We start from the raw sequence: 144,179 nt of genomic DNA, 5'->3' as shown, positions 1-144,179 counted from the left end.
GTGCAATAATAGTGGTTGACATTATTTTTGAATGACTACCCAATCTCTGTACCCCACACATACAATTATCTTTAAGGTCCCTAAGTTGAGGAGTAAGTTTCAAGCAAAGATTCAACCACAAAGACCAGGGAAGTTTTACAATGCCTCACAAAGAAAGGCACTGCTTGGTAAATTGGTCAAATAAAAAAAAGCAGACAATGAATATCCCTTTGAGCATGGTGAAGCTGTTAATTAGGCTTTGGATGGTGTATCAATTCAACCAGTCACTACAAAGGTAGCCTAGCAGTTAAGAGTGTTCGGCCAGTAACCAAAACGTCGCTGGTTTAAATCCCAGAGCCAGCTAGGTGAAAAATCTGTTGTTGTGCTCTTGAGCAAGGCACTTAACCCTAATTGCTCCTGAAAGTCATGGTGGATAAGAGCGTCTGCTAAATGTCAATGTAATACAGAGGTCCTTCCAAACTGAGTTGCCGGAGAGAAAGAATGTCTTGTCAAAGAGGTGGGGCTTTAGGAGTGACGGAAAAATAGTGATGGACTGCGAGTCACGGATGGTTGGAGGGAGGGAGTTCCAGAGCCCAGGGGCAACCCTGGAGAAGGCCCTGTCGCCGAAGCTTCGACCTGGGGATGACATTTTTTTATACATATTTTAATATGCGTCACATAGCTTACCATTTGTATTTTATATGGACCAAACCCACTATATGGACCAAGGATGCACTATACAATCTGACATTACACACTTTTTTAAACATGAGATAATACAGTTTAGTGCTTTTACATCAAATAAAATGACAGCAACCCAGCTGTGATAAAATAATACACATACAACGGAATGCAAATTCATATTTTTTTTTATTAATCATCTCTTGAGGTGACCCATTGACCCAGTCCTTTCTGCTCTATCAAAATAAAAGTCCTCTGTACAACTCCTTCAAAATTAAATGCCTGTGCATAATCTAGGGTAACAACATCACCCTGCTACACTTAATCAATCTGGTCACTAACATAGGCCTACGGCATTGCACCAAATTCTTGTAAAAATAAATCTAATCTGTGCTTCAGAACCAATGACCAGTCATCAGCATTGGCGTGCAAAGGCGGGCGCACATATCCATATTAGTGACCAGAAAGCACTTGTTTAATTATTACTATGATTTTGCCTGGCAAAAACAGAGTAGCCTACCTACGTTCATATTATCCATATAAAATACAGTTTAGCAATCTAATATGGACACATCTTTGCCAGAACAATAGGCTACCTGATGATTTCATTGATCATTTTCATATTTCAGAAAGGCCTAGTTTGGGTGGGTTATAATTTTATCAGCCTACTGGCTATACATTGCCCTTTGACTGTTTCCACATTTTGTTAGGTTACAGCCTTACTCTAAAATTGATTAAATTGTTTTTGCACACAATACCCCATAATGACTAAGCAAAAACAGGATTTCCGAAATTTTTGCTTTTTTTTTATTTTTTGGCCCCCGGAAATATCACATTTACATAAGTATTCAGACCCTTTACTCAGTACTTTGTTGTAGCACCTTTGGCAGCGATTACAGCCTCAAGTCTTCTTGGGTATGAAGCTATAAGCTTGGCACACCTGTATTTGGGGAGTTTCTCCCATTGTTCTCTGCAGATCCTCTCAAGCTCTGTCAGGTTGGATGGGGAGCGTTGCTGCACAGCTATTTTCAGGTCTCTCTAGAGATGTTTGATCGGGTTCAAGTCCAGGCTCTGGCTGGGCCACTAAAGGACGTTCAGAGACTTGTCCTGAAGCCACTCCTGCGTTGTCTTGGCTGCGTGCTTAGGGTCATTGTCCTGTTGGAAGGTGAACCTTCACCTCAGTCTGAGGTCCTGAGCGCTCTGGAGCGGGTTTTCATCAAGGATCTCTCTGTACTTGGCTCCATTCATCTATGCATCGATCCTGACTAGTCTCCCAGTCCCTGCCGCTGAAAAACATCCCCACAGCAAGATGCTGCCACCACCACATGCTTCACCATAGGGATGGTGCCAGGTTTTCTCCAGAAGTGATGCTTGGCATTCAGGCCAAATAGTTCAATCTTGGTTTCATCAGACCAAAGAATCTTGTTTCTCATGGTCTGAGAGTCTTTAGGTGCCATTTGGCAAACTCATTTACATTTACGTCATTTAGCAGACGCTCTTATCCAGAGCGACTTACAAATTGGTGCATTCACCTTATAGCCTGTGGGATAACCACTTTACAATATGATTTTTTTTTTCTTTCTTTGGGGTGGGGTAAGGGAGGGTTGAAGAATTACTTTATCCTATCCCAGGTATTCCTTAAAGAGGTGGGGTTTCAAGTGTCTCCGGAAGGTGGTGAGTGACTCCGCTGTCCTGGCGTCGTGAGGGAGCTTGTTCCACCATTGGGGTAACAGAGCAGCGAACAGTTTTGACTGGGCTGAGCGGGAACTGTGCTTCCGCAGAGGTAGGGGGGCCAGCAGGCCAGAGGTGGATGAACGCAATGCCCTCGTTTGGGTGTAGGGACTGATCAGAGCCTGAAGGTAAGGAGGTGCCGTTCCCCCCACAGCTCCGTAGGCAAGCACCATGGTCTTGTAGCAGATGCGAGCTTCAACTGGAAGCCAGTGGAGTGTGCGGAGGAGCGGGGTGACGTGAGCGAACTTGGGAAGGTTGAACACCAGACGGGTTGCGGCATTCTGGATGAGTTGTAGGGGTTTAATGTTACAGGCAGGGAGCCCAGCCAACAGCGAGTTGCAGTAATCCAGATGGGAGATGACAAGTGCCTGGATTAGGACCTGTGCCGCTTCCTGTGTAAGGCAGGGTCGTACTCTCCGAATGTTGTAGGGCATGAACCTACAGGATCGGGTCACCGCCTTGATGTTAGCGGAGAACGACAGGGTGTTGTCCAGGGTCACGCCAAGGCTCTTCGCACTCTGGGAGGAGGACACAACGGAGTTGTCAACCGTGATGGCGAGATTATGGAACGGGCAGTCCTTCCCCGGGAGGAAGAGCAGCTCCGTCTTGCTGAGGTTCAGCTTGAGGTGGTGATCCGTCATCCACACTGATATGTCTGCCAGACATGCAGAGATGCGATTCGCCACCTGGTTATCAGAAGGGGTAAAGGAGAAGATTAGTTGTGTGTCGTCTGCGTAGCAATGATAGGAGAGGCCATGTGAGGATATGACAGAGCCAAGTGACTTGGTGTATAGCGAGAATAGGAGAGGGCCTAGAACTGAGCCCTGGGGGACACCAGTGGTGAGAGCACGTGGTGCGGAGACAGATTCTCGCCATGCCACTTGATAGGAGCGACCGGTCAGGTAGGACGCAATCCAAGAGTAAGCCGCGCCGGAGATGCCCAACTCGGAGAGGGTGGAGAGGAGGATCTGATGGTTCACAGTATCAAAGGCAGCAGACAGGTCTAGAAGGACAAGAGCAGAGGAGAGAGAGTTAGCTTTAGCAGTGTGGAGAGCCTCCGTGACACAGAGAAGAGCAGTCTCAGTTGAATGACCAGTCTTGAAACCTGACTGGTTTGGATCAAGGTCATTCTGAGAGAGATAGCAAGAGAGTTGGCTAAAGACGGCACACTCAAGAGTTTTGGAGAGAAAAGAAAGAAGGGATACTGGTCTGTAGTTGTTGACATCGGAGGGATCGAATGTTGGTTTTTGAGAAGGGGTGCAACTCTCGCTCTCTTGAAGACGGAAGGGACATAGCCAGCGGTCAAGGATGAGTTGATGAGCGAGGTGAGGTAAGGGAGAAGGTCACTGGAGATGGTCTGGAGAAGAGAGGAGGGGATAGGTTCAAGCGGGCAGGTTGTTGGGCGGCCGGCCGTCACAAGTCGCAAGATTTCATCTGGAGAGAGAGGGGAGAAAGAAGTCAAAGCATAGGGTAGGGCAGTGTGAGCAGGACCAGCAGTGTCATTTGACTTAACAAACGAGGATCGGATGTCGTCAACCTTCTTTTCAAAATGGTTGACGAAGTCATCCACAGAGAGGGAGGGGGAGGAGGATTCAGCAGGGAGGGAGAAGGTGGCAAAGAGCTTCCTAGGGTTAGAGGCAGATGCTTGGAATTTAGAGTGGTAGAAAGTGGCTTTAGCAGCAGAAACAGATGAAGAAAATGTAGAGAGGAGGGAGTGAAAAGATGCCAGGTCCGCAGGGAGTCTAGTTTTCCTCAATTTCCGCTCGGCTGCCCGGAGCCCTGTTCTGTGAGCTCGCAATGAGTCGTCAAGCCACGGAGCAGGAGGGAGGACCGAGCCGGCCGGGAGGATAGGGGACATAGAGAGTCAAAGGATGCAGAAAGGGGAGGGAGAGGAGGGTTGAGGAGGAAGAATCAGGAGATTGGAGGGAGAAGGATTGAGCAGAGGGAAGAGATGATAGGATGGAAGAGGGAGATAGTAGCGGGAGAGAGAGAGCGAAGGTTGCAATGGCGCATTACCATCTGAGTAGAGGCAGAGTGAGTAGTGTTGGAGGAGAGCGAGAGAAAAAGGATACAAAGTAGTGGTCGGAGACATGGAGGGGAGTTGCAGTGAGATTAGTAGAAGAACAGCATCTAGTAAAGATGACGTCAAGCGTATTGCCTGCCTTGTGAGTAGGGGGGGACGGTGAGAGGGTGAGGTCAAAAGAGGAGAGGAGTGGAAAGAAGGAGGCAGAGAGAAATGAGTCAAAGGTAGACATAGGGAGGTTGAAGTCACCCAGAACTGTGAGGGGTGAGCCATCCTCAGGAAAGGAACTTATCAAGGCGTCAAGCTCATTGATGAACTCTCCAAGGGAACCTGGAGGGCGATAAATGACAAGGATGTTAAGCTTGAATGGGCTAGTGACTGTGACAGCATGGAATTCAAATGAGGAGATAGACAGATGGGTCAGGGGAAAAAGAGAGAATGTCCACTTGGGAGAGATGAGGATTCCTGTGCCACCACCCCACTCCAAGCAGGCTGTCATGTGCCTTTTACTGAAGAGTGACTTCCGTCTAGCCAATCTACCATGAAGGCCTGATTGGTGGAGCGCTGCAGATGGTTGTCCTTCTGGAAGGTTCTCCCATCTCCACAGAGGAACTCTAGAGCTCTGTCAGGGTGACCATCGGGTTCTTGGTCACCTCCCTGACCAAGGCCCTTCTCTCCCGATTGCTCAGTTTGTCCGGACAGCCAGCTCCAGGAAGAGTCTTGGTGGTTACAAACTTCTTCCATTTAAGAATGATAGAGGCCACTGTGTTCTTGGGGACCTTCGATGCTGCAGACATTTTTTGGTACCCTTCCCCAGATCTGTGCCTCGACACAATCCTGTCTCGGAGCTCTAGGGACAATTCCTTCGACCTCATGGCTGGTTTTTGCTCTGACATGCACTGTCAACTGTGATATAGACAGGTGTGTGCCTTTCCAAATCATGTCCAATCAGTTTGAATTTACCACAGGTGGACTCCAATCAAGTTGTAGAAACATCTCAAGGATGATCAATGGAAACAGGATGCACCTGAGCTCAATTTCGAGTTTCATAGCAAAGGATCTGAATACAAATGTAAATAAGGTATTTCTGTTTCAGTTTTTTTATACATTTGCAAATATTTATAAAAACTGGTTTTCGCTTTGTCGTTATGGGGTATGGTGTGTAGATTTGTTTTTATTTCATCCATTTTAGAATAAGGCTGTAACGTAACAAAATGTGGAAAACGTCAAGGGATCTGAATACTTTCCGAAGGCACTGTATGTCTATATATACTGTGGCTGTAACATCGCACTTCAGTACAGGATGAATATATAACATATTGGGTTCTATGATTTTATTATAACGTGTGGGTCTCTGGACCGTGTGAGGCTATTATGCCCCTGTGTGCAGTCAATTTGCATGTTTGTACAATTGTGTTTCATTGAGCTAGGCCCGGTTTGCAGTGAAGTAGTAGTAGAACCTTGGATGTTTATTTCTCTTTTTAGCACGTTATTGCACTTAATAGCCTGTGTGCCTTACACCATCTTCGGGTCATTCAGCTCTGCTGATTGGGTTACAGAGACTGCAGGAATTTAGTAGTTCGCCTTGCATTTCATGCACACTGTCTTATGAATTTGTGTATTTAATAAAGATCATTGTTTGCTATATCTTTGTTGAGTTTTTGTGTGTCCTATCCTGTTCTAGCAAGCTTTATTACACTGGTGGCAGCGGTGGGTTTTCTTAGACAAAAATGTCAGACAATGAGGACACACCAAACTTAGGCGCAGGTGTTGCCCAGATGGCAGCCCCCGCCCCACATAATGGTCAGCCCCTTCCCCCCAACATGCCGTCTGTGTGCCCCGTCTTTATGCCCGAAACATTTACCGGTATGGGGCGGGAATGGTCTGATTGGGCTGGACAGTTTGAAACGGCCGCCGAGGTAAACAATTGGAATGATGGGCTTAAGTTAACATTTATGTCTTTGTTGCTATTAGGGTGGGCTCGAGACATGTATAGCGGTCTCTCCGTTGAGGATAGAAGTGACTACACACAGTTGAAAAATGCTATGGGTAAATGTTTAGACCCTTGTGACAGTCACAATGGGAAACGCGCCAACTTCCTGGCTAGGAGAATGCTGCATAGTCGGTTAATGCAGAAAGTGTACGCAACTGCGGATGCCACTACTCTGGATCTGTTTACATGTGATCGTTTTATTGAATATGTATGTAGTGGGGACTCGCGAGTCAGTCTCGGTCTGCTAGGCCCGCTATGCTGGTGCATGCCATAAGTATTGCTTCCGAGATGGAAGTCATCAGGAGTTTGGAACATAGTCACATAACCCCCAATGCCAAGGTTTGGGACGTGTCTGATTACAAGTCAACAAGTGATGCTCAAATTGAGGTTTTGCTTGGTGTAGTAGAAGGGCTTTGACAAGAGGTCAAATCCTTGCACGCTGAGGTAAAAAAAGGCCAAGCCCCTACCCCCAATAGACCAGCCGACCCGGTACACTAGTGCCCCCGCCACTCAGGGACAAAGCAGGTTTGCTTATCACCGAGGGAACAGAGGCTCGGGCGAAGTCTGCTGGAAAAGTGGATATAACCGTCATACGCATGCGAAACTGCCCCTACCTGCTGGGAAACTAGAGGGGCGTGCATGGTAGGTGTCACCCTGGCTCTGGGACTCTGTTATGTTGAGCCAGGGGTGGGTTGTTTCTATGTGTTTTGTGTGCTAGGTTGTTTATCTAGTTCATTTGTTTCTATGTTGGCGGTGTGGTTCTCAATCAGAGGCAACGTGAATCAGCTGTTGCTTGTTGTCTCTGATTGGGACCATACTTAGGTAGCCTGTTTTGCCACAGTGTTTGTGGGATCTTGTTCCGTGTTTGGTTAGTGTCTATTGCCAAGGACATCACGTATCGTTTTTGTTGTTTTGTTCGTGTGATCATTAAAAATAAAAGTATGTTCGCATTCCACGCTGCGCCTTGGTCCTCTGTGTTCGGCGATCGTGACAGAAGATCCCACCATAACTGGACCAAGCAGCGTGTCCAGGAGCCAACGCCAGAGGTGACTCTTATGGATGTCCACTTCGACTGGGTCAAGCAGCGTGGCCAGGAGCCAACGCCAGAGAGGACTCTTATGGATATCAACCTCGACTGGGTCAAGCCGCGTGAGGAGGAGAGAGGTTGGACTTGGGAGCAGAGGAGCGGAGTCTGGCGAGAGCCATGGAGGCCTGGTCACGGGGAGGAGAGACGCCCAGAATTTTTTTAGGGTGGGGGCTCACGCCGTGGACGACGGGGCAGCAGGAGGTCGGGATAGAGTGGTTCAGCGGGTTGGCAAGGGAGGCCGCCAGGTTACGGGAGTCACTGGTCACCAGGGGAAGGAGAATGTAGAGGCACGGCGAGAGGTCTGGGGTGTGTTGCCGTCCGGTCCGGCCCATTCCTGATCCCCAGCGTGGGCCAGTGGTGTGTGTCCCCAGTACGGTCCGGCCCGTTCCTGATCCCGCGTAGGGCCGGTGGTGTGTGTCCCCAGTACGGTCGGCCTGTTCCTGCCCCTCGCACCAAGCCTGTGGTGCGCGTCGCCAGCCCGGCCCGGCCTGGCCTGTTCCTGCCCCTCGCACCAAGCCAATGGTGCGCGTGTCCGGTCCGGTCTGTTCCTGCTCCCCGCACCAAGCTTATGGTGCGCGTCGCCAACCCGGCCCGGCCTGTTCCTGCTCCCCCGCACCAAGCCTATGGTGGCGTCGCCAACCAGCCCGGCCTGTTCCTGCTCTCCGCACTTCAAGCCTATGGTGCGCGTCGCCAGCCCGGCCCGGCCTGTTCCTGCTCCCCGCACCAAGCCAATGGTGCGCGTCGCCAGCCCGGCCCGGCCTGTCCCTGCTCCCGCACCAAGCCAATGGTGCGCGTCGTCCAGCCCGGTCCGGCCCATTCCTGCTCCCGCACCAAGCCTGTGGTGCGCATCGTCACCGGTCCGGTCGTTTCCTGCTCCCCGCACCAAGCCTGTGGTGCGCTCGTCAGCCGGTTCGGCCCGTCCCTGCTCCCGCACCAAGCCTGTGGTGCGCGTCGTCAGTCGGCAGCCCGTGCCTGGGTCACGGTGCCTGGTCAGGTACCGGTTAGCTGCTCCACATCGAAGTCTGGCGATCCGCTCCACCGATGTCAGTCAGATCCAGCCAGCAGGGCCAGACCAGACCAGGGGCGCTAAGGGGGGTTTGTTGGAGGGTGGGGGTCAAGCCCGGAGCCGGAACCGCCTCCGAGGAGGAATGCCCACCCGGCCCTCCCCTGTTCAGTTTATGTTTGGCGCGGTCGCAGTCCGCGCCTTTGGGGGTACTGTCACGCCCTGGCTCTGGGACTCTGTTATGTTGAGCCAGGGTGGGTTGTTTCTATGTGTTTTGTGTGCTAGGTTGTTTATCTAGTTCATTTGTTTCTATGTTGGCCGGTGTGGTTCTCAATCAGAGGCAACGTGAATCAGCTGTTGCTTGTTGTCTCTGATTGGGACCATACTTAGGTAGCCTGTTTTGCCACAGTGTTTGTGGGATCTTGTTCCGTGTTTGGTTAGTGTCTATTGCCAAGGGACGTCACGTATCGTTTTGTTGTTTTGTTCGTGTGATCATTAAAAATAAAAAGTATGTTCGCATTCCACGCTGCGCCTTGGTCCTCTGTGTTCGACGATCGTGACAGTAGGCCAAATGCTGCGCCCTCATTCTTCCTTCTAGACTGGCCTCTCCATGTGACAAGAACACTTCCGGGGTGTTACTCAATGCTAAACCAGGTGGGTGGGACACTCATCTACTAGTTGATACCGGGTCTCAAGTTTCCATTGTTCCATTGTCCCCAAGCAAAATAACTAATGGAGACACTGAGTTGATGGGTTACCAGGGCAAAGTTGCTGTAGCTAATAGAGGTGGAAATGGAGATCTTTGGCCGTTGTCAGACCATTTGTCAATGTGGGTCCTTAACCGTAGTTGCTGAATTCTTAGTGCCGGATATTCTACAAAATGGATTTTGCTTGGCACTTACTTGCTAGCTAAATTTGGTGCTGTGATTGATCTGGGGTAAAGATGCTGACGACTAATGGAAAATAAGTTGCCTCTCTTAGTTGAATGATGCTAACCAACCCAAACTTTTATACATTTCTCCCATGCCGCAGCGAAGTAAGACAAGGGGTGGCAGTCTGTGTATATTTGTAAACAACAGCTGGTGCACAAAATCTAATATTAAGGAAGTCTCAAAGTTTTGCTCTCATGATACGCTGTTGACCAAGAGAGTTTCAATCTATATTTTTCGTAGCTGTCTATTTACCACTACAAACCGATGCTGGCACTAAGACTGCACTCAATGAGCTGTATAAGGCCATAAGCAAACAGGAAAACACTCATCCAGAGGCAGCGCTCCTAGTGGCCTGGGACTTTAATGCAGGGAAACTTAAATCTGTTCTACCAGCATGTTAAATGTGCAACCAGAGGAAAAAAAACTCTAGACCACCTTTACTCCACACACAGAGACGCGTAAAAAGCTCTCCCTTGCCCTCCATTTGGCAAATCTGACCATAATTCTATTCACCTGATTCCTGCTTATAAGAAAAAACTAAAGCAGGAAGCACCAGTGACTCGGTTAATAAGGAAGTGGTCAGATGACGCAGATGCTAAGCTACAGGACTGTTTTGCTAGCACAGACTGGAATATGTTCCGGGATTCTTCCGATGGCATTGAGGAATACACCACATCAGTCACTGGCTTCATCAATAAATGCATCGATGACGTCGTCCCCACAGTGACCGTACGTACATACCCCAACCAGAAGCCATGGATTAAAGGCAACATCTGCACTGAGCTAAAGGGTAGAGCTGGCACTTTCAAGGAGTGGGACTCTAACCCGGACGCTTATAAGAAGTCACACTATGCCCTCCGACGAACCATCAAACAGGCAAAGAGGCAATACATGACTAAGATTGAATCGTACTACACCGGATCTGACGCTCGTCGTATGTGGCAGGGCTTGCAAACTATTACAGACTACAAAGGGAAGCTGCCCAGTGACATGAGCCTACCATATAAGCTGAATCACTTCTATGCTCGCTTCGAGGCAAGCAACACTGAAGCATGCATGAGAGCATCAGCTGTTCCGGATGACTATGTGATCACGCTCTCCGTAGCCGATGTGAGTAAGACTTTTAAGCAGGTCAACATTCACAAGGCCGCAGGGCCAGACGGATTACCAGGACGTGTACTCGGAGCATGCGCTGACCAACTGAGCAGGACCAGCAGTGTCATTTGACTTAACAAACGAGGATCGGATGTCGTCAACCTTCTTTTCAAAATGGTTGACGAAGTCATCCACAGAGAGGGAGGGGGAGGAGGATTCAGCAGGGAGGAGAAGGTGGCAAAGAGCTTCCCTAGGGTTAGAGGCAGATGCTTGGAATTTAGAGTGGTAGAAGTGGCTTTGAGCAGAAACAGATGAAGAAAATGTAGAGAGGAGGGAGTGAAAAGATGCCAGGTCCGCAGGGAGTCTAGTTTTCCCTCAATTTCCGCTCGGCTGCCCGGAGCCCTGTTCTGTGAGCTCGCAATGAGTCGTCAAGCCACGGAGCAGGAGGGGGGAGGACCCGAGCCGGCCGGGAGGATAGGGGACATAGAGAGTCAAAGGATGCAGAAAGGGAGGAGAGGAGGGTTGAGGAGGAAGAATCAGGAGATTGGAGGGAGAAGGATTGAGCAGAGGGAAGAGATGATAGGATGGAAGAGGAGATAGTAGCGGGAGAGAGAGAGCGAAGGTTGCAATGGCGCATTACCATCTGAGTAGGGGCAGAGTGAGTAGTGTTGGAGGAGAGCGAGAGAGAAAAGGATACAAAGTAGTGGTCGGAGACATGGAGGGGAGTTGCAGTGAGATTAGTAGAAGAACAGCATCTAGTAAAGATGACGTCAAGCGTATTGCCTGCCTTGTGAGTAGGGGGGGACGGTGAGAGGGTGAGGTCAAAAGAGGAGAGGAGTGGAAAGAAGGAGGCAGAGAGAAATGAGTCAAAGGTAGACATAGGGAGGTTGAAGTCACCCAGAACTGTGAGGGGTGAGCCATCCTCAGGAAAGGAACTTATCAAGGCGTCAAGCTCATTGATGAACTATCCAAGGGAACCTGGAGGGCGATAAATGACAAGGATGTTAAGCTTGAATGGGCTAGTGACTGTGACAGCATGGAATTCAAATGAGGAGATAGACAGATGGGTCAGGGGAAAAAGAGAGAATGTCCACTTGGAGAGAGATGAGGATTCCTGTGCCACCACCCCACTCCAAGCAGGCTGTCATGTGCCTTTTACTGAAGAGTGACTTCCGTCTAGCCAATCTACCATGAAGGCCTGATTGGTGGAGCGCTGCAGATGGTTGTCCTTCTGGAAGGTTCTCCCATCTCCACAGAGGAACTCTAGAGCTCTGTCAGGGTGACCATCGGGTTCTTGGTCACCTCCCTGACCAAGGCCCTTCTCTCCCGATTGCTCAGTTTGTCCGGACAGCCAGCTCCAGGAAGAGTCTTGGTGGTTACAAACTTCTTCCATTTAAGAATGATAGAGGCCACTGTGTTCTTGGGGACCTTCGATGCTGCAGACATTTTTTGGTACCCTTCCCCAGATCTGTGCCTCGACACAATCCTGTCTCGGAGCTCTAGGGACAATTCCTTCGACCTCATGGCTGGTTTTTGCTCTGACATGCACTGTCAACTGTGATATAGACAGGTGTGTGCCTTTCCAAATCATGTCCAATCAGTTTGAATTTACCACAGGTGGACTCCAATCAAGTTGTAGAAACATCTCAAGGATGATCAATGGAAACAGGATGCACCTGAGCTCAATTTCGAGTTTCATAGCAAAGGATCTGAATACAAATGTAAATAAGGTATTTCTGTTTCAGTTTTTTTATACATTTGCAAATATTTATAAAAACTGGTTTTCGCTTTGTCGTTATGGGGTATTGTGTGTAGATTTGTTTTTATTTCATCCATTTTAGAATAAGGCTGTAACGTAACAAAATGTGGAAAACGTCAAGGGATCTGAATACTTTCCGAAGGCACTGTATGTCTATATATACTGTGGCTGTAACATCGCACTTCAGTACAGGATGAATATATAACATATTGGGTTCTATGATTTTATTATAACGTGTGGGTCTCTGGACCGTGTGTAGGCTATTATGCCCCTGTGTGCAGTCAATTTGCATGTTTGTACAATTGTGTTTCATTGAGCTAGGCCCGGTTTGCAGTGAAGTAGTAGTAGAACCTTGGATGTTTATTTCTCTTTTTAGCACGTTATTGCACTTAATAGCCTGTGTGCCTTACACCATCTTCGGGTCATTCAGCTCTGCTGATTGGGTTACAGAGACTGCAGGAATTTAGTAGTTCGCCTTGCATTTCATGCACACTGTCTTATGAATTTGTGTATTTAATAAAGATCATTGTTTGCTATATCTTTGTTGAGTTTTTGTGTGTCCTATCCTGTTCTAGCAAGCTTTATTACACTGGTGGCAGCGGTGGGTTTTCTTAGACAAAAATGTCAGACAATGAGGACACACCAAACTTAGGCGCAGGTGTTGCCCAGATGGCAGCCCCGCCCCACATAATGGTCAGCCCCTTCCCCCCAACATGCCGTCTGTGTGCCCCGTCTTTATGCCCGAAACATTTACCGGTATGGGGCGGGAATGGTCTGATTGGGCTGGACAGTTTGAAACGGCCGCCGAGGTAAACAATTGGAATGATGGGCTTAAGTTAACATTTATGTCTTTGTTGCTATTAGGGTGGGCTCGAGACATGTATAGCGGTCTCTCCGTTGAGGATAGAAGTGACTACACACAGTTGAAAAATGCTATGGGTAAATGTTTAGACCCTTGTGACAGTCACAATGGGAAACGCGCCAACTTCCTGGCTAGGAGAATGCTGCATAGTCGGTTAATGCAGAAAGTGTACGCAACTGCAGATGCCACTACTCTGGATCTGTTTACATGTGATCGTTTTATTGAATATGTATGTAGTGGGGACTCGCGAGTCAGTCTCCGGTCTGCTAGGCCCGCTATGCTGGTGCATGCCATAAGTATTGCTTCCGAGATGGAAGTCATCAGGAGTTTGGAACATAGTCACATAACCCCCAATGCCAAGGTTTGGGACGTGTCTGATTACAAGTCAACAAGTGATGCTCAAATTGAGGTTTTGCTTGGTGTAGTAGAAGGGCTTTGACAAGAGGTCAAATCCTTGCACGCTGAGGTAAAAAAAGGCCAAGCCCCTACCCCCAATAGACCAGCCGACCCGGTACACTAGTGCCCCCGCCACTCAGGGACAAAGCAGGTTTGCTTATCACCGAGGGAACAGAGGCTCGGGCGAAGTCTGCTGGAAAAGTGGATATAACCGTCATACGCAACGAAACTGCCCCTACCTGCTGGGAAACTAGAGGGGGCGTGCATGGTAGGTGTCACGCCCTGGCTCTGGGACTCTGTTATGTTGAGCCAGGGTGGGTTGTTTCTATGTGTTTTGTGTGCTAGGTTGTTTATCTAGTTCATTTGTTTCTATGTTGGCCGGTGTGGTTCTCAATCAGAGGCAACGTGAATCAGCTGTTGCTTGTTGTCTCTGATTGGGACCATACTTAGGTAGCCTGTTTTGCCACAGTGTTTGTGGGATCTTGTTCCGTGTTTGGTTAGTGTCTATTGCCAAGGACATCACGTATCGTTTTGTTGTTTTGTTCGTGTGATCATTAAAAATAAAAGTATGTTCGCATTCCACGCTGCGCCTTGGTCCTCTGTGTTCGACGATCGTGACAGAAGATCCCACCATAACTGGACCAAGCAGCGTGTCCAGGAGCCAACGCCAGAGGTGACTCTTATGGATGTCCACTTCGACTGGGTCAAGCAGCGTGGCCAGGAGCCAACGCCAGAGAGGACTCTTATGGATATCAACCTCGACTGGGTCAAGCCGCGTGAGGAGGAGAGAGGTTGGACTTGGGAGCAGAGGAGCGAGAGTCTGGCGAGAGCCATGGAGGCCTGGTCCACGGGGAGGAGAGACGCCCAGAATTTTTTTAGGGTGGGGGCTCACGCCGTGGACGACGGGGCAGCAGGAGGTCGGGATAGAGTGGTTCAGCGGGTTGGCAAGGGAGGCCGCCAGGTTACGGGAGTCACTGGTCACCAGGGGGAAGGAGAATGTAGAGGCACGGCGAGAGGTACTGGGGTGTGTTGCCAGTCCGGTCCGGCCCATTCCTGATCCCCGCGTAGGGCCAGTGGTGTGTGTCCCCAGTACGGTCCGGCCCGTTCCTGATCCCCGCGTAGGGCCGGTGGTGTGTGTCCCCAGTACGGTCCGGCCTGTTCCTGCCCCTCGCACCAAGCCTATGGTGCGCGTCGCCAGCCCGGCCCGGCCTGGCCTGTTCCTGCCCCTCGCACCAAGCCAATGGTGCGCGTCGTCAGTCCGGTCCGGTCTGTTCCTGCTCCCCGCACCAAGCTTATGGTGCGCGTCGCCAGCCCGGCCCGGCCTGTTCCTGCTCCCCGCACCAAGCCTATGGTGCGCGTCGCCAGCCCAGCCCGGCCTGTTCCTGCTCTCCGCACCAAGCCTATGGTGCGCGTCGCCAGCCCGGCCCGGCCTGTTCCTGCTCCCCGCACCAAGCCAATGGTGCGCGTCGCCAGCCCGGCCCGGCCTGTCCCTGCTCCCCGCACCAAGCCAATGGTGCGCGTCGTCAGCCCGGTCCGGCCCATTCCTGCTCCCCGCACCAAGCCTGTGGTGCGCATCGTCAGCCCGGTCCGGTCCGTTCCTGCTCCCCGCACCAAGCCTGTGGTGCGCTTCGTCAGCCCGGTTCGGCCCGTCCCTGCTCCCCGCACCAAGCCTGTGGTGCGCGTCGTCAGTCCGGCACAGCCCGTGCCTGGGTCACCGGTGCCTGGTCAGGTACCGGTTAGCTGCTCCACATCGAAGTCTGAGCGATCCGCTCCACCGATGTCCAGTCCAGATCCAGCCAGCAGGGCCAGACCAGACCAGGGGCGCTAAGGGGGGTTTGTTGGAGGGTGGGGGTCAAGCCCGGAGCCGGAACCGCCTCCGAGGAGGAATGCCCACCCGGCCCTCCCCTGTTCAGTTTATGTTTGGCGCGGTCGCAGTCCGCGCCTTTGGGGGTACTGTCACGCCCTGGCTCTGGGACTCTGTTATGTTGAGCCAGGGTGGGTTGTTTCTATGTGTTTTGTGTGCTAGGTTGTTTATCTAGTTCATTTGTTTCTATGTTGGCCGGTGTGGTTCTCAATCAGAGGCAACGTGAATCAGCTGTTGCTTGTTGTCTCTGATTGGGACCATACTTAGGTAGCCTGTTTTGCCACAGTGTTTGTGGGATCTTGTTCCGTGTTTGGTTAGTGTCTATTGCCAAGGACGTCACGTATCGTTTTGTTGTTTTGTTCGTGTGATCATTAAAAATAAAAGTATGTTCGCATTCCACGCTGCGCCTTGGTCCTCTGTGTTCGACGATCGTGACAGTAGGCCAAATGCTCGCCCTCATTCTTCCTTCTAGACTGGCCTCTCCATGTGACAAGAACACTTCCGGGGTGTTACTCAATGCTAAACCAGGTGGGTGGGACACTCATCTACTAGTTGATACCGGGTCTCAAGTTTCCATTGTTCCATTGTCCCCAAGCAAAATAACTAATGGAGACACTGAGTTGATGGGTTACCAGGGCAAAGTTGCTGTAGCTAATAGAGGTGGAAATGGAGATCTTTGGCCGTTGTCAGACCATTTGTCAATGTGGGTCCTTAACCGTAGTTGCTGAATTCTTAGTGCCGGATATTCTACAAAATGGATTTTGCTTGGCACTTACTTGCTAGCTAAATTTGGTGCTGTGATTGATCTGGGGTAAAGATGCTGACGACTAATGGAAAATAAGTTGCCTCTCTTAGTTGAATGATGCTAACCAACCCAAACTTTTATACATTTCTCCCATGCCGCAGCGAAGTAAGACAAGGGGTGGCAGTCTGTGTATATTTGTAAACAACAGCTGGTGCACAAAATCTAATATTAAGGAAGTCTCAAAGTTTTGCTCTCATGATACGCTGTTGACCAAGAGAGTTTCAATCTATATTTTTCGTAGCTGTCTATTTACCACTACAAACCGATGCTGGCACTAAGACTGCACTCAATGAGCTGTATAAGGCCATAAGCAAACAGGAAAACACTCATCCAGAGGCAGCGCTCCCTAGTGGCCTGGGACTTTAATGCAGGGAAACTTAAATCTGTTCTACCAGCATGTTAAATGTGCAACCAGAGGAAAAAAAACTCTAGACCACCTTTACTCCACACACAGAGACGCGTAAAAAGCTCTCCCTTGCCCTCCATTTGGCAAATCTGACCATAATTCTATTCACCTGATTCCTGCTTATAAGAAAAAACTAAAGCAGGAAGCACCAGTGACTCGGTTAATAAGGAAGTGGTCAGATGACGCAGATGCTAAGCTACAGGACTGTTTTGCTAGCACAGACTGGAATATGTTCCGGGATTCTTCCGATGGCATTGAGGAATACACCACATCAGTCACTGGCTTCATCAATAAATGCATCGATGACGTCGTCCCCACAGTGACCGTACGTACATACCCCAACCAGAAGCCATGGATTAAAGGCAACATCTGCACTGAGCTAAAGGGTAGAGCTGGCACTTTCAAGGAGTGGGACTCTAACCCGGACGCTTATAAGAAGTCACACTATGCCCTCCGACGAACCATCAAACAGGCAAAGAGGCAATACATGACTAAGATTGAATCGTACTACACCGGATCTGACGCTCGTCGTATGTGGCAGGGCTTGCAAACTATTACAGACTACAAAGGGAAGCTGCCCAGTGACATGAGCCTACCATATAAGCTGAATCACTTCTATGCTCGCTTCGAGGCAAGCAACACTGAAGCATGCATGAGAGCATCAGCTGTTCCGGATGACTATGTGATCACGCTCTCCGTAGCCGATGTGAGTAAGACTTTTAAGCAGGTCAACATTCACAAGGCCGCAGGGCCAGACGGATTACCAGGACGTGTACTCGGAGCATGCGCTGACCAACTGGCAAGTGTCTTCACTGACATTTTCAACATGTCCCTGACTGAGTCTGTAATACCAACATGTTTCAAGCAGACCACCATAGTCCCTGCACCCAAGAACACTAAGATAACCTGCCAAAATGACTACCGACCCATAGCACTAACGTCTGTAGCCATGAAGTGCTTTGAAAGGCTGGTCATGGCTCACATCAACACCCTTATCCCAGAAACCCTAGACCCACTCCAATTTGCATACCGCCCCAACAGATCCACAGATGATGCAATTGCTCTATTGCACTCCACACTGCCCTTTCCCACCTGGACAAGAGGAACACCTACATGAGAACACCATAGTGACCTCAAAGCTCATCACTAAGCTAAGGACCCTGAGACTAAACACATCCCTCTGCAACTGGATCCTGGACTTGCCCCCAGGTGGTAAGGATAGGTAACAACACATCTGCCATGCTGATCCTCAACATGGGGGCCCCAACATGGCCAGGCAAGACTCCAACACCATCAATAAGTTTGCCGACGACACAATAGTGGTAGGCCTGATCACCGACAATGATGAGACAGCCTATAGGGAGGAGGTCAGAGACCTGGCCGTGTGGTGCCAGGATAACAACCTCTCCCTCAACGTGATCAAGACAAAGGAGATGATGGTGGACTACAGGAAAAAAAAGAGGACTGAGCACGCCCCCATTCTCATCGACAGGGCTGTAGTGGAACAGGTTGAGCGCTTCAAGTTCCTTGGTGTCCACATCACCAACAAACTATCATGGTCCAAACACACCAAGACAGTCATGAAGAGGTCACGACAAAGCCTGTTCCCCCTCAGGAGACTGAAAAGATTTGGCATGGTTGCATCACTGCCTGGTATGGCAACTGCTCGGCCTCCGACCGCAAGGCACTACAGAGGGTAGTGTGTACGGCCCAGTACATCACTGGGGCCAAGCTTCCTGCCATCCAGGACCTCTATACCAGGCGGTGTCAGAGGAAGGCCATAAAAATTGTCAAAGGCTCCAGCCACCCTAGTCATAGACTGTTCTCTCAGCTACCGCACGACAAGCGGTACCGGAGTGCCATGTCTAGGTCCAAAAGGCTTCTTAACAGCTTCTACCCCCGAGCCATAAGACTCCTGAACAGCCAATCATGGCTACCCGGACTATTTGCATTGTCCCCCCCAGTACACCCCACCCCACCCCACCCCACCCCCTCTTTTACGCTGCTGCTACTCTCTGTTTATTATCTATGCATAGTCACTTTAACTCTACCCACATTTACATATTACCTCAATTACCTTCACTAACCTGTGCCCCCGCACGTTGACTCTGTACAGGTACCCCTGTATATAGCCTCCCTCCTAATTTTTTTATTTTTTTGCTTATATATTTTTTACTTAACACTTATTTTTCTTAAAACCGCATTGTTGGTTAAGGGCTTGAAAGTAAGCATTTCACTGTAAGGTCTACACCTGTTGTATTCAGCGCATGTGGCAAATACAATTTGATTTGATTTGATGGCCTATTGCAGTAGCATTCACGCAAGTACCGGGTTTACCCCATACAAAGTGCTGTTTTGTCAGGAAACTGTTCTTCCAGTCTATGTGATGCTTGACATAGATCACAGGGAAAAGTTTACATCTGTCAGTGAATATGTATCGACACTGGCTGACACTTTGTCTACAGTAGTGGGGGCATTGAAAAGACATCAAGCTATAGCCTCCGGTCTGCAGAAAGCTAACTTAGATTTTTGGGCCAATTTTCTATATTATTCTGTAGGTGAATTGGTTTGGGTTCGAAATAAGGCTAGGAGGCGGGGGCTACAAAGGCCCTTTCAAAGTGCTAGAGCGGGTTTCAGATGGACTGTATCGGATAGCACTGGCAGAGGGAGGTCCCAAAACTGTGGTTCATTTCAATCGACTCAAACCCTTTGTTCCTTGTTCATTTGTAGAGACTCCGGTACACCCCGGCTGGGGGGTGGAGAGGGATTTAGCAACTCCTGCTCAACCCCACATGCCTCCCCGCAGTCGGAGGTCAACCCAGGACCCAGTCGGGGGTATCACCGGCCGTGGGTCCTGTCTGTTGTGGCTTCTCCAGGAGAGGGGATGTATCGAATCCTACGACCACTTCAAGAGATCCGCATCCAGGTTTGGTGTTACCAGCTGCATCTAGCCCACGAGAGGGGTCATCCAACCTCCAGTATCCAGGGCTGACCTCCAGCATCCACGAGATGGGTCTCCGGCCTCCTTCAGCAACGGAAGGCACCAGCAGAATCTCCTTCATTGGGAGAGAGGTCAACGGGAGCCCAACCTTCTCAGGGGGCAAGACCAGTGCGAGACCGGAGGCCACCAGTGTGGTCCAAAGCTGTGGGACAGCTTGTAAGGGAGGATGTCACTAAATCATTAACTAATTGCTCAAACCTGTGCCTGCTTGCAAGACTGCCCGGGACTCTGAGAAACTGATGTAAGGCAGAGCTGAGTGCGCAGGCAGGTCTTGACGGGGGAGCTGTGCTTTGATGAACGGTGGGCTTGTAGCCTTTGCAAGTATCCGCATTGCACTCACCTTAATGGTGGGAGGTTGTCGTTCGCTGCTGGGTAGGGCAGTCAGCGATGAAGACAGGTAGTGACGGGGAATTTGGGGAACCAGATAAGATAGTGGGGTTGGTAGGAGGGCAAGCCACCGCCCTGGCTTTTGGGAACAGACCGTGCTGCGCTTTGTTGTTGTTCTTGGACATGCAAATTAATTAGCTAAGCTTTATCAGTGTTTGTAAAAATACATTGTGGGTTATGTTTGGCGAACAGAACGGAAATTGCAGACTACGTAGCTCAAAGTGGGGGGGTTCTATGACTTTATTATCACGTGTGGGTCTCTGGACCCTGTATTCAGTGAATTTGTGTGTTTGTACAATTGCGTTTAATTGGGCTAGGTCCGGTTTGCAGTGAAGTAGTAGTAGAGCCTTGGATGTTTAGTTCTCCTTAACTGTATATCTCACTAGTGTGTAGTGTCACTTTTTAGCACGTTATTGCACTTAATAGCCTGTGTGCCTTACCCCTTCTTCGGGTCACTGCAGCACTCCTGATTGGGTTACAGAGACTGCAGGAATTTAGTAGTTCGCCTTGCATTTCATGCACGCTGTCATCTGAAATGGTGTATTTAATAAAGATCATTGTTTGCTATATCTATGTGGAGTTTTGGTGTGTCCTATCCTCTAACGATGGACCATACCGGCCAAACTAAGGTGGTGGTAGCGTCACGCTACTCTGCTCAATCCAGTACTTGCCCTGCCTCTCGGGAGGTCTAGCGAACTTTATTACAATATTCTGGGGAATTATTTACGATATGAGGAAGAAAAACGCTTCAGACAGATCATGCTTTCCATCCGATCCTGCAACCTGCATTGCATACAGGTAGGCCATATGATCCTGCTTGTTCTGCACTCCAGAGGTGACAATGTGACATGATATCAATAGTTGATATTGATTGCAAACATTCATGACTTTCAGCTCAAAATGCAGGTGTAAATCACAGTATATTTCTGTATCTTACTTTTGTATCACCATTTATGGCTGTAATGACAGGCTACATTTGCGCAGCACGTGTGCAAATGTTCACGTGCGTGGGAGGTTGCAAGTTTGAACCACTACTTTTTTGGGGTCAAAAATGTCAAAAGGTTTGAGAACCACTGAGGTAGCGAACAGATTGCTGATTTGCTGTACATCTATAGGATCGGGTGCAGCGAAAACGTCAAATTGTAAGACGAGAGGATTGCCATAAATAAATATGCAGCTCCAAAAATTGATTGGTGATCAAAATATGACCTGTTTACTTTGCAAGCTCACCAGCAATAGGGCATCAAGCACCAATTACTAGCATAGGCCTACTGGTCTTTTGGTATGTCAAAATTGCTTGAAATCGATCATTTACTTGTGATGCTTGCATTTGGAATTTGTTGTTCAAATTAATTATTACATAATCAAAATGTGTTGTATACAAAATAATAAAAAGGGCTGTCTGGTAGCCTCAATAAATAGACAAAGATTGGTACACTCTTAGAAAAAAGGTGCTATCTAGAACCTAAAAGGGTTATTCGGCTGTCCCCATAGGAGAACCATGAAGAACCCTTTTTGGTTCCAGATAGAACCCTTTTGGGTACCATGTAAAACTATTTTAAATTTTTGTAATTTTTTTTTTAGGGGGTAGATCAGCTTTAATATTGAAGATAGATTGTAGCTTCCATCAATGTAATTGTCTGCATCATTTCCAATCCCCCATATATTATTTTGTACATACAGTTGAAGTCGGAAGTTTACATACACCTAGGTTGGAGTCATTAAAACTCGTTTTTCAACCACTCCACAAAGTTCTTGGTAACAAACTATAGTTTTGGCAAGTCGGTTAGAACATCTACTTTGTGCATGACACAAGTCATTCTTCCATCAATTGTTTACAGACAGATTATTTCACTTATAATTCACTGTATCACAAATCCTGTGGGTCAGAAATGTACATACACTAAGTTGACTGTGCCTTTAAACAGCTTTGAAAATTCCAGAAAATGATGTCATGGCTTTAGAAGATTCTGATAGGCTAATTGACATCATTTGAGTCAATTGGAGGTGTACCTGTGGATGTATTTCAAGGCCTACCTTCAAACTCAGTGCCTCTTTGCTTGACATCATGGGAAAATCAAAAGAAATCAGCCAAGACCTCAGAAAAAAATTGTAGACCTCCACCAGTCTGGTTCATCCTTGGGAGCAATTTCCAAACGCCTGAAGATACCACGTTCATCTGTACAAATAATAGTATGCAAGTATAAACACCATGGAACCACGCAGCCGTCATACCCCTCAGGAAGGAGACGCGTTCTGTCTCCTAGAGATGAACGTACTTTGGTGCAAAAAGTGCAAATCAATCCCAGAACAACAGCAAAGGACGAGGTGAAGATGCTGAAGGAAACATATCCACAGTAAAGCGAGTCCTATATCGACATAACCTGAAAGGCCGTCCGGCAAGGAAGAAGCCACTGCTCCAAAACCGCCATAAAAAAGCCAGACTACGGTTTGCAACTGCACATGGGGACAAAGATCAAACTTTTTGGAGAAATGTCCTCTGGTCTGATTAAACAAAAATAGAACTGTTTGGCCATAATGACCATCGTTATGTTTGGAGGAAAAAGGGGGTTGCTTGCAAGCCGAAGAACACCATGCCAACCGTGAAGCACGGGGGTGGCAGCATCATGCTGTGGGGGTACTTTGCTGCAGGAGGGACTGGTGCGCTTCACAAAATAGATGGCATCATAAGGAAGGAAAATGATGTGGATATATTGAAGCAGCATCTCAAGACATCAGTCAGGAAGTTAAAGCTTGGTCGCAAATGGTTCTTCCAAATGGACAATGACCCCAAGCATACTTCCAAAGTTGTGGCAAAATGGCTTAAGGACAACAAAGTAAAGTTATTGGAGTGGCCATCACAAAGCCCTGACCTCAATCCTATAGACAATTTGTGGGCAGAACTGAAAAAGCGTGTGCGAGCAAGGAGGCCTAAAAACCTGACTCAGTTACACCAGCTCTGTCAGGAGGAATGGGCCAAAATTCACCCAACTTATTGTAGGAAGCTTGTGGAAGGCTACCCAAAACGTTTGACCCAAGTTGAACAATTTAAAGGCAATGCTACCAAATACTAATTGAGTGTATGTAAACTTCTGACCCACTGGGAATGTGATGAAAGAAATAAAAGCTGAAATAAATCATTCTCTCCACTATTATTCTGATATTTCACATTCTTAAAATAAAAGTGGTGATCCTAACTGACCTAAGACAGGGAATTTTTACTAGGATTAAATGTCAGGAATTGTGAAAAACTGAGTTTAAATGTATTTGGCTAAGGTGTATGTAAACTTCCGACTTCAACTGTATATACAGTACCAGTCAAAAGTTTGGTCAGACCTACTCATTCCAGGGGTTTTTATTTTTACTATTTTCTACATTGTAGAATAATAGTGAAGACATCAAAACTATGAAATAAAACATATGGAATCATGTAGTAACCAAAAAATGGTTAAATAAATCTAAATATATTTTATATTTGAGGTTCTTCAAAGTAGCCACCCTTTGCCTTGATGACAGCTTTGCACACTTTGGGCATTCTCTCAACCAGCTTCATGAGGTAGTCACATGGTATGCATTTCAATTAACAGGTGTGCCTTCTTAAAAGTTAATTTGTGGAATTTCTTTCCTTCTTAATGCGTTTGAGCCAAACAGTTGTGTTGTGACAAGGTAGGGGGGTATACAGAATATAGCCCTATTTGGTAAAATACCAAGTCCAAATTATGGCAAGAACAGCTCAAATAAGCAAAGAGAAACGACAGTCCATCATTACTTTAAGACATTAAGGTCAGTCAATACGGAACATTTCAAGAACTTTGAAAGTTTCTTCAAGTGCAGTCGCAAAAACCATCAAGCGCTATGATGAAACTGGCTCTCATGAGGACCGCCACAGGAAAGGAAGACCCAGAGTTACCTCTGTTGCAGAGGATAAGTTCATTAGAGTTAGGAGGAGGTGTGGGGTGCTTTACTGGTGACACTGTCTGTGATATATTTAGAATTCAAGGCACACTTAACCAGCATGGCTACCACAGCATTCTGCAGCGATACGCCATCCCATCTGGTTTGGGTTTAATGGGACTATCATTTTTTGCTGTGTAAGGGCTATTTTCCAAGAAGGAGAGTGATGGAGTGCTGCATCAGATGACCTGGCCTCCACAAACCTCAACCAAATTGAGATGGTTTGGGATGAGTCGGACCGTAGAGTGAAGCAGCAGCATTGCAGTTCTTGACACAAACCGGTGAGCCTGGCACCTACTACCATACCCCGTTCAAAGGCACTTAAATCTTTTGTCTTGCCCATTCAGCCTCTGAATGGCAAACATACACAATCCATGTCTCAATTGTCTCAAGGCTTAAAAATCCTTCTTTAACCTGTCTCCTTCCCTTCATCTACACTGATAGAAGTGGATTTAACAAATGACATCAACAAGGGATCATAGCTTTCACCTGGATTCACCTAGTCAGTCTATGTCCTGGAAAGAGCAAGTGTATATTAGTGTAAACCCATTTTTTTTCAAATCTTCCACTTTAACATTGCAGAGTATTTTGGGTAGATTGTAGATAAAAAATTTTACACAACAAAATGTGAAAAAGTCAAGGGGTGTGAATCCTTTCTGAAGGCACATATATTAATCATACATACAGTATGTGTTTATATGTATCATTGGCACTGACACATTATATGGATTATATTTTATTTTTCTAATCATTTACTGTACAAAATATACCTCCAGGTATCAAAATGACCACGACTACTGTACATTCAAAACAACAAAGTCAAAGGGAAACAAATGCAAAGCAGAAAACTGAGAACTATAATATAGAGGCACATAACTCATATACATACAGTAGCATTTGCTATGAAGTATAGGTAAAATAATCTTAAACAATCGTGTTCAGGATAAAGCAACATTCATATGCACTATTGCAGTCGTATAGGAATTAAAGACTGAAGTTCAGTAAGTTTAGCAGCAGAAAGATACAGTATTTGTTGGAGGAGGTGAGTCACTAAGTTCCACCTTGTCTGTCAATATGTAGGACCTTGAATGAGAACTAACTGTTGTCTACTATTAGATGTCCCACAACGAAAATTAAGATACATTTGTATCTGTAGCAGAGGCAAATGTAGAATGCTAGGAAATACAGGATCAGTATTGCTTTTGGTGGGTTGTTTATTTTTAGGGATAGCATACTCATACTGGCAACTAAGACCAAAAACAACCTCTATATGCATCCAGTGACTACTCAACCAAACATAGGTATTGAAAACAATTATGAATATAAACCCACCATAAATAGTATTTTACATATAGCATCATTTGGCTATCAAATATACACTGCTCTTTCAAAATAGATTGACTTTCTACAAAGCTATTACAAATGGAGAAATATATCTCTCCCATTACTCCATAACACTTCTGACTATTTACATCAAATACAAAGTAGAACAGAAACATCATATTAAACATAAATTAACTATAACTTTTCTCTTAGACTATATGTAGCATGCATTTTTTTAAATTCTAAAGTAGCTATACTTTTACTGCATCACAACATTTCCCAGGTGTTAACAGAGAATTTAAAACATTTAAAATGCGGCCTTGGATTTTAATGTGACAAATAGGACGGTTCAATCTAGACATATTTTGAATTAGCAAAAAAACATGTTCATAGTTGACATAACAATCCAATTTCAAGAATGGCTTCTGCAATCAAACTGGTTTAGCTGCCACTTGGTCTACCAACCCTCGGCCACCACCACACTCATGCTTATCGTCATGTTATGACCAGATATGGTAGAAAGTAAATGTACTGTCTATGGTATGACCACAAGATCATCATTAAACTATGGAATGCTGACTGTCAACATTCTCATGCTGAAACTAGAACAATCTGAACAATCCATTTGAATGACATCTCAGTCTCAACTACATGTGCAAACACTAAGCCAAGACACTAAGTCAGTTGTCCTTCTCATAAAAACACCTGTAGGTTCCTTTCTCTATACATTTTAACGAGAGTACTGATACTGAATAACAATAATATTTTGAGTAATAAAAGAGATAGAGGATACAGGGACAACTCAATTATGATTAGTGTGTACAGGCGTTTTGAGATATTCACAAGTTCAAAGTTAAATACCCACTGTCTGAATAGCTGCTACTGTATATTCAAATAAGTAGGTAACATGATCAAAACATTACGAAGAGGTCATATAACATGAATGTGTTACTGCACAAAACATTTCCGATTTCAAGGTGAACTGGTGAAGACATCAAAGGCGTGTAAGAGACACCTCCAAATGTGACCCTGCTTGGCATGTGAGCAGACTCATTTAATCTGGCATCTGAAATAAACTGACGGGGCATGCTTGACATTTCTGGTGGCTGATTCCACTGTCACAGTATGACAGTGCAGTCAGTAGCCATGCAGGCTTTACCGGCGACAGACCTGGGTTCAAATACTATTTGAAATCTTTAAAATACTTTGAGTGTTTTCTCTAGCCTGCCTGGAGTGCCAGATGGGTGTGGTTTGCAATTGTGGGACTATTGTATTGGTGCTTTCAATAAACAAGCTCAATCATGCACGGATGAGGTATTTGAACTGATTTGAGATGTTTTACCCAAGTCTGTCTGACAGTGCCCTGGGCTAAGTTAAATTCAGTTAAACAAAATAAGTGACAGTGACTGTGGACAAACGTAGCTAGGACACTCCTATGTGGGTGAGGTCGTGGTTAAACATAGGCTTGAATTCTACAGGAGAATGTCAGGCCATCCGTCTGTGAGATGAAGCTGAAGCGCAGCTGGGTCATGCAGCAAGACAATGATCCAAAACACACATTCAAGTCTACATGAAAATGGCTAAAAGGCAACAAATTTGAAGTCCAGACCTACTCCCAATTGAGATGTTGTGGCAGGACTTGAAACGAGCAGTTCATGCTTGAAAACCCCCAAATGTAGTTGAGTTAAAGTAGTTCTGCAATTTGTAAGTCGCTCTGGATAAGAGCGTCTGCTAAATGACTTAAATGTAAATGTAAAGAGTGGGCCAAAATTCCCCTACAGCAATGTGAGAGACTGATCAACTACAGGAAGCGTTTGGGTGGAGTCATTGCAGCTAAAGGTATGCACTATTGCAGTCATATAGGAATTAAAGACTGAAGTTCAGTAAGTTTAGCAGCAGAAAGATACAGTATTTGTTGGAGGAGGTGAGTCACTAAGTTCCACCTTGTCTGTCAAGATGTAGTTATTGAGTGTAAGGGGGAAATTACTTTTTCAACCAGGGGCATTGGGTGTTGTATAACTTTGTTTATGAAATAAATGAAATATGTATGTCATTGTTGTGTTATTTGTTCACTCAGGTTCCCTTTATCTAATATTAGGTTTTGGTTGAAGATCTGATAACATTCAGTATAAAAAAATATGCAAAAGTAGAGAAAATTAGAAAGGGAGCTAAAACCTTTTCACAACACTGTATATTGATGAGAACAAATGTGATAGTGTATGTGTTATAAATTAGGTATTGCCTTTAGGGAAAGTATCTGTCACTCTAGACTAGATCTTCATGACTAATTTCACTTTAATTTAGAAAAAACCCATGGTTTTAGCTATTCACAAGTCACTGGCACAGACATGCAATTATTTCAAGTATTTGACATATTCCTTTAAATCAGGGGTGCCAAACTAATTCCACAGAGTGCTTAGTGTCTTTGTTTTTTTGGGGGGCTTCCTTTTTGGTTTTTCCTTTCAATTAAGACCTAGACAACCAAGTGAGGGGAGTTGCTTACTAATTAGCAACCTTAATTAATCAATCAAGTACAAGGGTGGAGCGAAAACCTGCAGACACTCGGCCCTCCGTGGAATGAGTTTGACAGGTGCTTTAAATAATTAATTACACATAGATATAATTATATTTGAAGAAAAAATGTTGTTAGGACTTATTTACAATATCATGAATTAAGAGTTTTAATTCAGCAATTGTGCAAGATGCAGAGGTTGCTATTGTTAAAAGAGGACCAATCACAAAGAAAAATCAATAGAGAACTCAACATTGATATTAACATAATAAATAAATGTAGAAAGATACAAGGTGAGAGTTGTATAAGAATAATACAAGACATTCAAACTCAGGAGGAATAATCCAGTCCCATTGTCAAGACCAGGAGTTGAGCTAAAAGCACATCAACAGAGAGACAGGAAAGGAATAAGATACTACAGGAGTAGACAGATTTAGGGGCAACAGGTACTCTCCCATTGGAACTATGTATTCACACTCTCTTCTTAGCTTCATGAAGACACTCTTGAGTCTTGCCATGTGTCCCCCAGAACAGGAGAGAAAATGAATCCATCTGTTTTCAGCTGAAAAGCTGTGGCAGCACATCACTTTATCTCCCATTTTCAGAACATTCCTTTCACAATCCTCTGGTTTTCTGAATAGTTGCCATCTAAAGATATTTTACTGCTTCCAAGCTATGAATTAGAGGAATGGTGTCTGATCTGTTGTTGGTGCCCAGGTAGGGTCCCAGATAGATGTGATAGGAGGGTGGAATGGAAGGTAGTAGTCTATAAGCAGACATCACTGTCTTTGTCCGTATACAGTTGTTGTCATTCTGCTCAACATCGGGTCAAGGCTCTCAACAAGCTAGCCATGTTCAGAAGCACAGCTGTGACTGTCAGAATAGGGTTCCATTCTATATCACTCCCCTGAGGATGCAGAGACAAAGGTTAGAGGTGGCTTTTAGAGACCTATGCACACTTAGTAAGGCATACAAAAAACAAAAATATGAAATAAACATGCACACACAAACACATTTACCCCATTCGTACACTGAAAACTGTCACCAAATATTCAAATTACAAATATGTCCATCTTCGGCATTAAATAATTTGCTGACCTTACAACAAACAATAATCTAAAATCTAACAGTGATGTCATACTGGAAAGCACTGTGTGAAACTGCCCACCGTCCCATGTCTGTCACTCAAAAATACTTGGTATGTTTTATGCATGTACAGTACCAGTCTAAAGTTTGGACACACCTACTCATTCAAGGGTTTTTCTTAATTTTCACTATTTTCTACATTGTAGAATAATAGTGAAGACATCAAAAGTAAGAAATAACACATATGGAATCATGTGGTAACCAAAAAAGTGTTAAACAAATCAAAATATATTTTATATTTGAGATTCTTCAAATAGCCACCCTTCGCCTTTATGACAGCTTTGCACACTCTTGGCATTCTCTCAACCAGCTTCACCTGGAATGCTTTTCCAACAGTCTTGAAGGAGTTCCCACAAATGCTGAGCACTTGTTGGCTGCTTTTCCTTCACTCTGCGGTCCAAATCATCCCAAACCATCTCAATTGGGTTGAGGTCGGGGGATTGTGGAGGCCAGGTCATCTGATGCAGCACTCCATCACTCTACTTCTTGGTACACAGCCTGGAGGTGTGTTGGGTCATTGTCCTGTTGAAAAACAAATGATAGTCCCACTAAGCCCAACCAGATGGGATGGTGTATCGCTGCAGAACGCTGTGGTAGCCATGCTGGTTAAGGGTGCCTTGAATTCTAAATAAATCACAGACAGTGTCACCAGCAAAGCACCCCCACACCGTAACACCTCCTCCTCCATGCGTTACGGTGGGAAATACACATGCAGAGATCATCCGTTCACCCACAACACGTCTCACAAAGACACGGCGGTTGGAACCAAAAATCTCCAATTTGGACTCCAGACCAAAGGACAAATGTCCATTGTTCGTGTTTCTTGGCCCAAGCAGGTCTCTTCTTATTGTTGGTGTCCTTTAGTAGTGGTTTCTTTGCAGCAATTCAACCATGAAGGCCTGATTCACACAGTCCCCTCTGAACAATTGATGTTGAGATGTGTCTGTGACTTGAACTAATTTATGTGAAGCATTTATTTGGGCTGCAATTTCTGAGGCTGGTAACTCTAATGAACTTATCCTCTGCAGCAGAGGAAACTCTGGGTCTTCCATTCCTGTGGCGGTCCTCATGAGAGCCAGTTTCATCATAGTGCTTGATGGTTTTTGCGACTGCACTTCTTGAAATGTTCCATATTGACTGACCTTCATGTCTTAAAGTAATGATGGAATGTCGTTTCTCTTTGCTTATTTGAGCTGTTCTTGCCATAATATGGACTTGGTATTTTACCAAATAGGGCTATCTTCTGTATACCCAACTACCTTGTCACAACACTACTGATTGGCTCAAACGCAATAAGAAGGAAAGAAATTCCAAAAATTAACTTTTAAGAAGGCATACCTGTTAATTGAAATGCATTCCAGGTGACTACCTCATGAAGCTGATTGAGAGAATGCCAAGAGTGTGCAAAGCTGTCATCAAGGCAAAGGGTAGCTACTTTGAAGAATCTCAAATATAAAACATATTTTGATTTGTTTAACACTTTTTTGGTTACTACATGATTCCATATGTGTTAATTTATAGTTTTGATGTCTTCACTATTATTCTACAATTTAAAAAAAAGTTAAAAAAAAAAAAAAAAAACTGGAATGAGTAGGTGTGTCCAAACCTTTGACTGGTAGTGTACATCTTATGATAAATGTGACTTTCTAATTGCCACCCTCTAGCTAGCAATTACCTTGTCCGCTACCATACTGTATTTGCTGTAGCCAACTTCTCTCTGCCTTGCATGACAATGAATGAAGAGAGTTGGCTAAAGCACAAATTGACTGGCACCAGACTAGTAATTATCCACATGTATATATTGGGTGGTTCGAGCCCTGAATGCTGATTTGCTGACAGCGTGGTATATCAGACCGTATACCACGGGTATGACAAAACTTTTATTTTTACAGCTCTAATTACGTTGGTAACTAGTTTATAATAACAATAAGGCACCTCAGGGGTTTGTTGTTAATGGCCAATATACCACGGCTAAGGGCTGTATCGTAGCAATAAGGCACCTCAGGGGATTGTGGTTTATGGCCAATATACCACGGCTAAGGGCTGTATGCAGGCACTCTGCCTTGCTTTGTTCAGAAGAACAGCCCTTAGCCGTGGTATATTACCAATATACCACACCCCCACGGGCCTTATTGCTTAAACATACAGTATCAATCATACATCTCAACTCCTATGTCAACTCTGAAAACCTGATCAAACCAACAGCAGTAGTAACCTAAATAAAATCTCTGACAGTCTTAGTGGTCCTTCAAGATGGATTTGAACCCACTTCTGTCTTACTTTACTTTACTTTAAAGGGAAATGGAAACACTAGGTTCTAACTGTAACTGTAAATCGTCATGCTTTTTGGTTCATATTATTACATCAGTGACTGGGTAGAAACATTTTGGAATGCCGATTTATGATGGCCTGTAATGCTCGTTGCTCAAGTGGTTTGCAGGTCATTTCTATTTTTCTAATGGTTGTAAACTCTTTTGGATCTTATTTTTCCCAGTAGACTGCATACTGTCAGTGCAACAATGTATCAATTCACCAGCAGCAGCAGATGTGATCACTCCATTGCAGGGGCGGTGTGTTCATTAGGGCGATATGGGCGACGCACTGCCAAACGGGAAAAGGAAGGGATTTTTTTTCTAATCAATTATATCACAGCAACAGTAGTATCAGTGTTCTAATCTAGACGTCTGATCTGCCACTAAATGTCCAATCAGGCTAAAGTCGTGCTTCAAATGGCCCCGCCCCCTTTGGGGCGATTTCAGTCAGGTTGAAAATCGCCCAGAAGTCTCTCATAGCCTGTCATGTAAAATCTTTTTTTTTCAAATATCAGAGCTTTCAATATAATCTCTATGGGTTTCTGAGGGCTTGCACTTACGCGCTTTCGTCATACGTAACATAACCATGAACGTAACTAAGAAAAGAGCGGGTAGCAGCGTCAATCAATACACGTACTACTATCAAGATGGCTAGCCTTCAGTGCAACTCGATTGTCTCTTTGAAAGAAGTTCACATCAAAGACCATTCAAAACGAGCTACTGTAACTGGAGTGTATGCTAGCGGTCATGAGGGAACATATTGTGGAGGAGGTGAAGTCGGCGAACTTCGTAGCTATCCAAGCTGACGAGACCACGGACGTTTCTACACAGATACAGCTGGTGCTTGTGCTGAGGTACATAGATAGCAACCACAAAGTGCAGGAGCGCTTTTTTGAGTTCCTTCCCATCTCGGAATCAACCTCAGTCTCAATCGCCAGTGTGCTTTTGGAGAGACTGAACGGTCTTTTTGCCGACGACAAGAAAGTCAAACTGTGGTGCACTGGCACTGTACCAGGTTCTCATGAGCTACAACCTCCAGGAGACGTTCTCTGAGACTGTGACTCTGTTGAACATCCTCATAACTACTCCCATGACAACAGCTGAAGCTGAGAGATGTTTCTCAACTTTGACACGAGTTAAGACATTCCTGCGAAATTCAATGGGCCAGGAACGTCTGAATGCACTGGCCATGCTTTCCATGGAGAGTGAACTAGTCCTCAGCATGCCTGATTTCAATGAGAAAGTCATTGACCGCTTTGCTGCATTGAAAGAGAGAAGAGAACAGTTTCAGTACAAGTAATGTAGCCTCTCTCTCTCTTTGTCCCTCCCTGTCTGTCTCTTTAACACACACACGCCCAAATCAGTTCACAGTTGATGTTGTTTAAAATAGTTATTTTTCATTTTAAAAAAAAGTAAAAAAATAATAATAATCTGTTCATGTTCATTTTTACAAATCTATACAATTGGCCAGAATATGGTTGTTCATATTTACAAATCTATACAATTGGCCAGAATATGGTTGTTCATTTTTACAAAGCCATACAGATAGCTGTGTTTACCTTTTCTAGAAATTATTTTCAAATTCTGTTTTCAGGCAAAATGTCTATCACTGTTCATTTTCACAAATCTATACAAGAGGGCAGAATATGGAAGTCTATAAAAATTTATTATTACCAATAACTTGCATCAATGTTTTCAGTAGCCTCTATCAAAAGCTCCTGCTTGCTTGTTGTGAATTATGCTCAGGTGCACATATTTCCAATTCAACCATGAGGCAAAAAATGTGGTAAAAGCTCTTGTTGATCCTGCAATCTGAACAAATACCAAGATGCTGTATTTTCAGCTGATATTTCATTTGTTTATGGAAATGCATATTGTTTATGCAGTGTTGAGGAATGTGAAAGAACACCCTTGATTATTTTTACTGTGATAACTTATTTTGCTTTTGTAAGCCAACACTTTTGAGATCAGTCAATAAATGCTTCTGGCATTGACTTATATGCTGCCCCTGTCTTCATGTTGTTGCTGGACATATCTTTTTTAAAATGTGTGTAGGTCACCTAAATCATCAGAAAAATTGCCCCCCCTGAGAATTTTTTCAGGAGCCGCCACTGCTCCATTGTGCTCTCTCTCCTGTCAAACTTTTCCCGCCAATTTATTTAGCCTATGATGTATTTACATTCAGCAACCAAAAGCAAGGTTGCTTCTCTCCTCAAATATGCTAATAGTAAAAAAACGTATTCAAAATAACTGACCGAAAAGTTGTAGCCTAGTTTTCCCTATGACTCAACAAAAGCTTAGAGGAATAGCTAAAAGGTCAGCGGAGAGGCAAGTGGAGGTGCGTTATTGCGCAGGAGAACAGTGAAGATTAATAGGCTAAAGATGTAGGCTACCTATTTAAAAGCTCATTCATATCCATCATTCGTAGGCTAAATATAAGGCCTAATAGGCCTCCTGTAGTGGATTTACCACTTGTGCTTTTTTTTTTTATGGGGGGTGGGGGAAGAAGGATTACTTTATACTATTCCAGGTATTCCTTAAAGAGGTAGGGTTTCATGTGTCTCCGGAAGGTGGTCAGTGACTCCGCTGTCCTGGCGTCGTGGGGGTGCTTGTTCCACCATTGGGGTTTCTAGAGTTTAGTCACTCAAATTAAAATGTCGTGTCAGTATTGACCACCACATGCTTAACTAAAATTGGTAAACGGTTCATCATTATGTAGGTGACAGGTTGCTGGAATTTCTATTTTCCTAATGGTTGTGAATTACATCAGCATCACAATGTTATAGCCTACTAGCCATAGGTCTACTTTTTCACCTTTAAACTCTCCCCATCAATTTATTTTATACACTGTGTCTTTCCATTATCCTACACAGACAATTACAGTTATTTCTTATATTTTGCAAGGTGTTTTTAACTAAAACTGTAGGCCCACATAGCTGCGTCAGCGAATTTCACTGAGCAAGAAACACATATCAGATGTTGGGATGACAGGCGCTGTATGTAATGTGAGCTTCGCAAGCACGCAAGCACTCAACTCACATAAAGTCCCCTTTACATCTTATCAATTTGACAATTATCTTGCACTAGGCCTCCAACACAATCCAATGAAGGATGTTATTAGCCTATTGTTTTTAAGAGAGTTGCCTACAAAACTCCAGGCTGTATTTGAAAAACGGTTAAAAAGCCCAGAACGTACAAATAGGAACGCATAATTAATATAAGATATTCTGATGTGCAACCTAAACCAGTGATTTTCACGAATTTGGGATTGACAGTTAGGCTATTGTTGCTATATTTTACTCCAGAATTGCAGATTTTTTAAAAGGGGATTAGTGAATTTGTGCACGACTTGGGTGTCCCATACCGGTAAGAAATTAAATCTACTTTCACCCCTTTATGTAAGTATTACCCCAGCATGTGCGTTATTTAAGATGACGATTAGTACAGGATTCGTTTTTCCAAACTGCCCCCTGTAATTCTTTATTTTTATTTTCTATTGACTCAATGAGTCTTTTTTTTTTTTTCACCTTTATTTAACCAGGTAAGCCAGTTGAGAACAAGTTCTCATTTACAACTGCGACCTGGCCAAGATAAAGCAAAGCAGTGCGATAAAAACAACAACACAGAATGAAGCCTGGAGGTTTTTATTTTACGTCGTTTTTGAAGATATGTCTAGAAAATAATAGGCTTTACTAATAACTCGTGCTTGGCTGCCAAATGTATAGGTGTCCCCATAATATTTAAAATGAGAAAGTGTTATTATTATTATTATTATTTTAGCGACCATTCTAGACGTCTCTCGTAATGAAAATATCCCCATCCTGCTGATGTGAATTGCTGAACAGCACACTTGAACTGGAGATGCGTTTATGGATGAGAACATAAACTTTCCATTTTCAAAGAGTTTAGCTCAATGGGAAACAGGGGATGCTCTGCTTTGCAATCTATTGTCTACATTTACAGCCAGGGCAGGGCCGGTGTTATGGGCGGGTCTTAGGGGGCCTGGCCCGCCCTAACGTACCTCCTTGCCCATCCAAATAAAATATTTAAATATTGATAATTTATTTAACTGAGACACGCGCCGACAGAAAGACCCATCATTGTCAGATAAAGCATCTGAGCAAGCGAAACAGCGCCCCTCTGTCTCAGTATGTGTAGCCCGTGTATCTGATGCTGTCTGGACAAGAAGAGTATGGCATGACATAATTATTTTGCCAGACCGCATCAGATACATGGGGCTACATATTGTAAGACAGAAGGGCGCTGTTTCAGTCGATCGGATGCTATTTTGGACTAATGTGCAACGGTAACCTACTTTTTGAAGTGATTTGTTTTACAATCAGATGAAAACATCATGACTGGTTGTGTTAATGCCACATTAAAAAGCAGGCTAACACATTTGTACAGTTACATGTCGTTACAATAAAACCCACAATAGAACTGCTAAAGCAGTCATTTGGACTGCTCATGAATGTAAGCAATATATTACTCTGCAATTTTTTAAGTCATGCCCCCCTCTGGCCTTGTTGTTGTTAGAATCTTAATATCACAAACAGAACTGGTGTTATAGACAGTTTTAAGAGGGCATGTCATATATGGTTTTCCCCGTTGCCCCTCCTTCTCTCAACAGTAGGGCCTGCTCCCCTCTTTCTCCCGATAGTCGAAGATGCCGTGCCCAGTTGAAAATCACCCCATAATTGCCTCGAAAGTTAACCTAAACTATACCTAAACTAATTTCACACATATACACTTAACAAAAATATAAACACAATATGTAAAGTGCTGGTCCCATGTTTCATGAGCTGAAATAAAAGGAGTATTTCTGTCTGTAATAAAGTCATTTTATAGGGAAAAACTCACTGATTGTCTGGGCCTGGCTCCTAAGTGGGTGGGCCTATGCCCTCCCAGGCCCACCCATGGCTGCACCCCTGCCCAGTCATGTGAAATCCATAGATTAGGGCCTAATGAATTTATTTCAATTGACTGATTTCCTTATATGAACTGTAACTCAGCAAAATCTTCGAAATTGTTGCATGTTCCGTTTATATTTTTGTTCAGTATAGTAAGAGATTAGCCTAAGTAAGTAGGCTAAAGTATGCTCAATTGGTAGAGCATGGCGCTTGTAACGCCAGGGTAGTGGGTTCGAGCCCCGGGACCACCCATACGTAAAAATGTATGCACACATGACTGTAAGTCGCTTTGGATAAAAGCGTCTGCTAAATGGCATATTATTATTATTATTATTATTATGATGATGGGAAGAATGGATGAGTTGATGAGCTAGGGGAAGCGAACTATGCATAATGATGTAATCACCAATTGTAAATGAAGAACAGGGCGGGCCATTCTATTGTATTGATCTATTCTAATTATAATCTCAAAATGTTATGTACTCTATCAGTCTACTCTGGCCTACTTGGAGTACACAGTGAGAGCGTGCGTAATTTACAATGGCAAGAAGACCAAGACGAATGGATGTACTCGTTAGCGTTTCTACAAAATCCGAGTTCTAAGCTAAAAAGAAAAGCCAGAACCTGTGCGCACTGTGCAGGATGGCACCGTTTGGAATAGAACAAGCCTGTGAATATTCTACGGGCTATTTCACCACAAAATGTAATCACTGGGGGAGCAGGCCCTACATTTCAAGCAAGAAATAAAATCAGCAACGCACTCAACAGCTTTCGTTGTTTAGGCTATGTGACATGGACATGCTCCAACTGATAGTTTACTTTTTGACTGCTGTCATATCAACACTTATATTCATAATGCCGTTATTGCTTTTGTGATGATTTTCACCATTATCAAGCACACTTGGTACTTGTAATGATGTTTAGGCTACTGATGTTTTCGTCATTTGACCATTCATCTTGCTGACCTTGCTTGTTGGTGGTTGGGGTATTTATTTGTATGTTGTAGTTATAAGAAGTTATAAGAAGAAGCTTATACCGGGTTCCAACACCAATGCTTTCTGTTTCATCGTTGTAACAAAGGCACTCGACGAAGACAATTTATTGAACACATAATATATACATATATAAATATATATATTTATACATACTGTATATCCACATAGGAGTTCCCGTGAAAAAAAAGGCATTCTGGCGCTGGCCCAGGGTATCATTAAATAGGCCTAGGCACAATCCTTTGTTATTGCACATTTAATTAAACTGACTTTTGGCAATGTTGAACTTCCATTCATTGGCACAAAACGTTAACAAAAGTATTCACTGTTTAAGTTGATAAATGTAGGCCATTCATTTGAAATATATGCACAACACATAGTTTTAAGCATCAATTTATCAAATTAGTTCTTGTTTTCTTGCTCAAACTGCGAGCAGCACCTGTCAAACTGTAACGTCTCGGAAAACACAGGGATGTCATTATACAGTATTATCTAGTATTATCAGAGGACCTTGGAGATTCGCATGGGACAAAAATGATGGATGTGGTGTTTTGTGCTCATGCACATAATTACATTACCCGACCTCCCCCAGTAAAACTAAAATGTAATGTCCTAAAACCGTTACATATACCTATGCAATCACCGCAAAGAGCAGACGAGCGCTACCCGCGATGCTCATATTCCTATCTCAAATCCATACAGATACCTTGGTTAAAACGTTGTTAAACTGTAAATATTGAGAGTTGAGAAATAATAATAATAATATTAAGCCTCTGCCTCCTCTCCATGATATGGAGCCCCCACTCAGAGCCAAGAGCCAGCTATATGCAGTGGTGGAAAAAGTACCCACTTGTCATACTTGAGTAAAAGTAAAGATACCTTAATAGAAAATGACTCAAGTAAAAGTGAAAGTCACCCAGTAAAATACTACTTGAGTAAAAGTCTTAAAGTATTTGGTTTTAAATATACTTAAGTATCAGAGGTAAATGTAATTGCTAAAATATACTTAGTAAATTCCTTATATTAAGCAAACCAGACGGAACGATTTTCTTGGTTTTTAAATTTACGGATAGCCAGGGGCACACTCCAACCCTCAGACATAATTTACAAACAAAGCGTTTGTGTTTAGTGAATCCGCCAGATCAGATGCAGTAGGGATGACCAGGGATTTTCTCTTTAAGTGCGTGAATTGGAAAATGTTTTAGGGATGTAGTGGAGTAAAAGTAAAAGTTGTCAAAAATATATATAGTAAAGTAAAGTACAGATACCCCAAAAACTACTTAAGTAGTACTTTAAAGTATTTTTACTTAAGTACTTTACGCCACTGGCTATTAGCCAACATAGCCTAGGCCTACCGTAGCTACTGTACTGTGATAATAAAAGGGACTATTGTTTACTTGGAAGTTTAACAGGGCTTAGCTATATTGCACAATAGGCATCAAGGGTTCAATGCAAATACATCTTGCATTTCATAGTAATTTTGCTTAAAGGAATAATCCACCCCAAACCACTAATTCCTATTATTTACAATGTTCAATAACTCTAATATGTGAGAACAACATTTTTTGCAAACAAATGTTTCTGTCCTTATAATAAGATTGGGAGCAACATGAAAATCGTTGTGGAAATCTGTTGCAGCTAAATCGACTTCAAAACCCACAATGCAGTGCTCTCTCTCTGGTCAAGCTTGCTAGCTAGCTACAGTAGCTATGTAGCTAGCTAACAAACGTAGCTACACACCATTATCATGATAATGTAGCACGTCATGTTTCATTTTTAGGGTGGAAACTTTTAATATTGGGATGTGAAAGCTGTCACCCCTTACTGTACAATAATAAATCAACTTTCCAAATTTTTGGACCCAGTCAATGACATTGCAGCTTGCGTCGATACCATGGCAATTTTAATGGCAGGGCCTAGTCACAAATTAGCATTGGCTCCGAAGTCAAAATATTAAAAGTTATTCAAAGTAGCAATTTCTGTATGGCAAACAACCAGAACATGTATTTAGGGTTTGTTTAGATTGTTTTACATGGCCTAGCTTGTAAAATGCTTCCATTCCCCTGCAAGGTACTTTACTTTAACTTACTTTATTTACTTAAAATTACTTTACTTTAAGATACTTCACTTTAAGTAACTTCCCTTTACTTTAAGTTACTTAACTTTACATACAGTAACATCTATATGGACATAACAAAATGCAGAGGACCGACAGACAGAGAAGTATCCTTCCTCCTACCTTGCTTTCTGGGACGCCAGCTCGGACAACCAGCACCAAACCACTCCCAATATTACAATCATTCCTATGAAGGGGATGGAGAGAACAGGGGACTCAGACGAATGGATGTTGCACTGGATGAGGAAAAGAAAAGGAGGGAGGGGTGGATGAAGATGGAGGGGGGAATGGAGAGAACAAAATAATAAATGAGTGGAGGGCAAAAACGTTTACATATGGACACCACAAATCACCCAAAAAAATGAAACATGAATGGCCTTGCTATGAAGGGGTAGGGGAGTTATGGTGTGGACTGATACAAATAGGGTAGGGATGGAAAGGTAGATAGATAGATCCCGTCGATTCGACTGATCGACAGTGCATAAGAATTTATTATGCCAAAGTAAGCCACCAGATTCTTACAAAGATTTTAAGAAAAAAAAGTATGAAATATGTTAGTACAGTGTGTGCGAGTATTTATGTGCATATGTGACTGAAATTGTCTATTGTGACAAAACAAACAAAAATCAAAAATGGAAAATAGTGACACAAAACAAGATCTTGAAACACATGGTGAAAATCTCCTAACTCTTTCCTCATTAATTTCCCATGTGTACATTAAACACATAAAGCATGTGGACATATAACACAAAGCACAGTATTTTTAGACTGAGACTGAGTAGGGACAGGCAGACAGTTTGACACAAGGGACAGTGCTGCCATAGGGAGGGCATGACACAGACAAAGTGGAGGGCAATTTGCAGTGCCACATACAGACAGAGATCATAGCCCTCAAGCATGTTCTTTGATATGATCTGACAGTCATTGTCAGCTTTTATCAAAGCATATAATAATATACAGTAAATTATGTATATAAACACATTTATCAATATAAAGTCCCTTCAGATAGTATTCACACCCCTTTACTTTTTCCACATTTTGTTGTGCTACATCCTGATTTTAAATTTGATTACATTTATACTTTTTTGTCAACGGCCCACACAATACCCCATAATGTCAAAATTGAATTTTGTTTTTAAACATTTTTACAAATTGATTAAAAATGAAGAGCTGAAATGTTTTGAGTCAATAAGTATTCAACCCCTTTGTTATGGTAAGCCTAAATAAGTTCAGGAGTAAGAATTGGCTTGACAAGTCACATAATAAGTTGCATGGACTCACTCTGTGTGCAATAATAGTGTTTAGCATGATTTTGGAATAACTTCCTCATCTCTGTACCCCACACATACAATTATCTGTAAGGTCCCTCAGTTGAGCAGTGAATTTCAAACACAACGACCAGGGAGATTTTCCAATGCATCACAAAGAAGGGCACCTATTGGTAGATGGTTAAAAATTCAAAAAGCAGACAATGAATATCCCTTTGAGCATGGTGAAGTTATTAATTACACTTTCAAAGGTGTATAAATACACCCAGTCACTACAAAGATACAGGTGTCCTTCTTAACTCAGTTGCCGGAGAGGAAGGAAACCCCTCAGGGATTTCACCATGAGGCCAACGGTGACTTTAAAACAGTTACAGAGTTTAATGGCCAATATAGGAGAAAACTGAGGATGGATCAACAACATTGTAGTTACTCCACAATACTAACCTAATTGACAGAGTGGAAAGAAGGAAGCCTGGACAGAATAAAAATATTCCAAAACATGCATCCTGTTTGCCACAAGGCACTAAAGTAATATTGCAAAAAATGTGGCAAAGCAATTCACTTTTTGTCCTAAATACAAAGTGTTATGTTTGGGGCAAATCCAATCCAACACATTGCTGAGTACCACTCTCCATATTTTCAAGCATAGTGGTGGCTGCATCATGTTATGGGTATGCTTGTAATCGTTAAGGACTGGGTAGTTATTCAGGTGTCACGATCGAGGTAAGGAGTAGACCAAGGCGCAGCGTGATGAACAAACATACTTTAATTAGTTAAAGCATCAAAATACAAAACAAAACACGACTCGTGACGTCCACGGTATCAATGACCGAACACGGAACAAAAACCCACAACCACAAAGGGAAAACATACAGTTAAATATGGCTCCCAATCAGAGACAACCAGCCAACAGCTGACACTCGTTGCCTCTGATTGGGAGTCACTCAGGCAAACATAGAATACAACAAACTAGAATGAACACCAACACAGAAATACACACATAGAAATGAACACACCCTGGCTCAACATAATGAGTCCCAGAGCCAGGGTGTGACAGTACACCCCCCTAAAGGCGCGGACTGCGACCGCGCCTCAACTAAACAAACCAGGGGAGGGCTGGGCGGGCATACCTCCTCGGCGGTGGTTCTGGCTCCGGCCTTGACCACCACCCTCCAATACACCCCCCATAGTGCCCCTGGTCCAGTCTGGCCCCGCCGGCTGGAGCAGGACTGGACTTAACAGGAGCGATCCTTACCAGGCTGTCGACTCGCACCCCTGGCTTGGTGCGTGGAGGAGGAACGGGCCTTACCAGGCTGACGACGCGCACCCCTGGCTTGGTGCGTGGAGGAGGAACGGGCCTTACCAGGCTGACGACTCGCACCCCTGGCTTGGTGCGTGGAGAAGGAACGGGCCTTACCAGGCTGACTTCTCGCACCCCTGGCTTAGTGCGAGTGGCAGGAACAGGCCGGACCGGGCTGGCGACGCGCACCGTAGGTTTGGTGCGAGTGGCAGGAACAGGCCGGGTCGGGCTGGCGACGCGCACCGTAGACTTGGTGCGGGTGGCAGGAACAGGCCGGACCGGGCTGGCGACGCGCACCGTAGGTTTGGTGCGAGTGGCAGGAACAGGCCGGGTCGGGCTGGCGACGCGCACCGTAGACTTGGTGCGGGTGGCAGGAACAGGCCGGGTCGGGCTGGCGACGCGCACCGTAGACTTGGTGCGGGTGGCAGGAACAGGCCGGACCGGGCTGGCGATGCGCACCGTAGGTTTGGTGCGAGTGGCAGGAACAGGCCGGGTCGGTCTGGCGACGCGCACCGTAGACTTGGTGCGGGTGGCAGGAACAGGCCGGACCGGGCTGGCGACGCGCACCGTAGGTTTGGTGCGAGTGGCAGGAACAGGCCGGGTCGGGCTGGCGACGCACACCGTAGGCTTGGTACGTGGAGCAGGAACAGGCCGGGCTGGGCTGTCGACGCACACCGTAGGCTTGGTGCGTGGAGCAGGGACAGGCCGGACTGGGCTGGCGACGCACACCGTAGACTTGGTGCGTGGAGCAGAGACAGGCCGGGCTGGGCTGGCGACGCACACCGTAGGCTTGGTGCGTGGAGCAGGGACAGGCCGAACCGGGCTGTGGAGACGGATAGGAGGCCTGGAGTGAAGAGCGGCCACCACCCGTCCTGGCTGAATGCCTACCCTCACACACTCTGTGTGAGGCATCCGCACAGGACGTACAGGGCGGTGAACCCCTGGCCTGGTGGCCTTCTGGATCCGCCCCCTTTTCTCCTCCGTCAGCCCCGTCGTCCATGCCGTGTGCCCCCCCCTAAAAAATTTCTGGGGTTGCCTCACGACCGTCCGACGACGACCCTGATCACGCCGTTGCTCCTCTCTCCGTCGCCTCTCCACTGTCTCACTCCATGGCCGGCGATCCATCCCGGCCAGGATTTCCCCCCAAGTCCAGGACCCTTTACCGTCCAATATCTCCTCCCATGTCCAGGCTGCCTGCTCCTGGACACGCTGCTCCTCTTTCGCCAGGGCCTTTCCCGGCGCTTCCTCCCATGTCCACCCCAAGGGCTGCCCCTGGACACGCTGCTTGGTCGTTGCATGGTGGGTTTTTCTGTCACGATCGAGGTAAGGAGTAGACCAAGGCGCAGCGTGATGAACAAACATACTTTAATTAGTTAAAGCATCAAAATACAAAACAAAACACGACTCGTGACGTCCACGGTATCAATGACCGAACACGGAACAAAAACCCACAACCACAAAGGGAAAACATACAGTTAAATATGGCTCCCAATCAGAGACAACCAGCCAACAGCTGACACTCGTTGCCTCTGATTGGGAGTCACTCAGGCAAACATAGAATACAACAAACTAGAATGAACACCAACACAGAAATACACACATAGAAATGAACACACCCTGGCTCAACATAATGAGTCCCAGAGCCAGGGTGTGACATCAGGATTAAAAGGAAAAGGAATGGAGCTAAGCATAGGCAAAATCCTAGAGGAAAATCTGGTTCAGTCTGCTTTCCACCAGACACTGGTGAATTCACCTTTCAGCAGGACCTAAAACACAAGGGCCAAATCTACACTGGAGTTGCTTACCAAGAAGACAGTGAAAGTTCCTGAGTGGCCGAGTTACAGTTTTGACTTAAATCTACTTGGAAATCTATGGCAAGACCTGAAAATGGTTGTCTAGCAATGATCAACAACCAATTTGATAGAGCTTGAAATCTCTTAGAGATTTACCCAGAAAGACTCACAGCTTTAATTTCTGCCAAAAAGTGCTTCTACAAAGTATTGACTCAGGGGTGTGAATACTTATGTAAATGAGATATTTCTGTATTTCATTTGAAATACATTTGCTAAAGTTTAAAAAAATATGTTTTCACTTCGTGTACGATTTTTTTTATTTATTCAGGCTGTAACACAACAAAATGTGGAATAAGTCAAGGGGTATGAATACTTTCTGAAGACACTGTATATATGTAGCTCTATTTCAAGTATTTAAGCCCTTTTCTGTCATCTGAATTGGTAGTTTTATGGGATTTTAACATAGATGGGCTTACCCTGGCCTCAGATCATTTAAATAATATTTGTCTTGACTTGACTCAACTGATTTCAGAACCCACATGGATTAATGTAAAAAAACAAAGAAGCAAAATCCTCTCCGATTGACCTAATTCTGAAAACAAGCCCACATAAGTACTTGTCCATTGGTGTCTTTGCAAATTATCTCAGTGATCACTGTCCTATTGCATGTATTAGAGATACCAAACAGAAAACCACTGATCCTCGTATAATTATGAAGATAAACTTTTTCAAAAAAAATATTATCCCGAAGGGTTTCTTCATGATTTGTATTACTCAGCGATTTCCTCGATCAACTGAATGCCTAACCCAGAATTGGCTTTAGAATTTTTCTCATCTTCAAACGCCTTAGAGTAAAAAAATAGAACAAATCCTTGGTTCTCTATAGAACTTTCAGATCTCTTTACGATGAAAAATCAGGCCTGCCTGGCCTGGGTTAAGGCTAGAAAAAACTGACTCAGTAGCTGATTGGTAGATTTTCAGGCAACTGCGAAATAACCACTTTTAAGAAAGCGAAATCAAGCTACTTTCTGAGTTCTAGCTCAGACTCTGGTAATCTGTCTACATTTTGGAAAACAGTTAATGCACTGACTGCCTAAGCAAGTTGTGTCAGATTCTGGATCATTACTGAGAAACATTTAGTAAGTACCTTTCATCCGCATGTTATCTCAGCAGGTTTCTTATTTGAAAGAACTGGTGGTTTAACTGACAGTCAGTCAGTTGACTGCTCTTCCCTCTCCCAGCCTCTAGCTGGCTCAATGGAAGATCCATAATCTTCTAGTGAATCCCTGTTCTCATTTCAACAACTTACTACTTATGATGTGCTAGATGCCTTGCTTAAGATTTATATTTTAAAAAATCATTTGGGGATGATTTGCTTGATCCTTTCTTGCTGCAGCTTTCTGTTCCCCTGATTGCGCAATCATCCCTACGGTTTGGAAGGCTGCCCATGTGCTCCCTCTCCACAAAGTTAGTGATCCCTCCGACATGAATAACTATCGCCCGATCGCTAAACTGTCTTGCCTAGCAACATTTTCTGAATCTTTAATCAACACTCAGGTTATATATTTTCTAGCTTCAAAATGTATTCTACATTTCCATCAATCTGGTTTCAGGCCAGGTCAAAGCGCTATATATGCTGCTTCTTTGGTGTTAAATGACATTGTAAATGGTATGGACAAAAGGCAACATTGTGCTGCCCTTTTCATAAACCTGTCGAAGGCGTTCGACACTGTTGATCATTCATTATTCATTTGTAGACAGTCTGAAATTGGTCTGAGTCAGGCAGCGTGCAATTGGTTTGAAAACTACCTGACAGAAAGCACACAATGTGTTTCTTCTGATGGTGTTAAGTCAGGTTTCCTTGATATTACTAAAGGTCTCCCACAAGGGTCGATTTTGGGCCCTGTACTTTTTACTATCTATATAAACAATATTGGATGATACTGTTGTGTATTCTCTGTTGCCCCTTATTTTGACAAGGCTCTTTCAGAACTACAGTCTTCATTTTCTGCTTTGCAGAAAGCCTTTGTGGAACTGAAATTGGTACTTAATGCAGGTAAAACTAAGTACATGTGATTTTCCAGAAAGCTTAAAGATCTATCTGATGTTTTATTGAATGGTGCCCACATTGATCGTGTCCCTGCTTATCTGGATTGACGAAAAGCAATCTTTAAAAACCATATTGACGAGTTAGTTAACAAGTTAAGAATTAAAATGGGCTTCCTTTATAGGAATAGGGCATGTCTTTCGTTAAATAGCAGAAAACAAATCATTCAGTCGACATTCATACCGGTTATAGATTATGGTGATGAATGCGGCTGCCACTGATTTGAAGCCATTGGAGGCAGTTTATCATTGCACACTGCGCTTTGTAATGGGCGAGAGTTTCAATACACCTCACTGCTTTCTGTATCAAAAAGTAGGCTGGCCCACTCTGAAGTCTCATAGATCGACGCATTGCACCATCTTTGTTTATAAAGCCCTTGCACTAACTTCTGCTGTACCTTATTTCATTGTTAAAGGAAAAGTGTGCTTTTTTACAAACAAATCTATATTTCCATATAAATGGCATGTTCTAGAAGGGTCAAGACACTTTTTTTGCAATTTCACTTGTTTTTGAGAAACTTACCACAACTAGCCATTCATTTCCTCATCCTCGTTGTGGGATGAGGAAAAAACATGAACAAATGCTCAAAAAACACCCAAATACGTCCTTTTAGAAACAGAAACGCTCAAAGTATCGTGATGCAGGTCTTTTTGTACACATTCAATTGTCTTTATCCACAACGGTTTATTACATTTTGTGCAACTCGAGCCGTTTCCCCTATCCAGCTGTTCCATTCTCCTATTAGCCTGCTGCTGCAGGTAACTGTCAAAATAAAGTAAACATAACGTGTCTTAAACGGACGTTGGGCCACTACGAGTTGCCAGAACAGCTTCAATGCGCCTTGGCATAGATTCTACAAGTGTCTGGATCTTCCTGTGTGGAAGGACCTACTTTCAATGTACTTTGTATTCATCGTTTACTCTAGTGTTTCCTTTATTTTGGCAGTTACCTGTAGAATGGACAGTGAGGTATCGCTCGAGTTGCAACAAATTGGAATATAACGTTGTGGATTTCATGTAAAGACCTTCATCACTATACTGAGAGCTTTTCCGTTTCTAAAATGACTTATTTGGGTGTTTTTGGAACATTTGTTCATGTTTTGTTAGAACCACCATACTGCACAACAAGGATGAGAAAATTAATTGTTGGTTGGGGATAAGTTTCTCAAAAACAAGTGAAATCACAAAACAAGTGTCTGGACCCTTCTATAACATGCCATTTACATGAAAAATGTAGATTTGGTTGTAAAAAAGCAAAATACTCCCTTAACCTACAGACATACGAGCTATCAGACCCGGTCTCAGGGATGGTTAACTCTGGAAATCCCTTCAATCTCCACTAAATTAGGTAAATCTCCTTTAAAAAAAATTCCACCTTACTTGTGGAATAATCTCCAGAACTCTTCAAAATGTAATACTTTGGTGCCGCTAGGGCAATTCAGACAGCTAATTGTTTACCTTTTTACTGAAGAATGTGTTTGTTTTGTATGATTGTGTTTTGTAAGTTGATGATGGAGTAATTTGTATTTTGTATGTTGTATTTGTAAATGTTGTACATTTGTATTGATTGTAAAAGAGGCCTTTGTCTCAATGGGATTTCCCTGCTTAAATAAAGGTTCAAAAAAATTTTTTTCAACAGTATCTACACACATAACACGTGGAATAAACAGACACATAATAGGTGTGATGTGTGTGCTGTATTTCTTGTTTTCATTTGCGTAAACTTGAAAGTTTAAAACACAACAGTCAAAAATCTCAAGCAGAGAAACGTTGAAGTCAGAAAACAGTCAGAAATAGTTAGAATAGATCCCATACGCCCCAAAAAGCCTTCTGATAGATATGCAATATACCATTATTAACTCCTATCATTATCGTGACCCCTGACCTCTAACCCCAGTGTGACCTCTCACCTGCCCCCCTCCAGCCAACCTCTCAAGCTCTGCCTTGCAGTGCAGTAGCTCCTCCTCCAGCTCCGCCCTCTCCCTCTGGCTGCAGTCATACAGTACCTGCAGCTCCCGCAGCTCCATCTTCAACCCATCACACTGAGGGAGACAGAGTAGAACATAAAGGATCAATCAATCACATTTATTAACAAAGCCCTTTTTACATCCACAGCTGTCACAAAGATCTTTACAGTAACCCGGCTTAGACCTCAAATAGCAAGCAGAAGCACAGTGGCAAGTAAACACTCCCTAGAAAGAACACTTGTTGAACACTTCAGAACAGAGGTTCATCCTGACATATTACAGGCCAGGTCTGTACATTTTGTCGTTGTCCATTGCTGCAGCGCCTAATAAAGAACATTAGCTACTTACAGGGTAGTCAGGGTAGTCAGTGGTTGTGCAGCTGCTGCTCTGTTGTTTTTCTTTGCTACTGTGCTAAGCGTGGCTTTATCGTTTTCTTCTGAATCTGTCTGATTAAAACTGCTCTAATAGTCAGTGGGCATCCACTACTACAGTGACTATGGCACAGTCTGGTGACTAACATACCTGTCTCTGTACCAGCGAGGTCTTCCCCTGCCTTTTATCACCTGGTCCCTCAGAAAGAAGATCTCCCTGAATCTTCCTTTCCAGATCCATCTATCAGACTGTACTGTACCGTACCGTTCCATTACCATAACATACCTGTCTCTCTACCAGCAAGGCCTTCTCCTCAGCCTGTTTCAGCTGGTCCCTCAGTGAGAAGATCTCCCCAAATCCTCCATTCCAGCCGGTGGGGGTCATGGGTTTCCCATCGAACGAGATGTTCTTCTGGATGGAGGCGTCCACCAGGCGGCAGTTGGTGCCCGGGCTCGTAGACTGGCACTCAGCCATGGTCATATAGCTCTCTGCCATGCCCCCCTCCTCTGTGCCCACCCCCACTCCCGTACCAGCTATCTCACCCTCCTTCAGGGACAGGTATACGCTGTTGGAGCTGGTGTGGAGCAAGAGGAGAGAGGAAAATCACAAAGTGGATTAGGTGAAAGAAGAAGAAGAAGAATTGATATGGTCAACAATGAAATCTTATGCTTTTTACTACACTGAACAAAAATATAAACGCTATATGTAATGTGTTGGTCCCATGTTTCATGATCTGAAATAAAAGATCAGAGACATTTTCATTACGCACACATTTGTTTACGTCCCTGTTAGTGAGCATTTCTCATTTGCCAAGATAATGTGCTCTTCACGGACTAATCCAGGTTTCAACTGTACCGGGCAGATGGCAGACAGCGTGTATGGTGTTGTGTGTACTCCTGAGTGGCGCAGTGGTCTAAGGCACTGCATCGCAGTGCTAACTGTGCCACTAGAGATCCTGGTTCGAATCCAGGCTCTGACGCGACCGGGAGACTCATGGGCGGCGCACAATTGGCCCAGCATCGTGTAGGGGAGGGAATGGCCGGCAGGGATGTAGCTCAGTTGATAGAGCATGGCGTTTGCAACGCCAGGGTTGTGGGTTCGATTCCCACGGGGGGCCAGTATAAAAAAAATTATGTATTCACTAACTGTAAGTCGCTCTGGATAAGAGCGTCTGCTAAATGACGTAAATGTGTGGGCGAGCAGTTTGCTGTTGTGAACAGAGTGCCCCATGGGGGCGGTGGGGTTATGGTATGGGCAGGCATAAGCTACAGACAAAGAACACAATTGCATTTTATCGATGGCAATTTGAATGCACAGAGATACGATGACGAGATCCTGAGGCCCATTGTTGTTCCATTCATCCGCCGCCATCACCTCATGTTTCAGCATGATAATGCATGGCCCCATGTCGCAAGGATCTGTACACAATTCCTGGAAGCCTGATCAACTCTATGCGAAGGATGGGTTTCCCTGCATGAGGCAAATGGTGGTCACACCAGATACTGACTGTTTTTCTGATCGACGCCCCTACCTTTTCTTTAAGGTATCTGTGACCAACAGATGCATATCTGTATTCCCAGTCATGTGAAATCCATAGATAGATTAGGGACTAATTTATTTATTTCAATTGACTGATTGCCTTATATGAACTGTAACTCAGTAAAAAATTGTTGCATGTTGCGTTTATATTTTTGATCAGTTGAAATGGTTAGCAGATAATGAAAGCAGACTAAGTGGCCAAATAATTGTATGTGTCTTCTCACCCTGTCCTCTGTAGCTGGAGGAGCTGTAGTCTCTCAGACAGGCGTCTGTTGTCGTCCTTCAGAGTCTCACACTCCTCCCTCAACGTGACACACTCCTGCCTCAATGTACCTACGTCACCTGACAGAACACAACAGGATCGTCACACATCAGGGTCCTGTTCAGTCGGCACGAAACGTAAGAAAACGGTCTGAAACGGAGTGATCTAGGGAGGTACTCTCTGAACTTGTCCAATAAGAAACACTTGTTTTCCGTTGCTCATTTTGAAACATTTTGCTACTGTGTCCCCTAATGAACACAACCCAAGAGCTACACAGCAACACATCCTCCACAAGTTCTGTTTGTGTGACCACAGGTAAACGTGGGGGTATGATAGATGTACCACTCCTCACTATGCACATGGCAGGTTTAACTAAAGTATCAACTCTGAGTGTTTACTTATGTGCCCTACCCATCAAAACCATTAAGCCTATTGTACATGTCTGTACTCTGCCCACTGTAAATAGACATCAATGACAGACACAGAAAGAGAAAGACCTACTGTCTGTAAACCTAACGTCAGACTGGAATTTGACACCCATAAAACTGTGACCCAAACCCTACTGACTCTCCCACTCCTAGACTGCTCTGTCTAGGCATCTATACTGATAACATGATGAAACCTGTGCATGAGGTACTGTCTGTGTTATTGCTAGCTGCATCATGGTTAGAATCTCACAGTCAAAGACATAAATCAGTGTTTGGGTTTAATAAAAGGGGTCGGGGAAAAGGCTGAAACATTACAAACGTGTTTTACACTGCACCGCTCACTCTCACCCAGGGAACTGCAGGGGTGGTGGTGGGGTGATAGGGGTGTGTTTTTGGGATACCAAGGGTGACAGTGATGTCACCCTCTGAGTTAGTCAGGGCAAGGCAGGGGGGAGGTAGGGGGGAGGCACCATGACATGTCAGGGACACACTCCCAATACATGACATCACTGCTCTGCTCTGGTGGTGAGGGTTAGGGTGTGACTCAGGGAAGGGAGGAAGGGTATAGAAAAGCCCTTTGCTTATGCTGCTTTGACCTGGCCGGTGGACAAGGTCAGGGGTCAGGCATAATAAGATCAGCAAATTTACTGTGAAGACCTTCCCAGATCTCGACTCGCAGCGTGGTGATCTCCAGCTCATATTGCTGCTCCTCTCCTCCCACTCCTCTCCTCACCTCCTCCCCTCTCTCTCACCTCCTTTCCTCTCTTCCTCCCTCCTTTGACTCTTCATGCTGATCTCTGCTCTCAGAGTGGTGATCTCCAGCTCGTATTCCTGCGCTTCACCGTTGAGCCTCCCCAGCTGGGCCCGGAGGCGACACAGCTCCTCCTGCAGGGACGCAATGTCGTTCTCACTCTCGGCCGCTGCCTCCTCAGCCGCCTGCTGCAGAAGCAGAACCTGCAAATAATCAATCAATAAATCAATCAAGCTCAGCAGCACCACCTGTAACACAAGGAACAGAACAGTCACAAACTCACCATCACTTGCAGAGAACACATACCATACTTCTGGAACTAGTAAAGTAAAGTTGAATAGCCTAAAGTAAAGTAAAACAGCCTAACAAAAAGTAGAATAACCTAAAGTAGAATAGCCCTAAAGTAAAGTAGCCTAAAGTTAAGTAAAGTAACTTAAAGTAAAATAGCTTAAAATAAAGTAAAGTATCCTCAAGTAAAGTAAAATAGCCTAAAGTAAAGTTGAATAGCCTAAAGTAAAGTAGCTTAAGTAAAGTAAAGTATCCTAAAGTAAAGTAAAATAGCCTAAAGTAAAGTTGAATAGCCTAAAGTAAAGTAGAATAGCCTAAAGTAAAGTAGAATAGCCAAAAGTAAAGTTGAATAGCCTAAAGTAAAGTAGAATAGCCTAAAGTAAAGTAGAATAGCCTAAAGTAAAGTAGAATAGCCTAAAGTAAAGTTGAATAGCCTAAAGTAAAGTAGAATAGCCTAAAGTAAAGTAGAATAGCCTAAAGTAAAGTAGAATAGCCTAAAGTAAAGTTGAATAGTCTAAAGTAAAGTAGCTTAAGTAAAGTAAAATAGCATAAGGTAAAGCAGCACCTCCTCCTGGGCGAGGCGTAGCTCCTCATGAGCCTCAGTCAGCTCACTCTCCTTCTCCTCCTCTAGAGAGTCCATCTCCTCCTGTACTGAACGCAGCTGGGCTGGGGAGGGAGACATACAGGGACAAGAGTTTAAATGGTTATACGTACAGCAGTGTTCCTCAAACCTCTCCTTGGGGACCATTAGCTGTTCCATTTGATCTATTCCAGAGCTAGCTCACCTGATTCAACCTGTCAAATAATCATCAAGCCATTGACTAGTTGAATCAGGTGTGCTAGTTCTAGGCCACAAGGAGTTAGGTAGTGATAAGTGAGGAGATCTGATAACAGTGTGCATGAGCATATGGGTGTGCCTGGGAGAAAAGTAAGTTGGGATTTGCAAGAGTAGCCGATGTAACTGGCGGTAAATGTGCTGTCAGTGAGCCCCAGACATTGACAACAGACAATTGACTCAGATCCCCGTAAGATAAATGACGACACACACATTTAACACTTTACAGTCAATTACATCACCTCACACTTATGCAACACAGCCTTTCTGTCGATGTAGCCTTTCTGTGGGGGCATCCCCTATGGGCCCTGATCAAAAGTAGTGCGCTATATAAATAATAGGGTGCAATTTGGGACACACACTGTCTCTGTGGCACCTCAAATGTAAACTTTTCATTAGAGGTTAGGTGGGACAATGGAATTCCATATGGTTATTGGACATTGATGAATTGTCTATTCATTACCAATCAAAACATTTTCCCCATTAGCAATCTTTGTGTCAAACAGCCTTACATGTAATTGTTTCGGCTCTGTGGCTGCTGTGACGTGTGAGTCGTGATGTGTACATCCCGAAACGTTCTAAATACCGATGCTGGAGGGCCTCGTGATATATACTGATGCTCTCTGGTGCTTTATTATTGCCACCAAATTCAGCACTATATACATCTGCTGCAGACAGTACCTTGCAGGTTGTGGACCTGTCGTGCGAAGGCTTCTGCCTGATGGGCACTGGCCAGACGCTCATCCTCCAGCAGACCTGTATAGGCACACAGGGAGGGAGAGAACAGGAGAGAGGTATGAGAGAAAGAAAGAGTCAGCAGTTTATGGTCTAGGGGTTTATTCTCACTTGTGACATTTTTCTGAAGCATCGATATTGGCCTTATTCATATATTATATTTATTTCCAAAGCCTTAAAAGTTTACATCCACACCAATGGTCTTGTTAGCAAGCCTTGAGGTTTTACACCCATATACATAACTGGGACAGTGGGGAAAAAAGTATTTAGTCAGCCACCAATTGTGCAAGTTCTCCCACTTAAAAAGATGAGAGAGGCCTGTAATTTTCATCATAGGTACACGTCAACTATGACAGACAAAATGAGAAAAAAAAATCTAGAAAATCACATTGTAGGATTTTTAATGAATTTATTTGCAAATTATGGTGGAAAATAAGTATTTGGTCAATAACAAAAGTTTCTCAATAATTTGTTATATACCCTTTGTTGGCAATGACACAGGTCAAACGTTTTCTGTAAGTCTTCAGAAGGTTTTCACACACTGTTGCTGGTATTTTGGCCCATTCCTCCATGCAGATCTCCTCTAGAGCAGTGATGTTTTGGGGCTGTCGCTGGGCAACACGGACTTTCAACTCCCTCCAAAGATTTTCTATGGGGTTGAGATCTGGAGACTGGCTAGGCCACTCCAGGACCTTGAAATGCTTCTTACGAAGCCACTCCTTCGTTGCCCGGGCGGTGTGTTTGGGATCATTGTCATGCTGAAAGACCCAGCCACGTTTCATCTTCAATGCCCTTGCTGATGGAAGGAGGTTTTCACTCAAAATCTCACGATACATGGCCCCATTCATTCTTTCCTTTACACTGATCAGTCGTCCTGGTTCCTTTGCAGAAAAACAGCCCCAAAGCATGATGTTTCCACCCCCATGCTTCACAGTAGGTATGGTGTTCTTTGGATGCAACTCAGCATTCTTTGTCCTCCAAACACGACGAGTTGAGTTTTTACCAAAAAGTTCTATTTTGGTTTCATCTGACATTCTCCCAATCCTCTTCTGGATCATCCAAATGCACTCTAGCACACTTCAGACGGGCCTGGACATGTACTGGCTTAAGCAGGGGGACATGTCTGGCACTGCAGGATTTGAGTCCCTGGCGGCGTAGTGTGTTACTGATGGTAGGCTTTGTTACTTTGGTCCCAGCTCTCTGCAGGTCATTCACTAGGTCCCCCCCGTGTGGTTCTGGGATTTTTGCTCACCGTTCTTGTGATCATTTTGACCCCACAGGGTGAGATCTTGCGTGGAGCCCCAGATCGAGGGAGATTATCAGTGGTCTTGTATGTCTTCCATTTCCTAATAATTGCTCCCACAGTTGATTTCTTCAAACCAAGCTGCTTACCTATTGCATATTCAGTCTTCCCAGCCTGGTGCAGGTCTACAATTTTGTTTCTGGTGTCCTTTGACAGCTCTTTGGTCTTGGCCATAGTGGAGTTTGGAGTGTGACTGTTTGAGGTTGTGGACAGGTGTCTTTTATACTGATAACAAGTTCAAACAGGTGCCATTAATACAGGTAACGAGTGGAGGACAGAGGAGCCTCTTAAAGAAGAAGTTACAGGTCTGTGAGAAATCTTGCTTGTTTGTAGGTGACCAAATACTTATTTTCCACCATAATTTGCAAATAAATTCATTAAAAATCCTACAATGTGATTTTCTGGATTTTTTTTCCTCAATTTGTCTGTCATAGTTGACGTGTACCTATGATGAAAATTACAGGCCTCTCTCATCTTTTTAAGTGGGAGAACTTGCACAATTGGTGGCTGACTGAATACTTTTTTCCCCACTGTATGTGATGTGACAATACAGTAGTGAATTACTCTTCACGGGTCCAAAAAGTTGGCTCATTCCGAAATGGACCTGGGGATTTCTCACCCGGACCCAATATGCATAAATTAATTAATATAGAGACACGTTCCAAACAGACTTGAGGACAACTAGACCCGTTCCGTATAAACCTGGTCAGATCCAGACCCGGTCTGATCCGAGTGAGGGAAGTAGCATATCATTAAGCTACATTATTAACCTGAGCTCATAAAGCGCGAGAGGAGAAGAGAGGAGGCTATTGTTACAAGATTAAGGATGGGACACAGCCGGTTGAATAAGACTTTAAATGTGATAGGAAAGCATCCAAAATGAAAGTGTGATTATTGCCAGGAAACAGAGACAGTGGAGCATGTATTGATACAGTGTGGGCAGTATGAGACGGAAAGAGAGAGGCTGAGATCTAGTATGAGGGAGAAAGGGATACAGGACATTTGTTTGAGTATATTGAGTACAATGTCATTACATACAGTCTCAAATACGTTGTTATCTTTTTTTAAGAGAAACATGGCTGCAGGTAAGATTTAGTTTCTCCTTGTCTCTGGCCTACACTCCAGTACAGTAGGTGGCAGTAATGTACCATAACGTTGGATGCCAGCCACCAATAAACCCCACCCAAGAAGAAGAAGAAAGCGCGAGAGGCGGGAGAGAGAGGTGCCGCTCTAGCAGGCAGGGGAGGGGCTGTACTGTGACACAGGGAGCAGGGAGAAGGGAGGGAGGTATGAGAGACAGCAACCAACCAAGCCGACTCACGCTATAGTAGACTAATAGCTGCCATAGCTAGGTTATTTATCATCAAATATGATTATGTAGTACTGGTCTTGACTGCATCAAACCAGGAGAAGATAGTTAAGCTAGCTAACGTTAGCTAGCTAGGCTAATTGAGGCTGCAGTGCATGCGCTTTCTCATTCTACAGTTACAAACAACAACAACTCCATTCAGAATATGAAGTAGGGCGGCAGGTAGCTTAGTGGGTAAGAGCGTTGTGCCAGTAACCGAAAGGTCGCTGGTTCTAATCCCCGAGCCGACTAGGTGAAAAATCTGTCGATGTGCCCTTGAGCAAGGCACTTAACCCTAATTGCTCCTGTAAGTCGCTCTGGATAAGAGCGTCTGCTAAATGACAAAAAAATTAAATTAAATTAAATTAAAAATTAAGTAGCAGCCTACATGTTGGCTCTTGATCGTTGTAGCCTAGTATCTCCTTTAACTTTTAATTCCATCTTCCATTGATTAGATATCTCCTAACTTTTGCCCCACATGCAGTCTCTATTACTGTAGCCTATTGCCGCTTTGATGACTTTTGATTGGCGAACAACAACAATAGGTGGTGGGCCGTAGCAAGCTAGCTGCTCTAGTTTTCGAGATGATCGATCTCTGTCGAGGGAGGAGCTGTTTTTTATATATTGTGTATTTATTTATTCTGAACACATTTCCGTTGGTTGGCAATGTCAATTGTTGCCAAGTTTTTCTAAATACTTACTTTTATGTCCGCTAGCTGGACAGGCAAATGCCGCCGAGCACTAAACTGTAAACCAATCAAAACATGTGTACTATCCATTGTAGTACTGTATCTCTGCTGATCACGTTATTCGTATCTAAGGTAGTAGACAGCTGATGATGACAGCTCGAGAGAGATCTCCGTCCGACAAATTGCTATCATCAGGTAATATTTTTAACTATTTAATCTAACTATTTAGTTATAGAAACGCGATACCATCAATGCAAGCTGTAAAATGACTCCCAACTTAGAACACAGGAACCTTAGTAATGGAGCTAGCTTGTTAGTTAGCTTGCTAGTAGATCTGTTGCTAGCTACCAGGATCAGATAGCTTCATCACTAGCTAGTATGTCATTCCGGGACAAGGAGTGTTTTAGCTATCAGTTTATTCCAAGTAATAATTTAAGACTACAAAAATCTATAGGACAAGTAGTGCAAATCTAGTACAGTGATCAAGGAAGGACGCACTAATTTCATTCATACTGACAAATAATGAATGCCACATTATCCCTGTCTATAGTTGGAGTAGGATGATTGCATGGCACCCTGCCTCAGACTGTCAGGATGTTCATTTTCTAGCTCACAAACTACATTCCTTTGCTGTGATGATTTATTTTATACATTCTTGTCTCTCACTTTTGTCTCACATGATCTATTTAGCTCTCCTGTGTCCTGCTCCCAGAGATCAACCAAGTGCTATTCACCAAGCATGGACTGATTCACTCACCTGTGATTCACTCACCATCCTACTGCAGTTTAAACTAGCCCTGCAGTCACTATTTAGACATTGGGACCACATATGCATTTGCCTGTCTTTGTTGGTTTTGTCCTACACAGTCTAGTGCATTTTAGAGTTGAAGAACACCAACTACAGATATACGTGCTTGTTTGAGCATCTCAAAGACTAAATTCAATGTAGAGTGTAAGCATTATTTTGCTATTGTAACATGCAGTGTGGAGAATTCTATTGTCCCCGCCCGGAGCCCAGGCTTTTGCCATAAATGGTAGAGTTCTCCTCTGGACCACACTAGCTTTATATTGCATTCTGCTAAGGCACTTGTCTCTCTCTACATTGGCCAGCTAAATTGGTGACCTGGGTGGACCCTTCGACATACCTATGGGGCCTGGGCACACAAATGCTCCTGGCGAGAAGGGGGAATATGGAAGCATGTGTTGATGATAGTTCTACACATAGCCACGGGAAGTAGGGGTCCTGAGGGTGCTGCAGCACCCCCTGAAAAATCAAAAAATCAAATCAAAAAAAGTTGTTTGTTTTTTTAAATATATATTTTTTTTACAAAAGTAGTGCACTGGGCCTTTAATAGTCCTGTATTACTCAACCAAATATATCCGTCTGTAGCGCCAGCTCTGGCAAAAAGATTTGTCCAAAGATTTATCCAGATATTTATCTTATTTCAGTCTGGAAACTAGCTAGCTAAATCTGTTCCTCTTCATCTTCTTCTTCGATGGGGTTTAATGCTGGTTGGCATCCAGTATTGATGGTGGTTGGCATCCAGTATTAATGGTGGTTGGCATCCAGTATTAATGGGGGTTGGCATCCAGTATTAAGGGTGGTTGGCATTCAGTATTAATGGTGGTTGGCATCCAATATTAATGGTGGTTGGCATCCAATATTAATGGTGCATTACCGCCACCAGCTGGACGGGGTATTGAACTAGAAAAAAAACATCCCACTTATTCAATCACAGTCCATTCCAAAATACATCCCTACACAGGCTAAGGGGCCTTGGAAGGCGGAATTTCTTGCAAGGCCTCGGCTGTGAAATCACGAAGACCCAAGAAACGTTCAGCTGCATTCACAATGATTCCAATTTTCTCCAACTTCTTCTCCGCTTGTGCTGTACAGTTTATGACCATTACAATAAATAATCCAAAGTCCACCTTTTAACATGTAACATTTCACGATCCCTCGGTTGATGAGAAACCTTGACTGGCCGTGATGGCTCTACTACCATTGTTTCGTCCCCGCCACTCGTTCCTTCCACTCTTCTCACCGCCTCTAGACCCGTGGCATTAGAATTCTGGATCCGGACCTGCTCGGGTCCCGGATGGGGTCTCAGGTATATTTGGATAGAGGTGGATCCGTGAAGACCTCTAAATCACTCTACTGTGACATTCTATGTGAGGACCTAAGTTAGCACCTTTCTTCTCCACACCTCAGCCTTGGTCGAATATTCACCATGGATACCTAGAGGCGCCTCCCTGACGGGAGACAGCTGTAGTGGGTGGGATGTGGCGGTGTGTGTGCGTGTGTGCATGTGAGTCAGCAGTGGGCCTGAAGAACAGCTGAGCATGCCCAAGGGCTCGTGCCCAGTGGGAGTGTCCCAGACATCCCGTTCCGTCCCCAGCGTATGGGGAGTGATGACATCATAGTGCGGTCCAACCCAACCTGGACGCTTCCATGGAGCCTGTCCCTGAGCGTGCTGAATGTGTGTGTGTGCGTGTGTGTGTGTATGTCAGTGTATGTGTCTGTGTGTCTGAGCATGCTGTGAGCATGCAGCTGTCTGTCTGTGAAATGCCTGCTGCATGCCAGACAAACAACTGATACTGAGCTCACCACTCTAAAAGTCCTCAGCATGAGCTGTTCTCACTGAGCTGAGTTGGCTCACTATGTCCTCAGCACTAAGGCCTTAATCAGTGTGTTCACTATGTCCTCAGCACTAAGGCCTTAGTCAGTGTGTATGAGACATAACATCTAGCTCATCATTACTAAGACATGATGCAGCTCTCTATTCAGTGATTATGAGGAACTGATCCTGTTTGAGATAAACATTTACAAAGTTGTAAACAGAATTTCTAAAGAACTGAGGACAGACCAAGAGACTAGTCTGTCACCTGTAATCTCAGGGAAGGTAATATGACTGCAGTATGTAGGGTGTCCACCTACTTTGCCCAGAGTGGGTGAAAAACCACTTTGGTGATGACATTTCACTTCCTTATGTTATAAAATACATTTTACCAAGACCAATATGATTGTTTATGTTCTGAATCGTTCAGTGGGGTCTTTTTCTAACAGTACATCCAAAAAGTCAGATTTCGTAACCTAATACGTGAGTCAATATCACTATGAGGTGCCTTTGGTGTCCTCATCAGACTCACTCAGTCATCATGAAAATGTAGCAGAATAATGAAAGTCTGAGGTCTTATTATAAGTGGCCAAACACTTGCACACATATCAGTAGAATGATAAGTCTCTAAAAAAGTGTTTCCTTCATTTTATTACATTTTTTTCATTGGATGTACGTGATTTTGGCATGTCCCACACACTGCTCTGCTAACTACAGTGTGTGTAATTAGTGGTTAAATGATACTAAATCAAAAATTTTTTTACATGGTTTTACTGTCCACAATAAGTTATTTGATAAAACAAGTAATTTTGATCATGTATATTGTATTTTCATAATCATATTGAACATTTTGCATGTGTCCCTGAAATTGCTGTCCACCCTGTCATTATGGGGTAACTGCCCCTTTAAGAAACCCACTGATGTTTTCAGTGACATCACTACGAGCATTTTGTCTTTCTTCAATGAAGGCTGAAGCAGTGTCTAGTTGCAGAGTAAGTATTTACACTTATGTTTCATAATTTTCATCATATTATGTGTGTAGTTGGATGTTGTCAAGCTTAACATGTCCACTCTGTCATAGTGAAATATCAATTGATAGAAAAACCTATCAGAACTTTGAAATATATTTGTAAAACAGTACACAGTCAGCTTGCTAACTGTAGTATGTTGCTAAGTGAAGGTCCACCATGTGCTCATTAAATGCTAACATTGGCCAAAAATGTCCACACTGTCATTGTCCACCCTGTCAGCAAGCCTTCCATGACAGGGTGGACATGGTTCATGACAGGAAAGACATGTGCATAGTTTAGGCCATATACTGATAATGTTACACATATTACAACAGCTATTACACACATTTTATAACAGTACATGCTATACATAGTAAGAATGGACAATATGGACAATTTTGTTGGCAATATCGGTATCAGCAAACCTAGTTTGATAATGCAAGCCTAGTTTACCGGGACTGCCAATTAAAGTGTGTAAGGGAACATTTTGAATCGTCTTTTTCAAGGAATGAGATCAAAAGGAGCTGAGATAGCAAGGAGATATCGGGAACGTCGTGATGCTGACCCAGACAGAAGAAGAAAGTACCTTGAGAAAGAAAGGGTCAAATGGAAAAAGACAGAGAGACTGGAAAGAAGAAGGGGTGTCAATGAGCTCAGTGAGAGAGAGAAGAGGGCAAAAAGAAAGAAATGGAGAGAGGCAAAAAGTCAAGCCAGAGCCAGAAACAGGGCCAGTGCTTTGCTACAGTCAGAGACACCACCCAACTCCCCTGCTGAAACTCCTGAAAATCAGCATGAGCCAGGGCCCTCCAGGTTAGATCATTGGAAGTTTAGCCGTCTCAGACCCTTTTGGGTGGTAACCCCTTCTTCCTCTGACCGTGACACATGTCTCTGCAAAAAACATGAGAACTTGCAATTCATTGCCAATGCCTTGCAGAGCCAAGGGTTACTGTCCTCAAGAAATATTGAGGAAATGTCTGAAGCAACCATGTGTGACCCGAAAGCCAAGGTCTGTGCTTATGGTGAGTGCAGTGAATGCCTCCTAACTTGTCACCCGATGCTGAAAACCCCTGGGGAAGAGAACATTCGTTTATCTCAGTGGATGACAGAGAAGATCAAGAAGGATGAGAAGGTGTCAACAATAACAGTGAAAAAGGGAGATAACAACAACAGAGCATGAGCTTAACACAGATTTCCAGGAGAGGCTTCTCCATTTTAGGAGCCATGTCTTCAACATTAAATGGCAGTTTGATGCCTACAGGGAGCTCAGGAGGAGTCTGAAGCACAATGAGTCCCTCTTGCATATAGATTTTAGTGAAAATTACTCATGTAAGTACAGCGAAGAAATACAATCTGTGCATTTTGGAGGCTCACACAAGCAGGCCAGTCTGCACACTGGAGTGCTCTACACCACTGGTGAACAAGCGCCACACACCTTCTGCTCCATATCACCCTCCAGAAGACATGACCCTGTGGCCATCTGGGCCACCTTGATCCAGTTCTGAAGGTAGTGAGAGAACGACACCCTCAAGTCAGCACACTTAATTTTTTTAGCGATGGGCCTGCAACACAGTATCGACAAAAGGGAAATTTCTTCTACCTCTCAACGGAACCCTACAAGTATGGCTTCAAAGAAATAACGTGGAATTTCTTTGAGGCTAATCATGGGAAGGGGGCACCAGACGGTGTGGGTGGGGCCCTCAAGAGGTCAGCAGACCGGATTGTAGCCCATGGAGGAGACATTCCTGATGCCCAGAGCTTGTATAACAAGCTGAAAAGCCTGGACACATCTGTCGAGCTGTTCTTCATCCCAGAGAGGGATATTGAATCAAAGCCTGAGGTACCTGCAATAGCTGCCATAAAAGGCACTATGAGAATCCACCAAGCTATCAGTCTGACACCCGGCCAAATGAAATACAGAGACATTTCATGTCTGTGTAAAAGGGAGGAAGGTGTTTTGGACTGCCCCTGCTTTAACCTTCAAGAGGTCACTCTAGCTAATGTTCCTGTTTCATCTGACAAGTCCCCAGCATGTGGAAAGACACCAGATAATCCTAGGAGACCAGAAATGATTGAGGTAAAGCACATTGGAGAGTGGTGCGTCGTTAATTATGACAATGAAGCATACCCAGGTATCATCATGGATGCAGAAGGGCACAGTGTGAAAGTTAAGTGTATGCAACGCCATGGCATAAACTAGTTCAAATGGCCAAGTCTTCGGGACGACATCTGTTGGTACCATGACTGGCAGGTACTTTGCCTAATACCAGAACCACAGGCTCTGAACAAGCGCTCTGTACAGATTGAAGTGTCTGCATGGAAGTATGTGGAACAGCAACTGCAGAACTGAGCCATGTCTCTGCAGAATGGGAGAGACTGTTTGGAGATGCATCCAAGTGATCTTTCTGTAATATTCTGTTTTTTCAAATCAACTGTTCTCCACTTAAAAAACATTTTTCTTCTTGTTCTACAGTTGAATGTTTGACTTTCACTGTGCAGAATGATGTACAGAGTTTAACGCTAGAAGGCCACATTAATGTCTCATTTTGGGCATCTTTATTCAGTGGCTGCATGCAGGTAGAGTGGATCAAAAACAGTCTGTTCAACTTGTAATTTCCCCCTACATGGGAAAAGGCATTTTTTACATCATTTTCTTGCATTGTTCCTTTCATTTATGAGGCCATTCAATGACATTTCACAACGTGTCCACCCTGTCATGCCCAGGGTCCACCCTGTCATGTCACTGTCCACCCTGTTATTTTCATGTTCTATGAAAATAAACAAATTATTTTCACAAGTTAGCAAAATCTTTTGTGTCATTCCTTTATAAACAAATGAGGGCCAAATAGTATTGTTTGAAAGTTTGACCAGATATCTTTTTTGTTAGATTTTATTTAGAAAAGAAAGTGCAACTCTCGCAGATTTTATAGAGAAACAAATAGTTTGCCATAATTTCATTATTATCCAAATACTTTTCCCATAAACTAAAATATATTGTTGAGAAAGTGACTAAATAGTTTTCTGAAAATGTACGTTTTATAATCACTATGTAATTACAATGTATTTATTCTGCTTTGAAATTGTCCATGACAGGGTGGACATAATTTGCTGTTTGCATGTAAATTGTCTGCTTGCAGTTGATTTATAAAAAGTGTGGGAGCTTGACCAATATGCATTTCTAACAGCATAACATATACTTAATACAATGAATATGAAGTTCAATGGAAAATCTCAGCTTTTTTTGGGGGAAATGGGGAAGTCTCAAAGGCACCTTATGGTGATATTGACCCACATCCGATAATAAGCTCTGTCGGCAGCGCGGTGCAGGTTTCTCACAGCAACTTTTGTGGATTTTACATGTCGTGGTGGTCATCTTCAAAGTTGGTTCCGCGGGTCGCACATTTTTTAATAGCATGACATGGGCTGAATTAAATGTAAAAGGCTTTGAAAATAAAAAGCTTGCAGTACGCTCAGTGCTCCGTTTACAATTTACAGAGATACACTTGTTTTTGTGAGAAATCTTCTAAATTAGAACATGAATTTCGCATTAATATGAAAAGCATATACTAACATATGAAAATACTACATGTCATCTATCGTACCTCTATAATGTTTTTTTTTTTTTCTCCTGCGAGAAGAAAGATGAAGAGTTCAGCTGGAGAGTAAAACTCGCAGAGCATCTGGCCTCTATTGACTTAATTTTGGCCATCCTACAAGGGTAAAAACTCCAATAACTTTTGAATGGATTATGATAGAAACATGAGGTTTGGACCATTGGTTTTCTTAGAGGAAAAACATTTACCCATTGGTCAAAATATGTGTTTTTGATTGGACACCGTATAGCAGGGCTCTCCAACCCTGTTCCTGGAGAGCTACCATCCTGTAGGTTTTCACTCCAACCCTAATCGAGCACACCTGATTCTAATAATTAGCTGGTTGATCAGCTGCACCAGGTTAGTTACAACTGGGGTTGGAGCGAAAACCTACAGGAGGGTAGCTCTCCAGGAACAGGGTTGGAGAAGCCTGCCCTATAGTATGGCACTGCTAATGAACCACAGCTAACAGCTAATTTGCTAGCCATTTCGCAACTACTCTCTTACCCTGTAGCTCGTGGAAGGCCTCCTGGTGTTTGTTGGACATCTCCCTGGCCTCCTCTAACTCCAGAAGGAGCTGCAGCACCTGGCTCCTCAACTCCTCCAGCTCCTGCTCCTCAGACAGGGGCTCCTGCTGCTCCCTCCTCCCCTTCTCCTCCTCCTAGATAAAGATTGATAGATATAGAGATAGCACAGGAGGCTGGTGAGGGAAGGACGGCTCATAATAATGGCTGGAATGGAGTGAATGGAATGGTATCAAGCACATGGAAACGATGTGTTTGAAAATGTAATGTCAAACAGCAGCAGATTAAAAAAAAAAAACTGAATACAAAGTCAGGACCCATAGAAAGTTCCATAAACATGCCAGACGAATAAAGACTACAAAAGATAGCACCAACAAATATAAGAGCTTCTCTACCTCCTCCTCCTGATCTCTGTCCATTGTCTCCTTTTCGTTGTTCTCCAGTAGTCCTCTCTCCTTGGCTGTGATCTCATTGTCCATGCTGGGGCTTAGGCTGGGGCTGCTCTCCGCTTTCAGATCTCCACAGGGCTCATCTGAGAGGGAGAAATTGAAAAAAATATAGAATTATAGATGGTTGAAACCATATAGTCTATGGTAGAAACACAACACCACTTCAGATCACTCAGCTATACATTCTTGAAGACCTTTTACTTCAAGAGACACTTCCCCAGACACAGATTGGACTAAACAGCCCTTTAAATGAAGAAACCTTGTCAAACTTGCAGTTTCACATGTGAAAATCGCATATTCACATGTGAAGTACTGTAGCTGTTTTCATGTTGAGCTTAAATTTGACACATTAAACCATATTTTCACATGTATTACATTTAGAGTTCACATGTTGACACCACCTTTTCACATGTGAGGAGAATAACATGTTTCACCTCACATGTGAATTGCAGTTCACATGTGACATTTGTTAAAAACGTTCACATGTGAAAATCGGATATGTAGTTTCACATGTGAAAAACATTCTCATGTGAAAATCTAATTTGCAGGTTCACATGTGGGGTTGAAGTAATATTATTCTCCTCACATGTGAAAAGATGACGTTAACATGTTGCAGTAGCATTATTAAGGTGACCCATCCGGTCACGTCAAACAGTGCAGCCAGAATAACAACAGTAGCTGCATTTGCAAAACATGGTTAACCTTTTACTGCAGTGGGCTCAATCAGGGTCACACAGAGTGATTCTTGGTAGTCTTAAACAAGTCTAATTTGAAACAAACGTATTCACCTCACACATGGTTATGGGGTTAAAAAAACACCTTTACCATGTCAGATATAGAGTTGAAATGTATAACATTTTGAGTTTGCATCCCAATATTACACTTTATATAGATCACAGAAGACTGAAATATAACAAAACTGTTTGAAATAGAAACACTGGATTTTTGTCAGGTTTTTTAAAAATAATTATGAAAAACATGAATAACATAGTGGAGCTCCGTGGGGTATATAGCGTGATTATACAACGGGTGAGTCTAATCCTGAATACTGATTGGTTAAAACCGCATTCCAGCTGGTGTCTATTCCACAAGTTAGCACCGGCTAAATCTATGACGTTAAAATGCCTATTTACTCTGTTCCATCTGATTGCGCAATCCACTGTCTCATCAGCCCAGCCAGGCAATTTCTAAACTTGATCTCCACTATAAAAAGCATCTAGACATTATCTCACATTTCTTTTAGACTAACATTTCGTTTTCAACAGCAGAGATTTGTAATAACCTTGCTGTCTGTCTCTCCGACATTTGCAACATTGTTTCAATATTCAAATTCGATCTCCAGCTGTCCCATAGTAATGAACGTGTTGGGAGTCGGGATGAGACAGACAGACAGGCAGGTAGCGTTTCTCAGCCAGTCTAAATCATGAATCAGCTGGCATCATCTTTATGGATATATACAAAGAAATGTAAATTGAAAAAAGGTCAAACGAAACGAAGTGCAGCTATTTTGCAGTCTTTCCAGCTTCAGTTTGAAGTGATTGTGTTAGCTGTGTTGTTGGCTAGCTCCTCTGAGCAACAGTGTTCTGACGAGAGAGCACATTTTCTATGCCAGGCGAAATCACGCCTCATTAGCTCATTGTTATGGATGTGTCCAAATAAATGTCACTAGGAAAATGGCTTAAGCAAATGCAAATGCAGCTACTGTTGTTATTCTGGCTGCACTGTTTGACGTGACTGTAAATTAGCCATAGTTGGCTAGCTAGCAAGCAAGGGATAAGAACGTTTTCAGCCAGTATGGCAATGGAACATTTAGAACGAACGACTGGGTCGTGTCCATAGATACAGAACAAAAAGACTGAACGACTGGGTCGCGTCTCTGGCAACCGAACCGATAGAACGAACGACCAGCCGGCATGGGTAGCAACCCTAGATTTGTGTCTGGACTATATCTTGTGGAAGGATGAAATAGTATGAAAAATGAAAAACATTTCATTAATTGAAAAGGTTGGTAACCCGTTGTATAAAAGTGATAATGCCCTCGAAGCCGGTGTTTGGATGATATATTGGCTCAGTTTGCCGGCCCTCGACTTCATCTTGGGCCTAACAACAACCGTGCCAATATATCCTCCAAACACCGGCTTACTTACTTACTTAAATGGACAGCATCTCAATCTACTAGCCAGCTAGAATTAGGCTGTTCAGTTTGTGGGCAGTTACATGTTTTCTGGGCACAGTTGAGTAGCCTACAATGCTTATATGAAAATCATAACTGGCAAAGAAATTAACTTCATGTCCTGAATACAAAGGGTTATGTGTGGGGCAAATCCAACACAACACATCACTGAGTACCACTCTTCATATTTTCAAGCATGGTGGTGGCTGCGTCACATCATAGGTATGCTTGTCATCAGCAAGGACTAGGGAGTTTTTTGTTGTTGATAAAAATAAATGGAATAGAGCTAAGCACAGGCAAAATCCTAGAGGAAAACCTGGTTCAATCTGCTTTCCAACAGACACTGGGAGACAAATGTACCTTTCAGCAGGACAATAACCTAAAACACAAGGCCAAATATACACTGGAGTTGCTTACCAAAACAACAGTGAATGTTCCTGAGTGGCCTAGTTACAGTTTTTACTTAAATCGGCTTGAACATCTATGGCAAGACTTGAAAATGGCTGTCTAGCAATGATCAACAACCAATTTGATAGAGCTTGAAGAATTTTGAAAAGAATAATGGGCATGTTGCACAATCCAGGTGTGGAAAGCTCTTAGAGAATTACCCAGAAAGACTCACAGCTGTAATCGCTGCCAAAGGTTATTATAACATGTATTGACTCAGGGGTGTGATTACTTATGTAAATGAGATACTTCTGTATTTCATTTTCAGTACATTTGCAAACATTTCTAAAAACATGGGGTATTGTGTGTAGATGGTTGTCACACCCTAATCTGTTTCACCTGTCTTTGTAATTGTCTCCACCCCCCTCCAGGTGTCACCCATCTTCCCCATTATCCCCAGTGTATTCATACCTGTGTTCTCTGTTTGTCTGTTGCCAGTTCGTTTTGTTTCGTCAAGCCTACCAGCGGTTTTCCCCTTGCTCCTGGCTTTCTCAAGTTCCGGTTTTCTAGTTTTCCCGGTTTTGACCATTCTGCCTGCCCTGACCCTGCCTGCCGTACTGTACCTTGTCACACCAACCTGGATTATTGACCTCTGCCTGAGCTGACCCTGAGACTGCCTGCCGTTCTGTAACTTTTGGACTCTGATCTGGATTACTGACCTCTGCCTGACCTTGACGTGTCATTTGCCTGCCCCCTGTTTTTGTAATAAACTTGTATTACTTCGACACTGTCTGCATCTGGGTCTTCTCCTGAAATGTGATAATGAGTGAGAAATGAGTATTTGAATTTAGGCTGTAACACAACAAAATGTGGAATAAGTCAAGGGGTATGAAAAGATTCTGAAGGCACTGTAGCTGGAAATGGTGAAAAATAAACATGTGAAAAATGAACGTGTGAACAAAAAATGTCATGTGGGGATTTTTTTTTCATGAGGGGAAAACACTTGGAAAATGTACATGTGAAACTTCACACATGTCTGAAAACCACGTGACTTGTGAAAATTTAATAACAAACTAATATATAGATATATATATAAATATACAGTACCAGTCAAAAGTTTGGACACACCTACTCATTCAAGGGGTTTTCTTTATTTTTACTATTTTCTACATTGTAGAATAATAGTGAAGACATCAAACTATAAAATAACACATATGGAATCATGTTGTAACCAAAAAAGTGTTAAACAAATCAAAATATATGTTATATTTGAGATTCTTCAAATAGCCACCCTTTGCCTTGATGACAACTTTGCACACTCTTGGCATTCTCTCAACCAGCTTCATGAGGTAGTCACCTGGAATGCATTTCAATTAACAGGTGTGCCTTGTTAAAAGTTAATTTGTGGAATTTCTTTCCTTCTTAATGCGTTTCAGCCAATCAGTTGTGTTGTGACAAGGTAAGGGGGGTATACAGAAGATAGCCCTATTTGGTAAATGACCAAGTCCATATTATGGCAAGAACAGCTCAAATAAGCAAAGACAAACGATAGTCCATCACTACTTTAAGACATGAAGGTCAGTAAATACAGAACATTTCAAGAACTTTGAAAGTTTCTTAAAGTGCAGTCACAAAAACCATCAAGCACTATGATGAAACTGGTTCTCATGAGGACCGCCACAGGAATGGAAGACCCAGAGTTACCTCAGCTGCAGAGGATACGTTCATTAGAGTTATCAGCCTCCGAAATTGCAGCCCAAATAAATGCCTCACAGAGTTCAAGTCACAGACTTGCTGCAAAGAAACCACTACTAAAGGACACCAATAATAAGAAGAGACCTGCTTGGGCCAAGAAACACGAGCAATGGACATTAGACCGCTGGAAATGTGTCCTTTGGTCTGGAGTCCAATTTGGAGATTTTTGGTTCCAACCGGCGTGTCGTTGTGAGACGTGGTGTGGGTGAACGGATGATCTCCGCATGTGTAGTTCCCACCGTAAAGCATGGAGGAGGAGGTGTTATGGTGTGGGGGTGCTCTGCTGGTGACACTGTCTGTGATTTATTTAGAATTCAAGGCACACTTAACCAGTATTACTACACAGCATTCTGCAGCGATATGCCATCCCATCTGGTTTGTGCTTAGTAGGACTATCATTTGTGCTGCATCAGATGACCTGGCATCCACAATCCCCTGACCTCAACCCAATTGAGATGGTTTGGGATGAGTCGGACGGCAGAGTGAAGGAAAAGCAGCCAACAAGTGCTCAGCATATGTGGAAACTCCTTCAAGACTGTTGGAAAAGCATTCCACGTGAAGCTGGTTGAGAGAATGCCAAGAGCGTGCAAAGCTGTCATCAAGGCAAAGGGTGGCAATTTGAAGAATCTGAAATATAACATTTATATTTTGATTTGTTTAACACTTTTTGGGTTACTACATGATTCCATATGTGTTATTTCATAGTTTTGATGTCTTCACTATTATTCTACATTGTAGAAAATAGTAAAAATTAAGAAAATCCTTGAATGAATAGGTATGTCCAAACTTTTGACTGGTACTGTATATGTTTTTTTGTGTTCACACGTGTCCGAAAATCCCAGTTTGTTAGGGAACTCCCTTGAGTAATTTTTTTTTATCCAGAAGTATCTACAGCAAGACCGATCAAACTGGGGTTTGGCCCGTGACAACATTTGGTTTTGCCTCACAGATTTTGTTTTGTTTTTTATTTGAGAGTTAGAAAATTACAATACACAAGGTGCAATTTCGAAATTTGGTTGTGCATCAGCAGTTTTCCACTTCTTATGTCACTCAATTATCTGATGTCAGCTAAACATATTTTTTTTTATTGCTAGGTAAGGTAGTCTAGCCAGCTATCTAAACCTTGTAGTAGTCTAATCGTCACCAAATTACTGACCTGGCATGCAGGGCATGTGCCCAGGGGCCCTGACTTCCAGAGGGCCCCCATTGATTTTATTAGTCACTCTCACTCGGATATCATATGGACATGGCATAAGTCATGGGGTTCGATGGGGTTGAGGTCAGGGCTCTGTGCAGGCCAGTCAAATTCTTCCACACTGATCTCGACAAACCATTTCTGTATGGACCTCGCTTTGTGCACTGCTGAAACAGGAAAGGGCCTTCCCCAAACTGTTGCCACAAAGTTGTAAGCACAGAATCGTCTAGAATGTCATTGTATGCTGTGGCCTCCAGACCAGTATTCCTCTCCCACCAAACTTTACAGTTGGCACTATGCATTGGGGCAGGTAGCATTCTCCTAGCATCCGCCAATCCCAGATTTGCCCGTCGAACTGCCAGATGGTGATTCATCACTCCAGAGAACGCATTTCCACTGCTCCAGGGTCCAATGGCTGCGAGCTTTACACCACTCCAGCCGACGCATGGTGATCTTAGGCTTGTGTGCGGCTGCTCGGCCATGGAAACCCATTTCATGAAGCTCCCAACGAACAGTTCTTGTGCTGACGTTGCTTTCCGAAGCAGTTTGGAACTCGATAGTGAGTGTTGCAACCGAGGACAGACGATTTTTAACACTCGATTTTTGTTGGCATAATAATATGCCATTTAGCAGACGCTTTTATCCAAAGCAACTTACAGTCATGCGTGCATAATTTTTTTTGTGTATGGGTGGTCCCAGGGATCGAACCCACTACCTTGGCATTACAAGCGCTGTGCTCTACCAGCTGAGCTACAGAGTTATCCAATGACAGTGCCACGTTGAAAGTCACTGAGCTCTTCAGTAAGGCCATTCTACTGCCAATGTTTGTCTATGGAGATTGCATGGCTGTGTGCTCGATTTTATAGACCTGTCAGCAATGGGTGTGGCTGAAATAGCCAAATCCACTAATTTGAAGGGGTGTCCACATACTTTTGTACATACAGTATAGTGTATATGGCTACAATTTCATTAATGTTTATGTGATTTTATGATTGCTTACTAAAAAGCAATTGTTTACCTTTTATATTTCTAATTATAAACCGGGTGGTATGAGCCTTGAATGCTGATTGGCCACAGTATGACAAAAAATTACATTTTACTGTTCAAATTACATTGGTAACCAGTTTATAATAGCAATAAGGTACCTCCGGGGTTTGTGGCATTCCGCGTTGCATCATGCGTAAGAACAGCCCTTAGCCGTGGTATATTGTCGATATACCACACCCCCTCTGACCTTATTGCTTAAAAACATAATGTCTATTTGTTCGATCTGCGGCCCACCACTCAGATTATATTTTGGCCCACCAAAACCAAAAGTTTGAGCATCCCTGATCTACAGGTTTAATCTAATCTTGTTCGGGGAAACCAGCCGCAAGGCTATTATTTTATGTTTACTTTCATAAAAGCTGCTCCAGAGATGTCTCTTTCCTCTGGGCCTTTACAGCATTATATCCAACATCGCCATCTAGTGATACAGCTCCTACAGTGTATTGAAGTTTGTGCATATTGACGCAGTTGTAGAGTGAAATACATATACATTGTGTAGGAGCACAGAGCCCAGACTTGACATTGGTCAGGAACAAAAATCTCATTATTCAACATAAAGCTTGAATGTAATGCACTGACATTTACTAAACAAGGTCAATCTCTCAAACGCACAAAGCTTACAGTAAACAAAGACACAGTGTTTTTTGGGGTTTATGAATTAATTCACAAAGACATCCATCCATGGAAGTGTTGGTAAAATATACATTGTAGCTTAGCTAGCAAACATAACTCAGATTTTTGACATGTTTCTTCTCCTTTTACTACAAACCACACATTATTTTCTCCTTTTTCTAGAAGGTGGGGTGACAGTAAGTTACTGTCCTCTGCTACTTTCTTTCCTTCTTTCTCCCCCCCCTCATCCACGTTTCATGGTTGTGTTGTCGCTTTTTGTAATACTATTTTGTGCCTATTCCTATGTCCTTATAGTCCTGTTTGTTATGTAGTGTTTTCTGTTAAATAAAAAAGAAAGTAAGCTACAGTCATTGGCTGGACAGTGGATGGCGAGATGAAGGGATGGAGGAATGGAGGGATGGTGTCTAAGTAGCTACAGTAAGTCACCACTCAGCAATGTGCCCCAACTTTCCTAACAACACTCTGAAACTACCGTTTAGAGACACTGAAATGTGATAAAACACCACAATCTAACAACAGCTGTTCTTACGATGTCAATACATTGGACAGAATATGACACCTTATCCACAAACTGTGTCATTACCCAAGTACTTTAATGCTAAAAACAGTCTCAGGCTATATAAGGCATAACAGCATATCCGGATTGTCAGCAGTCATCAGACAGTCTGGGATATATCGGGAAATAGGAAAATATATCACTTGGTACACACACGCGCACACGCACACACACACACGCACACGGGACCAGGATTCATTCCTCCAGCACAACAACTTGACCTCCAGGTCAGGTCTATTTTCAAAACGAAATGGATAGACGTTTGTTTTAGAGCAGTGTGGAAGTACTCCAAAAAAGTGGTAGGAGAAGGGCGAGAGAGACGTTGGAAACATTGTTTACAAGGTGAGAGAGAGAAACATAGGCAAAGAGAAAGAGAAGAGAGAGGAGAAGAGAGAGAAAGCAGCGAGGGACAGAGAGTAAAACATTAACTAACGGTGTGTGAGCGTGTGTGTACCAAGTGATACATTTTCCTATTGCCCAATATATCCCAGACTGTCTAGTTAATGTGCTACAGTAGCCCAGAGGGCCCAATCTTACAATCTCACACAATCTCACAGCTGAGGGGCAACATGTACAGCACTGACACAGGTAATTATTTCCATGTCACGTGCGCACATACGCACGCACGTACAGTACTTTGCAAAAGTATTCCTCTCCCTTGGCGTTTTCCCTATTTTGTTGCATTACAACCTGTAATTTAAATGGATTTTTATTTGGATTTCATGTAATGGACATACACAAAATAGTCCAAATTGGTGAAGTGAAATGAAAAAAATTACTTGTTTCAAAGAATTCAAAAAAATAAATAACAGAAAAGTGGTGCGTGCATATGTATTCACCCCCTTTGCTATGAAGCCCCTAAATAAGATCTGGTGCAACAAATTGCCTTCAGAAGTCACATAATTAGTTAAATAAAGTCCACCTGTGTGCAATCGAAGTGTCACATGATCTCAGTTTATATTCACCTGTTCTGAAAGGCCCCAGAGTCTGCAACACCACTAAACAAGGGACACCACCAAGCAAGCGGCACCATGAAGACCAAAGAGCTCTCCAAACAGGTCAGGGTTGTACAGATCAGGGTTGGGTTATAAAAAAATATCCGAAACTTTGAACATCCCACGGACCACCATTAAATCCATTCTAAAAAAAAATAAGAATATGGCACCACCACAAACCTGCCAAGAGGGGGCCGCCCACCAAAACTCACGGACCAGGCAAGGAGGGCATTAATCAGAGAGGCAACAAAGAGACCAAAGATAACCCTGAAGGAGCTGCAAAGCTCCACAGCGGAGATTGGAGTATCTGTCCATAGGAACACTTTAAGCCGTACACTCCACAGAGCTGGGCTTTATGGAAAAGTGGCCAGAAAAAAGCCATTGTTTTAAGAAATAAATAAACAAACACGTTTGGTGTTCGCCAAAAGGCATGTGGGAGACTCCCCAAACATATGGAAGAAGGTACTCTGGTCAGATGAGACTAAAATTGAGCTTTTTGGCCATCAAGGAAAACGCTATGTCTGGCGCAAACCCAACACCTCTCATCACCCCAAGAACACCATCCCCACAGTGAAGCATGGTGGTGGCAGCATAATGCTGGGGGAATGTTTTTCATTTGCAGGGACTGGGAAATTGGTCAGAGTTGAAGGAATGATGGATGGCACTAAATACAGGGAAATTCTTGAGGGAAACCTGTTTCAGTCTTCCAGAGATTTGAGACTGGGACGGAGGTTCACATTCCAGCAGGACAATGACCCTAAGCATACTGCTAAAGCAACACTCAAGTGGTTTAAGGGGAAACATTTAAATGTCTTGGAATTGCGTAGTCAATGCCCAGACCTCAATCCAATTGAGAATCTGTGGTATGACTTAAAGATTGCTCTACACCAGCGGAACCCATCCAACTTGAAGGAGCTGGAGCAGTTTTGCCTTGAAGAATGGGCAAAAATCCCAGTGCCTTGATGTGCCAAGCTTATAGAGACATACCCCAAGAGATTTGCAGCTGTAATTGCTGAAAATGGTGGCTCTACAAAAATATTTACTTTGGGGGGATGAATAGTTATGCAAGCTAAAATTTGCAAGTTTTTTTGTCTTATTTCTTGTTTGTTTCACCCAAAAAATATTTTGCATCTTCAAAGTGGTAGGCATGTTGTGTAAATCAAATGATACAAACCCCCCAAAAATCCATTTAAATTCCAGGTTGTAAAACAACAAAATAGGAAAAATGCCAAGGTGGGTGAATACTTTCGCAAGCCACTCTATACCCTGTACAATCACATGTTTGCAGTATATGTACTGAACAAAAATATAAACGCAACATGTAAAGTTTTGGTCCCATGTTTCATGAGCTGAAATAAAAGATCCCAGAAATGTTCCATACGCACAAAAAGTTTATTTCTCGCAATTTTTTTGCACAAATTTGTTTACATCCCTGTTAGTGAGCATTTCTCCTTTGCCAAGATAATCCTTCCACCTGACAGGTGTGGCATATCAAGAAGCTGATTAAACAGCCTGATCATTACACAGGTGGACCTTGGGCTGGGGACAATAAAAAGCCACTGTAAAATGTCACACAACACAGTGCCACAGATGTCTCAAGTTTTTAGCGAGCGTGCAATTGGCATGCTGACTACAGGAATGTCCACCAGAGCTGTTGCCTGATAATTTAATGTTAATTTCTCTACCATAAGCCGCCTCCAATTAGAGAATTTGGCAGTACGTCTAACCGGCCTCACCACCGCAGACCACATGTAACCATGCCAGCCCAGGACCTCCACATCCGGCTTCTTCACCTGCGGGATCGTCTGAGTGGGGGGGGCTATGCCAAGTGGGTGGGCCCATGGCTGCGCTCCTGCCCAGTCATGTGAAATCTATAGATTAGGGCCTAATGAATTTATTTAAATTGACTGATTTCCTTCTATGAACTGTAACTTAGTAAAATCTTTGAAATTGTTGCATGTTGCGCTTATAGTTTTGAAACTAACTATAACTTCCATTTACTCTGACTGTATCACACAACATATTTAACTTTCTGTTCATCAACTCTTATATCCTGCAATACCGAATTTAGAGTCAAGGAAGTACGAATGAAACAGAAACGGCAATTATGTGTGTGAGACATGTAAGTGTAGAAATCAATCCCCTCAACAGTCATCCTAACACATAACTGATTATTTCACATCTCTCTTTAGAAGCACACAGCCCCTATTTCCTCAGTTGACAGCTAAACGCTACAGTACCTCACTCACTCCATTCACCTTAATCGTACAGTGCACCACACAACTTTAGCCTTCTGTTCACTAACTCGCATATCCTGCCGTACAGTGCCCATCTTGTACCCCATTCAACTCTTGTTCAATTCTATCAGAAGTCATACAGGCCATTCCCCTTGACAGTCATCCTAATACATAATTAATTACATCACATCACTCTTCAAAAGCACACAGTAGGCACCTAGTGGGCACGCACGCACGCGCACGCGCGCACACACACACACACACACACACACACACACACACACACACACACACACACACACACACACACACACACACACACACACACACACACACACACACACACACACACACACACACACACACACACACACACACACAATGTTCTGGGTGCCTAATTGGAGCAGGAATGTAACCACAATAACTGCTTGTTTCACAGCTTCAGGTAAACAGGCTTAAAACTACGGTCTGCGATAGGTACATTCATTTTGGGAGTTTTAAAATAGCCATTGATGATATAGCTGTTGATACTTGAAGAATATCACCTATAAATGCTTCATGAGCTTAGTTCAACAGTCAAACCCCATCAGAACCCAAAATAAATATGTTATACTCCATAGTTTGTAAACAATGCCCATGGGAGGGCTCCTGTTTTGTTGATTTTTCAAATGAAGGGGTATGCCTTTAGGGGGAGAAAATGCTTGGTTTATCTTCTGGGAACACATGATTCCTCTATAATCACATTTAGAGTGAAACACATCGCAGTTAGTCGTAATTACAGTTCCACTGCTCCACTTTCTGAGAACAGATATAAATGGACATGTATTTTGTGTCTTGTTCAGAACTCCGTAGTGGAGAGCAGAAAGAAAGACTTACAGTGTGAAACAATGAGAAACAATGAGAAACAATGAGAAACAGGGAGAAACAGTGATAATTAGTGAGAAACTGTGAGAAACAGTGAGAAACAATGAGAAACAGTGAGAAACAGTGGGAAACAGTGAGAAACACTGAGGAAACAGTGAGAAACAGTGGGAAACAGTGAGAAACACTGAGGAAACAGTGAGAAACAGTGAGAAACAGTGAGAAACAGTGAGAAACAATGAGAAACAGTAAGAAACAGTGAGAAACAGTGAGAAACAGTGAGAAACAGTGAGAAACAGCAGAAGAGTAGGAGAGAAAGACTACAGGAAAAAAAAGAGGACTGAGCACGCCCCCATTCTCATCGACGGGGCTGTAGTGGAACAGGTTGAGAGCTTCAAGTTCCTTGGTGTCCACATCACCAACGAACTATCATGGTCCAAACACACCAAGACAGTCGTGAAGAGGGCACGACAAAGCCTATTCCCCCTCAGGAGACTAAAAAGATTTGGCATGGGTCCTCAGATCCTCAAAAAATTCTACAGCTGCACCATCGAGAGCATCCTGACTGGTTGCATCACCGCCTGGTATGGCAACTGCTTGGCCTCCGACCGCAAGGCACTACAGAGGGTAGTGCGTACGGCCCAGTACATCACTGGGGCAAAGCTTCCTGCCATCCAGGACCTCTATACCAGGCGGTGTCAGAGGAAGGCCCTCAAAATTGTCAAAGACTCCAGCCACCCTAGTCATAGACTGTTCTCTCTGCTACCGCACGGCAAGCGGTACCGGAGTGCCAAGTCTAGGTCCAAAAGACTTCTCAACAGCTTCTACCCCCAAGCCATAAGACTCCTGAACAGCTAATCATGGCTACCCGGACTATTTGCACTGCCCCCCCACCCCATCCTTTTTACGCTGCTGCTACACTTTAACTCTACCCACATGTACATATTACCTCAACTACCTCAACTACCTCAACTAGCCGGTGCCCCCGCACATTGACTCTGCAACGGTACCCCCCTGTATATATAGCCTCCCTACTGTCACTTTATTTTACTTCTGCTCTTTTTTTTCTCAACACTTTTTTTTGTTGTTGTTGTTTTATTTTTACTTTTTTTGTTTAAAATAAATGCACTGTTGGTTAAGGGCTGTAAGTAAGCATTTCACTGTAATGTCTGCACCTGTTGTATTCGGCGCATGTGACCAATAAAATTTGATTTGATTTGATTTGATTTGAAAGGCTGCCAATGAGAAACAGTGAGAAATCAGTAGAGACAGCAGAAGAGTAGGAGAGAAACATAATGCTGATGCTGTTTTGACATCCGTTCATGCGATAAAGAATCCAGTTAGCGGTCACAGCTAGTCCAGATCAGACATCACATCATCTAGCTACTGATCATTAGGAACATCTGGAGTCACACAAGGTGATCCCACTCTACTGAATAACTATCGGGCCCATATCTAAGTTTTCTATCCTGGCAAAGGTATTGGAGTCCCTAGTCAATAAGCAGCTTAAGGCCTACCTCCAGGAAAACAATATTTTGAGTGGTATGCAATCAGGTTTCAGGTCTGGCCACAGCACTGTCACAGCAACTTTGAAAGTTTGAATTATATTCACTGTGCCCTGGATAGAAAACTGCATTGTGTATCTGTGTTCATAGACTTGTCAAAGGCATTTGACACTGTGGACCACACTGTCTTGGTGCAGAGATTGAAGTGTGTTGGGAATACTGGTCATGCTCTGGACTGGTTTGTGAACTACCTGTGCTCGGGTGTGCTTCAAGGATACATTTTAGGTCCCCTGCTGTTTATTATCTATATCAACAACATATTGAGACAGGTGATGTATATTTTTATGCGGATGTCACTGTTTTCTATTCAAGAGGCAACATTTTGACTTTGGCTTCTGAAAAAGCTCAAACAGCTTTAAATACGATTTGAAGCTTGTTCTGAATTCCTCTAAAACAAAATGCATGATATTTTCCAATATTAAGTACTACCATGGAAGGACATTCTATAGAGCAAGTCAAAACGTACAAATATCTGGGAGTTTGGGTGGATGAGAAGTTAAGCTTCACCACCCATTTAGAGAACCTTGTCAGGAAACTCAAGCTGCTTATTGGGTTTTATTAATGGCACAAAGCTTGCTTTTTTTGCCTCCAGAAAGGAGTTGATTCATTGTACTTTTCTCTCCGTATTGGACTATGGTGATACTATATTGAACAAAAATATAAACTCATCATGCAACAGTTTCAAAGATGTTACTGAGTTACAGTTCATATAAGGAAATTAGTCAATTCAAATAAATTCATTAGGCCCTAATCTATGGATTTCACATGACTGGGATATGCATCTGTTGGACACAGATACCTTTAAAAAAGGTAGGATCGTGGATCAGAAAACCAGTCAGTATCTGGTGTGACCACCATTTGCCTCATGCAGTGCGACACATCTCCTTCACATAGAGTTAATCAGGCTGTTGATTGTGGCCTGTGGAATCTTGTACCACTCCTCTTCAATGGCTGTGCGAAGTTGCTTGATATTGGTGAGAACTAGAACATGCTGTCGTACACGTCGATCCAGAGCATCCCAAACATGCTCAATGTGTGACATGTCTGGTGAGTATGCAGGCCATGGAACAACTGGGATATTTTCAGCTTCCAGGAATTATGTACAGATCCTTGAATCATTGGGGCCGTGCATTATCATGCTGAAACATGAGCTGATGGCGGCGGATGAATGGCACGACAATGGGCCTTAGGATCTCGTCACGGTATCTCTGTGCATTCAAATTGCCGCTGATAAAATGCAATTGTGTTCATTGTCTGTAGCTTATACCTGCCCATACTATAACCCCACCACCATCATGGGGGACTCTGTTCACAACATTAACATCAGCAAACCGCTCGCCCACACGATGCCATACACGTGGTCTGCGGTTGTGAGGCCAATTGGACGTACTGCCAAATTCTCTAAAACGATGTTCTCTTATGGTAGAGAAATGAACATTAAATGATCTGGCAACAGCTCTGGTGGACATTCCTGCAGTCAGCATGCCAGTTGCACGCTCCCTCAAAACTGTGGCAATGTGTTGTGTGACAAAACTGCACATTTTAGAGTGGCCTTTTATTGTCCCCAGCACAAGGTGCACCTGTGTAATGATCATGCTGTTTAATCAGCTTCTTGATATGCCACACCTGTCAGATAGATGGATTATCTTGGCAAAGGAGAAATGCTCACTAACAGGGATGTAAACAAATTTGTGCACAAAAGTTTAGAGTAATAAGCTTTTTGTACGTATGGAACATTTTTGGGATCTTTTATTTCAGCTCAAAAAACATGGAATCAATACTTTACATGTTGCGTTTATATTTTTGTTCACTGTATTTATGTGCAAGCCTCAAGCTCTACACTGAAGGCTCTTGACTCACCATTGTGATCTCTACAGTGCTGTCGAGTGGACATCACTAGCAACACGCATGCTCAAACACTGGTACATTCTTATTTATAAGGCTATTTTAGGAAAACTGCCATTTTATCTATCCTCTCTTCTAGCTCTAAATGAAAACACATATAAGCGCAATTCTCAATCTTGTTTTATTCTAAGAGTCCTGAAAGTTTTAACCGAGCATGGAAAAAGGTCCTTAATTACTCAGCCCCCTGGTCTTGGAATTCCCTCTAAGCCAACCTTTAACACCAGGAGCGTCCCTGGAGGAGTTCAAAGGACAAATAGATGAACAGGTTTTTGAGATGTAGTTGTTTCTAGTTGTCATTAGTTTGCATTGCCTTATGTAAGGAAGCATGTTGTTTTACTTCACACACACGCCTGCATGCACATGAACACATCAACTGTTTCTTTGCTGTTGTATTTGTGCTGTTGTATTTGTGCTGTTGTCTTCTGTTGTCTTCTGTCTGTGTTGTCCTTTTTCTCTTCCATAGTTTTTTTGTATTTATTTATTTTTATCCCAGCCCCCATCCCACAGGAGGCCTTTTGCCTCTTGCCATCATTGTAAAAATAATTTGTTCTTAATTGACTAGCCTGGTTAAATAAAGGTTAAATATTTTTTTTGAAGGAATTAAGCCATCTAAAAATCATGAAGCCAAAGGCTGTCTGGTCTGCAGGTGCATGAAGGTTTCTGCCTTATGGCGCACCAAGTTTGAGAGTACACTACCGTTCAAAAGTTTGGGGTCACTTAGAAATGTCCTTGTTTTCCATGAAAACATACATTAAATTAGTTTGAATAGGAAATATAGCAAAATGCATAGGAAATGTACTCATTGACAAGGTTAGAAATAATGACTTTTAATAGAAATAATAATTGTGTCCTTCAAATGTTGCTTTTGTCAAAGAATCCTCAATTTGCAGCAATTACAGCCTTGCAGACCTTTTGCATTCTAGTTGTCAATTTGTTGAGGTAATCTGAAGAGATTTCACCCCACGCTTCCTGAAGCACCTCCCACAAGTTGGATTGGCTTGATGGGTACTTCTTACGTACCATACGGTGAAGCTGCTCCCACAACAGCTCAATAGGGTTGAGATCCGGTGACTGTGCTGGCCACTCCATTATAGACAGAATACCAGCTGACTGCTTCTTCCCTAAATAGTTATTGCATAGTTTGGAGCTGTGCTTTGGGTCATTGTCCTGTTGTAGGAGGAAATTGGATCCAATCAAGCGCCGTCCACAGGGTATGGCATGGCGTTGCAAAATGGAGTGATGGCCTTCCTTCTTCAAGATCCCTTTTACCCTGTACAAATCTCCCACTTTACCACCACCAAAGCACCCCCAGACCATCACATTGCCTACACCATGCTTGACAGATGGCATCAAGCACTCCTCCAGCATCTTTTAATTTGGTCTGCGTCTCACAAATGTTCTTCTTTGTGATCCGAACACCTCAAACTTCGATTCGTCTGTCCATAACACTTTTTTCCAATCTTGCTCTGTCCAGTGTCTGTGTTTTTTTATTTTATTTTTATTGGCCAGTCTGAGATATGGCTTTTTCTTTGCAACTCTGCCTAGAAGGTCAGCATCCCGGAGTCGCCTCTTCACTGTTGACGTTGAGACTGGTGTTTTGCGGGTACTATTTAATGAACCTGCCAGTTGAGGACCTGTCAGGCATCAGTTTCTCAAACTAGACACTCCGGGTCCTCCCACTCCTCTTTCTATTCTGGTTAGAGCCAGTTTGCGCTGTTCTGTGAAGGGAGTAGTACACAGCGTTGTACGAGATCTTCAGTTTCTTGGCAATTTCTCGCATGGAATAGCCTTCATTTCTCAGAACAAGAATAGACTGACGAATTTCAGAAGAAAGTGATATGGTTTCTGGCCATTTTGAGCCTGTCATCGAACCCACAATTGCTGATGCTCCAGATACTCAACTAGTCTCAAGAAGGCCAGTTTTATTGCTTCTTTAATCAGCACAACAGTTTTCAGCTGTGCTAACATAATTGCAAAATGTTTTTCTAATGATCAATTAGCCTTTTAAAATGATAAACTTGGATTAGCAAACACAACGTGCCATTGGAACACAGGACTGATGGTTGCTGATAATGGGCCTCTGTACGCCTATGTAGATATTCCATTAAAAATCAGCTGTTTCCAGCTACAATAGCCATTTACAACATTAACAATGTCTACACTGTATTTCGGATCAATTTGATGTTATTTTAATGGACAAAAAAATTGCTTTTCTTTCGAAAACAAGGACATTTCTAAGTGACCCCAAACTTATGAACGGTAGTGTATGTGTGTGTGCATGCATCTGTATGCATGAATGTGTGTGTATGTGCATGCTTTTATGTATGTATGCATGCATATCTGTCTGTATACATGTGTGAGTGTGTCACTGTGTTTATATGTGTCTCTACTATATGTTTATAATACATGTGTGCATGTGCATGTGTGTGTGTGTACTATATATATGTGTTTCTATGTATGAACAGTATGTATGCCATGGATACATCTTTGTGGCTGCCTGCATTATTCACATACCACCCGCTCCTGTCCCTGCTCTGAAGCGCTCTCTCTCTCTCTCTCTCTCTCTCTCTCTCTCTCTCTCTCTCTCTCTCTCTCTCTCTCTCTCTTTCTCTCTCTCTCTCTCTCTCTCTCTCTCTCTCTCTCTCTCTCTCTCTCTCTCTCTCTCTCTCTCTCTCTCTCTCTCTCTCTCTCTCTCTCTCTCTCTCTCTCTCTCTCTCTCTCTCTCTCTCTCTCTCACGCTCTCTCACGCTCTCTCACGCTCTCTCACGCTCTCTCACACTCTCTCATGGGCAGCACCATTGATTCCAACAGGGTCACCAGGATGGATCAGCCAATGAAGTTGGATGTCCCACCCAGTTGACTACAATAAAATGGTGGAATACGGCCTTTTGGCCACTAGAGGCCTCTATCATTCTCTATGGCTACAACCCATAGGAATCCCCAACCAGTTGACTACTTTGACTACTTTAAAATGGCGGAAGCATGGCGGAAGCCCTCAATGGCTCTGCCAATGCTATAATGGCTTTTTGGCCACTAGAGGCCTTTATCATTCTCTATGTATTGGTATGATCCAAAATTATGCTTTGGTTCTTTAAACCTATAAGAAGAGTTGGGGTGTGTGGCCTATTGGGGGCGTGGCTTTCCATTTGTTATTTTTGGCCACCCGTGAGAGTCAATATTGTAACCAGTTAATGTGAAAGTCTTATAAAAATAAAGTGTTTGGTGTCATTATTTCATGTTATGGAACCAACTTAATTTGTTTTATGTTATTTATTAGGTTTAACCAAAGGGGGAAAGTAAGTTGAGTGTTGAAAGAAATAGGTTGCAACTAGAAATATAGGTTTGTTAATAATCAAATACAACAGTTGGCATTGAATCATTTATTTGGTTTCAACAAATGTATATTTTTCAATTGAGAAAACCTAACTAATTTACTTGTAACCAGTTGATGCCATCTTTGTAGGTTGATCCAAAGAGTCATTTTTTACAGTGCTCCTCTCTCCTATTTTAGCATCAAAACCACAGAGGAGAAAGGTGAAGTGATATTCTCACATCATCACCATGGCTACCCAACCACCCACCCACCTCCACCACTAAGTCTAGGCTAGAGTGTATGGAATGTTTACATGCTAATGAGTCCACTGTTTCTGTTTACTATGTTTTTATTTACTGGATAAAAAGGTTCCATCCTCATCTACCCTGAGAGGTGCCCAGGTGTGCTCAATCCATTGCCCCTGGTGACCAAAGAACGTCAACAGCAACGCATCTCATCAGACCCATATGGTTTGTTAGGTCAACATCAGAGGAGAGGAGGATCACTTCAAACATAAAACAGAGAGGCTCTTAGATGAAATGGAGAGAACAAGAGAGAGATGGAGAGAGAGAGAAAGAGGAAGAGAGAGAGGGAGAGAGTGAGAGTAGAGACAGAGAGAGAGAGAGAGAGCGAGGGAATGAGAGAGAGTGAGTGAGTGAGTGAGTGAGAGAGTGAGAGAGAGAGAGAGAGAGAGAGAGAGAGAGAGAGAGAGAGAGAGAGAGAGAGAGAGAGAGAGAGAGAGAGAGAGAGAGAGAGAGAGAGGGGGGAATGAGAGAAAGTTAACTAACCTTAGTGTGTCATGGGGTAACGTTATCCCATTGCCACTTTGTGTTTATGACTCAAGTCACTCAAACCCCAGAGGAGAGAAAAGCAGTAGAGAAAGAGAGGGAAATAAAAGCGAAGTTGAAGAAACTACAGAACTGAACAGTGCAGTAACATTACAAAGGCACTGAAGAGAGAGTTTGGCTGATTTAATGAGCCTTGTGTAATTGAAATGGATAATCCGTGTTTGCTCTTTCAAAGGGAAGAATGGAAAGTGGATCAGAGGAATATAAATATTACAGAATGGGCCTCATTAGATGAGCATGAAGTGATATTCTCGCATCATCATAATGGCGACCCCCCCCCCACACACACACACATTCATATGCTAATGAGTCCACTGTTTTTGTTTACTATGTTTTTATTTCCTGGATAAAAAGGTTCCATCCTCATCTCATCTACCCTGAGAGGTGCCCAGGTGTGCTAGATTTGTTGGCCCTGGTTACCAAAGAGCGTCAACGGCAGAGGAGTGTAGGATCACTTCAAACATAAAACAGATATGCTCTCAGATGAAATGGAGAGAATGAGAGAGCAATGGAGAGCAATGGAGAGGGAGAGGTAGAGAGTGAGAGTGAGAGTGAGAGTGAGAGTGAGAGTGAGAGTGAGAGTGAGAGTAGAGAGAGAGAGAGAGAGAGAGAGAGAGAGAGAGAGAGAGAGAGAGAGAGAGAGAGAGAGAGAGAGAGAGAGAGAGAGAGAGAGAGAAAGAAAGAAAGAAAGAAAGAAAGAAAGAAAGAAAGAAAGAAAGAAAGAAAGAAAGAAAGAAAGAAAGAAAGAAAGAAAGAAAGAAAGAAAGAAAGAAAGAAAGAAAGAAAGAAAGAAAGAAAGAAAGAAAGAAAGAAAGAAATGAAGAAAGAAAGAAAGAAAGAAAGTAAGAAAGAAAGAAAGAAAGAAAGAGGGAGAGAAACAGAGATAAATTGATAAAGAGGGAATGAGAGAGAGAGAGAGAGAGAGAAAGAGAGGAAGAGAGATATAGAGAGAGTTAACTAACATGGGGTAACGTTATCCCATTGCCACTTTGTGTTTATGACTCAAGTCACTCAAACCCCAGAGGAGAGAAAAGCAGTAGAGAAAGAGAGGGAAATAAAAGCGAAGTTGAAGAAACTACAGAACTGAACAGTGCAGTAACATTACAGAGGCACTGAAGAGAGAGTTTGGCTGATTTAATGAGCCACTGTGTTTTTAAATGGTTGATACGTGTTTGCGCTTTCAAAGGGAAACAGGGTAAGTCGGTCAGAGGAATAGACATATTACAGAATGGGCCTCATTAGATGAGCATGCAAAAAGTGTGGTAGTGAGTGTGTATCTGTGTGTGTGTGAATGTGTGTGTGTGTGTGTTTGGTTTTAATATCCTTGTGGGGACCAGAAGTCCTCACAAGGATAGTAAAACAAGGAAAATTCGGACAAGTGGGGACATTTCGCCCGGTTCCCACAAGGAAAAGGCATTTTTAGGCATAGGTGTTAGGTTTAGGGTTAGAATTAGGGTTAGGGTTAAGGTTAGAATTAGGGTAAGGGTTAGGGGTTAAGGTTAGGGTTAGATTAAGGGAAAATATGATTTTGAATGGAAATCAATTGTTGGGTCCCCACAAGGATAGTAAAACAAACGTGTGTGTGTGTGTGTGTGTGTGTGTGTGTGTGTGTGTGTGTGTGTGTGTGTGTGTATGTGTGTGTGTGAATGAGTGAGTGAGTGTGTGTGTGTGTGTGTATGAGTGAATGTGTGTGAGTGAGTGAGTGAGTGAGTGAGTGAGTGAGTGAGTGAGTGAGTGAGTGAGTGAGTGAGTGAGTGAGTGAGTGAGTGAGTGAGTGAGTTGAGTGAGTGAGTGTGTGTCATTTCTATTATGAAATGCAGAGAGAACAAAGCAGAGAGACAAGGGATGTGGGAATACATGCTTTGATCAGAAATCTGCAGCTCCCACCTGATTGCATTCAGTATTCTCTAGAAATCTCATTTAAATTGTGAGGGAGAGAGGGAATACCGCTAAATAAGAGAGCGAGAGCGAGAGAGAGAGAGAGAGAGAGAGAGAGAGAGAGAGAGAGAGAGAGAGAGAGAGAGAGAGAGAGAGAGAGGCTTCAGAGCAAGGGCAGGAGTGGGAGGTATGTGAATAATGAAAAGCCTCCTACGCAGGCAGCCACAAAAACGTATCCATGGCATACATACTGTACATACATAGAAACACATATATATTGTACACACACTCACAGAAACACATGCACACAGAGAAAGACGTATTATAAACATATAGTAGAGACACATAAACACAGTGACACACTCACACGTATACAGACAGATGGGCATGCACGCATACATACACATACACATACAAGCAATGAGCAATGATGAGGGCAAGTTGACAACAACAAAGTCTTGCAGAAAGGAGAAGAGTAGCTAAGGCTTGAAAACAAACTAGAAAAAAAGGAAAGAGTCCCATGAGTTCACTATTATCCCTCCCTGTCCAGCTAGTCGAACTTTAAAGCAGAGATTTTTCCATTGTGTAACCAAAAGAGAAAAACATATGACATACTGAATATTTCAGGGACCTGCAGCACACTACCCTGAAAGCAGAGAGAGGGAAATCCAAACACACGGGTGCAGGCCTGAGAGAGGGAGAGGGCAGCCTGGGGGAGTTCTCAGCTGAGGGGCAAACAGCACTAGCACTGGATGAGGAGGAGAGGAGGAGAGGAGAGGAGGAGGAAAGGAGCACTGGAAAAGACTAGCGTCGTGACTCGTGTAGGTATTACGCCACCAGTTGGAAGACAGTGAAGGAGCAGAAGAGAGGAGAAGAGTGGAGAGGAGCATTGTGTGGGCAGTATGAACACTGGAGTCAGGTACCACTGTGTGTGGGCGATAAAGAGAGCGTAGGACTGCTGCTGAAAGAGAGAAGGGGCAGAGAGAGGGAAGAGTGGGTGATGGTGGGCACGACCAGCTCTCACAGTCTCTTGTCAGAATTAGACCTTCATCTATGTTTCTCAAACGTCAAATTTCAAAGTTGTTCCAAATGTCAAATATCAAAGTGTTAAAGGTTAAGTTCAGGCATTAACTCCAAATTGTTAAGGATACGCATTAACGGCGAATGGTTAAGGTAAGGGTTAAGGTTTGGGATAGGCTTAAAACAAAAATATCGAAAACATCTTTCTATCACTGGATTCAAACTTGCAACCTTTGGAAGCAGAAGGTAACAGCGCTCATTGTTGCCCCTAGTGGCCGGTTTCCACATCATCTCCCGATGTCCTCAGAAATGGATGGATGTCGAATAATGACTTGTATCACGGGTAACCTGGCTGGGTGGGCAAGTACGTGTGGGAGTAAGAGGTGGTGGGTGAGGATGGTGGGGTACACGATTCGCTCACGACTGCTGTATGTGCAGCTGTATGTGCTACTGTGTGCGTGGTGTGTGTGTGTGCAGGCCGTGCACTCTTGAGGGATGTGTGTCTAGTTTTGTTATGAGATGGTACTCTCTGTGCTGTATGTAGAATAAGCCCACAGCCAAAAAAAGATAATGAAGCAACACAACTCAGGGTGAATCCCCAGTCCTACAGTATATCCATACATTGACATGATAGTGTTATCAGCCTCCACTTCAGTTCTCATTTCTCTTTCAGCATTAGTTGTCAATCAAGGGTAAGAGGCACTTCAACACTAAACCTAAAAGGACACTATAAGGGAGCTTTTAACAGTAAGGTTCTAAAAGCAGGCCTCAAGTGAAACCATGGTGCAGTGATCAGTCTGGTTTGACCAGGCTAGTTAAATGCATGCCAAAGATGTGTCAGGCCTAAAGCTGATGACAGGAGAGAAGTCCCTGGGAGAGCTGAGATAACAGGAAGAGCCAATCCGGACCTGAGTCAGGATCCATCTTCCTCCTCTGGCTGACACTGAGACATTTTGAGTCCTCTGTTTGGGGTAACAAGAGACTTATGAGTTGCCCTTAGCATTATTAATTAAAGGTGAAGATGCATTTACACTCTAGTCAAGTCAATTTGACTTATTCCATTTAGCTAGTGGAGCAACGAGCCTTAACAACAGTGCATCTCCAGCAAACCCTGTTCTGGGTTCTGAGTCTGCATCCAAAGTAGAGGGTAAAACCCAAGGGTGATGTAAGGAGGAGGATACAAGTACAACTTAACCCACATTCAACTCTGCAGGCCCCAGTTCAGTCAAGAGACAACAACAAGACATGGAAGAACAGGAATCTCCAATCTGGCAAACTCAACGGTGGTCAAAAGGAGCAACAGGAACAGTTCAGTATCCAGCAGACAACAACAATAAGATTTGAACAGGAAGCTCCAACCCCAGCAGTGATCAAAAGGAGCTTGACCTGTGTCTCCTCTGATCCACTGTGTAACGAGTGTGTGTGTGTCCCTGTAACGTAGACACACAGACCTCCACTGAGACTGCCCATTCACTGCCCTACATACTTGGAAGCCCTGCAGCTCTTTCCTACATGGATAACAACAAACGCATTATTTGCATTCCTCTCAAAATGGGTACTATTACAGTGTTAATGTGCTGTTATACTTAGTTTTATGTGACAGTGACAGAAGGCCATTGTACATTATCTAATACATTTATTTTGTAGCCATTTAGCAGACGCTCTTATCCAGAGTAAATTACAATCAGTGCATTGTGTATCTAAAACGTAGTACGCATGAAGCTTTAGGTTGAACTGAACTGAGATTAAACAGAATATCAGCAGTCAGACATGGCACCTTCATAAAAAATGAATTTAAAAATAGAACTGGTTTCATTGTGTCCATATTCGCTTTACAGATCATTCAAGCAAGAGCTGATCAAGAAGCAACTGGTAAATGTTACATCACTAAACATGATTATTTAAAGAAACATCACATCATATCAAATCAAATCACAAACAGTCATTTTTATTGACTATTCACTTCTAAAGAGTGACAATATAGCATTTTGTAAAACTGTACTATTCTCCATCCATCAAACCTGATTCTGTAACATCACATAACATGAAATCACAGTCATCCTTAATAACTGACCATTCACTTCGACTGACTGCCCCTATAGAACCCTGTCCATATTATTTCCACTTCACCTGATCATTAAAACAGTCCATTCATACCTGATGCTGTGGTTGTGGTTGCACCATTAAATCTCCTGTAATCCCATAGATAGCACACAGTAACATCCACTCTGTCTCCTTTCTGCAGTCTCTCCTATCTGCAGTCCTGAAGCCTGACAACTGAGAGATGGAATGTAGCTCTCCTCTTATCTGATATGAAGAGAACAGACTAGCTAGCGCATCAATCTCTCTCCCCACCTCCTCTCCTCTCTTCTCCAACCACCTGACCACTTGTCCCCTCTCCACCTCCTCAGTTCAACAGCTCATCCCTCTCTCCTGTTAAGGAACATTCTCTGTCTTCCTCTGATTATACACTGACCATACAGACCGATACATACAAAGATATTATCATATCAGTTGAGTGTATCTGCTCTTGGACCTAGTGCTGTTGAAATATGTTATAGCACCATCACAGAAATACACACATACACACAGATATGCAAAAACACATGCAGATATGTACACATAAACACAGAGGCATCATGCCCATAGGGGGCACAGGTGCACGTGCCCCCTCAGATTTGTCCTGTTTTAAATGTAAATGTTTTTATTTTGTTGATGTTGTTTCTCTGTAATATTACTAGCCACCTAGCAATTTTATGAAGTTGGCTTTAACTAACCAAGATAGGTTCCCAATCTCCGAACCTCATAACTAGCTACCAAGAAGCCATTTCAGGATATCATTGAAGTTAGAGTAGCTAGCTTGTCTAATTATTTTAGCTGGTATGCTAGACTTGAGAAAAGCAAGCAATAAATAAATGTAAGACTCACATCCCTTTCGATCTTTTACCCAGATTTTAGCATAGATGAAGTGAAGCAAATTTGTGACTTATTTCAGGAAACTAGGCGTATGTCTCACGTCACTACTTCACAGGAGAGGCATTTGAACGTAAACATTCATTTTTTATCAAAATGCGCTTTTTAGCAGAAATGCGTTCTGGAACATGTGAACTTTCATGTGCCTTAATAACAAACTTGTATGCGATCTGTAAATATGAATACAATTGTTAAATTACGAGCCTAGTTGGTTTAGCCACGGAAAAAGACAGGAACCTTCCCACTAGCCATGATTGGCTGAGATAATAGATGGGCTGGACATGCCGAGAGATGAGTTTGGATTGGTCTGCCATGTAGCCACTTCTGTCTATAACAAGAGCTGCTCAGTATGTGTAGGTAATCCTTTCTAACGTGGCTTTTTTGAAAGATATAATGAAGAACTGCAAAAGTGTTGCTCTCCACTTTCTGTAGGACCGAGTTTTGAAATCAGTGGAATGCACGATGGAAGCAGAGTATGATAGCTAAGGAGATGGAGAAAATTCTGGCATTTGATTGCAAATATACAGAGGGAGTCAAAAAGAACACCTGTCTCCGGATTACATCTTCAAACTAAGAGCAACCATGGCATCCGTGACATAGAGGGAGAAGCGTTCATCCATGTATACGGGTAAGAGAGTCTAGCTAGCTACATTTTCAGATATTATACATTACTAATTTTGTCAGAAAGTCGTTTTCATTGCAAGTTAAAGCGTATTGTTAGCTAACTAGCTAACTTTAGCTGGCTGGCTCGCTAGCTAACGTTACGCTTATGATCTGTGTAGTAATATTATTTGTATCTCAGAGCCATTTGCATTGCTAGTTATAGCCTAATGTTAGCTATCCAGCAAACATTGAACCTAGTTGGTTAGCTACCTGCAGATTCATGCAGGGTAGTAACGTTATGAGTTGGGATTATGGTTCATTGTTTTTGCTAGATTGACATATATTAAATTCATTTCTAAACGGATGTGTTTATTGGTGTTAAAATACACCAGTTTTGTATTATTATTTATTATTTATTTTGGACCACCAGGCTGCTGATGTCATGCAGCCTGTAGTTTTTGTGTTTCTACTTTTTCATAAGGACAAGTTTGATGTCGGATGGCAATAAAATGTTCATGATGTCACTGTGACAACTGTCTACCGACATGTCGATTGACGTAGTATAACCCAGCCTTTAGTCTTGAAATCTTTGGTTGTTTAGTACACTACTGTACTCCTAAAGATATGGGTGGGGCTAAGGCTTAAGAGGATATGAACGATGCTGAATGGATGTAGACAAAGAAGAGCTCTCCAGTAGGTGTACCAAAACGTTCAAGGGCCATTTTCTCAAAAATGGGGTTACAAGTTGATCAACTTTCAAAGCAGAATTACTTTCCCATTGTTCCTCATCTGTAGTGTATGATATACAATTTTCTAGCTCTGAGTCTCTACTTGTAAAAAACACAATTTCAAATATTGCTACATAAGACCGAATCGAGCCAGTCGGTCACATTTGATAAGAAAAAAAAAAAAACACCAGTCAGGAGGATACAGACAGCTCAAGAGGTATGGTTAGATATTCAGAAAAATAAACATATTTTTGACATAGAATTAAGCATAATGATTATGGCTCTCGATTGTAGGAAAAAAGCTGTTTCAGGTGTTGAAAAATGCTAGATTCTCCGACTTCCAGACAGTGGGCCCTAGCCATCCTCATGGGACCACCCCCAGCCGCCCTCATGTACTTTGGGCCCCCTCAGATTTTTGGGGTGCATGATGCCTCCGCATAAATACATACACTCGTATACAGATCCTCAACAAACAATTTGCACACACTCATGAACACACACACACACACGCTGGCAACGAGTGCACAGACCTGTAGATTCCAGCACTTCCTCTATGAGTGGAGGTAATCGCAGTCCATCCATGACCTCCCTGCAGCTGCAGAGAGAGAGAGAACGAGAGAGAGAACAAAAGAGAGAGAGAAAGATAGAATGATAGGGGGGAGATAGAGAGTAGGCGAGATGGTCAGAGAACTCCTCCACACGCCCACCTCAGCTGCAGGCAGAGACGAAACACACAGAAAGAGCTGAAAGGCAGCTCAGCAGCAGGCAAGCACACACACACACACAAACAAACAGAAACACTACACACACATACACAGTCAATACCTCAGGAGTAGTGGAGAGTTCCAGGGAGCTGAAGCCTCTGCTCTCTTCTCGGTAGCGATGACGAGAGAGAATAGGGGAGAGAAGAGGGGAGGAGCAAAATGAAAGAAAAATATGCAGTTTTTCCAGACAACAACCTCTGTCTCTCTCTCTCTCTCTCTCTCTCTCTCTCCTTCCTTTTTTTCTACAACTGATTCCGCACAGTGGTGTGTGTGCCGAAGTTCTGAAAGCTTTTCCGCACTCCCTCTTGCTCTCTCCCGCTCACACACACACAGACCAACTGACAAATGTATACCTATAATGAGATTCCCCGGTCTGTGTTTCTCTCTCTCTCTCTTTCTCATGTTTACTGCTAATGAACGGCTCTCATTCTAAATACAGCGTCTCAAGTTTCCGCCCCCCCCCCTCTCCTCCTTCCTTTCTTTCTCTCATATCTGGCTGCTTATCTACGACTCTCTTTCTCACATATGGCTGCTTATCTACAACTCTCTTTCTCACATCTGGCTGCTTATCTACAACTCTCTTTCTCACATCTAGCTGCTTATCTACGACTCTCTTTCTCACATTTGGCTGCTTATCTACGACTCTCTTTCTCACATATGGCAGCTTGTGGCAACAAGCCAGAATCGTGCCGTGAGACAGTCTGAAAATATGACTCTAGAGGACTAGACGAGAAGATAGTAGAAGAGAAAAGAGGAGAGAGGGCTTAACCCCTCACTGGCCTCCCTCCCTCTCCAGAGGATGTTCATATCACAACACTGTCACAAAGCAGGAAGTGCTCACACATGAATCAACAAGCATGTTTTTATCTGAATGAGAAAAGTGTTCAAAACAACATGTTTTCCTATATCTGTACAGCGCTGAGAAACAAACATGTGCATGTGATGTGACAGAATAATAATAATAATAATAATAATAATAATATGCCATTTAGCAGACGCTTTTATCCAAAGCGACTTACAGTCATGTGTGCCTGGCTGTAAATGTGTGTATATGTGTGTGTGTGCGTGCGAGAGAGAGAGAGAGAGAGAGAGAGAGAGAGAGAGAGAGAGAGAGAGAGAGAGAGAGAGAGAGAGAGAGAGAGAGAGAGAGAGAGAGAGAGAGAGAGAGAGAGAGAGAGAGAGAGAGAGAGAGAGAGAGAGAGAGACAGAGAGACAGAGAGACAGAGAGACAGAGAGAGAGAGCTAAGGACAGAAAAAAAGATCCAAGAGTCAATGAGACAAGGAAATTCAACAACAGACAGAAAGATTGATGTCTCTTTAGAACCAGTTTCATCAGTTCCACGTGTCTGTTTCCTCAAACAGATGTACCGACAGATGAGGAAGTGGTTGCCACAGACACACACAGGGGCAGTTTGGTAAAACTAATCCCGTCCGAATTGTCCACTGAAAAAACGGACATGCTGGGGTAATTATTACATAACCAACGTTCTATAGTAATACTAGTCCCGTGCAAATAGGGCTTAAGATGCATCACTGTGCAAATATATAATTACCATAGCAATACTATGCACCAGACGAGCTAAACCACTTCTATGCTCGCTTCGAGGCAAGCAACACTGAAGCATGCATGAGAGCACCAGCTGTTCCGGACGACTATGTGATCACGCTCTCCGTTGCCGATGTGAGTAAGACTTTTAAGCAAGTCAACATTCACAAGGCCGCTGGGCCAGACGGATTACCAGGGCGTGTACTCCGAGCATGTGCTGACCAACTGGCAAGTGTCTTCACTGACATTTTCAACATGTCCCTGACCGAGTCTGTAATACCAACATGTTTCAAGCAGACCACCATAGTCCCCGTGCCCAAGAACTCTAAGATAACCTGCCTAAATGACTACCGACCCGTGGCACTGACGTCTGTAGCCATGAAGTGCTTTGAAAGACTGGTCATGGCTCACATCAACAGCATAATCCCAGAAACCCTAGACCCACTCCAATTTGCATACCGCCCCAACAGATCCACAGATGATGCAATCTCTATCGCACTCCACACTGCCCTTTCCCACCTGGACAAGAGGAACACCTACGTGAGAATGCTATTCATTGACTACAGCTCAGCATTCAACACCATAGTGCCCTCTAAGCTCATCACTAAGCTAAGGATCCTGGGACTAAACACCTCCCTCTGCAACTGGATCCTGGACTTCCTGACGGGCCGCCCCCAGGTGGTAAGGGTAGGTAACAACACATCTGCCACACTGATCCTCAACACGGGGGGCCCCTCAGGGGTGCGTGCTCAGTCCCCCTCCTGTACTCTCTGTTCACCCATGACTGCATGGCCAGGCACGACTCCAACACCATCATTAAGTTTGCCGACGACACAACAGTGGTAGGCCTGATCACCGACAACGATGAGACAGCCTATAGGGAGGAGGTCAGAGATCTGGCCGTGTGGTGCCAGGACAACAACCTCTCCCCTCAACGTGACCAAGACAAAGGAGATGATTGTGGACTACAGGAAAAAAAAGAGGACTGAGCACGCCCCCATTCTCATCGACGGGGCTGTAGTGGAACAGGTTGAGAGCTTCAAGTTCCTTGGTGTCCACATCACCAACGAACTATCATGGTCCAAGCACACCAAGACAGTCGTGAAGAGGGCACGACAAAGCCTATTCCCCTCAGGAGACTAAAAGATTTGGCATGGGTCCTCAGATCCTCAAAAAATTCTACAGCTGCACCATCGAGAGCATCCTGACTGGTTGCATCACCGCCTGGTATGGCAACTGCTTGGCCTCTGACCGCAAGGCACTACAGAGGGTAGTGCGTACGGCCCAGTACATCACTGGGGCAAAGCTCCCTGCCATCCAAGACCTCTATACCAGGCGGTGTCAGAGGAAGGCCCCTCAAAATTGTCAAAGACTCCAGCCACCCTAGTCATAGACTGTTCTCTCTGCTACCGCGACGGCAAGCGGTTCCGGAGTGCCAAGTCTAGGTCCAAAAGACTTCTCAACAGCTTCTACCCACAAGCCATAAGACTCCTGAACAGCTAATCATGGCTACCCGGACTATTTGCACTGCCCCCCACCCCATCCTTTTTACGCTGCTGCTACTCTGTTAAGTATTTATGCATAGTCACTTTAACTCTACCCACATGTACATATTACCTCAACTACCTCAACTAGCCGGTGCCCCCGCACATTGACTCTGCACCGTTACCCCCCTGTATATATAGCCTCCCTACTGTCACTTTATTTTACTTCTGCTCTTTGTTTTTCTCAACACTTTTTTTTTGTTGTTGTTTTATTCTTACTTTTTTTTTTTTTTGTTGTTTAAAATAAACGCACTGTTGGTTAAGGGCTGTAAGTAAGCATTTCACTGTAATGTCTGCACTTGTTGTATTCGGCGCATGTGACCAATAAAATTTGATTTGATTTGATTTGATCACAAATACCATGCCAGCCATATTGAATGAACTGTCAAATTGTCATGGTCTGAGGGGCTTTCATGGGTTGAACAGCCGCAACCACAGCATTGGCATGAGACGTTAGGCAATAATATGCATCACAAATACTACGTCAGCCATATTGGGTGTATCCATGAATGTACTGTTAGATTGTCATGGTCTGAGGGGCTTTTCCTGCTCTATTTCTACTTCTGAACAGCCACAGACACAGCAGGACCAGGGGACTGAGGGGAGGTTAGGAATGTTGACTTCATGCTGTGGGAGTCAGTCATTCTCAGAGAGAAGAGAACTTGTTTGTCCTGGAAGGCCAAGAGAATATTCCCAGAGAGAATGTTCCCATTATGAGGTCATAAGGAGGGGAAATAGTTCTCCTCGCATCCTCTCAGCCAAACATACTGTGGTCTTTGTTTTGTCTATGTGTTTTAGCATGCAGAGATGATGATGGAATGTATAGTTTGTATGGTTTGTTTAAGTGATAATGCCCGATAAGCCGGTGTTTGGAGGATATATTGGCACGGTTGTTGTTAGGCCCAAAATTAAGTCGAGGGCCAGCAAACCGAGCCAATATATCATCTAGGGCATTATCACTTTTATACAACGGGTTACCAACCTATTCAATTAATGATTTACATTTTTTCATTAAAAACATTATTTTGATGAATTTCTTCATACTATTTCATCCTTCCACAAGATATAGTCCCGACACAAATCTAGGGTTGCTACCCATGCCGGCTGGTCGTTCGTTCTATTGGTTCGGTTGCCAGAGACGTGACCCAGTCTTTCAGTCTTTTTGTTCTGTATCCATGGACACGACCCAGTCGTTCATTCTAAATGTTCCATTGCCATACTGGCTGGCAACGTTCTTCTCTCTTGCTTGCTAGCTAGCCAACTACGGCTAACTTACAGTCACGTCAAACGTCAAAAAGAATAACAACAGTAGCGGCATTTGCATTTGTTTAAGCTGTTTTCTAGTGACATTTATTTGGATACATCCATAACAATGAGCTAATGAGGCGCGATTTCGCCTGGCATAGAAAATGTGCTCTCTTGTCAGGACACTGTTGTTCAGAGGAGCTAGCCAACAACACAGCTAACACAATCACTTCAAACACTGAAGCTGTAAAGACTGCAAACTAGCTGCACTTCATTTCGCTTTACCTTTTTTTAATTGACATTTCTTTGTATATATTCAAAAAATGATGCCAGCTGATTCATGATTTTGACTGGCTGAGAAACGCTTTCTGCCTGTCTGTCTCGTCCCGACTCCCGACCCCAACACGTTCATTACTATGGGACAGCTGGAGATCGAATTTGAATATTGAAACTATGTTGCAAAGGTCGGAGAGACAAACAGCAAGGTTTATATAAATCTCCGCTGTTGAAAACGTAATGTTAGTCTAAAAGAAATGTGAGATAATGTCTAGATGCTTTTTATAGTGGAGATCAAGTTTATAATTTGTCTGGCTGGGCTGATGAGACAGTGGATTGCACAGTCAGATGGAACAGACTAAATAGGCATTTTAACATCATAGATTTAGCCGGTGGCAACTTGTGGAATAGACACCAGCTGGAATGCGCTTTTAAACAATCAGCATTCAGGATTAGACCCACCCGTTGTATAATAACAGACAGACACTCAGTGCTCTTTCCTATGAAGAATGTCCATGGCCTATTCAACATGGCGAACAATCAGATTCCATTAATATAATTCCATAAACCACCATTCCAGGACTGAATTGATATAAGCACAGGAAATATTGACCATGAACATCGGTGTGACATGCTGTTGCCTCTGAGTTCCCCTGGATACATGATGTTAGACTAGTGGGCTATTTATTTACACCCGCACAATCAACTTATTTTATATGGAACGAGTGTAATCATATATAAAATAAACTTTTCACAAAATTACATTAGCTAATACATGTAATCCAACCTTTGGGGTTCAATACTATAGTGATGCACATTTACCTAACATACAATCTACTGCTTAGGAAAACTGTGCTGCTGATGCTGCTACGTTTTACCTTCAAGCATAGCTGTGGAGATGGATGGTTGCTAAGCAACTAAAGCAGCAAATCTGAGGTGCCTTTGAATTAGAGGATTTTAAAGAAGTGCTTGGCTAGGTTATGTAACAATTCGGGGACCGTACTGATCAAATACATCCACAGAAAACAGAATTTGATATATGTGTTTAGTTGAGGAAGATCGCTATGATCCTTGTGATCTTGTGAAATGTAAATCTTGCATGGTCACTCACAAATACATACACTATATGCACAAAAGTATGTGGACACCCCTTCAAATGGGTGGTTTCAGCTATTTCAGCCACACCCGTTGCTGACAGGTGTATAAAATCGAGCACACAGCCATCCAATCTCCATAGACAAACATTGGCAGTAGAATGGCCTTACTGAAGAGTTCAGTGACTTGCTAGAGCTGCCCCGGACAACGGTAAGTGCTGTTATTGTGAAATGGAAACGTCTAGGAACAACAACGGCTCAGCCGCAAAGTGGTAGGCCACACAAGCTCACAGAACGGGTCCGCCGAGTGCTGAAGCGCGTAATAATCGCAACACTCACTACGAGTTCCAAACTGCCTCTGGAAGCGACGTCAGCACAATAACTGTTCGTCGGGAGCTTCATGAAACAGGTTTCCATGTTTCCAAGCCTAAGATCACCATGCGCAATGCCAAGTGTCAGCTAGAGTGGTGTAAAGCTCGCCGCTATTGGACTCTGGAGCAGTGGAAACGCGTTCTCTGGAGTGATGAATCACGCTTCACCATCTGGCAGTCCAACGGAATAATCTGGGTTTGGCGGATGCCAGGAGAATGCTACCTGCCACAATACATAGTGCCAACTGTAAAGTTTGGTGGAGGAGCAATAATGGTCTGGGGCTGTTTTTCATGGTTCGGGCTAGGCCCCTTAGTTCCAGTGAAGGAAAATCTTAACGCTACAGCATGCAATGACATTCTAGACGATTCAGCGCTTCCAACTTTGTGGCAACAGTTTGGGGAAGGCCCTTTCCTGTTTCAGCATGACAATGATCCCATGCACAAAGCAAAGTCCGTACAGAAATGGTTTGTCGAGATAGGTGTGAAAGAACTTGACTGGCCTACTAAGAGCCCTGACCTCAACCCCATCGAATACCTTTGGAATTAATTGGAAAGCCAACTGCGAGCCAGGCCTAATCGCCCAACATCAGTGCCCAACTTCACTAATGGTCTTGTGGCTGAATGGAAGCAAGTCCCCGCAGCAATGTTCCAACATCTAGTGGAAAGCCTTCCCAGAAGAGTGGAGGCTGTTATAGCAGCAAAGGGGGGAACAACTCCATATTAATGCCCATGATTTTGGAATTAGATGTTCGACGAGCAGGTGTCCACATACCTTTGGTCATGTAGTGTATATTGTAGGGTTAAATGTCTTGTAGTGTGTACAACAATTTGTTTATGTGTTTCAAAGTGCATTGATACATTGTATGATATTGAATAAAACCGGGATAAACTTTGTTATAATAGAGGGCGAGGTGAAGATAAACATGTGCTGTTGCTATGACAGCATCAACAGGAAATAGGAAGGGTCTTATACTGCCAGAGCAGTTTAAATAATTGCCTGAAAGTTGGTTGGCGAGGTCATAACTTTCCCATCTGAGAAATAAACACACACGCACACACACACATACTTACGTACACATACGTACACATACACACACATTAATTAAGGGATGGCATTGATGTAACATCAAATAATGATTTTGATTTGACAATGATTTTGCACACGGTCTAAACTTTCTCTATGCAAAAATAATCTCACCCTCACCCCCTTCGCCTCCAGCAGCCCTTTTCAGTGCCCACTTCCCTGTCCCATCCCTTGCTGTGGTCACCATGCCAACCTGAGGAGGCTCTCCAGCCCCTCTGCTCTGCTTTGCGGCTTCGTCCCAAATTGCACCCTATTTCCTATATAGTGCACTAATTTTCAACAGGGCCCATAGGATCTGGTCAAAAGTAGTGCACTATATAGGGAATAGGGTGCCTTTTGGGATGTATCCTCTGTGTGTGTCTGTAGAGAATTGATGAAGTCCCAGGATAATTACTAGCTCATTATGAAGCAGAGCCCAGTTAATAGGCTGCAGCCACACACACACACACACAATCAGATGGGAAGCAATGAATAGAAAACACTCAACGATGAGGTTACATACAAAGACAGCTCTCTCTCTCTCTCTCTCTCTCTCTCTCTCTCTCTCTCATAATAAACACAGCTTTACAGAAAACAGATTGGAGAGAATTGAGAAACTATTGCCCCCCATTTATACCCACTACTACATCTCTTAATCCCTGTGTTCCAGCTCGTAGTCATAGCCATGCTCTCTGTGTGTCATACACATCTATTTTCCCCTAGAGGCCTTAGCTGCTCCAAAAAGCCAGCCAGAGCTGGTCCACCCACACAACACACACAAACACAAAATCTTGTACAGCTAACTTTGTGGGGACATACAATTCAGTTCCATTGAAAATACTATTTTCCCTAACCCCTAACCCTAACCCTAACCGTAACCCAAAAACCTAACCCTAACCCTAGCTCCTAACCCTAACCCTAAAACTATCCCTATCTCCTAACCCTAAACCTAATTCTAACCTTAACACTAATTCTAACCTTAACCATACACTCCCTAGAAATAGCATTTGACCTCGTGAGGACCAACAAAATGTCCCCAGTTGGTCATTTTTCTCTTGGTTTCTTGTGGGGACTTCTGGTCCACACACACACACACACACACACACACACACACACACACACACACAGAGAGAGTCTGGCTGGCTCTGTTCTAAACTCCAACCTCCCAGTCTATGGCTCCCATACCTCATACAGTAAGATAGAGCTAATACGTGGGTTCCAGTGATCCACACAGTCAGATACAGCTAGCTACAGTATCTTATTTTCATATTTTACTTTCTATCAATCTAGAGATAGAACATTGTACACATAGATGTTTTTATCTCTATGCATGTACAGTTGAAGTCGGAAGTTTACATACACCTTAGCTAAATACATTTAAACTCAGTTTTTCACAATTCCTGACATTTAATCCTAGTAAAAATTCCCTGTCTTAGGTCAGTTAGGATCACCACTTTATTTTAAGAATGTGAAATGTCAGAATAATAGTAGACAGAATGATTTATTTCAGCTTTTATTTCTTTCATCACATTCCCAGTGGGTCAGAAGTTTACATACACTCAATTAGTATTTGGTAGCATTGCCTTTTAATTGTTTAATTTGGGTCAAATGTTTCGGGTAGCCGTCCACACGCTTTTTCAGTTCTGCCCACAAATGTTCTATTGGATTGAGGTCAGGGCTTTGTGATGGCCACTCCAATACCTTGACTTTGTTGTCCTTAAGCCATTTTGCGACAACTTTGGAAGTATGCTTGGGGTCATTGTCCATTTGGAAGACCCATTTGCGACAAGCTTTAACTTCCTGACTGATGTCTTGAGATGTTGCTTCAATATATCCACATAATTTTCCTTCCTAATGATGCCATCTATTTTGTGAAGCGCACCAGTCCCTCCTGCAGCAAAGCACCCCCACAGCATGATGCTGCCACCCCCGTGCTTCATGGTTGGGATGGTGTTCTTCGGCTTGCAAGAATCCCCCTTTTTCCTCCAAACATAACGATGGTCATTATGGCCAAACAGTTATATTTTTGTTTCATCAGACCAGAGGACATTTCTCCAAAAAGTACGATCTTTGTCCTGATGTGCAGTTGCAAACCGTAGTCTGCCTTTTTTATGGCGGTTTTGGAGCAGTGGCTTCTTCCTTGCTGAGCGGCCTTTCAGGTTATGTCGATATATAGGACTTGTTTTACTGTGGAAATCTTTTCGCACCAAAGTACGTTCATCTCTAGGAGACAGAACGCGTCTCCTTCCTGAGCGGTATGACGGCTGCGTGTTCCCATGGTGTTTATACTTGTGTACTATTGTTTGTATAGATGAACGTGGTACCTTCAGGCGTTTGGAAATTACTCCCAAGGATGAACCAGAATTGTGGAGGTCTACAGGTTTTTTTTCTGAGGTCTTGGCTGATTTCTTTTGATTTTCCCATGATGTCAAGCAAAGAGGCACTGAGTTTGAAGGTAGGCCTTGAAATACATCCACAGGTACACCTCCAATTGACTCAAATGATGTCAATTAGCCTATCAGAAGCTTCTAAAGCCATGACATCATTTTCTGGAATTTTCCAAGCTGTTTAAAGGCACAGTCAACTTAGTGTATGTAAACTTCTGACCCACTGGAATTGTGATACAGTGAATTATAAGTGAAATAATCTGTCTGTAAACAATTGTTGGAAAAATTACTTGTGTCATGCACAAAGTAGATGTCGTAACCGACTTGCCAAAACTATTGTTTGTTAACAAGAAATTTGTGGAGTGGTTGAAATACGAGTTTTAATGACTCCAACCTAAGTGTATGTAAACTTCCTCATTCCTTCTCTCTCTCTCTGCACTTTTTCCTGGCATGCAGGGAGTCACAAAGTCAGTCACGCAGGCTCAACCATACAAACACACACGGCACTGCCAGATAGGTGACCCACATTGCAGAGGCAGAGGAAATTATTTTCCCCCCAGCCAGGCTAAGCAGCATCTCTTTCTATGAACATCAACACTACCCTATAAACCCATGGATGGCAGCCCTGTTGGAGACAACACATACAGAGAGAGAAAGAGGGGTAATTCTAGCCATAGTTACACTGGAATCGATCCATGGATGGACAGACAGACAGACCTCGATTCACTGCAGTGTGGGATGGAAACTAGACAGGAGAGAGTTTAGTGGAGGAGTCATGTCATGAAATATCATGGCCAGTCGAGGCCGCTGTTGAATTGTTTAGGTAACTATTCGTCAGGATCTATGATGAAGCACTTACGCCCCCTTGTGGTGATAGTACAGACCTGGCCAGTTGACAGCTCAACTTTATTAACGGAAAAACCTCAGACATGAATGAACTACTAATTACTTTATTTCATTAGTTCATTCATTATTTTGACCATTACTGTCATCCACACCACTAAGGTGGTATTCCTGACTTTTTTTCAAACGCAAATATCTGACAGGCAAGGACAAAATATCCAAACTCACTCAAATATCATGGAGTGGTTTGTTGATAACATTTTATTTTGTTTAATTTAAACAGAATTGTCACATACAGGAAGGCACATAATACATGAGAACAGGTAAATCATATTATTATGCACTGAAGATGAATAAGACTCTGTAATTAATCTAATCCATGTTCAGGTAAATTCTTCAGGTGTATCAAAACAGAGGAACACAAAGAATTTCTGCAGTCCCGTTTAGCAGGTACTGTAGTTAGAAATTAAAACGGTAAAACGGTAATTACGTAATAATTGCGTCGTAATTACGTTGCGGTTTGTTTGCGATTCATTGAACCAAGCAAGTACCTTCTAGGGTTGCAAAATTCCGGTAATTTTCCCCAAATTCCCAGTTGGAAGATTCCTGGAATCAAAATGTGAATAAGCAGGGAATTAGGAATCCTCCCACCAGGATTTCTGGAAAACATGGACATTTTGGGAAAGTTACCTGAGTATTGCAACACTAGCACCATCTTAAACTGGGCTGTAATCTCATACTGTATACATACAGTCAGCAGCAGGTAAATATCAACAACCCTGTCTGTGACTGACTAGGTCAACACAAACAAACAAAATAGAGGAAATGTTATTACAACAAACAAACATTAGATATTGTCCATATTTGTCATGTTAAGTCTTCATACAGATACTAGTCCTCATGCATGCCCCCCCCCCCCCACACACACATCCACACCCACACACGTCCATAAAATAGACTCCTTTTGCAAACCTGTAGTGTCCTCTGTCCACTGTGGAGTATGCAAGGCTGCTCAATGCTCAGTTGCTTCTCATTGTAATAGAGTAGCTAGCCTATCACCCATTGGAACAGAAAAAGAGTTTCAGAGGAACAGTAAAAGAACCCAATGCCTCATATCACAGTGTTATAGATAGTCCACAATTTCCTCTTGAAGGTCAACACACATCGATCAATTGGCAAATTACCCAATCAGTCCCTCCTACTTTCTCTATCACATTAATTATTACTATTGGAATTCCGTTTATTTAAATATTGAAATAGCATGGGCGACTGAGAAAAACAAATGGGTACAATTTACGGCCAAGTGGCAAACAATAATGCAGGCAGTAGGGATGGAGGTGTGAACATGCTGGTCTGGGCAGAGGAGATGTAGTCATGGTTTGTGTGTGTCTGTAAGTTGTTGTTCGTCTAAGTTTGTATATAGATATTTTTTTTTAACCCCCCAAACCCCCAACCTTCAGACAGCATCCCGTCACTTATCCATCTAGAGGGAAACAGAGAACATTCTTTCCTAAAAACAAACAAACAAGTGGTCGTTAAAAAAATCTATCGAACATATTTCACTTTTAAAATGTATCCAATAAAAGAAGTAAACAAACCAAGTCAACAACAGTTTTAAAAAATGGCTGACAAACTTCTGACTGCAGGCAAGGTAATAAAGAAGGAATGCGGATTGGCTGTAAGACACAAACCTTAAGACATAAAAGATTTTTAAAAAGATGTCCGCCTCCCTCACTCCTGTCTTGTGAACTATAGTCTCTGTAGTAGAATGTTGGGAGAGCAGAGCATCAAGGCTGAGTTGTGTGTGTGTGTGTGTGTGTTTGTGTGTGTGTATTGATGGCGTGGATAGGGTGAAGAACCACGAACCATGAACCTCTGTGACCGTAAGACAACCGTGATGCAACCGTGCCCTCTGATGATTGTGTGCCGTGACCAACCCACCAACCCTGTCAGAGACAATGGAGATTGAGATCCTATATAATGAACAGTCAGTCAGTTAGTAACCATGCTTTACCCAGCTCCCATCTTTCCCCCATCAGGCTTGCTCTATTGCAATTCTTCTGCACTATGCACGTGATCTGACTGTGTCTGGAAATTATTTGTTGTAGTGTGTTGTGGACAGCATCCCCTCTTCTGACCAATGGAGAACCTATATCTTAAACAGTCATTAGTCTCTCATGACGGACTTAACACTGCGAGACTTGTTTCTGGGTGCAGCGAATCAACCTTAACATTGCAAGAAACAGCACTGATCAAGGACTGGAACATTCTCTAGCAGTGTGGTTGTAGTTGCTGTTGTTATAATGTCTGTCGTTGTGTGTTCATTCACCCCACATTGCCGTGATATTCAGTGTTATTCTGGGTGATGAGATTAACCAGTCAGTGACCATGCTTTGCTAGCTCCATTTTCCCCCATCGGACTTCTTTTGCACTATGCACCTTCTGCATTTTACCACTTATAAATAGGCTGTTTTGTTGGAGTTCTGAGATCAGTAAGTAGATCATTTGTTGCAGTGAATGGCATGGACAGCATTAGACTATTGTCCCCCTCAGGCTGGCACCAGGACCCTCTCCACAGCACACTGTAGACTCTCCCAGTTCCTCCAGAACAGCGCCAGCAGACACATGCCCAGGAAGGTTCCCATAACGTGGCGTCTGCTCCGCAGGAGGGGAGCGGCGAACTTGGCGGCCGTGGAGACACATACAAGGATCACGGTGACAATGGCGAGCATGATGTTGATGCTTTTACCCAAAAGCACCCTGGCATCACGGGACTCGAGCTGGACGGTTTGTTGCTGCTGCTGCTGGAGCTCTAGTTTAGAGACGCGCGTCTGGCATGACTCTAGCGCCTCCTGTGGAGGGGAGGGAGAACGTGGTCAATAAACCCTGTCTAGAAAACAGCTAGCTACTGTCATTGCGCTGACGCCAGTAGCAATGCACCAGTACAGTACCTGTATGTCTCTAGCCCTCTCGTAGGCTTGGTAGGCCACTCTCTCCTCAATGCTGGCCAGCTCCTGTTTCAGGTCGGCTGTCTCGGCCTGGTGGAGCTCAGTCAGATCATTCAGCTGGTCCTCCAACCGCTCACACCTACCAGGAAATACAATTATATTTACACTGTGATTGGTCATACCTACCAGGAAATAGAATGACAAAAACACTCAAATTGGTCATTCTACCATGAATTTGAATTATAGACAATGATTGATCCATAGAGATAAAATACAATACTATTGTGTAGTATACTAGTGTTATATTTCATTCTGTGGATTGGTCATTCGCTGGCAGCATACATAGCAACAAGACCAGCTGGAGACAAGCAAAATATAACAGCAAAAAAAGAAGATTACCGATAGATGATGAGACTAACACCACCTGTGTAATATGATGTCGACGCATAAGCTTAATAAAAAAGTGATACTGGCAAGTGCAGTGAGAGGGATTACCTAACATTTTAGTTATGTTCCTGCTGTTGTAGTTACTTCTGTATTGTAATGGAGGTTTAATAATGCTGATCAAGTAATCTGACCTGTATCTCTCCTCATGAAGAACATTCTCTTTTACAACAACAGTTCCTACTGTAGTTCCTACTGAAATGGAGCTTGTCATAGTTGTAATAGTAACTTATTGAAATGGAGCTTGTACACTACATGATCAACGTATGTGGACACCTGCTCGTCGTACATCTCATTCCAAAATCCTGGGCATTAATATGGAGTTGGTCCCCCTTATGCTGCTATAACAGCCTCCACTCTTCTGGGAAGGCTTTCCACTAGATGTCGGAACATTGCTGCGGGGACTTGCTTCCATTCAGCCACAAGAGCATTAGTGAGGTCGGGCACTGATGTTGGGCGATTAGGCTGGCTCGCAGTCGGCATTCCAATTCATCCCAAAGGTGTTCGATGGGGTTGAGGTCAGGGCTCTGTGCAGACCAGTCAAGTTCTTCCACACCGATCTCGACAAACCATTTCTGTATGGACCTCGCTTTGTGCACGGGGGCATTGTCATGCTGAAAGAGGAAAGGGCCTTCCACAAACTGTTGCTACAAAGTTGGAAGCACCGGATTGTCTAGAATGTCATTCTATGCTGTAGTGTTAAGATTTCACTTCACTGGAACTAAGGGGCCTAGCCCGAACCATGAAAAACAGCCCCAGACCATCATTCCTCCTCCACCAAACTTTACAATTGGCAGGTAGCGTTCTTCTGGCATTCACCAAACCCAGATTCGTCCGTCGGATTGCCAGATGGTGAAGCATGATTCATCACTCCAAAGAAACACGTTTCCACTGCTCCAGAGTCCAAGGGCGGCGAGATTGACTCCACTCTAGCCGACGCTTGACATTGAGCAAGGTGATCTTAGGCTTGTGTGCGGCTGCTCGGCCATGGAAACCCATTTCATGATGCTCCCGACGAACAGTTATTGTGCTGACGTTGCTTCCAGAGGCAGTTTGGAACACGGTAGTGAGTGTTGCAAACGAGGATAGACGATTTTTACGTTCAGAACTCGGCAGTCCTGTTCTGTGAGCTTGTGTGGCCTACCACTTCGCGGCTGAGCCGTTGTTGCTCCTAGACGTTTCCATTTCACAATAACAGCTCTTACAGTTGACCGGGGCAGCTCTAGCAGGGCAGACATTTGACAAACTGACTTGTTGGAAAGGTGGCATTCTATGATGGTGCCACGTTGAAAGTCACTGAGCTCTTCAGTAAGGCCATTCTACTGCCAATGTTTGTCTATGGAGATTGCATGGCTGTGTGCTCGATTTTATACACCTGTCAGCAACGGGTGTGGCTGAAATAGCCGAATCCACTAAATTTAAGGGGTGTCCACACACAAATGAAGTTGGAAGTTTACATACACTTAGGTTGGAGTCATTAAAACTTGTTTTTCAACCACTCCACAAATTTCTTGTTAACAAACTATAGTTTTGGCAAGTCGGTTAGGACATTTACTTTGTGCATGACACAAGTAATTTTTCCAACAATTGTTTACAGACAGATTATTTCACTTATAATTCACTGTATCACAATTCCAGTGGGTCAGAAGTTTACATACACTAAGTTGACTGTGCCTTTAAATAGCTTGGAAAATTCCAGAAAATGATGTCATGGCTTTAGAAGCTTCTGATAGGCTAATTGACATCATTTGAGTCAATTGGAGGTGTAACTGTGAATGTATTTCAAGGCCTACCTTCAAACTCAGTGCCTCTTTGCTTGACATCATTGGAAAATCAAAAGAAATCAGCCAAGACCTCAGAAAATAAATTGTAGACCTCCACAAGTCTGGTTCATCCTTGGGAGCAATTTCCAAACGCCTGAAGGTACCACGTTCATCTGTACAAACAATAGTACGCAAGTATAAACACCATGGGACCACGCAGCCGTCATACCGCTCAGGAAGGAGACGCGTTCTGTCTCCTAGAGATGAATGTACTATGGTGCGAAAAGTGCAAATCAATCCCAGAACAACAGCAAAGGACCTTGTGAAGATGCTGGAAGAAACAGGTATAAAAATATCTATATCCACAGTAAAACGAGTCCTATATCAACATAACCTGAAAGGCCGCTCAGCAAGGAAGAAGCCACTGCTCCAAAACCGCCATAAAAAAGCCAGACTACGGTTTGCAACTGCACATGGGGACAAAGATCGTACTTTTTGGAGAAATGTCCTCTAGTCTGATGAAACAAAAATAGAACTGTTTGGCCATAATGACCATTGTTATGTTTGGAGGAAAAAGGGGGTGGCTTGCAAGCCAAAGAACACCATCCCAACCGTGAAGAATAGGGGTGGCAGCATCATGCTGTGGGGGTGCTTTGCTGCAGGAGGGACTGGTGCACTTCACAAAATAGATAGCATCATGAGGAAGGAAAATTATGTGGATATATTGAAGCAACATCTCAAGACATCAGTCAGGAAGTTAAAGCTTGGTCGCAAATGGGTCTTCCAAATGGACAATGACCCCAAGCATACTTCCAAAGTTGTAGCAAAATGGCTTAAGGGCAACAAAGTCAAGGTATTGGAGTGGCCATCACAAAGCCCTGACCTCAATCCTATAGGAGGCCTACAAACCTGACTCAGTTACACCAGCTCTGTCAGGAGGAATGGGCCAAAATTCACCCAACTTATTGTGGGAAGCTTGTGGAAGGCTACCCGAAACATTTGACCCAAGTTGAACAATTTAAAGGCAATGCTACCAAATACTAATTGAGTGTATGTAAACTTCTAACCCACTGGGAATGTGATGAAAGAAATAAAAGCTGAAATAAATCACTCTCTACTATTATTCTGACATTTCACATTATTAAAATAAAGTGGTGATCCTAACTGACCTAAAACAGGGAATTTTTACTAGGATTAAATGTCAGGAATTGTGAAAAACTGAGTTTAAATGTATTTGGCTAAGGTGTGTGTAAACTTCCGACTTCAACTGTATAGTGTTTATGACTGTGACCTGACCTGTATCTCTCCTCCTGTAGCGTCTGGGTGATGAAGCCATAGTCTTTCTTGAACTGGGTTCTGAATCCCTCCATGTCCTCCTCCAGTTGCCCCTGGGCCTCCCTGATCTCCCTCACCTCCTCCGTGGTCAGGCCCAGCCTCCCCTGGCTGTCCCCAGCCTCCAGGATCTGCCCTGGGGTCACCACAGCCCCGACACCCACTTCTAGACCCAACCCAACGCCCAGAGCCATTGCGTTCCCGTTGCTGTCCGCCGACAGGGATGTGCCCGAGGAACACTCGTCATCGCTGGTGTACTTGGGCGTGGGTGTGGCGGCGGGGGTGGGGGTCTTCCCGCCCACTATGGTGGCGCTCCCACTCAAGGCCCGCCCAGTTCCTTCAGAGTGGAAGGGAGAGGGCGTGTCGAGGGAGGTCTTCAGGTGAGCGATGTTGTCGGCACTGCCAAACTTGTTCCTGAAGAAAAATAGAAAAAATATGATTATTATCTATCGTCATAGGACACAGATTTGTTAATATATGGTGGCCTGATCAATCCGTATCCACTGCAGCCAGGGTGTGTGATAAGACAAGCTGTCTCTTCTGTCCAAGAACCAAAATCCCTCCACTGTGTACACACACACACACACACACACACACACACACACACACACACACACACACACACACACACACACACACACACACACACACACACACACACACACACACACACACACACACACACACACACACACACACACACACACACACACACACACACACACACACACACACACACCACAGCTACACCCACCCACTGACACACCCACATGGTCAGCATGGAGCACTGCATCAGTACCTGATGAGGTTAGCAAAGTCCCGGGGCTTGCTGAAAAAGAAGGGTGGCGAGAGCGAGACGCCAGGCCCTACTGTCTTGATCTTGTCCAGGGGGTGTCGTCCACTACCACTGCTCACATTGCTCACGGTGTGGCTCAGCATGTCCCTGGAGCTCTCTTTAGAGATGCTGTGGTGTTTGGAGCTGGTGTCCTTTTCACTGCTGTCCTTCATCTTTTTATGATACTGTTCCAGCTTTTTCTGCATGTGGGCAATGCTGTGGGCTGACTTCTGGTTCTTCTTCTCAAACACATGCTTGATGCGCCCCACCTGCATTTTCAACATTTACATACGGGGCATATTTAGCAATCAGATGCTATTAACCAGAGTGACTTGCAATCAGTGCATTCATCAAAGGTGTCACGATCAATGAAACCCTATCTGCAGCAAAATCAATGCTAGTAAGAAAATACAAGTGTGTGTGCAAGAAAGAAAAGTACAACCTTTAAAAAGTTAAAAGGTAATCACCTGCTGCTTGTCAGCACTGTTCACCAGTTTCAGGTACTCTGCCACATTGTCGTCTCGCAACTCCTGCTCAATCTTCAGCTGCTCTGTCACCTTGGGAAGGAGAAGAAGGATACTTTATGGTCCATGTTCCTTACAGAAAAGTATGTGGTCATACGCACATCCTTAAAAACGTAGGTGCTGGACTAATAAAGAATACTTGTAAAGAACAGGAAGGCCCGCACACTGTTTATGCTCCCAATTCACCGCTTTATTGATAACGTTTCCATCTGAAACGGATCTTCATCAGGTCAAACAGACTGAGTGCTCATATCCCAAAATATACACATTTCACATTTCGCACAATTCAATTCACTTTTGCGCATAGTTAATCACAATTAATCACAGAGGTACATACAGTGCATTCGGAGATATGGGGTGAAGGTGAAGGTTCACCTTCCAACAGGACAACGACTCTAAGCACACAGCCAAGACAACGCAGGAGTGGCTTCGGGACAAGTCTCTGAATGTCTTTGTGTGACCCAGCCAAAGCCCGGACTTGAACCCGATAGAACATCTCTGGAGAGACCTGAAAAAAAAGCTGTGCAGCAACACTCCCCATCCAACCTGACAGAGCTTGAGAGGATCTGCAGTGAAGAATGGGAGAAACTCTCCAAATACAGGTGTGCCAAGCTTGTAGCGTCATACTCAATTAGACTCAAGGCTGTAATCGCTGCCAAAGGTGCTTCAACAAAGTACTGAGTAAAGGGTCTGAATACTTATGTAAATGTGATATTTTTAATAAATCAACGTAACATATTCAGAAAGAAGAAGACATGGTCTGATATCAAACTCTTGGTTCAGACCTTTAGGAGACATGGTGGATCAATTGTGAATCCAATACAATTATTTTCTCAGTAATATATTATCAGTATCTCCCCCCTCCTAGGAGCCTTAACATGTTCGATACCAATGTACTGTATCTCAGAGAGCTGATGTGACGAGCCTCCATTAAATGCGGGACCACAGGCTTTCTCTGATCAAAAGTCCTGAAACATTTGATCTCAATACAGTTCTCTGTTTCCAAAACTAGAATCTGCTACGAATAGAGTGGGCTAAGGTTTGTAGACTTTACCCTTTGCCAAAGTTTCAAAAAAGTGTGTTGTTTAGAAGGAGTGCAAGGGCGAATTGAGTTATTACACACACGCACTTCACAGACTAGGCGTTCCCTAATGGAAATATGCAAATACATGCTAGAACGAGCCAATAGGGTCTCGCTAGCTCGTGCTTGGCTCTGCCCACATCTTGCTTGTTCTGTCCACTATGACAAATGTACTCCCATTCAGAGTATGTGAGCGGAGCGAGGAGCGGAACGTGCCCAATTTGACTGGAGCGTGGAGACACATTCCCAAAGGTTGGCGCGTCGGCCTTCTCGCCTGCTCCAATTTCGCTCCAGTAGCGCTCACTTCACCAGCTCAGGGCATGCCCGTCCCAGCATGCATTTGTAGTCTACTTGTGTGCTGCTATAGCCCCTTGCTTTAGCTACTGTCATGGAGTTCGCTAAATATTTTCATAAAGAAACTGATAAAAACACACAGGTGCTAAATCAAGGTGACATACAAAGACGAGGACCAAGAGCAAGAGAGGGAGTGCAATGATGTGGTGTCCACAACTAAAGAATCATTGTGGAATCTGAAAATACACTTACCCAAAAGTATGATGTGTACTTACTACGTGCTAAAATAAAGGAACGAGGTGGGTAGCTGACTGTGTCATTGTAGCAAAGTATTTATAAGCCAAATATCAGATCTCTAAAATGTTTCCTTCATTTTTGTTCTATTATCTATACAAAAGGCCATAATTGAGTTTGACCCAATAGAACTGGCATATTCCCACGTTCAAGGAGCATTCTGTTTTGATTGGGTTATTTGGCCTAAAAACCTTTCGATTTTTTTTTAAACAACTCTGCATCTCTGCCCAGCCTGGCAAGAGTGGTCAAAAGGGTGTTTAGCATCCCCAGTGGCTCTGCAAGCGTGGAGAGGATATTCTCCGCCGCTGGCCTGCTCTCCAGGCACCATCGCATGAGCCTGAAGCCACAGACTGGCCAAACTCTTGTTTCTAAAAATGAATTCTAAGTCACTGAGCCTAATAAGTCATTTTTCATTTTATTTCTATTTAATTGTAAGTAAGCCACAGCCTATATGCGCAATTTATAGACTATAATGATTTACAACAAAATGTTGTTTAAATGCTGCGCGCTTTATTGTGTCGCACTCGCAAATCTTTCACAATGTACTTTGTAGGCTATAGCTTTGAAATAATTGAAATAATATAGCTTAAATAATTGATTTTTGTTCCTTCTTAGGCTTCCTGTCTGGCTCCTATTTAGAGTGTTTATATGCTGTTTAATACGACGTAGCCTATTTGAAATGATGTTCGCTTCTTACATTCAACTTTTCATGTTTATTCAAATACTTTTCATTCAAATCCATATGGTTTGGTTTCGATACTTAAAAACCAATTAGTAGGTCCAGGTAGTCACAAAAATAGATGGGTGTTGGTTAAATTGTGATTCTAATGAATGGAGTGAATTTGGATCGGGAGTTTTTTTTCCTGTGAGAGTGGAGCAGAGTGGTAGGAAAGGACATGGAGCGCCAGAGCAGTGGGCAACTCCACTCACATACTCTGCTCCCATTGGAAACGACAGGCTGTGGTCTATCTTGGGTTAGTGATACAAATCTTTGATAATACTGTTTGTCCATTTTGAGACGCCGTAGCCAGTATACACTTCCTCAAAATAGTCCGAATTAATCTAAGATAACTCAAGAAATTAATTTAATTTTGACATTTTTGCGGAGGAGATCTTAGTTGCTCAATTTGACATCTAACTAAGATGTTTGGTGCAGTATTTCTCAATGAAAAAATGTGCATGAAAACTAGTCATCTCTCGTTGAATGACAAAAGACATTATTGAAGAATCCCTACCGTTGACCAATCACAGATGAAGGGGCGTAGACTTTGGCTACCGACTTAGGCTTGCCGTGAGAAAAAATGTTGTGTCCAAAACGAAGAAAAACTTCACAAAATGTCATCATAATATATACACTAACTCTTCCGAACTCTTCAGGCTGGGAAGCATGTGGATGCCTTAATGGTCATGCGAGGTGAAATGTGTATATTTTGCAATGTGAGCACTCAGTCCGTTTGACCTGACGAAAATCTGTTTTGGATCGGTACGTTGTCAATAAAGTGGTGAATTGGGAGCATAAACGGGCCTTCTTGTTCTTTACCATGATCCTTATAGTCCACAGAATTTGTTTTTATTTTAACCCAAACCTGCTAGGCACACAAACACATTGTATAATGGCAGGGTATAATGGCAAGAGATTGCATCTAGGATACTTATGCCAGGAACCTTCTTGCGGGCCACTCCCCACAAGATTTTCCAATCGGCCTTTGGATCCCTCCTGTTGCTAGCCCACCATTCTAAACTCTAGGAGATCTTTATAACCATTAAACAACAAACCCTGAGGATCTTCTGCTGCAGGCTGTTGAGTCCGGGGGGAAGGGAGCGGTAGGAGGAGTCTAGGCTGCGGTGGGAGGAGTCGAGGTAGCGTTGGGAGTCTGGGATGTCGCTCAGGTCCAGATCCAGGTTGTTTTCCGAGCTGCCGCGATGCATCGACTCCGGAATGTTCTGGGAGTTCCCTTCGCCACTGCTCCGTTCCGCCTGCCAGAGACAACCACAGAACCTTCAGTCAGACAGACACAATGCTATACAATTCATCTTTATTTATCCATTATACAGAGACAATGGAAGTAGTTATTTTTACTGTCACAGTACCCAGCCCCACCACACAATGGAAGTGTTTGGTAACACTTTAGATAAGGTACATAAGTACACTTTACATAAGGGTTAATAAACTAATCCACAGAGAGCTGCAGAGGAGGGCTGGCAGCAATCTCAGACAATATTACAATGTAACATTCAATCCCCTAACTGACATGAGACATATTCCAAATGCCACCGGAAAGCTCAACCTTATCATTATTGACACAAAGGCTTTTTCAAATATGTGTTCCAACTACCTATTTTTCTGGTGCTGTATTGTGTGTATGTGTGTGTGTGTGTGTTGCTCTGTCATTATTTTGACCTAGATGTACACGCTCTATTTCTCATAATCATAACACATAATATGGCCGTCATATTTGTTGGACGCTACAGCATAAACAAATTAGAATTTGGGTCCCAAAATATAACAGGTGTACAATAAGGGCTTTACACACACACACACACACACTCACTTTGTTCTATCCTCATGGGGACCAAACATTTTGGGGATTTTAGGTCCCCACAAGGATGGAAGAACCAACACCCTCCCCCCCACCACACACACACACACACATACAGGATAATGACCCAGCGACACACTTACTGTACTAGACAGTCGCCGTGGGTTTTACTGCAATGATGCACCACTTTCCTATGGCATCAACACATTTCTCATGGCTGCACCGCACTCCGAAAATCAGTAATAGAAAGTAGCTAGTCATTGGTTTTACTGTAATGCACAATTTTTCTACGACAGCAACTCATTGTTATATTATTTGTCTATATGGCATCAAGTCAAAACATCCCTTTCATTTTCCAATGGCATCAACACATACAATTTCCCTCACAGTACTAGTAAGTGGCTTTCTGGTTTTACTGTAATGAACCATTTTCCTACGGCATTGACACAGTGTTATTCTTTTCCTATGGAATCAGCACATTGTTATCATGCTGATCCTGTTAGAGTAGTAATAGTGTTTTTAGATAAGTAAAATGGTGGTACTAATCAGATATTATATATATTCGTCGCCAAACCCACTGGCTCCAGGTCATCTATAAATCACTGCTAGGTAAATCCCCGTCTTATCTTAGATCACTGGTCACCATAGCAACACCCACCCGTAGTCTGCGCTCCAGCAGGTATATCTCACTGGTCATCCCCAAAGCCAACACCTCCTTTGGCCACCATTCCTTCCAGTTATCTGCTGCCAATGACTGGAACGAACTGCAAAAATCTCTGAAGCTGGAGACTCTTATCTCCCTCACTAACTTTAAGCGTCAGTTGTCAGAGCAGCTTACCAATCACTGCACCTGTACACAGCCATTCTGAAATTAGCCCACCCAACTACCTCATCCCCATATTGTTATTTATTTTGCTCATTTGCACCACAGTATCTCTATTTGCACATCATCTTTTGCACATCTATCATTCCAGTGTTAATACGAAATTGTAACTATTTTGCACTATGGCCTATTTGTTGCCTTACCTCCATAACTTACTACATTCGCACACACTGTATATAGATTTTCTGTTGTATTTTTGACTTTATGTTTTGTTTACCCCATATGTAACTCTGTGTTGTTGTTTTTATCGCACTGCTTTGCTTTATCTTGGCCAGGTCGCAGTTGTAAATGAGAACTTGTTCTCAACTGGCTTACCTGGTTAAATAAAGGTGAAACATTTTTACATACCAGGCTGTTGGGCTCTGGTAGGGACTAGAATCTACACCACAACTGACTAGAAACAACCATTGGGGCTAGGGTTTTTGTAGTTGCCAGCTTGTTGCCAGTTTTGCAGTCTCCTGTTCATATAGCTTTCACTAAACTACAGTATCATGTTCCTCACAGAGTTTAAGTGAACTATCTTGGCAAAACCTTGTGAATATTAAGTATGTGAGAAGTTAATCATTACGAGAAAATAGAATAATTCACACTTCTGAAGTCATAGTGTTAGCCATTTATTTACTGACTGAATATCAAAGCCATGTGAGATAAAAAGGCTTAAACCATTGATTTATATAATTTCTGAAACATACAAGGAAAGATAAAAAAAACATAAACTACTTCAGAATGCTGTAGCCTAATCCTTGATCAATATAGGTTCCCAACAGCACTTACTGTTAACGATTTATAACACTGAATACCACCAAGGCAATGCAAGAGGAAAAATCACATAAGGACAACAACAAACTACTGTAGGAGAATGTTGTAGCCTAACCCTTGATCAATGGACTATGACACAGCTTGTGTCCCAAATGGCACCCTATTCCTTATGTAGTGTACTACTTTTGACCAAGGCCCTATGGGCTCTGGTTAAAAGTAGTGCACTATAAAGTGAATAGGGTGTTATTTGGGTAAAGACAGCTATCAAAACAACAACAAACAACTGTAGAATGCTGTAGCCAATTCCTTGATTAATGAGCTGTAACACAGTTTGCTGGTTACCAGACCAGCACTAATAATCAATAAACACATCATGGTGGTGACCCAACCAGATTTACCAGCCTTTCAATCCTACTTAACATTTCAACAATGTTGTGTTGCAGAACACAAGGTTATGTATTGCATGATAAGTTAACCTACATGACGCGTTACATTTGACATCTAGTGTTAAAGCTACCTATCTGCCCCATGACTGTCAGATGAAACATTGAGAAGGTCAAGAAACAGGCTGGTTAAGTTGTTTTGACACACACAAAAAGAGAGAGAGACACACACCACACAAACACACGCACATTCAGACACACACTTTCAGCTCAGCGCTTCCTCTTTTCATTCCTGTCACTGTCAGTCGCCCTATTTTTTTTTTTTTTTAAACTGTATTAAACTCTTGGTATATTAAGTAACACCAAAGTTGCTGGCAATCTTATCTTTGTCTTCATACAACATTTATACTCCCACAAGGGTTAGATGTGTTTTGCAAGGCCACAACAGAGGCATGCATACTCCTGCTTGGTTTTGAAACTGCAACATTTTAGTCACTGTCACTGATGTAGAGAGGAGTAGGCAGGATGCCAGGTTTAGAACTACTGAATTTATTTAAGCACCATATATCAAAGCGAGACAAAACCCAAACGCTGTTGTGCTCAAAATATATCTTCATAAACAAAAAGGCACAGGACGAACCCAAAGTGCAAAATATAAAGTACTCAGGAAACAGTAGGAGAGATTCCTCTCAGGAAAACAAGTAACATTTACAATGACCGACAAAGACAAATGGCAGAGGGACTATATATACAGTGATAGAGTGGGGATTGGAACCAGGAGTGTGTGTAATGATGACGAGACAAGTCCGGGTTGATGAGTGAAGGGCGTTTGCCAGCAGTAGGTTCGGCAGCAGCTAGAAGAGCTGGACAGGAGGGGGAGCCAAAGCGAAGGCTGGTGTGACAGTCACTTTGTCTCTCACTGGCACTAATTTATTATGATCTTACCCTTGGTGAAACTCAACCTGCCACACTAGGTTTCTTATTTTTTTGTGATCAAGTTTTTTTTGTTCTTTTTGTTGGCAAGAAAAACAAAAAAACACAAGCCAACAGACATTACACAAATACACATTTATCCCACAGTACCTGCTTACTTAAGTACATATCTTAAAGTAATGATTTTATACTGCCAAGTGTTGCAGTCCATATGTTAATATTCTCTGATTTTGCACCATGCAGTCGAGAGATTGACAGTTCAAGTTGAGCTATGTCCATGAATAAATAAATACATTTCTGATGTGGCAGAGTGTGTGGGGCTTGCCATCGTAAGGCAACCATTCTCTTGGCTGCTGTTGGGCCGGCAAGCCAGATCTTTCTCTGCCTGTATGTTAAGTTCAGTGAAGAGTCATCATTAAGCAGTAGCACATTGGGCAGACATGGGGTGGGTTTAGACAAAATGCCTGAAAATGATGAAGCAACATATTGCCGAAAGGAGAAAACCTCTGGGCATTTCCAGACCATATGAATAAATGTGCCAGGATTACCCTGGGGGCAGAGTATACAGACAGAGGTTGAGTATATGTTCATCTGGAAAGTTTTCACATAACTCATGGGCATGAAAATGTGATATTGGACCAGACAGCACTCCAGTTAATATCTACTGCTGGTATATAATTGTTCCATTTTGAATAGATTGAATAGATATGTTGATTTGAGTAGGAATAGAGTGCCTTCGGAAGGTATTCAGACCCCTTTATTTATTCCACATTTTGTTAGGTTACAGCCTTATTCTAAAATTGATCTACACATAATACCCCATAATGAAAAAGCAAAAACAGGTTTTTAGAAATGATTGCAAAAAAACTTTTTAAAAAACTGAAATATTACATTTACATAAGTATTCAGACCCTTTACTCAGTACTTTGTTGAAGCGCCTTTGGCAGCGATTACAGCCTTGAGTCTTCTTGGGTATGACGCTACAAGCTTGGCAACCCTGTATTTGGGGAGTTTCTCCCATTCTTCTCTGCAGATCCTCTCAAGCTCTGTCAGGTTGGATGGGGAGCGTTGCTGCACAGCTATTTTCAGGTCTCTCCAGAGATGTTCGATCAGGTTTAAGTCCGGGCACTGGCCCGAAGCCACTCCTGCGTTGTCTTGGCTGTGTGCTTAGGGTCGTTGTCCTGTTGGAAGGTAAACCTTCGCCCCAGTCTGAGGTCCTGAGTGCTCTGGAGCAGCTTTTCATCAAGGATCTCTCTGTACTTTGCTCCCTTCATCTTTCCCTCGATCCTGATTAGTCTCCCAGGCCCTGCCGCTGAAAAACATCCCCACAGCATGATGCTGCCACAACCATGCTTCACCGTAGGGATGGTGCCAGGTTTCCTTCAGACGTGACACTTCGCATTCAGGCCAAATAGTTCAATCTTGGTTTCATCAGACCAGATAATCTTGTTTCTCATGGTCTGAGAGACCTTTAGGTGCCTTTTGGCAAACTCCAAGCGGGCTGTCATGTGCCTTTTACTGAGGAGTGGCTTCCGTCTGGCCACTCTACCATAAAGGCCTGATTGGTGGAGTGCTGCAGAGATGGTTGTCCTTCTGGAAGGTTCTCCCATCTCCACAGAGGAACTCTGGAGCTCTGTCAGAGTGACCATCGGGTTCTTGGTCACCTCCCTGACCAAGGCCCTTCTCCCCCGATTACTCAGTTTGGTCGGGCGGCCAGCTCTAGGAAGAAAAAAACTGTTTTCGCTTTGTCATTACGGGGTATTGTGTGTAGATTGATATATATACTGTGGGGAGAACAAGTATTTGATACACTGCCGATTTTGCAGGTTTTCCTACTTACAAAGCATGTAGAGGTCTGTCATTTTTATCATAGGTACACTTCAACTGTGAGAGACGGAATCTAAAACAAAAATCCAGAAAATCACATTGTATGATTTTTAAGTAATTAATGTGCATTTTATTGCATGACATAAGTATTGCATGACTTTCAGTAGGAGATGTGTCTCCTGTATGAGAGCTATATCAACAATTTTCAGACGGAATACATCTAGACAGCTCGTCCTTTTGTGTGGAATTTTGAGCCCACGTGCGTTAAAAGAAAGTATATTGAGATTAGTCATTATTCCGGTTAATTGTTTTTATTGCTGATGAATGGACATCTACAAAAGATTACCTCCAAATTATTTGACTGACAGTATTTAGACTATAGCAAGGTCCTGACCCATTCCCTAAGACGTACAAAGACAGACACATATTCCCAATAACCCTACCCAAGAAAACCCCAAGGGATCGAGCAGGAGTCAAAATGGATCTACAACCCGGCCCACTGGGAGTGTGGACTCAAGCTCATCTCCCCAACCAATCCTGAAAAAAAGAGAACCAAGCTTAAAAGAAAGTGAAAAAATCTAATATTGATAATAATCCCCCCTCAAAAAATTATAATCATGACAGTAATAATTGGCCTGATAATAGAAAAGTATGTAGAAAAGAGAAACAGAAAAAGACCTATATACTGTACTGTAAATGATTAACCAAAACAAATTGATCAAGTTATTCAAGACTTTAATTGGTCAATTAAGGCAAGCTAGGCCTGTTTAAGTAGGCCTACTCTAAAGAAAATGATCTGTGTTAGTGTAGGCCAGGGTTTCCCAAACCCGATTTGTTTTTTGCCCTAGCATTACACAGCTGATTCAAATAATCAACTAATCATCAAGCTTTGATCATTTGAATCAACTGTGTAGTTTTAGGGCAAAAAACAAAACGTGCACCACTTGGGGTCCCAAGGTTAGCTGCTCTGTTCCCCGAGTCAACTTGATGGTTGCTGGGTAGAGGAGGAAGGCTTGGTAGGCGGCCTCCCGTGCCTTGTTCATCAGCAGGTAGCAGGGCATGTGTCTGCTCCTGGTGTGCGCACTGAAGTTTTGGGGATATACTCTGTTAAGTAGGAAATGGCATTGTTCTTTTCAATTCCTTCTTCTAGATTGATTAAAAGAAGGTTCTCTCTCCTTGCTCAATCTTCCATCTCGAAAAGCTTGGATTCTAGAAGTACAAGCTTGGGTTCTAGGGGTTCAAGAGATTCTCCATGTTTGGTAATAGTGGCCTCAGAATTTCCCACACGCTTGGACAAAGAAACACAGTCATCGCGCAGCTCTTTGATGTCTTTCTTGTATTCATTCAGGCCGGATTTCAGCTCATCCAGGCGGGCATTGAGGCAAGAAAACCGCTTGTCTGAGTTGGCCTCAGCTCGTGCGAAGTGTTTCTCCAATACAGCTTCGAAAGATTTGGATAAAGTCTCTTTCTCGCACGATTCAATGCTGCGGGTCTTAGTAGCATAATCAAGCGTTTCTGGGGCAGGTGCGTAATGGGGAAGGTTGCGTTTTTGTAGGCTATAACCGAAAGTTAATCGATTAGCGCAAATAGCTTGGTGGTAGTTCAAACTATCATGAATTCGGGAGGCGAGGGGGTATAGTAGCCTACGAGGAACTGCTAGGCTGCGATCTTTCTCAGATCACGTCACCTGATGCCTCTCCTTTCTGACGCCAGACACTAGGTTTCTGTGTGATACAGTGAGAAAGCGTGTGATGTTATAAACATCATAAAGACTATAACGTAGGTCTGCACAGATCTTGGTAGGATCTGGGTTGAACCATTATGGTTTTACAGATACACTGTAAGAACTACTACCTGTAGCCTTTAGTTTACTTACACATGCATCTACTCAGGCTTTATCTGTCATTCTATCGTAGCATGTGGCTACTGTATATGTATAAATACTGTAGAGACAGAACAGAACGCTCTCTTCACAACATCTCTGCCTGTCTCTCTCTCCAGCCTCCGTCTCTTTCTCCAGCCTCTCTCCCTCTAACTGCGTGTCAAGCTTCCCTAAACAGAGGCCTCATTCTCTGCAGAGAACAACTCATTGTCCAGCCTCCAGCCTCTGCCCAGGACTGTGGTCCAACGGCCCAGCTAATGCATATGGATCCTCTGTCCTGACTCAGTCAGTGTCTTCTGACATATGGGCCCTGGGTGGGACGAGTTTAATCTTATTTTAGAGATGATGTCCCAATACAACACTGTATTTTAATCGTTCAGAAACTCAAAATGGTACTCTGTCAGACTTCGAGAGAGAAGCTGGTTACATGTCCTCTTTGATGAGGAAGTGGCGAGAAGTGTGTGCGTGTGTGTCTGGTCCGATTACCAGTGGTGTATTTGAGTTCAGAGACAGACACAAAGACCTGTCTGTTTCTGCCCCAGAGTTACCCAGAATGCACGGCATGTTAGTCTGGCTCTGGCACCACTGGAAAACGCTTGAGGCAACAGCTCTTCGATTCTATGCCTTCGGTTCGAAAACAAACCATTTAGGCTATTTCTGGTTTAGATTGAAGCTTGAAGCTGCCATTGCGGTTTTAGTACTGAAAGGTGCCATGATGTGGAACATAGAAATATAAATAAATGAAGGGAGAGGTTTGGTGCTCGGATGACTTCTATATTGACGACTCTTGGCTTGAATTTACTAACGGTACAGCCTGCAGCTGGGGCAAAGACCGACATGAGTGGGTGATCTTGGAAATAATAGTACTCATCAGAAAAACAAAACTACTAGCATTCACATTTACTGCACACCTCCTCCTTGTCGCACTATAACTTACGCTGCCGTTCATCTCGCATTTCTACACGACTCTGACTCTCAAACTGCTTCTCAATCTGTACTTCTCTTTGGATGAGAGACTCTTCTAAATTAATTAAAGCTAATAAGAAAGTGTACTGACTGTACTCCCAATCTGACTTGGAGCTGCTCTCGTTTTCACTTAAGCATTTCCCTAAGGCTGCGCGGAGGTATACTATATGACAGAGGGAAAGGAGAGGAGGGAAGGTGGGGAGGTCCCTGGGTGAGGACTTATAGAGAGGAGACAGAGAGGAGAGAGGATTCTACTAATGTAGGAGACAGCGATGGGCGAGCAATGTTGGGGCCTCACTGGGTCCAGAGTCTCGTGGGCCATTTCCACTGCAGGGATTTAAACCTGTGCTTGGTCTAAAAAGACTCAGACTTTTGTGTTTCCATCATGGCTGAAACAGGGGGGGGACAGCCTGGGGCCGGTCATACATGGCCCTACTCTTACCGATAGGGTTGTCACAATACCAGTATTGCGATACTTGGAAGTATTGTGGCAAGGAAACAAAACATGAAGCGGACTTCATTACTTAAGAAAAAACGTTGCAAACACACAGCCTTCTGTTATATCACACAATATTTGACATACAGCAGCTTTTTAAAGGACCATAGAGGTAAGTCTGCCTCGTGTTTTCTTCTTTGCCATGGAAAAGCGAGTATCATGGTATCGCGATACTGGTATCGTAACCAAGATGGAGGACTTTCAGAGGAGGGAGCCTGCCTCAGCTGTAAAGGAGCATCTGCCTGCTCCTCTGTCCACTAGCTAGCAGTCTCTTCTCTGGCACAAGAGGCCCTGCTTCACACAGTGTTTACCAACCAATTATAGTGATTCACATTGAATCACACACAGTTCAACGAACATCAACCTGCCTGAACAGAACGCACACACAAACACACACAGACGTACACAAAAACACACACAGACACACTCGCTACAATCTTCATTTCAGTGTGTCAGTCAGTAGCAGCGATAGACAAGTCTATGTGCAGACAGGGTGCACTGAGGTCAGGAGAATGTGAGCATGCGCGACTCCGGTGATTGTACGCAAGGTAGCGTCAATCAGACCAAACCCAGCACAACCTTCCTAGCACTAGTGTTATCATGATACAAACATTTTGACTTCGATACCGATATCACGATACTCAATACCAAAACGATACCACGGCAAAAAAAGAAAGCGCAGAGAATTTTCCACGTTTTTTCAGGTTTTAGCTCTCAAAATCACACTTTAATAGAAAAACAACAAAACTGGATGTTTTAAGTCCACAACAATGCTTGAACCACATCAGGGGACCACTTTTGAGGTCTGGGAAAAACAACAACTCAAGTCCATTGACAGACAACTTGTTCGGCCATGTTCAGGGCCAGTAGAGCATTAACCTTTTCACATGAGTTCCAAATATCTCTTAACGGTCGCCCCAGTGTGAGTTTTTTATGCACGTGATGTCAGAATGTACTCACTGTTCCAAAATGTGATTGTTACGCAACAGGACAGTTAACATGCGCTGCCTGCTAATTATCTATAGGTTATGTTTCAATTATTTTCTAACAAGTTGTATTTTCTAACAACAGTGTTCCGCCTCCTCATTAATTCACATAGAAGTAGCCCATTTCAGTGTTTTACGGACAATTTATGTTTGAGGCTTTACTGAGCCGGACAAACTCTTCGAGGAGAGCCCTTCCCCATTTTTTCCGCACATCAAGTATGCAGACATTTGCTCAGTCTTGCACGAATTGGCAAATTGTCTGGCTGGCGCTTGCATTGCCTTCCTTGTTATTTTCCTTACAAATAATAACTTTGGACATGTGTGTGTTCCTATCAAATCAAATCAAATTTTATTGGCCACATGCGCCGAATACAACAGGTGTAGACATTACAGTGAAATGCTTACTTATAGCCCTTAACCAACAATGCATTAATTTTTTTATAAAAAATGTAAAATAAAACAACAACAAAATAGTGTTGAGAAAAAAAGAGCAGAAGTAAAATAAGATAACAGTAGGGAGGCTATATATACAGGGGGGGGGGGTACCGGTGCAGAGTCAGAGGCCTATGATTGTAAGTGCCCTATTTTCTGTTTATCGTGTTGTCGTTTCTACTGTAGCATGAAGTATGTACGTATGTATGTATGGAGCATAATGTATTTACAGTTTTATACAAGTACTGGTGACAAATCATGCATTCCGATTATTGCATTGATTGTAAAGGACACCTATGATGTGTGTAAAATACTTTTTTGAAGGTTGTACTGATTATAATGAGCTAATGCTAAGCTATTTGCCAGCTATGTGTGGCGCCATGTTTGTTGACATTATACAATGCATTCTGGGTGTCACGTAAACATCTGTTAGACCAAAGATGTTATAATGAGGTGAAGGAATGGTTCACTCATCTTTTGAGTAAACTTCCGGAAGTGAATGAAGGGAAGTGAATGATCGTAAACGACACACCCCCTTCAACATGCATACTGCAAACAGACCAAACTCATCTTGTCTCCTCTTATTATCTTTGGTTGATGAGAAAAAACAAACATGGCGGCACGCACAAACTACCCATCGTCGGATTACTTGCGATTTCTAGAAAGTGTATTACTCAGTTATTTTGATCAATGTTGAGCTCGCCCGTGATGTGATGAATTACAAATAGTAATTGCTATTAGCTAATTCATATTGTGGTTTCTGTCAGCCGAGAGTTTTCTAAATCTTTCCTCAGTTAGCGCTAGGACTAATGTAGCCTACATTTTCCGGGTTTGGATGATTGTGTATGCTGTTGCTACTTCTGTGAATGTCTGAACATTGCATCCCAAAATAAACTGGTCACATTCAGGACATAACTTTGTAAGGACTGTGTTTGTGCTAAATGTTTCTGTGAAAAAACAGCGTGGCTAGCTCAAATGCTGACTGTTGCGTCAATCAAAACTGGACGTTCTAAATAAGCATTCTAATCACACCGGTTTGAGCGCACGCTGCAGGGACCACTGTAGAATGATCACACCCGTTTGTTGGTACGTGTGAAAAGGCTAGAAGATATTGCTGTAATCTCATTTTACATTTACATTTTAGTCATTTAGCAGACGCTCTTATCCAGAGCGATTTACAGTTTTAGTGAGTGCATACATTTTCATACTCTTGTGCTACAATGAATCCCTTCTTGGATCAATGATCTGAGTTATAATCCAATTTCATGCAATAACAAACCTTTCGCTCATATGCACACCACAATGGAGCATTAAGAGGGGCCAGTTATACTACTGTCATAAATCGGCTGTTTGTTCCTTTTGATGCTATTAGAGCACAGAATCTGTCTGAATTGAAGCAAAACTTGCAGTTCATATGCTTTCCCAACCCTACACCGCAAAAAAATGTGTTTAAGGACTAAGCTATTGAGTTGAGCAGCATAACAATTCTTCATTCTATAAATTGAAGCAAAAACACCAGTCAATTGAGCAGAGGGCGTAATAAATACTGAGTTATGGAGTAAATATTGAGTAATGCAATAAATAGTGTGAATAAGCCATATACTAGGGGGGTGGTAACATTCTGAGCTGTGTGATAAATATTGAGTAGTGTGTGGTTCGATGTTGACTATGATGAGTAGGCTAGACGGGGAAGAATTAGGGCAGCTGCACAGTGAATCCATTGCTCCTCCCCAGGGGGACGTTTCAGTAAAACACACACACACACACACACACACACACACAAGGATGCCATCTCTCAGGGAGAACAAAACTGCTCTTCAGTTCACACCACTGCGGAGAAGAAGACACACACACACACACACACACACACAGGGGGGAGAGAGGAAGGATCCGGTGGTGCTTTATTGGTATTCCTTCCAGGCAGCTGGCCAGTGATGATCCTCATGGAGACAGACACACCAAACCCGCCGCTAGATCCATCCTGCTAGCCTCAGTAGAAGGAGAGAAGGAGAGAGAGAGAGAGAAACAGACACACACACTCCCCCACCAGAGACAGAGCCATCCCGCTTGCTAGCCTCGGCAGTGCGAGAGAAAGAGAGAACGAGAGAGACAGAAAGATGGGCTAGCAGCAGAACGAGAGAGGGGCATGGTAACCGAATGTTGCTGAGACTCAGATTTTTTCAAAATGTATGACAAACAAAAAACATTGATTGCAAAGTTAAACAAACCATACAACTCTATGCACAATCAATACATCAAATGTATTTATAAAGCCCTTTTTACATCAGCAGATGTCACAAAGTGATACAGAAACCCAGCCTAAAACCCCAAACAGCAAGCAATGCAGATGTAGAAGCACTGTGGCTAGGAAAAACTCCCTAGAGAGGCAGAAACCTAGGAAGAAACCTAGAGAGGAACCAGGCTCTGAGGGGTGGCCAGTCCCCTTCTTGCTGTGCCGGGTGGAGATTAAAACAGTACATGGCCATTAAGGCCAGATTTTTCTCCAAGATGTTCAAACATTCATACATGACCTGCAGGGTTAAATTAATAATCACAGTGGTTGTAGAGGTTGCAACAGGTCAGTACATCAGGAGTAAATGTCACTTGGCTTTCAAAAATGTCCACTGAAAATTTTACAACAACACATAGCCTACTTGAAGAACAGTGCAGATGTTACGTTTTGTAATAGAATGAAATTAAAATCTCCCTCAGTTTTTTTATGTGACCAAGATTTTCAAAAACTCTTTCACAAGAACAGTTCTGAATGTAGTCAGACTGCATCTGTGCTGCATCTGTGACCCTTCATCCCCTCCCTTTCCCTCTCTTCCTCATCTGCATCCCACAGCTGTCCTTTCCAGTGTCATACTCATTGTAGAGGTCAAACATGAATAACTAACACCACACAATAAAAATAGCAAAACTGCACTTGTGTAGTTAATTAACATTGCGCAACACACATTCGACTTAGACTAACTAAGGAATGCAGATATAGAGAGACATCAGTTAAAACGTAGAAGTTTCCTAACAGCTAATGACAGACTAATTCTGAATGACTTAAGCCCTTTTCCGATTACCTCACAGACAGACAACCTGGTCCAGAATCAATAGACTATTAACACTGCATGGCCCTGCCAGCAGCCCTGCTCTCCCCTGTGGACTGACTGAGCACCGCACAGAGTGGAATTTCATTTAGGCTAGTTAAATACGCTGCTGCTATCTCTAATAGACTCAATTAAAGTGAAACTCTTTTTAAAAGGGGTGAGAGCCACTTCAAAGTTCAAATTCTCTCCTCTACATTTTTATCCTCCTCTGTTGCCATACGAATATGAGTGGAATCCTAATTCCATGCCTTTAAAAAAAAAGGTGATTGGTTTGACGTGTTGAGAGGCATCACTGACTTACACCGGGTTCCGACTAGAGGTCTTCATGGGTCCAAAAAGTGGTCAAATGGATCTGTGCCTTTCCCACCTGACCCGATATGCATAAATTAATAAATAAATAAAAACGGAGACCCGTTCCGAATTGACCCGAGGACAATCAGACCCGTTCCGAAAAGGACCATGGAAAACAGACCAGTGCTGGTTCGGATCTGAGAGACCTGTTCAGATCTGAGAGAAAGAAAGAAACCTCCAACTGGGCGCTGCCAGCGCCAACAAATTACCAAAAAAATGATTTGTTGTGTAGCATATTCAAAACTTTAGTCTATTGTTTTATTGGTTTTTACTTTCCTAAAACAATAGTTAAAGGAGACAAGCCTAGGTCTAGCCCTAGAGAGACAGAGAGAAAGATAGAGATATGCCGGCACCATGTTCCAGACATCGACATGGATTTCTTTATACTTTACTGGCTATTACTGCTATACAGATATAGGCGTACAGAACTAGATCATTTGTTAATTTTCGATCAGAATATGTTTTATAAAGATAAGCATTGTATTGTTAGATTAAAGGAGTAACTCTGGTAGGCCTAAAACATTCTTCCTCACCTCAAGTTCAACTGTGGGAGTCAGATGGAGCTCCGGTGTGCATTGCCTTCATAGGCCTGCTGTAGCTAAGACTAATAATAGACATACCATACCACACCCTCACAAAAGTTTCTTAACTTTATTAGGGTAATATCAAAAGTAAGTAATTGTTTACATGGAAAAATACGAACAGGTTATTGCGGCATTAAATTAATTACCAACAAAGGCGATTGCCTACCGTAGACCTACCCAACAAATGACAGCAAAAGGCTAATGCTATTTATTTTACAACAGGCCTACTTTTAACTTTTAACTAAATATGGAGCACAAAAATGTCTCAACAAAATTAAACAAAAAAAACTTTTTGGATAGATTATTAAATAGGCCTAGCAAATTTTCCCCCAACATTGGACACCTCCTAACTTCGAACACTCTCTAGTGGTTGGAGGACTAAATCACCTCGAGCTCAACAATTTAATGGACTGGAAAATAAAGGTAAGTTTTGCGACTAAAGACACCCTTCTAGCTAGCTGACCACCGATTTTCATTACAATTTATGTAAGTTAAGTTAGGTTATGAGAGTTTAAAAAAAGTAATATATACGCGTTTTGTGGGACACGCTGTATATTGTATAATTCGACTGCGAGACTGACCACACATCATTTAATATCCAACTTTCTACCTATGAAATATAGCTAACGGATTTGCTAATGTTGCTAGCTTAGTTGCTAAATGTTGATAGAACTGCTTAGTAATCAAAAAGGGAAGAAATTGTAAGTGTTAGATAATACATATCACAGCATGTTGTCAAGCTTTACCGTATCAAAATATTGGAGTCGTCTGACGGGGGCATTTTGCACAATCTGCAAAGATTCCTTTTGAACTTTGAAACATTAACTTTTAGACACCTATCACTGTTGGCTATGTTTCATCTTACAAGAGCTATACAGAGGCAGTATTTCGTCAAATGTTACAATGTATGCATCAATATTAAACAAATTGGGCCACACATTTTCATTACAGATAACATCAAACAAAAAACCTTAGTCCACTTTCAGTTCATTGTGAAAACTTTCATCATCACCTTTCAATGCCTTAGCTTTGTATTGTACATGTTTATACACATTCAGATGGAGTTATCTTTTTAAAATGTGTATAGTATGCTAAGTTATTTAGCTACATGTATTTCCCACCACAGCATAGAGTCAAGAGGAAGAAGTGGAGTGAGGAGGACATGTTCCATGCCATGGAGGACTGCGGGGCAGAGATGGCTATCTGCCAGGCTGCCAAGGTTAGTCATCTTTTGTTTTTACGAGATTACCATGTGTATATGAATTTCATCTGTAAATAACAGTTTTCTTTTCTTATCTACCAAGGTGCATGGTGTACCTCGGCAGACCCTGGCGGACAGGCTGAGCGGCCGGGTGACCCATGGTTGTCGCAGTGGACCACCCACATTGCTTGCACCAGAGGATTAAAATTATCTGGTGCAGTACTGTATTTACTGCGCCAGCGATGGGTTACCCTTCACCAGACAGAGGCTGATGAAATACGCAGACAAAATATGCCGGTATTTGGTGTTCTATGTGTTTATGTACGTAGAATGCTGGACTGACTGTTCTCAATGTGTGTGATCTAAATGTGGATGTGTATGGTGAAGCCAAAATAAACATTTTCATCCTGGATGGACAATTTATATTCTATTCTATTCTAGATTTCAGCACCCAGGGGAGACAATCCCACCACTGTGGAAGAGGTGGTGGGAAATGTTCAGGTGGAGGCACAAGAACTTGAGCATCAGGAGGACGGACACCCTGGACAGGGGGAGAGCTGAGTGTGCCACCCATGCGACAATGGACACCTTCTTCACTTCTTATCAGAAGCACTTGGAGGAGAGTGGGTTGAGGGAGAAACCCAGACAAATCTATAACTGCGATTAGTCTGGGTTTCGTAGCAACCAGAGCATGCACAAAGTGCTGGCTCCCAGGGGCGCAAAATACGTGTACCAGCAGGCTCCGGGGACCAAGGAACACATCACAGTGCTGGCCTGCTTCAACGCAGCTGGGGAGGACGTCCCCCCATTTATCATCTACCCCAAGTGTTTCCCCGGTGGCCACTACACACTGGGAGGCCCCCCCCAAGCCTTGTATGGACGGTCCAACAGTGGCTACATTGACAGGGACCGGTTCAGGAAGTGGTTTCTGCACTTCATTAAGCATGCAGTGAAGGAGAGCCCTCTCCTCCTCTTCGATGGGCACAAGAGCCACATGGACCTGGAGGTGCTCGCGGCGGCACTAAGGGAAGATGTTATAAATCTTTATCTTCCACCACACTGCACCCATGTCCTGCAGCCGCTGGACGTGGCATACTTTGTCCCTTTAAAGGCTGAGACCTTAGCCATTTTGACCACTCCTACATGGTAAACACATAAGAATTTGCCAGAGTATTCCGCTACCCGTACCAGTGCTGCAAAGACATGCGCTATGTGGTGGAAGGGTTTAAGAAGTGTGGCCTCTTCCCTTTTGACCCTTCAGCCATTGAAGGGTCCCGTTTAATGCCGTCTCGGTCCCTACCGGGTCCCACCACCGCCTCTCCTGGAACCAGCAGCACTGTGCCGTTCACCAGCACCTCCTCTCCAGCAACCACAGGGGGACCCTCAGCCCCTGCTCCAGTCCAAGCACCTACTCCAGTCCTCGCCCTAGAAGAGCACCCCCTAATAGAGGGGAGGCTGATAGCGGAGAACCTGGGGCACATCCTGAAGTATCGGCCAGACCGATACAGAAGACTCCCTGTGGTCGCCACATGCCTCACCAGGGATGAAACCACAAGCGCCAGTGGCAGGAGAGGGGTGAGAAGGAGAGGGCCGAGGCAGAGGAGAAAGAGCATCGGGCAGTCCTCAGAACTCAAAAAGTTGAAAATGTTTTTCATGAAACATGCTCTGTCTAACACTACTTTTTCTTTCAACTGCAGCACAGAAAAGGAAGAGAAAAGCTCCACCGGTCACGTCTGTCACGCCACCCATGGCACCACCCTCAGGTACTTCATAATCTGTTTGTTTTCCTCTCTTAGTTGTATCAATTACTATTGTTGCTGTAGTACTGCTACATTTGCAAACCATGTTAATGAATTTGATAGTTTTTTTTATTTTTTAAATAAAAGAAGACACCACCTGCTCAGCTCGCTGCGGGGAGCGTGATCCGCCTGCAAGCTCCCCGCAGGAGTGTGAGTCCGAGGTGCCATGGTGTGTGCAGTGGGATCCAGAGTTTTTTTTATTGTGATTTCTGTGACAATATAGGGATGGAAGTCAAGATGTAATTGTTTGTTTGATTTCATATACAATTCCTTATTTGTAACAAAAAATATTACATCTAAAATATATATATTTATTCAACCCATCTTGCGTATTTCTTCCTTCCAAGTGCATCTCTGCAACACAAACTCCAACACAGTGTTTTTATTGTTTATGTCAATGCATTTCACTGAAATTAAAGTTATATTTGATGTAAATTATTCATACTCATTTATATTTTAGTATTAAACTGTTATCTACTTTCTCAAAACATATGATTAATCTGTTAAACAAATTACGAGACATTATTTGGTTACAACACTGAAAAAGATGTTGGTAAAGAACCATTTTTAAGAGTCCACAGGAGGGCGTAGCGGGCTATGCAATGAAAAGTTGTCGGGCAATTCCATTTTTTTCAACCGGAAGGCTAGCCAACTAGTCAACTATTTAGGAAACACTTCGGAGATGAGGTTGGCGTCTCTTTTATGAACAAAATGAAATGTATATACAGTGCATTCCGAAAGTATTCAGACCCCTTCCCTTTTTCCATATTTGTTACGTTACAGCCTTATAGCTCCCAAGTGGAGCAGCGGTCTAATGCACTGCATCTCGGGTGCTAGAGGCTTCACTACAGATTCCAGGCTGTATCACAATCCGCCCGTGATAGGGAGTCCCATACTGTGGCGCACAATTGGCCCAGCGTCGTCTGGGGTAGGCCGTCATTGTAAAGAAGAATTTGTTCTTAACTGACTTGCAGAGTTAAAAAATTATAAAATGGATTACATTTTTTTAAATCCTTGTCAATCTACACACAATACCCCAATATTGACCGTTTTTAGACAAATATAAAAAACAGAAAATTCTTATTTACATAAGTATTCAGACCCTTTGCTATGAGACTCGAAATTGAGCTCAGGTGCATCCTGTTTCCATTGATCATCTTTGAGATGTTTCTACAATGTGATGGGAGTCCACCTGAGGTAAATTCAATTGATTGGACATGATATGGAAAGGCACACACCTGTCTATATAAGGTCCCACAGTTGAAAGTGCATGTCAGAGCAAAAACCAAGCCGTGAGGTCGAAGGAATTGTCCGTAGAGCTCTGAGACAGGATTGTGTCAAAAAATGTCTGCAGCTTTGAAGGTCCCCAAGAACACAGTGGCATCATTCATTCTTAAATGGAAGAAGTTTGGAACCATCAAGACTCTTCCTAGAGCTGGCCACCCGGCCATACTGAGCAATCGGAGGAGAAGAGCCTTGCTCAGGGAGGTGACCAAGAACCCGATGGTCACTCTGACAGAGCTCCAGAGTTACTCTGTGGATATGGGAGAACCTTCCAGAAGAACAACCATCTCTGCAGCACTCCACCAATCAGGCCATTATTGTAGAGTGGCCAGACGGAAGCCACTCCTCAGTAAAAGGCACATGACAGCCCGCTTGGAGTTTGCCAAAAGGCACCTAAAGGACTCTCAGACCATGAGAAACAAGATTCTCTAGTTTGATGAAACCAAGATTGAACTCTTTGGCCTGAATGCCAAGCATCACATCTGGAGGAAACCTGGCACCATCCCTACGGTGAAGCATGGTGGTGGCAGCATCATGCTGTGGGGATGTTTTTCAGTGGCAGGCACTGGGAGACTAGTCAGGATCGAGGGAAAGATGAACGGAGCAAAGTACAGAGTGATTCTTGATGAAAACCTGCTCCAGAACACTCAGGACCTCCAACAGGACAACAACCCTGAGCACAGCCAAGACAATGCAGGAGTGGTTTCAGGACAAGTCTCTGAATGTCCCTGAGTGGCCCAGCCAGAGCCCGGACTTGAACCCGATCAAACATCTCTGGAGAGACCTGAAAATAGCTGTGAAGCAACGCTCCCCATCCAACCTGACAAGAGCTTGAGTGGATCTGCAGAGAAGAACGGGAGAAACTCCTCAAATACAGGTGTGCCACGATTGTAGCGTCATACCCAAGAAGGCTGTAATCGCTACCAAAGGTGTTTCAACAAAGTACTGAGTAAAGGGTCTGAATACTTATGTCAATGTGATTTATTTTTTATATTATGCAATTTTTTAATCAATTCTAGAATAAGGATATAACTAACCCATTAGCTAACACAGGATAACACTGTTAAAGGTAATATATTTCTTAAAAGCTATTGAATATGCCGATAATACAGGGTTCCACGCTACAATAATAACTCTCTCTCTCTCTCTCTCTCTCTCTCTTCTCTCTCTCTCTCTCTCTCTCTCTCTCTCTCTCTCTCTCTCTCTCTCTCTCTCTCTCTCTCTCTCTCTCTCTCTCTCTCTCTCCTCATAATGAGTGATTACCCACACCTGGGAAGGAAGACTGTGGGGCTACCGAAATGTTTCATGACTGGCAGGGCGAGTGAATGCCATTATGATTTCATTGTGTTCCCATTCCCCTTTCCCCAACGTTTACAATTGTAAGACAAAGGGAAAAAATCCTGGATTAATTTAACTGCAAGCACTGAATCAAGACCTGATTATACACCACAGGACATGGGAGAGGAGAACATTCGACAGAAGAAAGCCCAACACATCCTCGACAGCAACTATTCACACAAGTGCGAGGGAGGAGTCACAATGCATATTCTGTGACAGAATGGATCACAAATCCAAAGACCGTAATGAGTTAACGGTGGAAATGAGGAAAGAAAAGCTGAGGAGACAAGGCAAGTGTTGTGTGTCTAGGTATAAGACATACACCACAGAACAATCTGTACTCACTCAGCCAATCAGCGCCCAGGGCGTCCATAGTACCCAGTGCGCACAGAGACATGCCATGGAGAGCACATGGACACATCAGATGCTGTAGTTTCTATTTCACCAGGTAACAGTGAAGGTAGCAAAGTATTACTGCAAACAGCTACAGTGTTTATAGAAGTGCCTAAACAGAGTCAAGTAGCTAGGTGTTTTCTAGATGGGGGCAGCCAACGAAGTTGCATTAGAGAAGACATTTCACAAGCACTTAACTTACCTGTAGTAGGATAGGAAGTCTTGAATGTGCATATGTTTGGCTCAGTTAAACCCAAGAAGATAACCAACATCCCAATCAGAGGTATGGACACACAGTGGGCGCACACGTCCGACCTCACCAGCCATCCGGGGGGCGCCAGGACATTGGAGTTCCTGCGTAGGAGGTTCTGGTTGCCATCTGCTGAGGGGGATACGCGCGCCTTCGTGGCTGCTTGCCCGGTGTGTGTGGGCACGAAGAGCTCATGTCAGCCCTTGGCAGGGATGCTCTGACCCCTGCCTATCCCCAAGTGCCACTGGTCAAACATCTTGCTGGATTTAATTTCCGCCCTACTCCCCTCTGATGGATACACAGTCATCCTGGTCGTGGTGGACCGGTTCTCGAAGGCTGCCCACTTCATTCCCTTTCCCAAACTCCCGTCGGCCCGGGAGACGGCTAAGTTGGTGGTGCAGCACGTTTTCTGGGTCCACAGCCTTCCCCAAGATGTGGTGTCAGATCGGGGCGCTCAGTTCGCCTCCAGGTTCTGGAAGGCGTTCGCCACCTGCCTCGGCACCTCCGTCAGCTTGTCTTCCAGTTTCCATCCCCAGTCGAACGGGCAGATGGAGAGCGTCAACCAGGATTTGGAGGGTGTGCTGAGGTGCTACGCCTCCAACAACCCAGCTACGTGGAGTCAGCGACTGGCGTGGGCAGAGTACGCCCACAACACCCTTCTCTGCTCGTCCACCGGCCTGTCTCCCTTCCTGTGCCAATACGGGTACCAACCCCCCCTATTCCCTGAGCAAGAGGAGGAGGCGGCGGTCCCGTCGGTCCAGGCCCACATCAGTCGCTGTCGCCGCACCTGGAGGCAGGTACGGGCAGCGCTTAAGCGGGCCTCGGTCAGGTCTCAACATCAGGCCAACCGCAGGCGTCCCAGGCCCCTGTTTTTCGCCCTGGACAGAGGGTGTGGCCCTGGAAGCTGTCCCCCCGGTTCGTCGGGCCATTCAGAGTGGTCCGGCGAGTCAACCCAGTGGCCTACCGCCTGCAACTTCCCCCCACCATGCGGGTGCATCCCACATTCCATGTGTCCCTCCTCAAGCCCGTTGCCACCTGTCCCCTGGCTCCCCCTCCTAATCCTGTTCCCCCACTGCGCCTCGTCGGAGGACAGCCAGCTTTTACTGTGGACCGGATCCTGGACTGCCGGTGGGTGGGGAAGGGTCTCCAATTTCTGGTGGACTGGGAGGGTTATGGGCCGGAGGAGCGGTCCTGGGGGCCCACGAGGGCCATTCTGGACCCGGAGGCGCCAAGGTGAACGGCTGGGGCCGTTCGTCGTGGGGGGACACTGTTACAGGAGGGTGTTGCAGTTCCAGAGCAACCCACTAGGTGTCATCCTCCGATAACCTTAGGCACCTCCTCACTCACAGACTGGACTAATCAGTATCCTATTGGTGTCACCTGTGTCTACCTGTTCACCTATGTATTTATGCCCTCACTTCCCTGTGTTCCCTTGCTCAGTTTTCTCTGTTAGTTTCTCTATGTCCAGCAGTACTACTCAGTGTCTGATTGGAGACCTATGTACAGGTACTTGAGAAGTGTTCTCCCTGTTTCGTTATTCGTCAGATGTTTTTTGGAGACTTATTTGCTTCGCCTTTCATTTATCGTGATAAGTCCGTTATTTTGTATTCTGGCTTCGGGACCACCAGTAAAGATCCTTGTTTCACCATCTCTGCCTACTGTATATCCTGCACCGCACCTGGGTCACACCTCACACCAATCCTTACACCTGACCTCAACCCCATCGAACACCTTTGGGATGAATTGGAATGCCAACTGTGAGCCAGGCCTAATCGCCCAACATCAGTGCCTGACCTCACTAATGCTCTTGCGGCTGAATGGAAGCAAGTCCCCGCAGCAATGTTCCAACATCTAGTGGAAAGCCTTCCCAGAAGAGTGGAGGCTGTTATAGCAGCAAAGGCACGACCAACTCCATATTAATGCCCATGATTTTGGAATTAGATTTTCGACGAGCAGGTGTCTACATACTTTTGTAGTGTAGTCGTTCGTTAAATGACTGCTTCCTAACAGGACCAAATATAAACCCTGACCTGTTGAGTATCCTGATTAAGTTCAGGCAGCACAGAGTAGCGCTAATGACAGACATCACAAAATCATTTCTGCAAATCTCACTAAACTAAATGGACAGACATGTATTGAGATTCTTATGGACAAGTGCCATCCCCATGTTAAATGAAGAAATCAAGATGTACACTCTTAGAATGATGAGGGTTCCGTTTAGAGCATCCGCAAGCCCATTCCTGTTAGCAGCCACAATCTGAACAAGTAGGATGGGGTCTATACAGACATGGTAACGTCACTGATGGAATGCTTGTATGTTGATGACCTTATCTGCGGCGCAGAGGACAAAGAAACAGCCTCTGATCAAACCATGATGGCTAAAGTGTGCATGGACAGCACAAGCATGAAACTATGCAAATGGCAAACAAATTCACACAAGCTGCAAACTGAATGGACAAAAGGAAAGTAACGGAAGTGAAAAGTCAAACTCCATTGAAAGTACTAGGATTAACATGGAGAACAGACACTGACGACTTTGTGTTTGAAATGACAGATGATCATTGATTGAATTCCTGAAAGACAAGAAAAACACAAAACGAGGAGTACTTCAATCTGCTGCACGAATATTAATCCTATCAGATTTGTATTAGGATCAAGTGTCTATTCCAAGAAATGTGTCAACAGGGCATGTCATGGGACGAAGAGCTTCCACAGGATTTATGTACATGTAGGCTTACATGCATGTAAAGTATGTGTGACGCTCAGATTAAGGAAAGAAGAGGAGGTACTCTCAACCTACGTGTGTACAGTGTCAAATAATCAAAATATGGTGAGTGAATGCTACAAAACGTCATAAAAATCTGAGTTCAAGTAAGTATAGCTACAGTACAAAGTAACCTACGTAAATCATCTGAGAAAGGTATGTACTAGGGCTGGGCGGTATCCAGATTTTTTTATATTGTGATACCGTCCCTCTCTCATCCCGGGATTTACGGTATTATAGGCTTAGTACACAAGGGGGTGCCAAAAAACGCAAAGAAGCCCATTGGGTGTCGATTACCAGAATGCTAACAAGATTAGCACAAGTAATAGCACATTTCCATGGAGGCTGCTAGCTAAATATGCTAACGAGTGCAAATGAAAATAAACGAATTGCAAAGACAGGCAATCCAGCTCATAAAGTCATACATATATAGGTAGGCGCTACCGAATCACATTTTTGCAGAGTATGGACATGTACAAGCGAATGTGAACGTGAGACATTGTGCAAATGAACAAAGTTTTGATGCATGCTTGTCTGAAGGAAGAACAGTACTGTGTACACGCTGTGTCTGTGTGGAGTCTGGAGTTGCTAGGGGAACGGGCCTACCTGCTCTGCTAGGAGAAGATGACGGAGGAGCAGATGGGCCGAGAACAGAGAGGAGAAAAAAATGCAAGGAAATCAAGATGGTGGCAGCTGTACAGATAACTCATCCAAAAGGCTTTGACTTCTCAAACACGGCAGAAAGCTAACACAATATGATGCCTCGTCACCTTATTCATTCAGCCACTTACTTATATAACTAGCAAGCTAAACTTAGGGGTCGCGTTAATGCAGAATTCTTTGTTTTTCATGCAGGAAAAAAAGATAAAACGCAGCCACACAAATAAATGAGCTCACACTGAAAAAGCATGGTATTTTTTGCAAAAACGATGCATGGCCATCATATTTTTAAAGTTTATCATAGAAAGAACGTAGCCAGCTACAGTTCCTAATGTTTTGTTTGAAGTTAATCTTGCACAGATCTAAAATGCTTCTTGTTGTAATGTCTGCTCGGCATCAAACTAATTTTGTGCCTCAGGTTTATTTCTTCACGAATGGGCATTCTATCAGCAGACTGCACTCTGACTGATGTGTAGCTACTTCTCTCTGGTACTTTTCTTGGAGTAGCCAGCCTATTTTCTCCGGTAAAATGCTAGATTAACTTTAAGCAAAACATTAGGAAATGTAGCTGGCTACATTCTTTCTATGATAAACATTAGAAATATGATGGCCATGCTTCGTTTTTGCAACAACAACAAAAACGATGCTCATTTACTTGTGTGGCTGCCAGCCAAATAGCGTTGCACTTCTGTTGTCATCTGATGACGATGAGCTATTTTCTGCCGAATGTGTTGCATTAATGTATCTTCTGTGAAGGAAAACTATAGTTGCACGCCCCTGATCACTCTATTGAAGCAAAAAAACACTTTCAATATAAAACGTGACCCCTGTCAATACACAGCTGGACTCACCTGCTCCCACTTTCTCCTGTTGTACTATTTACAAACAAACATGTGACTGGCTCAACTGTTCTGGGGAACTACGGTTAGCTTCATAATGTAAAATAATGTGACAGGTGAGATGAAGAACGCAATCTGCTTTATCTCCTAACATATTGCACAAGTTGACTGCAGGTATTTACTTCAAAAGTTGCTACAAATATAAAAATGTATTGAAAAACTTCAAAGGAATAGTTTCAACGGTATTGATGGTATTGAAAAACCATCCCATGGCTATTTCCAAATACCCCGGTATACCGCCCATGCCTAGTATGTACTGTAGACCTAAATCTGTTCAAGACTAGGGCCACAGCTATAAGGAGGCTGTGAAAGTAGGGATATGCTGCTGGTAAGTAAAATAAGCAGCCCTGCTGTTAGCCTACAGCTAGAGAAGTGTTGCATAACAGAGGGGCCCTGATCCCCCTTGTGCATCTAGTTTGTTCACAATGGGGTTTCAGGGAAAAGTGCACAGTCATTATCTGCAGAAAGAAGGAAAGGGGAAGGGGGGGGCGGAAAGAAGGAAAGCATGAATGCAGGGTAAGGAAGAAGCATTACCAGTCAGAGAACCAATCAGACAGACAAACCTTGACCAGTGAGGTATAGCCTAGGCCTAGTGCATTATAAAGTGTTGTGTAACCCTGACTATTGGAGGTTTCGTGCAGTCAATTCATTAGCTGCAGAAAGAAGTAAGGAAAGCATGAATGGAGGGTAAAGAAGTAACGTAAGATGAAGGACGTAAGATGAAGAAAGATGAACCAGTCAGACAGCTTACGAATGTGAACCTCTTAATCAGTGGCATTATTATAACTGCTAGTAGAGTTGTAACTTTTAAAATGTTACACAATGCAGTGTAAGGAAGAAGTATGAAAAGGTCCGACAGCTTGTGAATGTGAAACTCTTAAATCAGTGGGGGATTATCAAGGTGCATTATCAAGTGGCATAACCACAGTGTGAGTTAAAGCCTAAACCTTTCACAATGTTCAGCCGTATTGCACCCTGATTAAAAGTTGTCAGATTGGCAAGAACATGAAAGATAAGTATGTATTAAAACTTGTATATCAATGCAGATAAATTGGCCTATAAACTATATAGGCCTACAGTTAGACTATCTGATTGCATCCCAGTGCAATGCATTAAGGACATTGGTGTTACAATGCCTTCAGAATGTATTCAGAATCCTTAATTTATTCCACATTTTGTTGTGTTACAGCCAAAATTAAAAATGGATTAAAAAAATATATACATATATATATCTTACCCATCTTCACACAATACCCCATAATGACAAAGTGAAAACATGTTTTAGAAAATAAGCATTTGGAGATATTTCTGAAATACAGAAATAGCTCATTTACAATGTGTTCGGAAAGTATTCAGACCCCTTCACTTTTTCGACATTTTGTTACATTACAGCCTTATTCTAAAATGGATCAGGCCTTTATGGTAGAGTGGCCAGACGGAAGCCACTCCTCAGTAAAAGGCACATGACAGCCCGCTTGGAGTTTGCCAAAAGGCACCTAATGGACTCTCAGACCATGAGAAACAAGATTCTCTGGTCTGACTGGGGCAAAGGTTCACCATCCAACAGGACAACGACCCTAAGCACACAGCCAAGACAACGCAGGAGTGGCTTCAGGACAAGTCTCTGAATGTTCTTGAGTGGCCCAGCCAGAGCCCGGACTTGAACCCGATCTAACATCTCTGGAGAGACCTGAGAATAGCTGTGCAGCAACGCTCCCCATCAAACCTGACAGAACTTGAGAGGATCTGAAAAGAAGAATGGGAGAAACTCCCCAAATACATGTGTGCCAAGCTTGTAGCGTCAGACCCAAGAAGACTTGAGGGATGTAATCGCTGCCAAAGGTGCTTTAACAAAGGACTGAGTAAAGGGTATGAATACTTATGTAAATGTAATATTTCAGTTTTTTAATTTGAATACATTTGCAAAATCTTCTAAAAACCTGTTTTTGCTTCGTCATTATGGGGTATTGTGTGTAGATTGATGAGGGTGTAAAAAACTATTTAATCCATTTTAGAATAAGGCTGTAACGTAACAAATGTGGAAATAGTAAATACTTTGTAGAAGCACCTTTGGCAGTGATTATAGCTGTGAGTCTTTCTGGGTAGGTCTCTAAGAGCTTTCCACACCTGGATTGTGCAACATTTGCCCATTATTCTTTTCTAAATTCTTGAAGCTTGGTTGTTGATCATTGTTAGACAAGCATTTTCAATTCTTGCCATAGATTTTCAAGTAGATTTAAGTCAAAACTATAACTCGGCCACTCCGGAACATTCACTGTCTTCTTGGCAAATCCAGTGTAGATTTGGCCTTGTCTTTTAGGTTATTGTCCTGCTGAAAGGTGAATTCATCTACCATTGTCTGATGGAAAGCACACTGAACCAGATTTTCTTCTAGGAGTTTGCCTGTGCTTAACTCCATTCCGTTCCTTTTTATTCTGAAAAACTCCCCAGTCCTTAACGATTACAAACATAACCATAACATGATGCAGCCACTACAATACCTGAAAATATGGAGAGTGGTACTCAGTAATGTGTTGCATTGGATTTTCCCCATACATAACACTTTGTTTTCAGGACAAAAATGTGCCTTGTTGCAAACAGGATAGATTTTTTAGAATATTTTTATTCTGTAAAGGCTTCCTTCTTTTCAATCTGTTAATTAAGTCAGTAACTACAATGTTGTTGATCCATCCTCAGTTTTCTCCTATCACAGCCATTAAACTCTGTAACTGTTTTAAAGTCACAATTGGCCTCATGGTGAAATCCCTGTGCGGTTTCCTTCCTCTCCGGCAACGGAGTTAGGAGGGGCGCGTGTATCTTTGTAGTGACTGGTTGTATTGATACACCATCCAAAGTGTAATTAATAACTTCACCATGCTCAAAGGGATATTCTATGTTTGTTTTTTTACCCATCTACCAATAGGTGCCCTTCTTTGCGAGGCATTGGAACACCTCACTGGTCTTTGTGGTTGAATCTGTGTTTGAAATTCACTGCTAGACTGAGGGACCTTACAGATCATTGTATGTGTGGGGTATAGAGATTGGTAATCATTCAAAAATCATGTTAAACACTATTATTGTACACAGAGTGAGTCCATGCAACTTATTATGTGACTTGTTAAGCAATTTCTTACTCCTGAACTTATTTAGGCTTGGCATAACAAAGGGGCTGAATACTTATTGACTAAAGACAGCTTTTCATTTTTTATGAATTTGTAATAATTTCGAAAAACATAACTCCACTTTCACATTATGGGGTATTCTGTGTAGGCCAGTGACAAAAAAATCTCAATTTCATCCATTTTAAATTCAGGCTATAACAAAACAAAATGTGAGGAAAGAAAAGTCAAGGGGAGTGAATACTTTCTGAAGGCACTGTAGAGGTGGGTTCTGAGATATGTAGAATTGAGGTGAGTGATGTCAAAACTAACAAGAAGAACCTTGTAGATGTTAATCTATAACTCATATATTGTGAAGGAGAGGTGAGGCATTGAGTGCAGTAATCAAGTAACTTGTGCTTGACACTTTAACAACCGGCTCAAGATGACATCCTCCTTAGGTTCAAACATGATATACAGCCTGGAAATAATCAGTCAGTCAAACAGTCAGTCAACAGACAAACTGGCTATTCCTCAAAGGTTTGTGGTTATTTGGCCTGCAGGCATGATAGCTCCAGGAGAAAGAGAAACAACATGCTCTCTCTTTGACAGTTGAGTGATTTTTTGGTTTTCACTGAGTGTTCAAACACAACCACGGGACACACCGTGCTCCAGGCTCGAGGAAACGGGCATTCCAATGTGTGTGTGTCACTGTACTAGTACTCTCTGTGTGTGTGTGTCATTAGGCCTACGAGAAGACCAATTTCTGTTTTTAATTTGTATGGTGGACTAGTATTAGGGACATTTTTCAACAGTGACACAATTACTTCCTTAATGGGCCACTCTGTGATATTTACATCCTTGTAAACTGTCCAACCCCATCATAGGCCAAAACATAAGGTTGTTTTATCCTCTAATTGGAAATAAGGGGTAAACTATCAATACTCAAGTCATTTACATGATGTGCACAAGTCCATGTTATTCAATAGTACCTTGGGGTTTCGATAACGCTTGTCCAGCTGAAACATTGTAATAACATGGAATAGCTAACTGTATCCCGCTGTGAGACATATTTTATAAATGTATCTGAGTCATAACAGGTCTATCCAGCTGTCAGTTGGAACAACAACAACAGTAAGAGAAAATAACAGAGAAGAGAGAACAGAGAACAGAACAGAACATTGCTTTGGACACTTGGAAGAGAACATAATATTGGACCAAAACCAAGTGAGTGGTTATCGTGGTGAGCTACTAACCCTTTCTATTCTACTGTGTTCTTTAGACTTTTAAAAATGGTTTAAAAAAATGAAATCCCAATTAAATACAATTTTGTTTTTTGAAATGCTCAAATAATAAACCAAACTTATATTAGGCAATACTTAATGGCATGATTGTGTTATTAAAATCAGTTGAAAATATGAACAAGGCTATAAAGAATAGATGGCTTAAAAGAAAATGACGTCAACCCCTCCAAGCACCCCTCAAAATGTTTATGAAACACAAACAAGAGTGTACACAGTGTAGCATACATAATAGAGCAGAGCCTCAATAAACTTATAAAACGGACCAATTCATGCGCGCAATAGCGTACATAAAACGCAACTAAACCATTTTAAGGACAATAATCGAATAGCCCATAACCCATTGAATGATCAGATTTGAACGAGAAGTAGGACACAACAGATGTTCACATATGGAGGATTTCGATGCATTATGATGACGATACAGTTCAATGCCTCTAATACAGTCCAATGCCTCCAATGTTTGAGCAGCGTAGCCTATATTCTATGTAAAGTAGAAGAAAGGAAAAATAATTTAAAAGTCGTCATTTACCATGTCGTTCCGGCTGTTGAGGTATTTTTCGACTTCTGATAAACTTCTCACTGCTGAGTCGGCGCTGGGCATAATCACCGTGTTCGCCTTGCGGTCCGTTTTAGGAACTGTGGTCGGTGTAGTGTTCCGTTCTCCAAATGTTTCATCATCTGTAGTCTCCCACCATGTCGACCAACCCTTCACACACTGATCTGACCACTCTGGTTTCTCCTTTCCAACAACTAAAATACAAGAAAAGGATGTGCACTCCGACTCTTTAAGGTCTGCGGAGCACGAGGATGAGGAGTTAACTCTATCGTTCCACCCTCCACGTAGTCCTAGCCTCTTCCGAGTGGTCGTAACTAGTTACCACAGCCACAAAGTCCTAAACCCCGCCTACTTCTACAATTTATCTTCTTAAAATATGATGTCATATTATTTAGTAGATTCAATGGTTGTAAAGATGGGGAGAGGTCTGCCCGGAATAAAGATATGCTTAGTTTTTTTGACCTCACACACCACAAAGTCCTACAGGCTCTAGTTTTATCTTATCTTGATTATTGTCATATGGTCAAGTGTTGCAAAGAAAGACCTAGATAAACTGCAGTTGGCCTGGAACAGAGGCACATCTTGCTCTGCATTGTAATCAGAGGGCGTCACTTCTTGTTTTTATAAGAAACATGTGTTGTTTGCATAGTCAACTTACACACAGCACTGACACACACACTTACCCAATCAGACATGCCACAAGGGGTGTTTTCACAGTCCCCAGGTCCAGAACAAATTCAAGGAAG

The 144,179-nt window shown here is 43.4% G+C and overlaps 2 protein-coding genes and 1 long non-coding RNA gene across 6 annotated transcripts; all 3 read right to left on the bottom strand.

The window, feature by feature from the left end:
• Window positions 1-24,681: 24,681 nt before the first annotated feature.
• LOC121577382 lies at window positions 24,682-27,318 on the bottom strand. The gene is made up of 2 exons (XR_006002620.1): window positions 27,225-27,318; window positions 24,682-25,019 (listed from the first exon to the last, which is right to left on the bottom strand). It is a non-coding gene; the product is annotated as an uncharacterized LOC121577382 (long non-coding RNA).
• A 57-nt stretch (window positions 27,319-27,375) lies between these two features.
• On the bottom strand, window positions 27,376-92,210 carry LOC121577087 (coiled-coil domain-containing protein 136). 4 transcript variants are annotated; one of them, XM_041890857.2, is made up of 12 exons: window positions 91,942-92,210; window positions 91,647-91,711; window positions 64,391-64,527; window positions 63,979-64,132; window positions 52,860-52,934; window positions 51,909-52,009; window positions 51,057-51,258; window positions 49,839-49,956; window positions 48,361-48,649; window positions 47,647-47,778; window positions 39,393-39,505; window positions 28,599-28,700 (listed from the first exon to the last, which is right to left on the bottom strand). In XM_041890857.2, exons 2-12 carry the CDS (start codon window positions 91,696-91,698, stop codon window positions 28,688-28,690), a joined length of 1,386 nt encoding a protein of 461 aa, XP_041746791.1. In that variant the 5' UTR covers window positions 91,699-91,711; window positions 91,942-92,210; the 3' UTR covers window positions 28,599-28,687. The 4 variants fall into 4 exon arrangements, 3 of the variants coding, with proteins under 3 accessions (XP_045079517.1, XP_041746791.1, XP_041746792.1); XR_006002562.1 differs by having other exon boundaries at window positions 28,678-28,700; window positions 39,393-39,456; window positions 91,942-92,209; XM_045223582.1 differs by lacking the exon at window positions 39,393-39,505 and having other exon boundaries at window positions 27,376-28,700; window positions 91,942-92,209.
• Window positions 92,211-102,484: 10,274 nt separating this feature from the next.
• On the bottom strand, window positions 102,485-143,729 carry LOC121577086 (transmembrane and coiled-coil domain protein 3-like). Its single transcript, XM_041890856.2, has 7 exons — window positions 143,407-143,729; window positions 113,541-113,741; window positions 110,039-110,128; window positions 109,536-109,840; window positions 108,701-109,150; window positions 105,201-105,336; window positions 102,485-105,101 (listed from the first exon to the last, which is right to left on the bottom strand). The coding sequence occupies exons 1-7, from the start codon at window positions 143,476-143,478 to the stop codon at window positions 104,799-104,801; spliced, it is 1,557 nt and encodes a 518-aa protein (XP_041746790.1). The 5' UTR covers window positions 143,479-143,729; the 3' UTR covers window positions 102,485-104,798.
• Window positions 143,730-144,179: the final 450 nt, after the last annotated feature.

This window comes from Coregonus clupeaformis, chromosome 11, assembly GCF_020615455.1.
Source record: "Coregonus clupeaformis isolate EN_2021a chromosome 11, ASM2061545v1, whole genome shotgun sequence".
Taxonomy (NCBI): Eukaryota; Metazoa; Chordata; class Actinopteri; order Salmoniformes; family Salmonidae; genus Coregonus; species Coregonus clupeaformis.
This window is presented reverse-complemented; position numbering and strand designations above follow the sequence as displayed.

Bases quoted from the DNA above. Each gene is read 5' to 3' on its own strand.
- LOC121577087 (XM_041890857.2), bottom strand. From the start codon at position 91,698: ATGGATGGACTGCGATTACCTCCACTCATAGAGGAAGTGCTGGAATCT. The intron at 52,935-63,978 runs GTAAGAGAGTAG...GTGCCTATACAG, and splicing joins GGCCTTCCACGAGCTACAGG to GTCTGCTGGAGGATGAGCGT. The intron at 51,259-51,908 runs GTGCTGCTTTAC...GATTATTTGCAG, and splicing joins TACGCCTCGCCCAGGAGGAG to GTTCTGCTTCTGCAGCAGGC.
- LOC121577086 (XM_041890856.2), bottom strand. From the start codon at position 143,478: ATGCCCAGCGCCGACTCAGCAGTGAGAAGTTTATCAGAAGTCGAAAAA. The intron at 110,129-113,540 runs GTTTGTTGTTTA...CTCCTTCCCAAG, and splicing joins TGCAGCAGAAGATCCTCAGG to GTGACAGAGCAGCTGAAGAT. The intron at 105,102-105,200 runs GTACTGTACTGG...TCCCCTCCACAG, and splicing joins AGAGGGCTAGAGACATACAG to GAGGCGCTAGAGTCATGCCA.